Source organism: Anopheles marshallii, chromosome 2 (assembly GCF_943734725.1).
Source record: "Anopheles marshallii chromosome 2, idAnoMarsDA_429_01, whole genome shotgun sequence".
Taxonomy (NCBI): domain Eukaryota; kingdom Metazoa; phylum Arthropoda; class Insecta; order Diptera; family Culicidae; genus Anopheles; species Anopheles marshallii.
Genome location: NC_071326.1, coordinates 22,018,497 through 22,119,982, shown reverse-complemented (window position 1 = coordinate 22,119,982; position 101,486 = coordinate 22,018,497). Strand labels below are relative to the sequence as shown.

The window sequence follows — 101,486 nt, the reverse complement described above, 5'->3', positions numbered from 1 at the left end:
GCGTGAATATAGCTCTTTCGCTCTCGCATGTTATCATTGAGCATGATAGTAGATCTTCCAACACATTGGCTATCACGATCGCATACTATCAAACTCTCGTGAGAACGATCGCTAGTGCAAGTGAGATAGATGAAATGGAACGTATCCTTCATCTCCCTCAAACTCCCCGTCGGCAAATGCGAAATTTCCATACAAACAAGCCGTTTCCCGATTTCTGATACCAGGAGCGCATCCACATCAAGAGGTATCAATCATTCCCCTCCAGCGTGAATATAGCTCTTTCGCTCTCGCATGTTATCATTGAGCATGATAGTAGATCTTCTAACACATTGGCTATCACGATCGCATACTATCAAACTCTCGTGAGAACGATCGCTAGTGTAAGTGAGATAGATGAAAATGGAACGTATCCTTCGTCTCTCTCAAACTCCCCGTCGGCAGATGCGAAATTTCCATACAAACAAGCCGTTTCCCGATTTCTGATACCAGGAGCGCATCCACATCAAGAGGTATCAATCATTCCCCTCCAGCGTGAATATAGCTCTTTCGCTCTCGCATGTTATCATTGAGCGTGATAGTAGATCTTCTAACACATTGGCTATCACGATCGCTTACTATCAAACTCTCGTGAGAACGATCGCTAGTGTAAGTGAGATAGATGAAAATGGAACGTATCCTTCGTCTCTCTCAAACTCCCCGTCGGCAGATGCGAAATTTCCATACAAACAAGCCGTTTCCCGATTTCTGATACCAAGACCGCATCCACATCAAGAGGTATCAATCATTCCCCTCCAGCGTGAATATAGCTCTTTCGCTCTCGCATGTTATCATTGAGCATGATAGTAGATCTTCCAACACATTGGCTATCACGATCGCATACTATCAAACTCTCGTGAGAACGATCGCTAGTGTAAGTGAGATAGATGAAATGGAACGTATCCTTCATCTCCCTCAAACTCCCCGTCGGCAGGTACGAAATTCCATACAAACAAGCCGTTTCCCGATTTCTGATTCCAGGAGAGCATCCACATCAAGAGGTATCAATCATTCCCCTCCAGCGTGAATATAGCTCTTTCGCTCTCGCATTTTATCATTGAGCGTGATAGTAGATCTTCTAACACATTGACTATCACGATCGCATACTATCAAACTCTCGTGAGAACGATCGCTAGTGTAAGTGAGATAGATGAAAATGGAACGTATCCTTCGTCTCTCTCAAACTCCCCGTCGGCAGATGCGAAATTTCCATACAAACAAGCCGTTTCCCGATTTCTGATACCAAGACCGCATCCACATCAAGAGGTATCAATCATTCCCCTCCAGCGTGAATATAGCTCTTTCGCTCTCGCATGTTATCATTGAGCGTGATAGTAGATCTTCTAACACATTGACTATCACGATCGCATACTATCAAACTCTGGTGAAAACGATCGCTAGTGCAAGTGAGATAGATGAAATGGATCGTATCCTTCATCTCCCTCATACTCCCCGTCGGTGGATGCGAAATTCCATACAAACAAGCCGTTTCCCGATTTCTGATACCAGGAGCGCATCCACATCAAGAGGGATCAATCATTCCCCTCCAGCGTGAATATAGCTCTTTCGCTCTCGCATTTTATCATTGAGCGTGATAGTAGATCTTCTAACACATTGGCTATCACGATCGCTTACTATCAAACTCTCGTGAGAACGATCGCTAGTGTAAGTGAGATAGATGAAAATGGAACGTATCCTTCGTCTCTCTCAAACTCCCCGTCGGCAGATGCGAAATTTCCATACAAACAAGCCGTTTCCCGATTTCTGATACCAAGACCGCATCCACATCAAGAGGTATCAATCATTCCCCTCCAGCGTGAATATAGCTCTTTCGCTCTCGCATGTTATCATTGAGCATGATAGTAGATCTTCCAACACATTGGCTATCACGATCGCATACTATCAAACTCTCGTGAGAACGATCGCTAGTGTAAGTGAGATAGATGAAATGGAACGTATCCTTCATCTCCCTCAAACTCCCCGTCGGCAGGTACGAAATTCCATACAAACAAGCCGTTTCCCGATTTCTGATACCAGGAGCGCATCCACATCAAGAGGGATCAATCATTCCCCTCCAGCGTGAATATAGCTCTTTCGCTCTCGCATTTTATCATTGAGCGTGATAGTAGATCTTCTAACACATTGACTATCACGATCGCATACTATCAAACTCTCGTGAGAACGATCGCTAGTGTAAGTGAGATAGATGAAAATGGAACGTATCCTTCGTCTCTCTCAAACTCCCCGTCGGCAGATGCGAAATTTCCATACAAACAAGCCGTTTCCCGATTTCTGATACCAAGACCGCATCCACATCAAGAGGTATCAATCATTCCCCTCCAGCGTGAATATAGCTCTTTCGCTCTCGCATGTTATCATTGAGCATGATAGTAGATCTTCTAACACATTGGCTATCACGATCGCATACTATCAAACTCTCGTGAGAACGATCGCTAGTGTAAGTGAGATAGATGAAATGGAACGTATCCTTCGTCTCTCTCAAACTCCCCGTCGGCAGATGCGAAATTTCCATACAAACAAGCCGTTTCCCGATTTCTGATTCCAGGAGAGCATCCACATCAAGAGGTATCAATCATTCCCCTCCAGCGTGAATATAGCTCTTTCGCTCTCGCATTTTATCATTGAGCGTGATAGTAGATCTTCTAACACATTGACTATCACGATCGCATACTATCAAACTCTCGTGAGAACGATCGCTAGTGTAAGTGAGATAGATGAAAATGGAACGTATCCTTCGTCTCTCTCAAACTCCCCGTCGGCAGATGCGAAATTTCCATACAAACAAGCCGTTTCCCGATTTCTGATACCAGGAGCGCATCCACATCAAGAGGTATCAATCATTCCCCTCCAGCGTGAATATAGCTCTTTCGCTCTCGCATGTTATCATTGAGCGTGATAGTAGATCTTCTAACACATTGGCTATCACGATCGCATACTATCAAACTCTGGTGAAAACGATCGCTAGTGCAAGTGAGATAGATGAAATGGATCGTATCCTTCATCTCCCTCATACTCCCCGTCGGTGGATGCGAAATTCCATACAAACAAGCCGTTTCCCGATTTCTGATTCCAGGAGAGCATCCACATCAAGAGGTATCAATCATTCCCCTCCAGCGTGAATATAGCTCTTTCGCTCTCGCATGTTATCATTGAGCGTGATAGTAGATCTTCTAACACATTGGCTATCACGATCGCATACTATCAAACTCTCGTGAGAACGATCGCTAGTGTAAGTGAGATAGATGAAAATGGAACGTATCCTTCGTCTCTCTCAAACTCCCCGTCGGCAGATGCGAAATTTCCATACAAACAAGCCGTTTCCCGATTTCTGATACCAGGAGAGCATCCACATCAAGAGGTATCAATCATTCCCCTCCAGCGTGAATATAGCTCTTTCGCTCTCGCATGTTATCATTGAGCGTGATAGCAGATCTTCCAACACATTGGCTATCACAATCGCATACTATCAAACACTCGTGAGAACGATCGCTAGTGCAAGTGAGATAGATGAAATGGAACGTATCCTTCATCTCCCTCATACTCCCCGTCGGCAGGTGCGAAATTTCCATACAAACAAGCCGTTTCCCGATTTCTGATACCAGGAGCGCATCCACATCAAGAGGTATCAATCATTCCCCTCCAGCGTGAATATAGCTCTTTCGCTCTCGCATTTTATCATTGAGCGTGATAGCAGATCTTCTAACACATTGGCTATCACGATCGCATACTATCAAACTCTCGTGAGAACGATCGCTAGTGCAAGTGAGATAGATGAAATGGAACATATCCTTCGTCTCCCTCAAACTCCCCGTCGGCAGATGCGAAATTTCCATACAAACAAGCCGTTTCCCGATTTCTGATACCAGGAGCGCATCCACATCAAGAGGTATCAATCATTCCCCTCCAGCGTGAATATAGCTCTTTCGCTCTCGCATGTTATCATTGAACGTGATAGTAGATCTTCCAACACATTGACTATCACAATCGCATACTATCAAACTCTCGTGAGAACGATCGCTAGTGTAAGTGAGATAGATGAAATGGAACGTATCCTTCATCTCCCTCATACTCCCCGTCGGTGGATGCGAAATTCCATACAAACAAGCCGTTTCCCGATTTCTGATACCAGGAGCGCATCCACATCAAGAGGTATCAATCATTCCCATCCAGCGTGAATATAGCTCTTTCGCTCTCGCATGTTATCATTGAGCGTGATAGCAGATCTTCCAACACATTGGCTATCACGATCGCATACTATCAAACTCTCGTGAGAACGATCGCTAGTGTAAGTGAGATAGATGAAAATGGAACGTATCCTTCGTCTCTCTCAAACTCCCCGTCGGCAGGTGCGAAATTTCCATACAAACAAGCCGTTTCCCGATTTCTGATACCAGGAGCGCATCCACATCAAGAGGTATCAATCATTCCCCTCCAGCGTGAATATAGCTCTTTCGCTCTCGCATTTTATCATTGAGCGTGATAGCAGATCTTCTAACACATTGGCTATCACGATCGCATACTATCAAACTCTGGTGAAAACGATCGCTAGTGCAAGTGAGATAGATGAAATGGAACGTATCCTTCATCTCCCTCAAACTCACTGTCGGCAGGTGCGAAATTTCCATACAAACAAGCCGTTTCCCGATTTCTGATACCAGGAGAGCATCCACATCAAGAGGTATCAATCATTCCCCTCCAGCGTGAATATAGCTCTTTCGCTCTCGAATGTTATCATTGAGCGTGATAGTAGATCTTCTAACACATTGGCTATCACGATCGCATACTATCAAACTCTCGTGAGAACGATCGCTAGTGTAAGTGAGATAGATGAAAATGGAACGTATCCTTCGTCTCTCTCAAACTCCCCGTCGGCAGATGCGAAATTTCCATACAAACAAGCCGTTTCCCGATTTCTGATACCAGGAGAGCATCCACATCAAGAGGTATCAATCATTCCCCTCCAGCGTGAATATAGCTCTTTCGCTCTCGCATGTTATCATTGAGCATGATAGTAGATCTTCCAACACATTGACTATCACAATCGCATACTATCAAACTCTCGTGAGAACGATCGCTAGTGTAAGTGAGATAGATGAAAAAGGATCGTATCCTTCATCTCCCTCAAACTCCCCGTCGGCAGGTGCGAAATTTCCATACAAACAAGCCGTTTCCCGATTTCTGATACCAGGAGCGCATCCACATCAAGAGGTATCAATCATTCCCCTCCAGCGTGAATATAGCTCTTTCGCTCTCGCATGTTATCATTGAGCATGATAGTAGATCTTCCAACACATTGGCTATCACGACCGCATACTATCAAACTCTCGTGAGAACGATCGCTAGTGTAAGTGAGATAGATGAAAATGGAACGTATCCTTCGTCTCTCTCAAACTCCCCGTCGGCAGGTGCGAAATTTCCATACAAACAAGCCGTTTCCCGATTTCTGATACCAGGAGCGCATCCACATCAAGAGGTATCAATCATTCCCCTCCAGCGTGAATATAGCTCTTTCGCTCTCGCATTTTATCATTGAGCGTGATAGCAGATCTTCTAACACATTGGCTATCACGATCGCATACTATCAAACTCTGGTGAAAACGATCGCTAGTGCAAGTGAGATAGATGAAATGGAACGTATCCTTCATCTCCCTCAAACTCACTGTCGGCAGGTGCGAAATTTCCATACAAACAAGCCGTTTCCCGATTTCTGATACCAGGAGCGCATCCACATCAAGAGGTATCAATCATTCCCATCCAGCGTGAATATAGCTCTTTCGCTCTCGCATGTTATCATTGAGCATGATAGTAGATCTTCCAACACATTGACTATCACAATCGCATACTATCAAACTCTCGTGAGAACGATCGCTAGTGTAAGTGAGATAGATGAAAAAGGATCGTATCCTTCATCTCCCTCAAACTCCCCGTCGGCAGGTGCGAAATTTCCATACAAACAAGCCGTTTCCCGATTTCTGATACCAGGAGAGCATCCACATCAAGAGGTATCAATCATTCCCCTCCAGCGTGAATATAGCTCTTTCGCTCTCGCATGTTATCATTGAGCATGATAGTAGATCTTCCAACACATTGACTATCACAATCGCATACTATCAAACTCTCGTGAGAACGATCGCTAGTGTAAGTGAGATAGATGAAAAAGGATCGTATCCTTCATCTCCCTCAAACTCCCCGTCGGCAGGTGCGAAATTTCCATACAAACAAGCCGTTTCCCGATTTCTGATACCAGGAGCGCATCCACATCAAGAGGGATCAATCATTCCCCTCCAGCGTGAATATAGCTCTTTCGCTCTCGCATTTTATCATTGAGCGTGATAGTAGATCTTCTAACACATTGACTATCACGATCGCATACTATCAAACTCTCGTGAGAACGATCGCTAGTGTAAGTGAGATAGATGAAAATGGAACGTATCCTTCGTCTCTCTCAAACTCCCCGTCGGCAGATGCGAAATTTCCATACAAACAAGCCGTTTCCCGATTTCTGATACCAGGAGAGCATCCACATCAAGAGGTATCAATCATTCCCCTCCAGCGTGAATATAGCTCTTTCGCTCTCGCATGTTATCATTGAGCGTGATAGCAGATCTTCCAACACATTGGCTATCACGACCGCATACTATCAAACTCTCGTGAGAACGATCGCTAGTGTAAGTGAGATAGATGAAAATGGAACGTATCCTTCGTCTCTCTCAAACTCCCCGTCGGCAGATGCGAAATTTCCATACAAACGAGTCGTTTCCCGATTTCTGATACCAGGAGCGCATCCACATCAAGAGGTATCAATCATTCCCCTCCAGCGTGAATATAGCTCTTTCGCTCTCGCATGTTATCATTGAACGTGATAGTAGATCTTCTAACACATTGGCTATCACAATCGCATACTATCAAACTCTCGTGAGAACGATCGCTAGTGTAAGTGAGATAGATGAAATGGAACGTATCCTTCATCTCCCTCATACTCCCCGTCGGCAGATGCGAAATTTCCATACAAACAAGCCGTTTCCCGATTTCTGATACCAAGACCGCATCCACATCAAGAGGTATCAATCATTCCCCTCCAGCGTGAATATAGCTCTTTCGCTCTCGCATGTTATCATTGAGCATGATAGTAGATCTTCCAACACATTGGCTATCACGACCGCATACTATCAAACTCTCGTGAGAACGATCGCTAGTGTAAGTGAGATAGATGAAAATGGAACGTATCCTTCATCTCCCTCAAACTACCCGTCGGTGGATGCGAAATTTCCATACAAACGAGTCGTTTCCCGATTTCTGATACCAGGAGCGCATCCACATCAAGAGGTATCAATCATTCCCCTCCAGCGTGAATATAGCTCTTTCGTTCTCGCATATTATCATTGAGCATGATAGTAGATCTTCCAACACATTGGCTATCACGATCGCATACTATCAAACTCTCGTGAGAACGATCATTCATTTGTTTGATTTCGAATTGATCATCATATATTTTGCAGAAATCATCATTTCTCTTCGCAAGTTTTACGGAAAGCACTGTACGAAAGAGGCCAAGGATATTTCTCGATTTGTCCATCTCACTTACACTTTCGTTCAATATGCTGTGTGCAATGGTATGTGGTATCGAAAGGTATATTCTGTACCAGTGCAACGAAAGGGAATCCATTCTACCTCCGTCGAAGATGCCTCTTGGTATTAGGAATTCGAAAGCTGGTCATTTTTAAAGGATTTTTTGTTCGACAACGAAGAATTTGCCAGATGGATCGATATGGAGGAATCTCTCCGATTCTTTTAAAATACCTCAACCTTTCTAAAATAAGCGGCCTCAACTGCCATTCCACCTTGGGGCTGCAAGGTAATCAATTCGCCACTGCCTCAGGGGTTCTTCAGAAGAAAAAATAACACAATTTAGGACTGCTTCTTTTTATCCTGTATGTCAACGATCTATATGTGCTGCCTTGCCTTGCCTAACGACTGCTGTCTTCTGCATGCTGCCGACGTTAAATGAATGCCTGTGTAAAGCTGCGGACGACAGCCATAGACTACAACATGGTTGCTGTATCAACTTTATTATGAACTCGGTGCACAAATTAGCTATGAAAAATGGTTGAAATTGTCGGATGAACAAATCCGCATGTGAATCGTTTAAACTGTGTCGCGAAGTTCAAAAACCGTTTTGAAAAAAAAAAACACGTAAAGCAGCGGATTTGCAGAATTGGCTCTCAATTGCGCTGCCACCTGACCCTTCGGACACCTTCCGTTCCGATTAGCTAATCCGCGGGGTTTTCGGTGCGAAATGGAAAAGCGAGTTATTGAGCAGAACCGGATGTTTCGATTATAATAGTGCAGCTTTTTGATACCACATGCTTTGGGGCATGCTGTTTGGCACATGGCCATGGGGCCGTTTAATGTTTTGTTTTCAAAGTTGCTTAACAAGCGCAACCCATCACAGCGTCTCACTCATCTGCTTATATTGTTCAGAACAGATTAATCGAACACGTACTAATGAATTTGTCACGCATTGGATGCAATTCGAATTTTGGATGCAGTTCGTACAGAGGCATACACGAAACCCACCACTGAAACCAGCACCCATCGTTCACGGCTGATTGTCGAAGTTTAGGAACAAGCGTGATTTAATCAACGCCAAGCGACACTTCAAAGACGCCACAGCTCGAGCCGACACTACTGGTGACCTGAAATTGTTTTACAATGAAAACAAACACTTATCGGAGCGGGTGAGACGATTTCCGTTTTTGAGGGGAGAAGATTTAATTAAAACAGCCGCATAAGTCCGATGATGCGCTACCACTATCGCGTACAGACACAAAACGCATGCCGACGACGGCCTGTATTGCGTCCGTATCAGGGTGCGGAAGTCATGTAACAATTATTAAATTACAACCGATTAGCGCCGAACACTTTTTTTGCACCTTGTCGTTGACAGTCCCTTCCGCAGTTGTCATCTTACCCGAGGCGCACTAGTTCAAATAGATTGTAACGGCTGGCTAGTGGCACAAAATCAAAGGAAACGTTGGTTGGTAAAGTGATTTTGTTTTCCTTAAAACTAAAAAATCGATTTGACCCATTCATAGAAGCGATAGTTGGAAATCATCTGAGAGGATTCCGGAACGGAAAATCAACCCTCAGATCTGCACCCTACGACAGATTTTCTCCAAAAAAGAGAGAAGAGAACATCATATCTTCGATCTCATCAATGACTTGAAGGTCACTTGAGATAGCATAGCCAGGATGAAGCTGTATGGCATGCAGATAGGTGTTCGCACCATTGAAGTCATTCAAAATTTCACCTATTCAATTATTTCATCTATTCCTATTATTTCAGCAGCTTTGCTATTGATATACGCACTAGGGCCGTCGCAGAAAATACACACATAGTAATAAGCAAGTTGCGTAAGTATTAAGTAGTATACCATTCCCGTATAGCAGTAAGTATGCAGTTCCCGCGTGCTTGCTAAATGAATACACACACAACAAACTCGTACGTGTACATGTACTACATGCAGTTTAGTATTTCCCCAGTATACAAGGAGGATACTAAAATAGTACCTACCCAGTATAAGGGGTAATACTGAATTAGTTTACGGAGAAAAACTAATATAATACACAGATACTAAAGTAGCAACGATTACAAAAATAGTATACCGAGATGTACTAAAACCGTACACGGGGATGAACTAAAAATTACAGGGATACTAAAGTATTATAAACCTAATATGCTGGGAAATACTAAATTAGAATGCAGACACTAAATCAGCATTCAGGTGCTAATTTTATATACGGATAATTATATAGTACACGGATACTAAAATAGTAAACGGATAACATAAAAGTAAAACCTAAATTAGTATACAGATTCTGATATAGTACAAGTACAAGCCTAGTATTAGTACCTAGTAGCCTAGTAGTAGTACATACCTAGTATACGGGGGAATGCTAAATTCGTATATGGATACTAAAATAGTGGACGGATACCAAAAAAAAAATTCGGATAGTAATGTAAGATACGTGGACTAATATAGTAAACGGGGTAATGCTAAACTAGTAACGGATAATAAAATAGTACAAACATAGTCTAATATTACCTACGTAACTTACTTATAACTAAGAAAAAATAAAGTAAGTAACAGAAGTTTTCATAGCAAAAGCAGTCCCCGTGATACGCTAATAATAGCGGACCGCTATAACTCGGGAAAAATTCGCGTATCACGAATTTCCGCGTAATTCGAATCGGGGAGTAAATTCGTTAGTTAAACTAATCGTTGAGTTAGTTATAGTTGGGTTCCCTTCTCTGCGCTTAGCATATTCAGAAAATCATTCAACTTTTTGAAAGGAAGAGAAAGTCGCGTATCTCGGATTTCCCTTATTATATCGTTAATAGTTAGTATTCAGTGATCAATTTCTTCTTTTCACATTACGAATCACGTTAATAATTAATAGTTTTACGTTTATTTCAAAAATATAGAGTAAATTTTTATAGTAAAAATAAAAATAAAATTTAAGTAAAATTTAAAATTTGACAAATAAAAAAAATTATGAAAAATGTTCAAAATTACACGAACAGTTCAAATTTCAAAAATTGCGTACAGGCAGTCGCCGAGATACGCTATTATAGCGAACCGCTACAACCTGGGCAAAATCCGCGTATCTCGAGTTTCCGCGTAAGTCGAATCGGGGAGTAAAATCGTTTATACTTCAAAGTTAGATAGTGAACTTCCTTCTCTGCACTTAATTTACTCAGCAAACCAGGCTACTTTTTGATAGAATAAATTAAAATAAACTAAAAATTAATGTTTTACATGGCGATGGAAGCTATTTTAGACCAATTTTACACCTTTTTGCTTAAATTTTGCGTTATAAACTTACACAGCTGTCAAATTTCCAAAAACCGCGTATCTCCAAATCCGCGTATAAGAAGGAGTTAGTGTTAGTTTTAAAAGTTCGTTACTGTTAGCTTTTTTCTTTGCGTTGTACATTACCGGAAAACAAAATGGCCCTTGTAACAATCATCCTAGATTTTATTTTAAAAAGAATAGCCGGGACGTATAGCTGTGTTATCACTGCTTGACTGTCTCAGCAAGATGAGTATTTCTTCGTTCTGTTTCAGCACCACTTCGAACAGTTTGTGTAGCTCCAGCAACATCTTACCTCCGGGCACAACATCCGACGGTGAAGTCATCTGTTAGCAGAACACAAAACACATACCCATTTCTTAATGCCCTTTTCTATCGCATGCAAAGAAGGATCAAAATTGTAATCGAAACTACCTTTGTCTGATGATGAAAGGCATCTTCAGATGATCCCGTAATGGGCCACTGATTCGTAGCGGTGCTGGTGCATCCCTGATAGCCCACGTTTGTCGATGGTTGTGCTCCATAGTTCTGGTCCGGCTGGTTATAGCCAGACAATGCAGAAAATCCTCCAACCGTTGGATTCGAATACTCTAGCACACTGTGTTCCCTACTCATGGATCCGAAGCACGAAGCGGAATTCTCTCCCAAACCGGTGTTGTGACTTGTCGTTCCTGGTTGATTCCAGCCCATGTCAAAACTCTGTTCGGTCGACATTTCGGACGACCCAGGAGACACAGCACTGTCAACCGCGGGTTGGTACTGTCCGCTTGTTGCTCCACAATTTGCTTGCTGCTTCTCGCGCCACAACTTCATGTTCAGATCCTTCATGTACTCCTCCGGCTTCACACTAAACGTGTCCCAGATGAGACGCTCCACCAGGTTCAGCTTGTACGGACAATCTTCGCCGTGCTCGCGGACATAGTTCTGGATCTTTGACATCTTGCTCTTGGTCGCCGAACGCATATCGTTCCAACGCTGCAGTAGTACGAGAAATGCATGTTAGCCCGCTGCGCACGATAATGTTCCGGTAAAGGGAATGGCTTCAACACTCACTCTCTGCCATGCTTCGGACGGCTGTACCGGTGGACCTAAACTATTTAACCGGCCGGTAATTGCCTTCCATACCTCCGCACGGCTCTTATCACTGCGCGCCACAGCATGTTTGCCTCGGATGAATAGGAAGTTCGACTTCATCAAACGCACCAGTTCTACCTTCTGCGCATTCTTAATACGCTTCTTCCGGTAGTCAATACTTGCATCCGACCCAGTGCTATTCACCGTCGGATCCATCGGAAAACACATAAGCGAGTTTAATACACGTTCGTCACGATCACACCAAAAGGTTCTTCGCTTGTGTTCCCGCACAAGTCAACCGATAACAGACCCGACTGCTCTTCCAGCGATGGTCGAAAATGGAATGAATGGCTCGCAGGACCGGACAGCACCGCTGGTTATAGTTGGCAAATTATATTTCCAATCCTGCAGTTCATTGGCTAGCGCATTGGACTTGCGATGGTCCAGCTACGGTAAAACTGATAAGCGCAATCGTGTCTTACTTCTTGGCGAACGGCGTGACAATTTCCAGCGGACACCAACTGGCACATTATCACCAACCGAACCCATTGCTGATTGGTTTCCTTGTTTGTTAAGTGAAATCTCTTTGCTAATTGCTAGTGCTCAAGAGGCGTGTCGAGAAGGCATCTTCATCCACGTAAAAGCTCCATACAGTGAGTCAATTTTGGCAATTTTGGTTTTGCTCCCTTATCGGCAATTCGGATGCTTATGAACTGAAACTTCCCGATCGGCGTATGAATTATGCAAGAGATGTTGATTGTATGCATGCTTGCCTACATTTAGGCGCATTCTAAAAATTAACATACGAAACAGACTTAGCTTGATCTCTACGCTGGTAACCGATCATTTCCACGATGCGCTACAGCAGCTTCCGCTTTTCTGCACACTGGACATCACAGTGCATAAGTAGTATGGTCAGAATAAGTTTATTAAATTTGAAATGCAGTAGAACGTCGATTATGGACAGGATTCGATCACAAGCAAGAGCTGCACAAAGCACCCAAAAGTGCATGGTATGATCGACTGTAATGGTATATGATTTCAAATCCATGAGGCGTTACAATTTCTACGCTACGAAAGGAGAAAATAAAACATCGTGGGTGGTTGTGTCGGGTGTGTTTCATTATAACGACAGATTTATTGCTACGTAATACGGAGATGTCATAAAAATGAATAAGCTCGCATATGTTCAATAACGATCATCAGACGGCACTGAACGTCGCTTAATGTCGTGATACTCGCCTAGCCAGGCATAGCATTGCCAGCACATGGTAAATAAAGTATTGGCCAACGAGTGCCACAATGTCCGTGCGTAGATGCTGGCTGCTAAACGAATATTGATCCAGCACTTGTTCTCCGTTATGCAGGCAAATGCTCGGAATTATGTTGGAACATTCTGGAAAATAATGCATTACGCGCGTTTACTCTCATACGGTCGGTGGGTACGCTCGTCCTAAAATCTCTACATTCTCATCCTCTTACCGATATTTTTCACCCCATCCCATTGAGCAATCGAAATTGCTTCGCTGGCGAACATCATCCAGGAAATTAACGGCATCCAGCGTAAGTAGGTAGGCATGGACCTGCGATACGGAAAGCATAGAAAGAGAACCGGTAGAGTCCGGAATTTTGCCATTAGAAAACCTGTATCAACATTTACATGACTTGTTTAATCGTTCCGTTGACCCACACTAACCAGATTTTGATAAAAATTCCGGATGTAATCATCAGAATGTAGTCGAATGGCACCAAATACGACATCGCGGATGCGACCGATGGGAACAGTGTCGAGAAGAAGCAGCCGCAGGCGATCGACACGTTCATCACCAGCACGGAAATAGCCACTGTGACAGCTAATCCGAGGAGTGTAGGCCGGAGGTTGGCAAGGAAGTACACGATGAGGATGAATGCACAAGTCTCCAGCAATACGAACGGAGTCTGTGGGGCCAAACAAAACAGAAGAAAAGTGTCTTTAAATGTTCTGTACCGAGCTTGTCTGCTTCTTCCCAAACCGATACGTTACTATCGACAGAATGCTGGAAATGTAGAACTGAACCGTGCCGTAAAGATTAGCCTTCTTCTCACGCTGAAACAGCGGGAAACTTTCGGGAAACATTGATAAGGCGGCGTACATCGGCAGGAACGTGTTCTCTGAGACTATCAGAAAAATAACACCTTGCATCGCCTGCACGCCTCGTTGCGATAATTCGATAGCATCCGAAAAACAAAGTCCTACCAGTATTGCGATACCCTACGAAACGAACAAAGCAAACAAACAAATGCATCAGCAATAAATAATCACATTGCAATTGTAGCAGCTGCAGGCAAATAGGTAAATGGGGGAGAAAAAAAACACACATATTTCGCTACTGATAATGCTGATCATGCTGTACCAATAACTAAAAACCATGACAATAAACCACCGAACCTTCGATCGGCATACAGTAGGTGGGCTCTGGCCTCTGACACGACCTTATCACGGTGGCTGAATGCAAAGTAAGTTAAGGTAACAGCGCGCCCGGTACTTACTATTCGTTGAACAATTTTAAAATACTGCAAGTTTGGGTTGCGGTGTGATTGCAGCACATGGCGATACATTAACCAGTACAGTGTATAAAACCAGCAACGGCCACGATCCTTGGTTAGCTGTTTGCGGAACGCTTTATCCCTTCCTTCCACCGCCGTACGATACAGTTCCGCACTGATGAGCGACTCCTGTCGCCGAGCAGCCTCGCTCGCGGCGTAATTGTTGCAAATCGTTTCCGGACAGATCGCAGCCGTCGTGAAACGGTTGCCCTTGGCGTTACCATCCGTCGGGCTCGAAAGGACTTTGACGAGAAAGTCCGCCTTATTGTAACCGTCCGCACACTCCAGCCCCTGCAATCGCAGGAACTGTACCGCTTCGTTCGGTGATCCGATGAAACCCGTCCGTCCGCCGGTCAGCAGTATGAGGCTGTCGAACTCGTACAGCAGCTTTTCCGCGGGTTGATGGATGCTGCACAGTACGGTTGTACCGCAGCGTGTTAGCAATTTCATCATTTCCACCAACTGGCGTGCACTGTACGAATCCAGCCCGGTGGTTGGCTCATCGCAAAACAGGTACTTTGGCTTGGACAGCATTTCCACCGCAAAGGCGAGCCGCTTCTTCTCGCCTCCTGACAATGTTTTGCCGATGCCGGTGGCGTTTGCAATCTTCGTGTTGGCGCACCGTTCGAGACCAGTCTTGGAGAGGATGTCCGCGATCATGGCCCGTTTCCGCTCGGCCGATACGCGCTTCCCGAGCTTCAGGTTTGCCATCAGCTGCAGATGTTCCTGCACGGTGATCGATTCCGGCAGTAGCTCGTCCTGATAGATGTATCCACTGATGTTGTACATGTACGGCCCTATCGGACATCCGTTAACACGAATGTCTCCGACGGTAGTCATATTATCTAAAAACGGAGTAAAATGGCAATTGAAACATTGTGTCGTTCATCAAAATATCACGCTCTGCTCACCACTCATCCGAAAGGCTAGAGCGGACATTAGGGTCGTCTTGCCTGCTCCACTAGGTCCCATTAGGGCAACCAGTGTCCCCGGTAGTAATGTGCCGCTTATGTCGTTCAGTATTGGAAGCTGCACACCGGCCGACAGCCTTCGAACAGGCGTTATGGTTAAGTTTTGCCAGATTAGCGTAACGTCAGCGTCATTTCGGCCTGCAACTGGCATGCTGTCGAGGTTATCAACTGCACAACATTCGGTGCTATCCCATGTAGACATTATGCCAATCTGAGATGATTATTTCACGCGAGGCCTGAACTGATCTGCAAAAAAAGCTAAATAATCAAGCGGTTTGTCTAAAGAACACAACGTCGAAATATTATAATCAACGAACGGTTCGTAAAACAAATACGTGAAGCGAAACACATTTTATGTTGAGCAGGACAAGTCATTTTTTCTGCTACTGATTATGCAAGCGTTCGCTAACGAATCAAGTACAGTCAATGTCTTTAACGCTCTAAAGCCGAGCCCAAGAAAACACCATTAAACTAAGTCATATTCTGTGACGGGGTAGGGCAGGGTAGGACCCTTCTTCTAAAGGTCGACCCTTCTTGGGGCGATCCGTTTGGTAGTGGCGCCTGGCCAATCAGATCGGTACAAAATCTCATCCTAACTAAACTCCCGTACTATCTATCCAACTACGGGTAAATAAAGAGAGTCAGAAAAGACCACTTTAGGTTGTCGTACCACTAAAGAAGAAGGGCTCTTCTAAATTAAAACAAAAAAGGTCTAGCCTTTACCTGTGTCGAGATCCAAAATGTGGTGAATAATATTATTCATATTATTCCAGTTCAGAGGCCATACGCCGCTATGTGACTCTGAATTAAATTCGATCCATATTACGGCAACACAGACACACACGATAAGAGGCTCGAAAACCAATCACTGTATGGTTTAGCATGTAATTAGTGGTGGGAAAATGAATTAACAATTATCAAACAAGTGTAACGGTGTTTCATCTCCGAGCTCTCTCCTATTTACATGAACAAACTGCCAGTAATCCTTAAAATCTTTGTTTGTTTTTAACTAAATAAATAATGTTAGTACCCACTTAGGACGAAACACTAGCAGTGCACACGCATACAAACACAAGGTGATCATTCTCACAATATACCTGTTATTAAATATGCTCTCTCCACGTCGCGGCGCTTGTAACACTTTAATTAAATCAACACGCTAAATCCATGTACAAATAAAACAATATTTAACGCCACTAATTCCACATCCAAACGAACCAATACTTAACGCACTCAATTCGTTTTTCCTGCTACTACAGACCGTACTATTGGCACTTGAGCTCGATCTGGTTTAGGTACGTCATATCATTTCATTAAGTGCATTGAACTCAAAACACTGGAACGGCTTTTTACACTGCTTCAAATAAAAGGGGACTAAAATCTGTAATTGGTTACATAATTGGCCACTGTTTGGTTTAGCGTATCATTATCCGCCAACAACGTTTCTGGGGATGGTTTTACTTTGAGCAATGGCACGTTTTTTCGTCAATTGGTGCTATAATAAAAAAAAAATAGTTCCCAAACTCTACACCTGCTTGCTGACTGCCGTTGCAAGTCGGGCGCATCACTTGCCTGATTCGATGCTGGACACAGACTAATAGCGAACGGTGAAAGGACCACTCAGCCTTCTGCTAAACGGCACAGGCAACTGGTTATCAGTCAATGCTACCGAATTATTCAGTTCTGCGCTGTAGATTGAACTTTTTCCGTCATTGTCACTAGTAGTATAATGTTCGCCTAGTTCATGAGATTGGAACTAGGAGAATAATAATTTATTTTCCACTAGATTAATGATTAGAAAATGTAGCTGTGTAGGTAGCTGGATAGAATGCCAACATTCAAACATATTGTGTGGCATACGGATTGGGCATCAGTGCTTTATCAATAGCTTCATTTCGACTAATAGTCGTTAAAACCATTTTCCATAAAGGTTTAAAACGAATGCTGTTCAGCAAATAAAACTGTACCTTTCACTTTTTAAAAATATGTTTATGTTATATGCCATGCAAATGAGAAACCGTTGTAGCTTTTGACCGAAATTGTTCGCCCATCACCTTTTTAATACTGCATAACGATTCATCACTAATCATTTTACGTAAATTATACCAGTATAGGTTTAGATTTTAAAAAGCTTCATATGCCCTGATGAAATAGGTTGTTAGAATTAATTAATTCGAAAATAACCCAAACAACTGATATAAATAATTGCGAATTAGGAATCTGGCCGGTTGCCGGTTGAAAATCGAACAAAAAAAAAGCTGTATAAGAGGCCAATACAAAAGCTAGTGCTCAACGCAGCAAAAAATTAATCATGTTGTTGTTTTTCCAACAATATTTGTAGCCCCCCCATAGTTTAATTGGCGTTCTAGAAATACCACAAAAACCACAACCTACTCCTAAAATTTTCGAGTAACCTAAGACAGAGGCAAATCCATCCATGCGGGTCCTTATCGCTCACCCTGGACGCGTGACAAGATGCGTCTATCTTTCCAGGCATGATAAGGTCCAGGGTTAAGGAATAAAGCATTAATTAGTCAAACGGCGGCCAGTCGCGTGCCAGAATCTTGCTTGCCCGATGTACCGACAGCCGTTTAACATAAATTTAAAAAATTGGTTATGACAGTACACAGCTTACCACATGTTCATGTCCATTAAGCTATTTGGAAGCCCTGTGGACGACCCTAAAGGAATTTACGATGTGGGTCGTCCGGTGTCATTCTTATGAAATGACCAACTGACCTTTGACCAGGGATAGGGGATATTTTGGACGAGTTCAAAGGTGTGCGTATCACCTATCTGTAGATTAACGCATCTCCTTGTCGTAGATCCTAGGTGGTAGCCCTGCAAGTTTTCCATCCACCATCATCTGGCATGTGACGCTGGACATTGCCATGCGTATTGACGATTACTCAGTATTTTTCCATATTTGATCATGGATTATGGGATACAGCATGTTTCACGTTACGAATACGTGTGGACACAAAGATCATGTTTGGGAGATGAACACTTCGGTAGCTGAAAGGGTGATATCCTATATCATTGGTGTTTTGGAATCATGAAATGTTTACCTAAAACGAACTAAGATAGTTTGATAAAATTGATTTCTCCAGCAAAGCGGCTCTACGGTAAAAGGTTTCTGTCATGCTTGAAACAATCATGAGCCGTTAGCGTACTTCCTATAACATAACTAAGTAGCTAAATAATAGAATTAGAAGAAAAAATATACAGTTAGCTACCATCGCTACTTACATGCATCGGACAACCATACAATAAACCTGCATTGGTGCATCGATGATCAAACATTTTACCGTTCCGTAACGCATTGTCATCATACAATTTGTATTGCCAATCGCCTTGCATTGGGTTTCCTTTATCACACTACACAAGTATGTGTATATTTTCACTAGATAAGGATTATAAAATTATTTACTGCTTCGTGTTCCTTGACATACCAGGCACTCTATATAGGAACTCTCCATCGTCGTCGTAGAAACAATCGTCCATTTGATAAGTAGCTCCCTTTTTATACAATTTTTTAGGAATCGTTATAAACTCTTTTATACTTCCTTGCTTTTCATCGCGTGCATCGTACATAGAGTCGGCGAGCGCTACGCTTTCATACTTATTGTGAATAGTTTCCAGCTTGTTTACAATGCCTGTCCCTAGGTCTAGCTCCAAATTACCATCGGCAGGTGTGCGATGATGATCCGTTAACGAGGGATCCCCTCGACTTTTGATTTCAGCCAATGTTACATGCTGCGTATTGTGCACATTTCCCAGGAGAAAAGAGTCCTGCTGTTCGGGAACATGCCGCATCATATGCGGTTGACGCGTATCCGATCTCTGTGACTGATCGTTGTCCTCCGTTAGGAGAGGTTGTTCAGATTCATTGTCCTTCTTCATCGATTGATATTTTTTACAGCTCGTCACTATGGCAGCAAAATCTCCCTGTGGCAGTGGTCTGATTTCGTACAGTGGTTTCGATTCATAATTGGGACGCAGTTCGTTCACCTTATCAACATTTCGCTGCATAAATTTGTTCAAATGCTGCGCAAAGCCGGGATCAATATTCCTAATACGGCCGCTTCGGAACATTTGCCAGTTTTCTGCCACTACCGCATCGTGCCGTTCCATGCGTTTACCATCCTTCGGTTGCCATTTGGTCTTTACTATTTTGGCAATCGTGTATCTGTCCGCGGGAAAACTTTCCGTCAGTTTATCAATATTCCATTCTTCCGGATCGAAACTATGCAGATATCGTATCTGTTCCTTCTCGGACCAGGTGAGAAAGTTTAACTGTTTCGACTTGAAATACTTATTTCCAACGATCCACGTCTGTAATCGATCCCGGTATTGCGCCTGTTCTGCCTCGAATTGCTTGTGGCTTTTGTGCACTTGATGGAAGTCAGCCTCACTGTCGTCTAAATTCTCGTACTCTTCGGCTTTTGCGTTTTCCGGCAGTAGGGCGGCTCGCCGATCAATTCCAGGATTACGTGTCTTTCTGGCGTAGTAACGGCTCAGTGTTTTTTGTTTGTTGTACGCCAACCGGAACATATTACGCAGCATCATGCCAGTGTAGAAATTTTGTATGATTTCACAGATAAAAAGACAAACTTATTTTAATGCTTTTCGTAATTGAGGTAACAACCAAATAATAAACAAAACATCAAATGTCTACACTTCAACGCAAGAAGTGTCAACGTTTGCAACAGTATTTGCGGATAAATTTGATGACAATAGCAAAGCTTCCGTACATGCAATTAATCAAATTCTGTCGAAAATATTCTGCAATATTTTTACATACAATAAGCAGGAAATTTAAAAATTTATAATGCTTTGGAAAAAGAATGAAACTCTCAATGCACTGTGGGAAGGCTGCGTTTATTTTCTGGCATTATCTTGAATTTAAGCCGCGGGTGAAAAATTTGCTAGAATTCCGCCTTTTCCTTGACAGATACGTCAAACAGCCAAGCGTCCATTTTTCACAGTGACGAATCGTGCAGTGGTTTCGTCTTTCTAACGAAAAGTGTCTATTAAAAGTGCTGCTAAACAAAAATTGTAGTGCTGGAAAGACGTGAGAGTGGTGCTTAATATTGTATTCCGCGTTGTGTGTTGAACCGCATCTACATTATTTTCCTTCACGCGCCGAACGGTAGGTATGGCACCGTACGATAAGGATGATACGATTATGGCGTCGTATGCTGGTGCTGTTTCTTGTCAGAGGAAACAAAAAAAACGGTGACTTCATTCAGAATGCGGCGTTTTTTTTTTACTCACCAAGCTTAATGGTCCTGTCGGCGCGCCGACGTAGTTTCTTCTCTTTCGTTGGAATGGATTTCTCACATCCATGTCCTACGTAGTTGGCTGTGCTGAGCGTTATCCTTTCACACATACATCATGCCGAACCGACGGTTTTACGTAGTCTAATGGCCGTTTTTTTCTGTTACCGTTTTAGCGAGTGTGTTTTCCTCCCTGCCGGGTGCGTTTGATCCTCATTCGTTCGGCGTTGAGTCAAGTTCCACTGTCGTCCGCGTCGTTGAGTTTCGTCCCGTCGCTTCTCCGTTGAACACGGGTAATGGATAACGATAGTGATCAAAACAATCGCGACCGTTCGCGACGTGGTGATCGGCGTAGTGGCGGCGGATCACGCTTCAGCAACGATCGCGATCGGAGCCGTGACCGGGAGCGTAGCGATTGCCGGCGCATCTACGTATCGAACGTACCGTACGAGTACCGGTGGCAGGATCTGAAGGATCTATTTCGCAAAGAAGTCGGTGATGTGTCGTTCGTTGAGCTGTTCCACGATGAAAACAATAAGCCACGGGGTTGTGGTATCGTAGAGTTCGAAAAACCGGAACACGTCCAGATGGCACTGGAAAAGATGAACCGCTACGATATCAACGGCCGAAATTTGGTTATCAAGGAGGATTACGGCAACGAAAGGGACAAGTACGGCAGGGTAGTGCCGAAATCATTCCGAGGCAACGAAAACGACAACCGCCGTCGGGACCGTGATGACGATCGAATGTTAGTGTTTGCTTATGGTTCTGTTCTCTTTTACTTTTGTGTTTGTTCACTTTCCTCTTTTCCCATTTCCCGCTGCAATCCGTTGGAAGCGTGTACTGTGTACCATTTGGCCGCGGTCAAGAAGTTTTCCACCTCACTGTGTACTGTACACCGCTTTCGCAACATATCGATACATGTACAAATCCGCACACTTTCACTTCGATACATATCAGCTCCATCACAGATAGAATTCGCTTTCCGGAAGAGGGGATTGTTTTGAAGATATGTCCATTGCCTTTAATGTGTGGTTTGTTTTACCAATTGGATGCCATCATAACAACATCAGTATCACCACGCTATATGCCCTTCTGTATCTTTCTTCTATTATTTACTGCAACGGTAAACAATATTAAACAGCCCTGAAGCATATTCTACACGGGTAGTAGTAATGCTTCTCCCGTTGCTCCATCGAGTCTGGCAACTGCCAGGATCAAAATTTCCTTCCATATCGATAGCATCCATCTTTTACTAATAGATGTTTGCGACACGCAAACATACCCATCCATGTAATCCTTGCTGCATATTTCCTCTTCATTTCCCTTTAATGAAGTGTAGTAGAATGGCATGACGGTCGAGATAAAAACCCTTGGAGCGACCGGAATGATGTCGAACATTCCCGCAAACAAAAATCTTTTACACGTCTCGTTTTCTTTTATCTCTGTGCTCTCTATTTTTCGTGTTGGTGTTTTTTCTCTCTCTTTGTATCTCTTGTTTCTGTTTCTACAGGTCCGGACCATCGCACGGTGGGAGCGGTGGTGGTGGTGGTGGCGGCGGTATAGTAGGCGGCGGAGGCAATGTAGGTGGCGGTGTCCTCGGCGGTGGCAATCTCGGCGGCGTCAGTGTCGGTGTTGGTGGTAGTGATTTTTCGCAGGATTACAATACATACGGTCTGAGCGTAAAGTTCTTGGAGGGTTTAGGCATTCAAGGGCCGTTGCATACGAAGATTTTCGTCGCGAATGTGAGTATCTAAGTAGTGTTCTCTGCTACACAATCAAATCAACCTTCCCTGTTCTTTCTGTTTTCTTTCGTTTGGATTGTTTACCTTCTCGTGTATCTCTGCACACTGTAACTTTGAATGCATCGTACGAAGGATCCGCTCACATGGGCGAAATAGATCCAAAACCTGGCAATGTTCGGTCGCTCGTGGGGCGCGTGAAAACAATTCGGTCTATGGTTTCATTACTCAGTGTCATATTTTTTAACAATTCACACAATGGTTCAATTGATTGTCCGTCCATTTAACACGTGGCAGCAGTTTACTTCGCTGGGGCATCCATCCGCGGTTTGCTGCGTCTATAGTACATATTTTCTATATAATTTAAATTTCGCCTGGGACGATACGTTCTCTTTCTAAACGTAGTTGTTGTGTGTCGTGTGTGGTAAAGATTGGTTTTTGATACGATTGCAGAATTATTTTTCCGTCCATTGCGGTGCAGTGTGCCACTGTCAAGCATTCAAAAACCTTATCCGAGTATCATCCGTAGTGTTGCGCTTTTCCGTTCTATTCCTCTTTTCCGTAGAGATACATCGATCGGCTCTAAAGAAACGATCTCTAACGCTTATGTACCGTACCTGCAGGGGCTAGTGCTGTTACACTTCTTACAACGGGGGACACCTCCAATCGTTTTTCTTTTTTTTCTTTTCTCTTTTTGGCAATCCGTTCGTCGTCGTCGTCGTCGTCGTTATCGTCGTTACTAATGATGTGAAATACGCCCGTATGTTTCGAACGCTGCTGTGGTGGTCCGACTGTGTTTTGCTGGGTGTCTATACATATTGTGTTTGTGGATACCGTACGGTTTAAATGATATGAATGGTGACGATTGTTCATTTGTCCGAATCCACCGATCGTTCCTTGTGCTGTTGATCTGTCGTTTCACAGCTTGACTACAAAGTCGATGCGAAAAAGCTGAAGCAGGTGTTTAAATTGGCAGGCAAAATCCAAAGTCTCGATCTGTCTGTCGACAAGGATGGCAACAGCCGTGGGTTCGCAGTCATCGAGTACGATCATCCGGTCGAGGCCGTCCAAGCCATCTCGATGTTTGACCGACAAATGCTTTTCGACCGTCGTATGACTGTCCGGCTGGACCGTCTGACGGAAAAGAGCGAAATGAGCCGGCTGCCCGAGGGGCTGAAGGGTATCGGTATCGGATTGGGTCCGAACGGTGAACCGCTCAAGGATGTAGCACGCAATCTGCCATCATTACAGCAACAGAACACGGCACTGCAAGGTGCAACCTTGTCCAATGCTGCCCCGACACCCGTACAACCTCCGCTAACCGCAAGCAATTTGCTCAACTCTGCCGCGACCAGCAACCTATCTGGATTAAATTCGAATCTAGCGGCACAGCTCAGCAATGTGGTCGGTCTGTCAAATTTGACCGGCGGTTTGCAGAGCTCGCTGCTGTCGAACGCGGCCGCCGGTCTATCGAATCTTGGTGGTCTCGGAGGTTTGGGTGCTGCAGCGGCAGCGGCGGCAGGTGGTGTTGGCGGTGGTTTGGGTGGTGCCGGCGGTGGGCTCGGTGGAGGTCTCGGTAACAGCTTGTCCAGTGCGCTCAGTGGTCTTGGTGGTTCCGGTAATGACGGTGGGCTAGGTTCAAGCTTCAATCAAAGCTACTCTTCCGGCTTCGGTAATGGTGGTTCTAATCGGGGTAACGACTACGATATGGGATCATCAAACGTACGCAACTACAGCACAGCACCGAACGACGACTATGGCCGGAACTACGGAGGCATCAATAACGGCAATCGTAAGATTTCCGACACGATCATTATCCGCAATGTAAGTATCACCTACATTGCCCCCGGTGTGCGCAAAACATTCAATACAACTCCTGCAACATTATTCTATTTAAAAATCTTAGATGCCTCCTTCCTGGACCTGGCAAACACTGCGCGACAAGTTCCGGGATGTGGGAGAGGTAAAGTTTGCTGAAATTAGAGGACAGGACACCGGGGTCGTTCGTTTCGCCAAGGAACGTGATGCCGATGTTGCCATTAGTAAGTAGCAATTGATTTCCTGGCCAATAGCTGGCCAAATGCAACCTGAATTCGCTAACCGAATTGCCTAACGTTCTTCTTTTCCTGCACAGAACTCATCGATGGGACGCGCTTCGAAGGACGAACTGTGGACGTTAATTTCTTTTAAATTAAAAGGACGTTTACATTTTACTTTGTTTTCAACCTCCGCGACATGTCTTGTGTAAAGCAACAACTACTACTGCAACATTCTACCGGATTGTTTTCTCTGTACAATACTTTTTCTCTTGATATGTTTTTGTTTTAATGGGTTTTTTTGTAATTAACGAGTTTCACACGCGGTAGCATTATACTGGGGTAATATTGTCGTTTTCTATCGGTCACAAGTTTAGGCCTGTTTCTCTTGTGAAGACTAGACCCCGGATGTATTGTAGGTTGATGGTTCAATAGTGCGATTGGATGAGATCTGCATTACGTATGACAGATCCGCATCAGAAGATATAAAAAAACACACATTACAGCTCTCCATTATGCACCTATCGAAAAGGCATGTTATTTAAAATCGTTTGGTCAGCACAAGCATTTCAACAGGTTAATTACATCGATCTCTTCTTTCACTAACCTGCGTCGATTTAAAAATACATTGCATCGGTTCGAATTTAACTTGCTTTGGTCGTCAGGTGTGTCACAACCCAACAAAACGCAGCATTTGCTCAAGCCGCATATTCGATTTTGGTTCCTCTGAGTCTGATTTTGTTCGAAAACAATGTTGGTTTCGCTGTATCATTGTACTTCTTCTTGCGTTACGTTGTGTGTCAATTGATTATTCACCACCACCCTCTCTTATGGACTTAAGGATATAAACATATACATGCGTCTCGTTCGTTCAGTGAAGTCTTATAACCGTAAACTAAGTGACATTGCATCCAGTATGAACCAGATATCGACTTATGCAGCAGAGCAATAATCCACTGATATCCGTAATTAAGGAGCTTCTAGTTCTTTGCGGATGTTAGGACATCGATTTCGACAAATTGGCAGTCGTGTGAACTATTTGGCATTTTGAGCATAAGAAAGCAATCCGAGTTTATAGCTCGTGATTTTTAGCATACCTTTCATTTTAGCGTACCCACTGAGTAAAATAAAGCAATCAATTCTTGAGAAGATTGTGCACGCAAAGGCACAACATGGGTTAGCAGGTATAGCTAAAGAAATATGTATCTACATACCCCACACACGTACACAGCAAACAGCCTCATGCGTGCTACATTCTACAGTAAGACAGCAGCATCCATACACTAGTGTCATATGTTTCATTGTAGGAAACATTTTTATCCCATACGGTCAATAGATTAGTAACAGCACAGCAAATAAACGACGTTCAGTTTTTATGAAGTACAAAATACCGTAATACCAAAAACTGCGTTCTGTAATCATTTGTGAATGTTAATACCATCAACCACATGCAATTTTAATTAACCTCCGAAAGAAGATATCTTTTGAGCACTCGCTATCAACAATATCACATTCCTTAGAAAAACGCGGTTGGTTCGCGGTCTTGGCCTGCTGCAGGAGTCCTCTAACCAGTTTACGGTCGAGCAGCGTATCTTCTGGTAATCCATTCTCTTGAGCTTTATTGCGGACGCATCAACGCCATCACTTTATCTCAATATGGGCCAATCATGCCTTCTCAGACTACGATCTGAAAGGATTTTACAGACTGGGTCCTCCGTTGTCATTCTTATGATTTGACCAGCTCGCCGGAACCTGTCTGATTCGTTGTTCATTGTACAGCTCGTATACAATTCGTCATTCTAATGGATTCTCCATTATCCTTAAAAAAAATACGAAACCTGAGAATCCTTCCAAGCATATTTCTCTCAAACGCGCTCAACAGGGTTTCGTCAGCTTTGGGCAGGGTCCATGTATTAGAGGCGTATATGAGTACCGCTGCTATATAAGTTCTTCCCAGCTTCGTTCGTCGCGATGGGTGTTTTGAGTGTAGAAATTTCCTCAGACTGTAGAAAGGCACGTTGTCAGCTAGCACAAAAGCGCGTATCTTACCAACAGTGACCCAAGGATTTTGTTGTTTGCCTCGTTAATCTCCTACCCGTGCGTGTCCTACCCCAGTGGTGTCTTATTTTCGGAAACCTCTCTAATAATCGCTAACAATCTTTTGTTATGAACAGGACAAGTCTAAATATTATTTTACAAGAGAAATTATTTTTGCCTAATTTTTCTAATCACATTTCTATTTTTGAGTGAATCGTGCAACCGTACTCCTGTTAGCGGTTCGTTTGACGATCGTAAAGCTACTTGAAATTGTCTGGATCTGTGTACTTTGCAGTGAATATGTAGAACAGTGCCGGTACAGGCACTAGCAGCAGAGAAAAGAATGAAATTTCGTAGGGTATGGAAATTATCCCGTACGCCAACAGGATCCAATGGCCAACTGAAACAGCAAATTCAACTCGTAAATGTGAATCCCTAACGATTTGATAACGTCAAAGACTTACGAATGATGGTGGCATTCCTCATTTGAGAAATAGACGTCTCGAGCAGTGATTTCATCGTTTGATCCAGTTTGATCGAAAAGTGTAGCGCATTGGACACGACCGAAATAAGGATACTCAGATACGGGAAGGAATAATCTAAAAGAAACGAAACGAACAGTCGTTCTATGGGTCAAACACAGTTTACCCACGATGGAATGTACTTACAGATTAGCCCACCGGCGACGGCATGAAGCAGAGCCAACATCGGGAAAATGTACAGCGCATAGTAAACGGCCAACTTGCCCCGATATGGCAAAAATTTTACATTTAATCCCGGGCGAATGATCATCATGAAAGTTACGCAGAACAGATAGAACACGAATATCATCGTCTGCAGCGGATAGACAGCTTCCTGTGTGCAGTACAGCGTCGTCTCATAGTTGGGCGTTGGATTGTGGAAGAGTGTATACCAGTCCGAAAGTTTCTGTACGCCGCACGAATTTATCCGCAGCTGCCAAATAGGATCGGTAAACCAAATGGTAAGAAATGCGGATAGAAACACCTCCACACATGCACTGGCGTGCAGAATTAGCTCTCCTTTGGTAAATCTAAAACGAAAGGGGACATTCTCACTTTCGCATCCAATAACTGTCACCAACGATGAGGGAAACTATCGCAACCGCGATACTTACTTCCGCAAGTGAGCGTTCAAATCGATGCAAAACCAGTGAATAATCAACGGAAGGATGGTCATAAAACCCAAATATAACCAATCGTGGGAGGTAAGATCCTTTTCACACGGCGAGCAAACGTACTGCGCGTTTACTCGAAACCCTCGCAAACACGCTCCACACTCACTGAGTGAGCTGTTTGCGAGGACGGTACGTCCACAGTACAATCCTGGACACTTGTCTGCCGATTTCAACATCGCGTTCGATTGCACTGTTAGCGCACTGGTTTCATCTTCTAGAGCTCGTTCTGTTGGGATGAAAATTTGGCGTTCCTCCGGCAATGCCGTACACAAACAACAAATCGCTGTCAAACAAAAGGGGCACACTAGTAAAAGCAGGAGCGCACTATCGGTCATCATGTGTGTGGCACAATGGGCGAAAGAAGTTTAGTTCACCCATCGAAGCAGCTTCCATTCGATTCCAATTCCATTTCTCGATCGTATCGTCCAGCTATAACCAGCGCAAGTTGATAATATTTTCTTTCAAAGGAATAGCGAAGGAAAAAATTTCATTCAGTTATCGAATATTTTGTGCTTTCCATGCGTATCTGGTCTTTGGTGTTTAATTAAGGAATGGTTTGTTACAACTATATTATCAGACTAGTTTTTTTTTCAATACTTGCTGGATGATAAAAGGGCCTACGCAAAAATTACCGTATGCACTATTCTGCAACGCTGCTTCAACACTTGGGAGTTTTGAAAGCAACTCCAAGAAGTTGAACGATGTTGCAAAGGTGAAAATGAAGACGTTGAAATTATTCACAGGATATCGCTAGATAATTGGCTGTTCTGAATATAGAACAAAAAAATACACTGGTTTCAAAGCAGTGAGCTCCAGCTGTGGAGTGACCTCATGGTGCCTATACGGGTAAATTGAATTAAAATTAAACCATCTCCCTAAAGCTTTCTCGCTGGTGTTCAAATCGTCCTCAATCGTCGCCTACTTCGACGATGTCGTAATCATCATCACTATCAGTGACGATGTCGCAACGAAATTGACGATAAATGTCAAACAGTACATTCTCGGCATGGTTAGCCAGCGGTAGACGGTTTTCGATCTCAAGTTTGCGTTCAAACTTCTCCGTAAGCTCACTACCAATGGCACGTTTGAAATCGATGAAATTAATACTAATGTCGATATCGTCCGGTGGTCCATCCTCGTTATCATCCGTCTCTGAATTGGAGCCTATTTGCGGTGCTTTCCCATCGGTGGTAGCATTCCCATTAGGCTTCTCAACTGGCTTCGAACAGCCAGCATCGGTAAGCTTGGGCTTATCTTCGGTAACCGGAGCCGGCTTTGCAAGCTCTGTTGAAGCAGAATCGCCTGTGCTAGGTTTCGGTGCGTTCTTATTAACGCTCCCGTCTTTACCTTCGTCAGCTTTGTTCTTGATTGCATCCTTTTCCTCGTCATCGCCGTCCAGGTCGTTGAATTCATCCATGTGCACATCGTCTTCCAAATCCAAGTCTTCTTCATTATCGTCCCCATCTGACCAGCCGTCAACATTCTCTAGGAAATGTTCAATTTCAATATCGTCGTCGTCCTCTTCTTCCGGCTCCATATCGTCATTCATTGCGACCGCAATATCAGCGATCGGCTCACGGATGGGCCGATTCCAGGGGCACAAATTACTGTCAGCGAAATCTTTCACCAGCACCGTGCTTTTGATGTATCTTTGGTTGATTTGCTGCATGAGTCCAGCGCACGCAGCCAATGTAAACTCGCACCCATTGTCCGTTTCCCACTTGGGAAGCTCCTGTTCCCATCCGTTGCAGATATCGTTAAATGCATTCGCAGTAGGCTTCACGACCTGGGCGGCCGATAAACCGATCAGTATGATGCCCAGCCGCTTGCAGGTGTTGTGCAGGTGCAGTGTCAGGTCTACCTGCGATTCGTCCACAAACATCAGCACCGGTTTGGGAATGTTATGCGTTGTCACAAACTTATCCACCACCTTGTCCAGGTAGGCGGCGAACGTCTTTGGCGTCACTTGTCCATACTCGTGGGCTACTATGGCACAGTTTTTCGGAGCCGCCTGCACTATGTGCGGTGGAACGTCGCGTCGGTACGGGTATACGAGCAGCGGCGAGAGATGTTGCCCGTCCGCCGAGAAGGTGTAGAGCATGGTCATCTTTTTCAGCAACGTCCGCACGCTCTCATTCATTTCGACCCGCTCGCGGAAGCGCAATTCATCGCACAGAAATACACGCGCCGGATGGTTTAAAATGTCGAACAAATTCGTTTCGTTCAGGTAGCTTTCGATGTGCAGATACCAATCCATTATGGCACCGAGATGTTTGCGATCTTTGACGCGATCAATGGAAAGCCATCTTTTCACGAATTTCTGATAGCATCGCCGTCCAAACTCTGTATCCTGGAATGGATGGGAGCGGGCAGGCATATTCTTCTGGACAAGTGCTTCCGCTGCCGTTTCCACGTTACGTTTCTTGATCGAAAAGCCCCTTTTGCAGCAGTCGGTCATCCACTGGTACAGGGCTTGCTCTTCCTGTGGCAACAGTTTGCTTATTTTGCCGTGCTTTAGCGACTTCAAATAGGTCGACAGTGTGGTGCGCGGCACATTGCAAACGAAAGCCGCCCGGCGAATCGAGGTGCCGCGATCAACGATCAAATTAATGGCGTTCTTCAAGTCTTGCCTGGTGTACGGGTTGGATGATTTGCGACAACGGATACTATCGCGGTTATCTGCAAACAAACCAAACAAAACTTGTATCTTCAAACCAAATGGTACAGTAATCTTTATACAATCCAACTACATACCCGCCATACTGCCTATTTTTGCTGAAAATAACACGAATGGGGCACTAAAGCTATTGTTGCTCTCTGCACAAAGCGTAAACAAACATTTTTCAGGGCGGCTGTCAGCTTCGTTGCGTGACAGGTACGTGTATGTGTGTGTGCGTGTGTGCGCGCAGGGTTGCTGTCAAAACAATTCCTGCGGTGTACTTCGGTGTACAACCCTGTGCACTGTTTACGTTTTATTCCTGCGGTCACAAATTCAGCGTAGAGCATTGGGGGACCGGAAATGGAGTCTTCGTGCATTAGCAAATTACTCGGTTTCCGGCAGATAGCGCAGGAAAAGCTTCAACATATCTTCTATTCCATACCATCGGAGAAGGATCTCATCATCGAACCGGCTCTAATCAAACCGCTGGAGCATGTATGCGGAGCATCCTGGCTGAGGTATAGTGGTGGTGGTAGAAGGGAAAACTCTGACCCACACCCGATTTCGGTAGTGCAAAATAGCAAATTTTTAATATTTTCCAACCCTCCCGTCCACAGGAAGAAAGGCATCGATAAGATATTTAAATTCGACCCGAAAAATCCACCCCCAAAGAGGAAACAATTCGTTTACTTTATCACCTCGAATTTGCTTACATTCAAAAGCGTATTGGACCAAATCAGTGGCTACCAGAGCCAAACGAGTAGCCTGATGGAACCGGACATGCGTAACAAACAGTTCCACGTGCTGGTGCTACCATCGGTGCTGGCCAGCTTCGAACATTTGCTGGAGGAAGAAGGACTGCATGGCGTGGTTGAGCTGTACAACTTCCAGTGGGACTTTCTGCAGCTGGACGAATCGATCCTTAGCCTCGAACTACCAAACGTGTTCGCCGATGTATTCGTACGCAAGGACACAACGCCGCTCGGTTCGATCGCGCAAAGCATACGCATCTTCAATCTCGTTATGGGCAAACCACATTTGGTGTTTAGCTTGGGAGAGAATGCGGAGAAAATACTGCAAATGGTGCAGCGCATGGAATGCAACAGCAAACAGGGGAAAGAGAACATCAAAGCAGGCCCAATGGAAGCAAAGGATCCCGAGTATGCGGCCATGCTAATACTGGACCGTGACCGGGACTATCCCGCCTGCTTGCTGACACCGGTCGTGTACTGTGGGTTACTGCTCGAAATACAGAATCTCAACTCCGGTTCGCTCTCAGTGGACGGCGATAGCAACAAAATCAAGCTCGGTAAGCTGGCTTTCTTGCAACAGCAGCCAGACCGAACGCAGCCCGAGAGCACTACGAAACAGGAAGCAACTAGCTTACGCATGAGCGGAACGCAGGATATGATCTATCTCGAGCACAGATATCGCCACTTCTCCGAGGTCATCAGTTTGCTTAGCGCGCAGGCAAAATCGCTCGGTTTGGAGGGGAAGGCGTACACGCGGGAAATGAAGCTTCAAGAAATGAAGGACTACGTCACGAACAAGCTGCCGAAGGTGGCCGCCGCCAAGAAGGAGCTGTTCAAACATCTACGCCTGTGCGAAACGATCGTGGAGGAAATTGGAGCAAATTTTGAGAAGCATCAAATGATAGAGGAAAGCATCCTAACCAACACGAACCGAAAGCAAATAATGAACTACATCCTCGAGCTGTTGAGTAGCGATGCGCACAAGTACAACACGCTGCGGCTGATCTGTCTGTACCACGTTACGATAGGTCTGACCGGGGAAGATATGACGAAGCTCATGACCGCCTTCCTGAACGCGTTCGGCTATCGCTATCTAGCCGTGTTTTACAATCTGTTCCAGGCGCGCCTCTTTCCCGACACAACGAATCTCAGCAAAACGAAGATCCTCTCGCAAATCTCTATTCCCACCATGAAGACACCGTTTCAGATCGAAGCGAACAAACTGAAACAGTTGCCCACGGACGCGAACGAATCCGTTCCAACTGCCGGGAGCGACCGTGACGGTGGCCTAGCGGGTGTCTCATCCGGTGGCATCAATGTGGGAGGAAAGGCCTGTTCCAGTTACGTATTTAACGGTAATTACATTCCACTCGTAACACAGCTAACGCACATGATATTTGCCGCGTCCAGCTTCGACAATCTCAACACCCGATTGGGCCACCTGGAACGGTTGAAGGTATCGGGGCGCGTGCTGCAAGGAAGCAACCAACCGTCGGTTGACACGTTCGCTTCACCCAAAACGATCAAGGAACTGTCGGCCAGCAGCCATAAGGCAGCGCTAAATCAGCTGTTTCCGTTGCAGGTGAAAACGATGTTCATCTTCATCGTTGGCGGGATTACGTACGCGGAAATAGCTGCATGCCACCTGCTCGAGCGCACGCTAGGAGCCAAAATTGTGCTCTCTTCCGATCGCATCATTGCAGGGCACGATCTGATAGAAAGTGCTGTAAATTGTTAACTCATTCCAATACAATTGTTGAAATGGACACTGATACCTCGTTTTTTTATTGTCAACTGCCACAAGTATCACTCTCTTCCGAGTGTTCGTAAGCGCTCTCTTGTAGGGATAAGGTCCGTATAGCCTGCTGGAAGTTTACAATACTGCTGATACTTAAAGGAATAGCCTTTAACATAGTAAAGTCTAATGGTGGGTGTATGTGGTAGTGGCACACGACCGGTCCATAATCCCTTTCGGACCAATCCCCTGTACACAGAGATAGTTAGTTAGCCAGTATTATATCACACCTTACGTTATTGCATAATTTCTATTATACTATGTAACATGCAATTAAACATACATAACATATTTAAACCCACCCTGTGTGTGTGTGTGTGTTTTAGTCTTTCATTTTGTTATGCTTCAATGCCCAGTACGACGACTACAACCTTTTCGGACGTCGGATGACAAACAATTAGCAAACACACTAGTTGGTTATGTACAACAAGATATTATTTAACTATTCTATATCGGTTTGCGTTCCGTGTGCTAAGGATGATGCTGTACATACGCTCTCCTTTTAGATTAACAGTATGAAGCCAATCCTTACCGCTCTGGTATAACCGCTAACTTGGTGTATATCGTATAGTTATCGTAACATTAGTTTCTTTTTTCTCTAACTATCTACTGCCAAGCAAGCAAGTGATGAAACGATACATTTTCCCTAGAATATTGCATTTCGGCTGATATTGAACCGGAAATTGCATCGGAAGTGCACCGCTGTAATGTTACTAGCTGAATATCCGTTGTGTAGCTATGGATTTGTTTCTGCGAATACAACTGTAAGTTGTAATTCGTGTGACTTTCACCCTCCGCTCTGGGCCAACAGCGCAGCGTTTGCTTGGTGGCTCCGACAACACGAGTTGCCAACTTGCCTATTGCATTGGTTATCATCACTACTATTATCATGCTGAACAATGCCTTAACAAACGAAGAAGGAAATTCGGGAAAGTAGAACAGTTTAAATATTCTTTCACTACTGTTTCATACGCTTATAGATTACCCGGCAATGTTGCATCATGTACTGTTCTGTGGAATAATGCGCGTGTCAAACAAGCCCAACCCAGTACCCACTTCCATCACATAAGTTAAACAAACGGTAGCATTTATATTCGAACACTGAAACGAATATACTTTTCACACATAAAACTAACAGTTTGGATTTGGACAAATGCGGCGGTTCTGATGTAGACCCTCTCGCGTCTGTTCTGCCAATTTTCGTGTTAAGCCAAAACAATACAAAGTTATCTAGATTGCACATTCCATTGTTCTAACGCTAATAGCTTTTTTCGTTGTAGCAGCTTAAACTTAATGAAAAGCAAGATTGAATAAATGGCGGAGAAGAGGAAAGGAAGCATCAACGAGAAGTTAAAAAACAAAACAAAACAAAGCAATGTGCCTTTTGCCATAAAAAGAAACCTTTTTCTACACACAGTTAACTTATTCGCTTAGCACAAACATGAAAAAAAAAAACACCTATTTGTCTAGTTGATAGTGCGGAACATTATTTGCTGCTTATGTCAAATTTGTGTTGATACTAGTAAAATACTTGACGGCGCATTTTGTCAACCCTACTACAGCCTATACTCCTTAAAAGCGACAGTACGTACACACTAAATCAAAACGATACTAGGCAAAGGCGTCTAGGCGACATGTTGCGCCGTGCCTCTTCCACTCGCTCTGCAGTTAAATAGACAAAATGCATTACCTGTAGCAAAGTTTTACCATGTACGGATAAATGAAAATGGTAAAACGAACATGGGACATCGTTCGTTTCTAAAGCTATGCTCCCCTAAACACGTATTTACAATTTTTTTTCATGACGACACGCTAACACGTCGTTATGATAAACAGCCAACATATAACGTACGGCGGCCACAAATGGTGCCGTGGTCTGCGTTTTTTTGTTTTGTTTTGTTGCTTAGAGCAGCAACTTACGCTTGTTGTTTTGCTGCTGAATCTGCTGCGAAGCGTTCACCTTTCGTGCTTCGTTCGGCTCACCCGCTGTCGAGTCGGCATTAACAACGACGGTTGGTTCGGAACGGACTCCACCACCAAGCAGATCGATACCGTTCACATCATTCACGCCCTTCGTCTGCAGACCCGCGAACGTATTGTGGTTCATCTCGTACAACAATCCGTTATCGTGCTTGCCGACCAAATCGAACAACTCGCGATCCACAATCACCTGGCTGTTGATGTTGTCCCGTGCGAAATCCGCCACAACATTCTCTTCGTCACGAATACTCTTCTGCAAAGTGGACTGGAATAAACGCACTTGCTGCTCAAACAGCTGGTTGTTGCTGCCGAGGGTACTGGTACTGCTGTCTGGTGACATTGATCCCGCCGCTTCCTGCTTGATGCGGATCTTGTTTCCACCGTTCCAAACGTCATCGTCCACATCGTAGTCTATAAGTGTGGTGGTCATCAGCTTCGAGCGCTTCGCTGAGGGTGGTTCGTTGCCGGAACGACCATCAGCCTCGCTGAAATAGTCGTGCTCATTCGCGATCAACGAGTTCGCGTTGAACGAGGACATGATCTCCTCAAAGTTCAACTCCTCATCGCTGCCATGGGCTTGCTCCTTGGTGTCGAATAGTAACGAGCGACGACTCTGCTGCACCTGCAGCTTATCGTTTGCCACTTCCTGCATCAGCTCAGACATCTCTATCGAGTCTTGAATGTTTTGCTGTGTGGCCGTGTTTCCAAGCTTAAGGTTTGGAACGGCCACGAGAGCCATGCTGATCAACAGCACCATAAGACAGGTGGCAGGCTGTGTGGTCTTACTTGTGCCCTTCGTCAGCAGCGACTGGATGCGTTTCATCTGGCTAACGAGGTCGTGATTTTGGCTCTGCAGAATCTTGATTCGTTTCACCAAATTCTGGTTCTCTTCAGTACACTGTTTCACTCTGCAAGTAAAATCGAAATTGAAGCGAATTAGTATTAAACAAGTTGATCATGCGTCAGCTTCCTATTTATTCCATACCTTTCCTCCAGTCCGTCGACGTACTCCTTCTTGCGCTTGCGTGAATCCTGGGCCGAGATTTTGTTGCGAATTTTTCGCCGAATGCGCTTCAGCTCACGCTCCTCGTGTTTGGTTAGCGGATAGCTGGTCGGTAGGGAGATGCCTTCCTTCGCCAACAGGCGTTTCTCCTCCGCCGTCAACATCAGCTTCTGGTACGTTCCGTTCTGATTGCGTCCTTTACCAATGTCATCCATATCGACGTCGTCATCATCACCATCGTCCCCGTCCGGTTCGACGTCGGAATCGCTGATGATATGCTTCTGCTGGCGTTCTACCTCGGCAATCACCGAGTTACTCTGCTCCATGATGTCCTCAAACACGTAGCTTTCCGAATCGGACGAACTCGGCGCAGCGTCCGACAGACCGTCATCAATCAGCAGCTGATCCTTGCTTAGCACCATGTTCTTCTGTATTAGACCCTGCTTTGACTGTTGCAGCATGTTAGCCGCAGCCAGCTTGATGTTGGCCGACTTATTCTTCATATTGTTCGAGTTGACGATCTTAATCGTTCGGAGATCTTGAATCGTTACCGGGACAAGTATCTGGCGTCCATTCTGTTGCGTTTGCTGCTGCATGCGGATAACTTTGCGCACACCGGGAACGGTGGTGGTGCCGGGGCTGCACGAATTAGCCGACGACGAAGTCAGAACCACATTCTTGGGAATAACCGTGCCGCTGACACCGGCCGTTTTCATGTTCGTCGCTGAGTTCTTCAACTGCAAGGTAACCTTTTTGTTACTGGTCGTCGTACTGGCCGCCGTAAGTCCACTGGCAACTGCAACCGTTTGACCGTTTTTCATCGTTGCCATACGGATTATCTTGAGCTCTTTGCCGTTGCTTACGATCTGCTGCGGCGTGGCACCAGATACCGTGGTATTTCTATTGGCCGATGCAAAAATCCTCTTGGGACCGTTGCTAATCAATGATTTTACTCCCGCCGACTGTTGGTACACGGTCGCCGTAGACATTTTGCTCGGGGAAGTTTTCATCGGTTGCGGATTCATGCCGGTTGTTGCATTAGTAACAATCGCTTTAGTAACCAACTTTTCAGCACGAGCCGGTACCGTTGTTTGTGTCGTTGGTTGGCCCGTAACTATCATTTGCGTTAGGACCGGTTGCGATGCAGCAAGCTGGACATGTGGAATAGTTTGAGGTGTTTCCGTGCCCTGATTCTGGACTGTTTTCATATAACGAGGCGGTGAATTCTGGCCACCGCGTTCACTAATGGACGGACCGGGTGAAGACATACCGGGACTGAGTGCCTCATATTCCGCGTTCGGGTCCCTGCAACAAGAGAATGACAAACATCAGTTTACATTATGGAATTCAGCTTGCTTGCACCTCCCTCCAATCGTCCGCCTTGTCAAGAGAGCATTTTCTATAAGCGTTATCATGCCCATACATTTTCTTATCAATTTTCATTCGGTCTACCCTGTTTTCAACACATAATTACCTTGAAGCCCGACACAGTACACAAGTTTGCGTTTGATGAAATAATGTATGAGTAGCAATTCGAACTCTCTATAGCTTGACCTGAATATAGCCAGCGGTGTATTATGTAACGGAGATATTCTCGCACAATACAGGTATAATTATTAAACGCTACGATAACTCTACCATCGAGTAATACGGACAATAATTAATGTGAAAGACAGCTATGCCAGATGTAGAACTCATCCAAATGGGAGACAAATGTCTACCACATTACCCGGTAGCAGCCTGAGATAAAATCAAAATAATTTTCTCTCTACGCAGCCAACCACACCAGCGGAATGTGCTGCTTTATGTTGCACTATTTTTGATACACTCGCACCATATGCTACACTCATCCACTCACAAATGCAGCAGCATATTGCCAGTGAAGTAAGTCGACAACTCAAGTACCGAAGCCAAATGACAAATAGGTCACGAAATGGGTGATCGTGGCACTATGTGCGTACGTGGTATATTGTTGTTTTTTTTGCTAGTGCTGTTAGACATGGGGTTTTTCTTTTGACAAATCAATGGTGGAATGTGTTTAGCAGAAAGTATATTGGATTTGTGCAATGTATACAATTAATGTCGTACCGAGAATAGAGGTATCATGATCACTTATGATGCGTTGATTTCTAGATCTTCCTAAAGATTTGCACAGCATTACAAACTCGTCATCTTCTGTACGACCGAGTGTAACTGAACGGCCTTTCATTTCTAATCAAATTAAAACTTAAACATAGCGGTACAGATGTAAGTGAAACTATTACTAATACACGATCACTTTGGATTGGATACTTACAGATCAAGATGATCGCTTGACAGTCCACTGTCAGAGGCAGCCGAAGAGATGACCCCTTGTTCGGTTGGGCTGCCCGGTTCCAGTACGTTTAGCATGTTGAAGTCTACGCTCGCTAGTTCCGACTTCATGGGCGGAGAGTCCTGCATGCGTACCGCGTAACCCTCGTCGAAATACCCATCCAGTGACGCACTACTGCTGCCGCCATCGGTTGTGCTTGGGAATCCGTGGAAATCTTGATCCGAGGACGAATGGGACGACAGCGGTGATGTGACCTGTTGCTCGCCCAGATACGTCTCGGTGGAGTAACTATAGTTGAGCTGTCGCATAATATCGTCCAGCTCGTCCGTACCGCCGCCATTGTTGGTGGACGGTTCGCTGAACAGCATTGTATCATCCATCTTCAGCAAGCTCATGAAATCTTCCTCCGGCCAATCGTCCTGCTGGAAGGGAGGGGAAAGCAAAAGAACAGAACATAAGTCGTCGGAAGGTAAAGTCATATTCGAACGCCTATTGCACGGTTACGTAAACCGACTGAAGCCCTTCAGTTCCCTTAGCAGTTTTATATTAAATTAAACATTACCTCACACGTACGGCGCTTGGCTTAGAGAGCGTTAATACTCCCAATGACGTCAAGCGCTGTATTACTTCACGCAATGCACAAATAAGTTTTACGAAAAGCAGTTTATTTATTTTAGTCACAATGATCTTGCTTTGATAGATTTTCTAACACTAAACGCCGGAATCGTCGAGAAATTTTAATGTTGTAAAAATACATAATCTCATTCGCTTTCCATTAACGTTTTTCGAGTAAAACTGAATGTAACAACTTTAACGCTTTCGTAAAAGGGAAACCCCAAACTGAAAGAGAAAGGTTCCACAATCAGAAACCTGAACCATGCGTTGGTGATCCTCCGTACAGTGAACGAAACAGCGGCGAATTCCAAAGGTTTAAAATGGAGCAGATCAGGAGCGAGAATGGCCAAAAAGCCCACACGCTTCACCGGCGGAGAAGAGATTGGATTGTCAGTGTCGAGTCGAAAGGACACGGTTTTATGACTGTTTGAACTTTTTGCTCCGGGTAACATTGTGCAGCATTCGTGAGATACGAGGGCAAGTAGTTTTTTTTTCTTAAGCAGCGAAAGGAACCGGTTTAGGTGGAAAAACAAAACAACAAACAAATAAGAAGCGATAACTTGCCCGGTGGTAAGTTTCATGCAGACACAGACAGTAGAGTGACGATATTTAGATGTTAAGCGGAATATTTTTGTAAGTTCGGTAACAACATTCATTATACACATATTTTCATCAAACTCTACTGTAAGTTGCTAGAGCTGAACGATCTTTAATAAAAACATTAACACAAATCAACCATAAACCAAACTTGGCCTATGGATGGAAGAACAGGAAAACGCCAACGATGACGATTGAAAGACGAAACACGCCAAAGAATTCGACAAACCGTTACAATACGCGTACGAGAGAATGGAAGACAGAGGTTTGCTGTGCGCGATTGGTACCGTTTGATCAGAGGCCTTCCTGTCTCTGCCTTTCTCATCACACCCCAACCACCAATAAATCAGCATTCATGTTTGGGACGTTTCTAAACGATTGCAACGGTTTACAATTGCAAAGGTTCTGTGTGGAGAAAGTAGTCGCGATGTCGTGGATGTATCGTGAATAAGTATCGCCACCGGTGCGGACAATACGCGCACACACGCGTAAACAATCGCACGCACACCTTTTCCCATACCCAAATTTAGGTCAACAGTGACACCAGCGTGGTGGAAACAAGAATGTACGATGCAGACCATAATGTCATACACGTCAGGGACAATTCACCGCACGAAATGTTGGCTCTTTCCATAGGAGATCAACAGCAAGCCAACCAACCGCAGTATGGAGAGTTCCAGACGAAATGTATCGAGATGTACCCGGTGTTTCGATTGGATTGCGTCATCTAGAAAAGATTGGTTAAAGCATGGCAGCATCGATCCAGACACCCCCCCTCCCTTTCTGATCATTAATTCCTTGTTTCCAAGCTAATTCCATATGTAAATGTCCTTTCGGCTATCATCCAACCTTTAAAAAAAACGCGACTCCCTTGGAATGGAAGAAAAACGTCAGCAACACTGCCTCCCGCGGTAAAACCGGTTTGATTCCACCATTTGCTTACGTTGACGGTTTCAAACCGGCATTGACGAAGCCGCGCAACGAGCCGCGAGCACGTGTTTTTTCGATTTCGGTTCGGCTCTCAGATTGTGCCGGGGTCTCGTCGCCACGACGAAGAGAAAATACAATACTTGTGCAGTTCTTTGCGCAAGATTGTAACAAGTTCACATCTCACACATGGAGGCCCTCCAGTTGGGGTGGTTCCCCACCCTGTTGGGGTTGTTTTTTTTTTTTTAAAAGATGCCAAAACACAATCTTTGTACAGCCGGTGTATACTTCTAACCGGAGTTGGGGAAATGCCGGGGTTTTCAAAATGAGGAACTGTGGAGAACGAAAATAAAATTACCTACACGGAAGTGTTTTTACTTGTAACTTACTTCAGGAACTGTTTGGCATACTATTACAATGAAGAAATAAATCATTTTAAGTGAGCTTTCTGGGTCTTGGCCTGAAGTTAAGTACAGCGCACCCCAAATGCATAACCCAGCAACGACGTTTGCTTATCGCCGGTGTGTGCCATTCATAGCTGATAAGACCCCGACTACGAGGAGAGGTGCTTTACTAACATCTATACTCGACGATAGACGAGGTTCTTTACAACCTTAACCTTCGAAACCGAAAAAGTATTTCAACGAACTGGCACAAAATGGATCATTATCGTGACAAACAATAAGCGTTAATGTGTCATAGAGGTAATAAGTACAATCGAACTTGATCATCCCTCAATCTCGTCATTTTGGGGACTCGGACTCGGTGGTCGCGAATTGCTGCCACGACTGTGTGTGATCCAATTTATTCGATATTATCTATCCTTCATGCATTCATAATGTGTTTCCTTTCTCTCGCTTGTTAAACTGCTAAAACGAAACGAAGTAAATGGCAAAATAATAAGAATAATAACCCCATCCCCTCTATAAAAGTGGTATACGTACGTCGAAGAGAAAATTGTTTATGTCACCACCCTCCATCATGGTCGCTTGAGCGCGTTGAGCTTTCCTTCGGTTCGATTTTCACGGGTTTCACACACGTGTTGCGGGGATAGTTCCGCAACAGCACGTTTGATTAACAATAAAAGATGAGTCGATCGATGGATGGATGGATGCGATCGACGGATGTGCCAGAGTCACTTAGCAGCAGCACACAGCTCTGCTACTCACTTGCGCTCGTGTAACGGCGTTACGTGCGCGCGTTACAGTGTGATCGCGTGGCACCTTCTTCTCGTTTGATTCCTCAACACCACAGTTACTATGGTGTGTGGTTGCACTATCGCTTCGTGGGCCCTCCGGGAGGGGTGAGGGGGGGAAGGGGCTTTCAGATGTGAGCCTCCCAACACAATCACTACCACCGAGGCCAATGGCCGTCCCGGATGCTTCGTGGTGCTTGTAACTTGCTAACCGGCTTCCCGGTGGGTACCAGATACGAACCAACGTTCACAAACCACTCTCACTCACTCAGTCGCCAGTTTACGGTCGAACAATTTTTAGGGTTTTTTTTATGTTAACACATCAAACAGAAAACGGGACAAGAAGAGCATACGAGAGAGAGGGAGAGAGTACTTTATATTCACAATTGCCAAAAAGCCTTGAAGGCAGCGTTTAGATGCTCAGTATGTAGTAACTCTGTCCTAGAGCATTAATGAGCATGCGAAGTAAGGGAATGGGACTCTACTATCGAATTATGCTCTCTAATTCAGCACTAAAATGCGAGCAGCTGCGCGTGCTATACACTAAAAGAGAGTGTATAACCTCACCCACGTCACTGTTTTTAGACGCCCAGGGGTCGAGTTCAACGAAATTATTGCATTCGGAGTTTCATATTTCGGAATGCCACAGTGCCACTATTCTTCTGCTGATCGATCGCGATCGATCATTGATGATGGTATAACCATTAGCTGATGATGGAGCTCTTTGCAACAGTTTCCCACAACAGTGACACGTTTGCTAATGGTACGCCCGGCGTAGTACAGCAATGCGGCGGCCACGATTGTTCAAATCGTATCAACTTCCTTTTCAAACGAGCTCTATTCATTGCTAGACACACAAAACACGTTACACTAGTCGGCTGTGCAGCAGCAAGGAGGTTATCACATTGACAATAAAACGCTTTCTAGGTCCCTCGTTCTAGCGACACAAATCCGGAGATATATTCACGAAGGGCAAGTGTTCGGGCTGCTTCCCAAGCCTTGTTCTTTTTTATCAACTGTGGAAGGCCGACTTCACCAACCGGGCAGACACACCGCGAGAGAGAGAGAGAAGCGAAACTATTTTACGTGGCACTTTACTTCACTTCGCATGCAATCGCACTAGCGCCTAGCTGTATGTAGGTGACTTTTTGCACGGAGATCCACACGGAAGGACAGGGTCTAATGAGTGATCAAGCTGCAAAGATCACGCACCGGGAGCTGTAGTTGGTGGTAGGATTCGATCGTATCGCCGGAAGAGCCACTTTATGCCCATCAGCACCTCGCAAAGTCTCAAACGGTACTAAGAGGTTTCCGCAGATTGGGCGAACCAAAAGTCAAGCGTGCCCCCGCGTTCGCTCATTATGCGAGAGAGAGAAAGGAGAGCGAGTGGCGCTACTGCACCGTTTTATGAACCATTGGACCGCACCTGACCAAACACTGCAGCGGCGTTTTTTCTCCTTCCTTCTACATCAACTACCCCTAGAAGTCGAGTCATCGGTTGTCTATCTACCCGCCAGGTCTAATGATGTGTGTTTTACTCCCTACAAAACCTCCGGGCACTGCTCCGGAGCACCGGCTTTCACGCGGTTGCTCTCCTGGCAAAAATGTGTCTTGGAAAGTATGATTTTACGTTTACGCTCATCTTTCACGCTCTCTTTTGTCGCTAGTGATCGCGGCATACAATGTGCAAACAAAAAAAAAACCAACATTTACGCGATCATCTTACCTCCGAATGGGGTGGTTCGTTCCAGAGCATTGGCACTACCTGTCGTGATGGTGTGAATTCGCCACCGCGTCTCACTCACGTCCCTTCGACGCACGTATTATCCGGACCGGACGGGCGCATGGCATTAAAAATCGATCGTAATGCAATTAACCCAAACCCAGTCAAGTACTGGCCAAGGTGCCACACAACCAAATCGGGGACTAGACAACGAATGAATGTCCTAGTAGCCGTTTTCCGCCAGTGACGGGTAGTTCCAATGGTCGTCAAACGTTCCTCAAGGATCTCGAGGAGGGCTATTCTTTACTTCAGAATACCCCTTATTCGGGTGTTGGCATGTATTGAGCGTAAAGCAGCGCTTAGCGATAGAGCTCCAAGATGGGGCAACAGCGAGATAATAATTATCAGTAGAAATAGAAACTCGAAAGGCAGTTTTCTAGCTGACCCAAGCGATCGTACGCTAATACCGCGTTACATCATTCCCGATTTAAATGTCGTAGATCCCAACTATTCAACTTTATTTTCATATTTCGGGGTAAAACAATTCAACCATAGTTGACCTAGAGGACTTTTATAGATCTTTTCTGTAGCATGAACTCAAAAGCGTATCATAACATTATCGAGATCTTCGACATTGTTTGCGAAGTGATAATCAATGGAAAAATTGGCTTAAAACGCTTGATAGTTGCAGTGTTAAACAAACAAAATAATTAACCGTGGCGCATAACGCGACTGTAGATTTACTTTTCGAGCCTCTTTCGGTTTCGTTTTGTGTTATCAAACTCCTTGAATGTGTTGCCATAAAACAACACTTACGGACCGAGAAAACACCCGGGATATGTTCGGAAAAGGTTACGTCTCCCAGTCAATGTGAATTGGACAGAATGTAATCTTTAGTTATGAGGCATATGGCCAGCCCGCCCTTCGTGTAATAAAACAACACGGTTGAAGCGACGCATGGCTTACGAGTAAACATCGGATAAGAGATTTAATCGCAACACATGGGACTGATGCAGCACCGATACGCACCCAAACCCTTTAGATTATACCTCTCGAGCTGGTTTTGAGACAATATAGTTTAGTGTCAATTTTAAATAAAAAATGGAGAATATTACAATGAATTTACACGCCTGAAGGCTTATGAGTTCAGTCTGCTTTGTCATATGGTGATGTACGATTAAAATGCGTAGTTCATCACGAATGCACCAACCTGTGCAAGATTGGGACATTATATTCCTTTGCTACTTCGAGAAACATTATACAACACAGTGCAATTCACGAAAGGCTACAGTTTATTGCTCACTAGTCCTTATCATAAAACAGGAACGAACCGGTAATGGCAATACTTCGATAAGATACGTCGCAATAGAGCGTACTTCACGTTACCCCACGGTGGACAGAGTCGTGTTGAGCAGGTATTGTACAGCGAAGTGTTAAGAGGATACGATCAAGAGAATGATCGCGTGGATCTGGAGCTAGCCTGTGACGCAACCGCATCGGGTGAAACTGGATTTTTTTTTGGGGATTTTTTGTTTCTGTTGGTGTATGTGAAGCATCAGGCAGGTTCTTCAACTCGGCCGCGAAACGGTGCTTTATTTACGAACATCCTCACAGCCAAACTTTCTGGATCTGTTTACCAGAAAGCGCTTGGAAACGAAAGGCGACCGCGACGAACCGCGGGAGTATAACGGCTACAGCATCGTGGGGAAGAGAACATGCCAAATACAGAACAGAATAGAAACCAAGCAGTGAGACTTTGAGATTTCATCCACAACCCGTGAAAAGCACAAACGCACACCCGTATGCTGAGCGGGAGCTACAAGGAAAAGAAAATCATACACATAGAGAAATGATCGTTATTTCCTCGTTTCCACCACACAACGCAACCACCGCAACCCTTGCACCATGAAAAAGGCAAAGGAAATGAGAATGTTTTGGTCACTCACCTGAAGCCGTGAACGTAACAAGTGAAAGGAAAGATATGGAAAGAAGAATGAACGAATAAAAGAAAAACCTACACAGCACCTCATAAAAGGCAGCAAGAAATGAAACAACATGAACAACAACGCTGAAGTTAAGCGAGGTAAAGATGGTGAAAAGAAGTAGAGAATATCGCGCTGGAGAGTAAGCATAATAAAAGAGAAAGAACGCAAGAAGCTTTTTTCGAGCAAAGGTAGAATAGAGCTGAACATTTTACGCAACTGAACTGGTTATCGCGTTATGAGCGTTCAGCTAAATCATTCACGCGCGCTCTCTATGCAACGTTGTTCTTGATTCCGTGTTGGGATGTTACTTTTTTCCTGCTTCGAATACCTTGCTGCTGAAGTTTGTATGGCGTCTATTTGCTTGATTTTATGGTACTTTTTTTTGTCACATCCGATCTCTCCTTGCCTGGTGTTTCATTGTTTAGCCAACCGCTTCCTACGGTAGCGTCTTATTCTACCAGCTATTTTCACCCCTGTATGCGGCGCAGATTCCCGCAAAATGTTGGCAATTCGAGTTTATTTCTTTCACCCGTGAACACATAGTGAAAGCTTTTGTTTTCCTTCACTTTATCCATCCCCTATGGAAAATTGGAGCGACCGAACTGAGCAAAAATGGAGGTGCAGCAGCACTGGAGTATGAAATTGATCGCATTTATATTATTGTTGGAGACAGTGGATTGCAGCAGGTTGGTGAATGGAATTTTGGCTTCATCTACTCGTCTATAAGCAGGAAGTGAGATAAGGTAGAGTGCAGCAATTATACCGGAATTACGGTGATACCGCCTACCGAATATTCCCTATAATGCTACACGATCGACTTGTCCCGTTAGTACAAGCGATAGTCAACCTCTAATCAGATCAGATCACCCAGCGGCTGTTCTAAAATTTCTTCATTGACCTCCGTTGGCTGTTTACGATAGCATAGACTAGCGATAGGTGATCGTACCATTGTAATAAGTCCACAAATTCACCTATCCTTGGATGAGCGACATTGATATGTGCTAGGTTTCTGGCAATCATCTGCTCTCTTCTAAAGTCTGACCGAATTGCTCCAAACAAAACACCAAGACCCTTGTCTTTGTTCACAATTGACCAAACCCCTTTTAGCCGAGAGTTCGAGAGGAAGATACTCAGAAGGATTATCTGCTTCCGTAAGGACGATGGTGGAGCCGTTATAATGACGAGTTGTCTACGAGTTCTACGATGAACTCACTGTCGTACAGCGAATTACGACCCGCCAGACTCTGGGGTGGGTTGACCATGTCATTAGAATGAAACCGGACGACCCGGAGGAGGCGTGGTAGGCCCCTAATTAAGATGTAGTGACGGCGTTGATGCTAGGCAGGCCGGAATATTAGATTGGCAGACGGGTTGTATAGCGCCAGATAAGTAAGTAAATATTGTAAACTTGAATTACATTTTCGTTCTTCTTTGTTTGTTTGTTTGGTGCATTATCGTTTTTGTGATGTCAAATGGGAAATCCTACCCGGAGAAATAAACCGCACGCACCGACTGACTAGCTTGCTACGGGTAAATAAAGTCAAGGAAAGGTTGAAATGTCCTCCGGAGGTTGTTGTAACAGAAAGAAGCCGGTCAAGAAGAAGTACTCCTAGGCATTTGTTTACCCATTAGCCGGATGGTCAGTTTTACGTACGTCTGAACGGTCCTATGAAATAAAAAAATGATAACTGCTACCATCGTTTGATGCTGCATGGTTCTTGCAGGCCCTATCAACCACTCTGCTATTCAACTAAACTAGAATGTGAAGAATGGATGCATATCTCTCTCTCTCTGTTCCACTCCATGCTGTAGCACCTTATCACCTCAACTTTCTAAAAAGAAACAATATTGCAGGCAAAAAGTGAAAGAGCGGACACAGAGACGAGGCAGTCTGAAAATCCTTGAACTTGGATTGTGTTTTGAAAAAGGTGCATTGCTTCGGATCTACTACTAAGTTCAGAAAAAAAACCACTCAAAACACCACCAACCAGCAGCGTTCCGTTGCATGCTGCTTCTGATAACAGATAAGCCACGCGCTCAAAAGGCTGCACATGGTGATAATGCTAAAATTATCCGGCAAAGATGTTACAAACATCGTTCACGTTCGTCCTCTACGGCGGACACATTGGACAGGCGGGTACAATATTTAGGACATCGTTTGTTAAGTGCGCAATACACCGTCGGTAAATTCTTTCAATTATGCTGCGCAAATACCTTCCACCTTTGGGGAATTAAGTTGGCGCTATTTTCAATTCGAGTTATCACCATTCCTAAGGAAAAAGGGAAGAATCCATCGTGCTATCTGTGACGAATTTGAAGTTGGCTGTTATCAATAGCTAAGAACGCTACGTACTTTATCAGCTATGAAAACTTTCGGCTGATGAAATGAGGATGCAACAAAGGCGGTCCATTATTGGTCCAGTAAACATGTTCACAATGTGTGTTTTGTACAACAGTGAATCATTGAAGGTCGTTAATGTTCCGTAAAGAAATAATAAAACAACATATAATTTAATATACTGGTATGTGTAATAAACACTAGCATAACTATTAAAGTTCCATGGTGGCCGTCTGTTTACCAACGAATCATAGATTAATGACACCCTCAGCCATACTTGCTGATGCAATCACAAAGCCAAGCCTTTACTACGGCATCGGTGCGTTAGCCACGTCAGTAAAAGTAAATGCAATTTGCTTGCACGTACTGATATCGTTCCATATGCTGGCAATGTCTATCGACAACGATGCTACCATATTGCGCGAGCTGTTTCATTCTGTAAAAGATATGCTTTTTTTTCTTCATTTCCACGTTAAAGCACTTACCATATAATCGTTATCTTCTGTTAGGCTCATTTTGCTCGCTACAATTGCATTGGCTTCCGTAGTTTTTCGCCGTTCTCCGCTTGAGCTGTGGATCTTTGGAATGTTGAGATGCTCCTTTTGCTTCGTGATGATGCACTGCCTTTGATTTTGCACAATTTACTACACACAACTTGCACAATGCACAACTGCACTATTTGAGCAGTCCACCACTGAGACTGTGGGCTGGTGTGGTTTTACGCGTACAAAGATTCTTAACAAGTGAAACAGCTTGCAGCTTGGTGGCCAGCGTATGCACCTTTGATCAGATGTTTTTCTCCACTATGATGCAATCCCTGTTTTATACTACTGGGCAGTTTGAAACGCTTTCTGGATAAAATCAGATGAGTAAGCGTGTCCCGCACACCTTTGCGTCACTCCATCCGGGGTTTTGGCTAGTGGATCACGATTGACCGACTTTCTTTCACGACCGCGATCTTCTATACACGGCTAGGTAGCAAACTTTATCCCGCAACAAACAGCCAGCTCCTTTATTTTCTTTTGTTAGTTATTGAATTAGCCCTTGCCGTACGTTTGTAAACACGGTGCACTTGCTAGAACGCACTAACAAAAGAATTTCTTGTTGTTTTTCACACCCAAAATTCCGAAAACAGAATCGAGACCGGATTTCTATTATGCTCGCGTTCCAGACGGATTTGACAGCACTCTCATCAGCACTTCCAACGTGTTTGATTTCTGTCAAGCGATACGCGACCTGCAACTGACAGTACGCATTTGAAATGGCCGTTAGATTTGACTTTTGGATGAACAGTGCATTGCACGCAGCAACATTTTTTACCCAAGAACATAGCAATCAATTGTGCTTCTTTACATTCCGCGACATTGCTTCCGCCAGTTTTATTTGTTTTTTTTATTCACCATAAAAGAGGTACTTCGGACCATTCTCTTTCCACTGTGAAAACGTAACAAATATAACTTTACACCCAACAAAAAGAATAATCCACCACAGCCCACAATGTTTAATAATCTTCCTCCTGATAAATTTGTGTTAGCTTTTCGTTGCTATTCGGATGGCAAACCCGGCCCAGAATTAAACACTGCACCACCCAAACGGTTGATACTACAAGTAGACCGGTGCGGGCAGCTTTGATCTTGATTTCTTCGGGAAATTCTTGATCCGTTAGCAAATATCCCGTCAGATTTTCCGTAATGTCCGACTCAGTCTTAATTAGCCGCACCGTACCACCGGCAAGCTTGCAGACCCGGCTCCAAAAGTCATTGAAATCCTTACACAGACTAGCTACGTTAATGCACACTGATGAAAACGGTGTGCCGGAGGTTCGCTTATCCTTTCCACGACCGCCGCTCCAATCGATGAACCGATTTTCGAGAAAGGACCATCCAGCTGGTAGGACATGGGGTTTGTAATCCAGCATCATTAGCACTTGACAGCATTGTATGATCCATTCGTGAGACACAGCCTGTAACGAACACGACAAAACCTCAAACTTCAGTATCTCTTGCTATACGTTTAACCGTTTGCGTTTTGTTAGGACTTCCTACCACAATGTCACTGGCCAAGCACTGCACATAAATTGCAGTGGTAGAAGGACGCGGCGCTATCAGCTTGCATTGTTTATACTTGTTCTTCGGCACATCCTCGAAGAACTGATACACTTTACCGCCTCCAGCTTCAATCTGCCGCCGAATATGTTGTTTTATAAAAGGAACGTTGGAGAATTCTGTCGCAGCAGCAGCAACTCCCTGCAAAATGTTGAACCGATGAAAAGTGTAAATTAGTCTGGCAAAGCAGCATGTTTAAATTCCGCCCGTGATACCTTCGATGGGACAGTACAACTTAACAGAAAGTGCTTATTTCGGAACAAAGTTTTCGCATCGACGGGTATCGGTCCGAGCAGTTGGTCCAGTCTATCCCCTTCGTCGGGGCCAAAATATTCGGACACAAGACTCATTCCTAGCGTAAATAGACAATGGACATGTAAATTTAATCGCCATGCTTCGGGAATTCATTTCCGTAAGGCAACTTACTGATTAGCTCGGATTCATGTTCCGTGCGCTGCAATTCCGGCTGCACACCATCCACTGCATCCAGGCCCGCTTCTGGGCTTGTTGGTGCAGGGATTTCCTCCTCATAAGTATCGGACACATCGCTACACTCAGATATGCGTGATTCAGGTGGCAGGTGCTGCTTTCTGGAATGTAAGTAATTTGACAAACTTATTTTGTTTAAAGTTTACTATTTCCAACACATGACACTACTCCCAAACGGCACGATAATTAGAACACATTAGCGGATTCGAGCAAAAGGATAGGGTCAGCCATTCGGACCGATGCAAAACGAAATGCATTTAGCTCTTCGTGTACATGCTAGCGATAATGCCAAACATTTTGTCAAACACCTTCCGCGACGCTTTAGGTGCAATGCCACAGCATTGAGTACGAAGTAGGAATTCTGAATTTCATATGCAAAACACAACACACGCACACGTTAAACGCAACGCGGTTGTGGAATTGCTACAAATGATTAAACATATTATTCAAACTTTTCATTTTATCACAACGTGGCGCTAACAGAGTCAAAATGTTTGGCATTCCTCGCACAGCAGACGTAACACGTAGAGTAGTGGGTGTAGTGGGCGTTTGGATGATTATTTCCTAAAACTAGTATGCTGCTAATCGTTCGTTCTTTTCCGCTGTTCACTTACTTGAATTTTCAACAACAAAATAATCAAACCCCGAGATGGTTTTCTTAAGGTTTTGCAGGTTGTTTATTTGACCGATATTTTGAAGACCCTTTCATTTGCAGCCATTTCTCGCTTCAATGGGATGCCTTCATACATGTTCACCACGGATGTTGCGGATTGTCGGTGTCGGTGAAACGATCGAGGCCTTTCTATGCGGATGTCTATCGGGCGCGCAGGTTTGGCAGGCTGGTTGGCAATGGTAGACACGCATTCGAATTGATGCGATAAAGAAGTTTGCCCGTCGCACGCCATGAGTAAAGTGATCAACGTTGACGGTTTTACACTGGAGAGGAACGACCTCTTTGCCTTGTTTTCGTTCTGCACTTGCCGGGAAATTTAGCTTCTATCACGCCGCGCACTGCAAATTCGTCTCGTTTGTATTTTGCTAATTTCGCAAACTGTGCCCTTCTGTCTTCTGCTTGATGATAAGTTAATGCGTATTTAGTAGCGACCTTTAAACGATTGTTTGCGCTTTTTGAAACACAGTTTATATGTTTGCTTTATTGGTATTATTTTTTACTTCTCTCGCTAACATGTTCTATATATGGGTTGCGCGCTCGTCTACGGTTCTGCGTCTGATATTTCATTAGATGCGCACAGAGGAAAGCGGCGCGCCCGTCTAAAGGGGGTAGTAGATGAGTTTTTTTTTACAAAATACTTGATATAGTAGAGGAGGATTCCAATCCGTACACTGTTTGCACCTCATTTACGAATTTTTGCAAACCTTGCTGCCGATACACGGAGCCTAATAAACGATTTCATGACATGAATTGTGGTGGTCGTGTATGTATGGTACGGTGTATCAATTTTACTGGGGTTTTCCTGAAACCCGATGAGATGATGAGTTCATTGTCTTTGTGTTGGCTGGCTATTTCCCTTCTACGAGTGTGTTTTATTGTGATCTATTTTACATCAAACCCATATGTTGTAACTACGTATGTGTAAAATTCCTCGCCTTCTAATGCTTGGTGGTGGTTGTTATTATCTACTTGATAGTTTCGTGTAATGTCCGCATCTCATGTACCGTACTAGGCATAGTAATGTCCAGATTAAAAGTCATTACATTGATGGAAGAAACACATAATACATTTTCGTTATTATTGCTAGCGAAAAACTGTACGCCTTTATATATCACCAAACATCACTAATAACGACTTTGGATACGCCAGTGTTTTGCCAAGAACGATGAAACTTAAAGCTGCTAAAAATGTCCCTTCCTAAAATTCTATAATCCATTTAAAATCTTTAAACGTCTTGGTATTTTCTTCTGCTTCTTGGCCTATCGACCTACTAGGGTCATAATGTCTGCCATTGCTGGCATTCTAGACTTATCTTAACCACTTAGCCGGATAGTAACTCCTTGCTACGGGGGAACGGCGGTCCGGATGGAATTTTGTCACGGTCCGGTCGTGTGAAACCGGCACCGCAACCAAATACACCACCGGCCCGGCCCCCTTGGGTTTGTTTTTATTATGACTGAAACTATTCAGTGCTTTCAGAATCGTTCGATCGAGTCATGGTTAAAGGTTAACGCGAAGTATTCCACCTAACCTAACCAATAAAACGAGGACGACGGCGAAAATGTTTCTTCTTTTCCTCGTTTTCCATTGATCCGCCTGCCAAACAAAAAGCGAAACAGAACCGCGTTACAAATCACTCACGCACAGCTAGAACAATGCGCATTCGTATCTATGCTGTGAGAGGTGTGCTGAAAGATAGCTTTTCCAATATCCAGTGTACCACGACGAGGGATTCGCTTAAAATACACACAGCGGTATGTAAGTGTTGTTGAAATTTGTGCGATTATTACAACATATCCTTAAGCGGGATTGGTGAGCATACGAATTAACTCCGAGCGCGTACTGTCCTGTTTTCGCCATTTTATGTGGCACACTAAACAAAACACTAGTGGCTAGTTGCATTTGCTACTCTAATGACTTACACATCTAGGTCTTAAGCATAAACTTTTTTTTTTAGTTTCCACGCGCGCATTCCTGCTGTATAATATATCCGGGTTTATGACGCTTGTTAAAACCTAATACTAATACATAGTGCACAGCTGTATGTGCTTTTCTTTCAATGTGACTTAATATTTGCTCCGGAATAACAGAAGCCTTTCTAATGCTTTAGAGTTCAGGAATGCCAAACAATTTGATATCTGTGTGCCTGTAGGTATGCATATTGTTTAAGTTTCTAGGTGGTCAACTCCAAAAGCGGGCTCAGCTTGTTACAATGGACCAAGCAGCGTACAGAGGGTGGTGGAGGGGGCCAGAGGTTGGGAAAATCCATTGGTTCAAAAATCATGACCAGAAAGTTACAGTGTGCCCTACACGCAAACTGCAACACGCAAAATTGCATTCCTTTCTATATTGCGTTCGTCCATCCGACGTGTGTTATGTAATCTATCGCTCAGTTTCAAAAGTAAGGATGCGCATTAGATTCTGTTACAAGTTCGTCATTGCTTTGAAATCAAAAGATTCTGCTGTCACTCATTGGCGAAATTTGGCTTTGAGTATTTAGTGGTAGTAGTGGAGCAGGTGATGACGATAATATAGTATAGTAGCAGTAGTATCAAAGGACAGAAGTGGGTGAAAGGTGTAGAACATTATTTGAAGAAGGGAGCATTCTTGCCAGAACGTTTATGAAAGCCTATAAATATATAAACATAGCGAAAAAAAAGAATACGTATTAACCGAATTATGCTGTCCGTCCGACACTCGCAGCGTGTACGCGTGTGTCCAAATGGTATTGTCCGTTTACGTATCTCAAAGTACGGTGGTTTGTCATGCGATATTCTCTAGTTCATGCGCTTACCTTCGTCCACGGCGTCCTTTTTTACCAACTCCACCCGAGTAACCAGCTTCCGGCGTGGTAGATCCCATGGATTTGTCATTTGCTCCCGCACCGCGTTTACTGCGTGTCGAACGTGAGCTTTTATCGCCAGCATCTTTCACCAAATCTGACGCTGCCGTGGTTAAGCTTCCTTCCGATGCGTTTCCTTGATTGCCACTTGCGGCATCGCCGCTCCCCATCGAGGTAACATCCGATCCCGGTTGCAGAAGCTTTTGGATTGGGTCTGGTTTGTCCTTGCAGGCGTTGTGGATCCATTTTGCTTGCTCGTCTGTGAGATAGATATCGGTGGCTGTTACCTCCAATGGGTTAGTGGCCGTCCGCACACAGTATACCACTTCGTTGGCATCATTTCGCTTAATTTCTTCCACAATAGCGGGCTCGTACGTGTCACCTCCGGTTAGGGCGTGTATTGAGTGATGTTGTATCGGTAACACTCCATCCTCACCAAATACGATGATGTCTCGTGACAGGGTCTTGGAGCAGCCGTCTTCAAACACCACCACGTACTTATTGTCCCCCCGGTAGTTAGTCACCCGGCCTGCGTAGTACTTGCGGTCAGTCCACCGAGCCAGACAGCAAATGTCAAATTGCTTTGGTTCTTGGGCAATTTTCGATTTCGCGGTGGTGCTAGAACTGGCGACCGGGGATTCATTGGCAGCGGCAGTTAACACGACTTTTGCACGCTTAGATGGTTGCTTCGAGGTGGACGATCCCCCAGACCGAGGAGTACGAGCATCATTTTCACCATCGTCATCGTCATCCCCGTCACTGTCAGCCGCTTTAGAACGCTTCTGAGTACGCGAACCACTCTTCTTCGCACTGTCTTTGCGACCACGCCCGGTGTAAGGCGTTCGGGGACTTTTCAGCAGCAGTGCGTTGGCATCATCTACGATGGAATCGTCAGGTGCAAAAGTTCGTCTCAGCTTTTGGAATTCCGCAATGAGCAAATCGCAAAGTGCTTTCGGCCCCATTACAGTTTGCTTCATTTGCGGCACCGTCACTGAATGCGTTGACTTAACACCGGTGGTAATGGTGGCCGACGACGAGGAGCTATCGGTCGATTGACCCACAGTTGATGTCTTGGCCCCTGGAAGCGCGAATGGCCCTATACTACTTACACTACCATTCGTGGTGGCCGTGGATGAGAGCTTTGAAGAGGAATCGGTATTTGAAACATCTTGAGTAGCCGTGTTAGCAACAGTAGCAGCAGAGGGATCGACTTTCGTCCCACCGTGAATCCGTTCCACCGACATGAACTGTAATTCTTTCCCCTCATACCATACGCTCACTTCATACTGCTGTTCGGCAGACGTCGTGGGTGATATGGCACGGGAGAGATCCAATTGTATCGAATTGATATCCGTTTTACTATCATCTTCCAGCTTCACGGATACAAGAGATTTGGTCACATCGTCTTTAGTGCCCAAATCAGAGCCTTCCGAGGTGGAGGAAATGCCATTTAACTTCCGTGCGTTGCTCACGTACAAATTTATCTCCTCCGCAGTATTCATTCCAGAGACTCCTGAAATAAAGCATAACATTAATATGAGCAATGTTCGTTTCTTCTGCAACTAGTTCGGTTTGCTTCAAACACCTTACCTGTACACGAATCTACCTCTGATACATCGCCAGATGTTTTGAGACTACCCTTTGAACTACTGGAATCTTCGTGCCTTGGTTCTTTCTTGGGTGACGTGCTTTTGACAGAAGAATCGGAAGTTCCCAAAGTGCCTGTCGTAGCCGAAGATGCCGTATCTGTTGTTGAAGGCAAACTTTTTGTTGCCGACGTGGCGTGGCTAGTATACTTTTCCCCTGTCTCCGGTTTTATTAACGACTCTGACTGTTCACTGATGGCGGTAGTCGTTGTTGTGTCGTCCGCCTCAATTCTGCTGGTTTCTATCGAGGATGGTGGATTCGTGATTTTACTAACGTTTCCTGAGCTTACTTTTCCAAAGTTCTGATGGATCGGAGTGGAGCTGTAGACGTTGGAAGAGCTGACAGCGGATGTCGTCACTTTATTTAACGTTTTCGGTGTTGATGGATTCGAGGAGGAGGGCGTCAATTCTGCCGTGGTTTGGTTCGGTGTGCTGGACGCCTTAGCCAACAGAGCACTCCTGTGTACCGAGTCACGCGGCTGCTCGCTCGATCGTTTATCTACCAAAGCCGATTGTTTCTTCGTATCGCTGCTGGATGAGGGTTGCGAGCTTCCGACGATGCTTTCTTCCAGTACCACCCGTTCAGCAAGTACTTTCCCAGATTCAGCGGATTTTTCTACTGATTCCACCACTAGCTTTGGAACAGTTGAAACAATGTTGCTGCTGTCCACGACATCCTCGGGTTCGTCGCCACTGGACGTTGTTTTTGACGCAGAGTCCACATCCTTCGGCACGGTTACCTCCGATGTTTCAGCGACAGCGACCGCTGGCGTCGAGGATGTAGTAGCGGATGTAGCAGAAATCTTTGCAGTCGAAACGACGGTGGCTTTTTCGTCTGCCTCCTTTGGATCGTCATCACCGCAAAGGTAAGCGACCTTCTTCACGCACGGAGGTTCCACCACGGGAATAGCCACTGAAGCAGAAGGTCCGGTAGATGTGCTACTCTCTGCCATATCGGTTTCATCTTCATCCACATCCATAGCTTCGTCTCCCGAAGGAGCTGGAAGCACTGACGCTGATACTTCACTATCAGGTGGTTTCGTGTTTTCGCTTGTCATACCTTCCTGTTTATCATCGGAACTAGACACATTTGAGTTTTCCGTTTTCTTGTTTCCCGCGGAATCGCCTGCTTGGCGCACCGGTTCCTCCACGACCGATGAGCTTATTTCTTCCGATTTTTGATCCATTGCATCAGGTTCAGTGTTTGGTTCCGTATCAGGCAGCATTTCTACATTTTTGGGAGATGATTCTGCCGGTTCCGGCGAACCATCAACCTCCATCTGCTCAACCGACGGAGGTTTATCTTCCTTTTCCTTCTGATGGCGGTCTGATTCTAATAATCCTGGCGGTTCAGCCGATGCTTTGCTCGGCTGCCTAGCGGGTGAAGGTGTTGTTTCTGAGCTTGTTGCTGTGGGTTGCGGGCCATCGGTCGCATCGGCAATATGCACTTTTTTCACTTGCGGTTCGACTTCACCCACAGTGAAAGGATGCTTTCGTTTGAAAGTCGGACTAACTGCTTCGGCCGATTTTGATGTTGCATCCGACTCGGATAAGTTGCTAACAGATGCTTCCGATGAGGTCGTGGCTTTTCCAGCATCAACGCACATATCAGTCGCCTTCCCAGAATCCCCTTTTTCTAGCGTTTTCTGTAGCAAGCCATTTTGATGATTGGCTTCTTCCGGCACAGCGTCTAGATCTTCGCCCTTTTCGATCGCCTCCATACGTTTCAACAGCTCGTCATCCTCGTCAATCTGCTCTTGCTCACCCAGTTTATCATTGCATGGTGTGTCGTTCCGAACGGGTTCGCAGTCTGGCTGTGAAATTTCGCCCGATGTGCTAGTTGTCACGGCAGGTTGTTTTAGGGGACCTTTCCTGAGTTCCGCTATGCTGTTTGGTTCGTCGACCTTAGCCAAAACATCTGATGCTGGCTTGGGGGACGAGAGTGTTTCCTGGGAAGCATCTTTCTGCTTCCCAAGTGAGTCAGCTACGCATGCCGAATCCTTCACGGAATCAGCGCTGGAATCCGGAAGCGATCCTAAAAAGAAAAACAACGTTCACATATACTAGAATGCTCAATAGCCCTCCAACACACGACAGAGAGGAGAAATAACACGCTATGTTGTTTTGTTTGTCCAGCAGCAATATAGTTGTTTACAGTTGTTTTCTTCTAAAGAACCACGCGCCTACGGCTTCTTTCGAGAGCGTCATTTGCCTTGACGATTGCAAATCATCGTTGTGGTAGCAAAGCGGCGCTTGACAACTCGTAATCTCAGGGTAGGAAAGAAGCGAATACCTACCGTTTTTGCCAGATGCTGACGGGTTTTCACTGGCTTCTGGAGCGGCGCTAGATTTTTCGACTGTAACTGTGGACTCCGGAGAAGCCACCTTCGTCGTACCGCCAATATCCATGTTTGTATCCGGGCTGCTGCTTGGATGTTTCGTTCAATGGTTTTTCCTCCGTTGGTAAAGGTCTCCTCGTGAAAACGACCAACACTCACTAACACACACGACCCCTCGGACGCACGCACCGAGTGTGTACACGCACACAGCCACGCTTGCAGAATCCGCTTCTACTTCTTCCTTTCTTTACCACCCGCGGCGGCTTCGCTTTTGCACTCCCGGCGTCGTTAAGTTTTTCTAATCGCGTTTTTCCCTGCACACTGTCTCGAAATGTTCTATTTGTTGAACACGTTCACGCCTGGTACCGGCTTTGCAACGAATATTGAAGTGCTCGTTTATTTCTTCTCAGCACAACACATAAATTGGCACCAATTTAGTACAGATATGCCGCGATTTACGATAAATAATGGCGGCGACTCTCCCCGAAATGTATGAAGCATGACAGCAGCTTGACAGTCGCATCCATAAGGCCGCGGCCACAGCATTCACGCATGCTCAATGTGGGCAGTGGTGTGGTGTGTTCATTTGCTCCCTGAGGTCACCATTTCGGATTTCAGTTTGACAATCAGTTTACTTTTCCGATCGGGTTGTGGTTAAAGTTATGGTAAAAAGGAAGAATTGAGGGCTAATTCGTTCAAATTTCCAGTATTGGTTTCGGGATGATAGTTTTATCTCGTAGTTTTTTTTCTGATTTTCAAATTTCGTTTTTGTCGTTGAATCTAATCGTAAAAATATCCCAAAATGTATCGTGTAGTTTAGCCTTAAGCGATGTGAGCGTTCATTAGCTGTCAACGGATGAATGAGAACTAAATTCATCCCTCCTACCCATGGTTCTGTTCCCGGATGTGTATAGGCCGCTTAAGCGCTGTTGATTTTTCTCCATTTCTCAATCTTGAAGCTGTTCTGCAGGAGTAAAGCGCGAAATAATCAAATTTGCTAACAACCAGCTTCACAAATAATTATAGAAAAGGATCTGGGACATGCCTTTCCCAAAATATAAGACTACTAGTACATCTTGTATTAGTAGATTCAAATGCAGAATGCAGCAAATTATCAACGATACCGTTTGTGTCACAAGTTTTGACGATTACTTTTTATTATTTTCCATCATTTGTAGTTATAAAAACTATGTACTTTTATCGCTTCGATACATAAACCTACGAGTCAACCCATTCCCTGCGATCTTAATGTTTCTATCGCCTATTTTTGTATGTACAGTGCTTAAAATCAAGCATATGGAAGAGAATGATCTCTCAATCACAATTGGAGTCGCTAGGCAATCTTGTTCGTGAGATGGTCCCGCTAAAAATACAATTTAAAATTGTGAACGAGCTTTCTAAGAGCACCCGATGGTCCGTTCACTGTCGCTATCTCGTCCACTCAAATGCGAATATTCTAAAGATCCGCACCGTTTGGTATACATTTTTTATTGCCTATGAAGGAAATCATCTCCGCACCTTCGCGACATGTTTTCTTTGACGGACTGGGATTATTGTTGATCGTATTGAGACTGTTCAGGGACCCACTGTATGGTGCCGGTCCAATGAGGCTTAGTATGACTGGTAGCAGGATTGTACCATGGAACAGCCCGTATGCAATAACGAGCAGGAATATTTTGAAAAATGTCCTATACGTATATGCCTGCGAGCCGGAAAGTATCGACAGCGACAGTATCGTTGAACCTCCACCATAGAATACGGCCGCTCCGATGTGCAATACTGTTTCGAGACTTCGGCGATTCCTATCGCTTTTGTTGATGGTTAGGAAGGTGTGACCAATATGAGCCGCATAATCGACGCACAATCCCACCGCAAGTTGCAGCGCTATGCACGACACTAGATCCAGCGTCAGTCCCCATACCTGCATCAGGCCCCCCACGTTGACCAGCGTGAGCAGCACACAAATGAATATCCAGAAACAGATTTGAAGGTTCACTATCAGCACTACCGAACAGAACATCACACCGATCAATGCCAGCGATATGTTGCGATAGATTTCCGTATCGATGATTTCGTCCGTTACCCAGTTGCCGAATATCTTTGCCCACAGCGTTCGGTAGTGGTCACCGGTGCTTATGTTGCTATTCTCCAGAACCTCCTCCACGGCATATTTGGCCGGTAAGTATTCCTCGCGCTCCTTGAACGGTTTAAACTTGAACTCCATCGTGGTGACGGTAATGTTTGGTGCGGGCTGGCCACATTTGAGCTTGGTAGCAAACTTTATGTTCATCTGGTACCGGCCTCCTTCGTAGCTGAAGAGAAACTTTGTCAAGTACTTGCGAAAATCACTATCGGTCAGCGGATCTACTGCTACATCCTTATCGTAGTGCATATGCACAAAGTCCTGAAACGAGGTTACCCACGAACTGAAGCTATGTAATATGTCAGTCCGATTTTCTAGCTGATGCGTAATTCTTATCAGATTGGGCAACTCTGCGGTATAGTTGAGATTACCGAACAATAGCAACGCTTCGTAGCCCGCGTTGGGATAGTGTTCGTGTGTCTTAACCACGAACTGGTTGTAGTACGTTTCCTGCGGAATGAACCAATTGGGGTCAAACTTCTGACGCAGCTTCAACAGATTGTGCACATTGACGCTGGTCATCAGCACTACCGCGAGTATGACTAACGTTTTTCCAATCTTCGTCAGTAGGAACTTCGAGTACAGCGTGTTAATGAAGCGATGCATCAGATTGTACTCGCACCAGAGCGAGGTTGACTTCTCGTCGTGCACTACCCACAACAGGAACGAGTTTCGCCGGTTAGCAATGCGTATTTCATCCAGCGTGAATATGGCCACGAAGAAGGTGATGACGAAAACGAACATCATAAATACGCCGGCAGCCGCATAGATGCAAAACGATTGCAGCGAAGGAATCACTGTAATTGAACCGACTATGAACGCCACGATGTCCGTCAGTGAGGTGACCGTGATGGATGCGCCAGCATGCTGCAGCATTAGCCCCATTCGTTCGGCAAGCTGCAGGTCGGGATTAGCTTTGCGCACTTTGCGATAACAGGCCATCATAACGAACATGTCGTCTACCCCGAGACCCATCAGCAGAAATGGGAGCGACGTATGTACGGGGCCATAGGACACTCCAAGCGCTGCTACGATACCGCAACCAGAGATGAAGCCCATCCCAACACTCAGCAGCCCAACGGATCCAAGAATAACCTTCAAGAAATTATGCAAAGAAAAGAATGGGAAGATTCGATAAATGTACTAATCCATTTGCCTGTTGCTAGTGCATATTCATACGAACCCTAAACTCGGTCCAACTGAATTTTGATAAGACCAGCTGCATGTAGACGAACATGACAATGCCACCATAGATGAGCTTGTCCATGTCTTTAAACATCGATTCCTCGCTAATGTCTCCATAGCTATGACAAAGAAAAAGTGAGTTAGTGAAACTCAAACGACTAAACGGAAATCTCTGAACAAACTGCAGCTTACCTCCTTCCGGCCGCATAGTACAGGCTTGTCTCATTGCTCGTCAGTTCCCGCTTCGCTTTGGCAGCAATCTGTAGGAACTTTTCCTCCCACAAACCAGCGTTCTCCGTGACCCAGTCCTCCGTGCCGGCAGCATTCCCACTGACGTCCGAATCTACCTCCGAGAAGTTGACATGCACAAACCAATGGGTCGCCAGTGACCCGGCTGATACGATTCGCCCACTCCAGTCACGCTTCACATCGCCAAGCAGCTCCGCAAACTGCACCGTGTGTCCAGTCATCGGGCTAACCGTGGTGCGGTTTAACTTATCAACGATGTCTTCCTTCGAGAGGCCCGCCATAATGGTACGATTGTACTGCCACAACTCCAGCAAGCTGCTCCCGTAGCAGCCCATTTCTAGCCGTTCCAACATCGGGCAGAACAGAAACGAAGGAATGTCGATCACGGGCGTAAAGAACGGTTTGCTCTTTTTCGGCCGACGCGTCGTTACCGATGGCTCTTCCAGATCTTGGGCATGGCGCTTTTTGCGCGTCTGTTCCGCTGTGTATTCCGCTATAAACGGAACTCTAAAAGGAAGAGAAGTGATGCGTTTAATGCTACGCGATATTCTTTTGCCCCTGTTCCCTTATTTGTGCAACAGTACTTGTGGCAAATATCTTTCCATCCTAATTGTTGGCCTTCGCTGTTCCGAAACGTGAAGCCTTCCACTTCTTCCGTAATGGTAGCAAGCTGAAGGTAGAACAATATTGCAGAATAAGTGGACTAGAATATCATTGCAGCAGCTTCACTAGCGCTCGACCTTACCGTCTGTAATACTTCCGGCACGAGTACGTCCGGTGCGGTGATCAACACCGTTTCGATCCGATTGCCTTCCTGAAAGTGCTCTATCAGCCAGTTGGTGTCGTACTGGAACTTTGACCCCAGCGGTATCCAGAGCTTCATCGGGCTTTTCTCTTTGTGAAACCGGATGAAGCCCACGCTGCACAGTGCCACCAGCAAAAAACACAACCCGATCGTTTTCCAAGCATTGTTCGCTATCCAATAACCGAGCCTGGGGAGTGGAAAGGAAAGATATCATATTAATTGCAGATTTTACAAATTACGACCTTCCGGCGGATGGGCAATGGGTACGCACTCATAAATAAATATGGTTAGTCGTAAATCGTAAGAAAAAGTAAACATTTGTTTTTCCGAGAGAACCGAGAGAAGTCCAACTCCATGATGCATTCAGTTGGTTCAATTAAGTGGAACAACCTCAATACATCTTTCCCGTTTGTGTTGATCGAGACGATTAGCCACGAACCTAAACGCCAACGGGGGAAACAATTGGTTATTATTTCTATTTAACGCTGCGAATGTATTGTGAAAATTGTGCTTAACAATCAGTTCTGAGTGGTCCATTTTGGAAGAAATCGATAACATTATAAGCTTCATTATAGATAGTTGAATGCTATATAGTTCGCTTGCATCCTATCTTTAATAAGCATTCAGGAAAAATAATGAAAGATGCCTACACGCCAGAAATTCAACCAACGTCACTCGAAACAAAAATGTAATATTTTGGTTTAGCTTTTTCATCGCCCTAGCTATAAACTGCCACTCCACGTTGACCAACAAGTTATTGAATATGATTCTAAAAGAGGACATTAGCTGCCGGTCCTATTGTAAGCAGAGCAGAGCACCAAACGCTCAAACCTGCGGAGTAACTAGGGATTTCTCAGTCGTACCAGAGGATTATCTCGCAGAAAAGAAGAAGAAGATTCTGAAAGAAAGAAAAAAGTTCTGTCCTCATCTATTCTTGACAGTCTCAAACGTAATTTATCTCCTGGTCAGATGCGACTGGTCGTGGATAAACTCCATCTTGTCCGAGGGCTTCCTCGCTGTATCGCCAACTGCTTCAACCTTGCAGTAGAAACGCAAAGATCACTTTGTCCTCGATCTTTATCTTTAGATTCTGCTGCACTTTACGGTGATGTCAGAACTAGACTACCACATAGCACGGTAACCGCTCCTCAGATAGGAGAAGATACAAGAGACAACCATACGCATTTATAACCATTTCCAAATTGAGAAAAATAAAAACCTATCCATTGAACGATATCTCAGCCGTGCATAACATGTTCTAGAAAGAGTTTTGGCCGCGTGTTGCGCGAACGATCACACCCGCGAAACGGTGCCGAATGAAAAGATTTAAAATAGGATTTTTGGCCTGGCTAATGTTATCTGCGCATGGAGCATATGCGTGAAATGTAAAGAACCCTAATATTTACTTTTGGCACGCGCCAACGGCTGTGATGGATGGATCGTGTCCGAACTTTGGGATTATCAGCTTTTAGTTGAACCGTGGAACGAACGATTTGCACGCGCAAATAAATAAATCGTGCGATTTTTACACCTATTAATGTTAAAACATGTTGATAAGAGATTGGGGAAAAAAAGTGTAGTTAACAAACATGCGAACTGGACAAATGGCGCACCATTGCTTTGTTGTGTGCGCAGAGCTGCTGGTGTAATGATCATCATTCTCGTTCGTAATTATATCATCGGTAGTGTATTATCAACTATTATCAGCAAGCGCTATCGGTTGTGTGTGTGTGTTTTTTTTTATTCCGGATGCAGTAATGACTCTAAAAAGGTTCAAGCACATTACACGTTTCACCCTGTTTAAAATGATTGCCGAGCGTGTTGCTGTATAGGCGAATGATAATAACTATTTGTTCGTATTTTCAATTATGGTGCATGATTCAAGCAATAACTAAACGGGTTAGTGGTTGTGCACTAAATGCCAGTACAAAAACAAGCTTACCAGACACACACCCGCTCAATTTGATACGAAGTTGAAGTGGACACTTTTCACGAAAGGCACCACACAGGAAAAACAGACACTGCTCGCCAGATATCATAGTCCAAGCAGGCTAGGTTCGGCATCAATGAATTTGCGATATAAATACTTCAAACTCTTTGGCATTGCTTAGTGAAAATCGCTTGGAATAACAAGCGAAAAGTTGTTGTGCGGTCAGATTTTTGGAATCCCTTGCACCAATTTCTGCCATATTCAATCGCTATACCACGTGGTATAGGTTACATTATCACAGACGTGCGATACTACGCGCGGAAGTAACCTTAGTATTCTTTTAGACCGACCGAAGAATTAATTGACTGGAACGAAACGCAGTCATGTTTGACACATTTGGTGTTGACGTGCTTTTTTAGCCGTGGTACCGAGGTCGTGACTTTTATTTGTAGTGGTGACCTTTGTTGATACCTTCCAACATTTTGTCGCTTATCTTCGGAGGGCTGGACTTTGCGGACTCCTGGTTTAGATCATCTTGCTTGTTATTGATTGTTTCATTCATCCATTTACATAAATACAGTGGAGCGCCGATTATCAGGGTGCCTTGCAACCGGGATGCCTGATCATTGGTGCAGCTGATATATTAATACGCCAATTTTTATCATTAAAAGTAGACGTGCCTATTATCCATGTTATCTGATTATCCGGCAACCGTCGAGTTTCATTTATTTACTTACTTACTTTTCCGAAAAGTGGCGAATTAGAATAGCGCAAATAATACGTGCCAAAGAAATTCGCGTAATTCGAATTCCTTTTCTAATATCGTTTAAATTTAGTATTCAGTGAGCGCTTTCTTCTGTTCACGTTACGAAGCACATTAATAATTACTATTATTACGTTACGTAAATCGTCAACTAGGGTAAATGTTTACCAAAATTATTGTTTATAATATCAAAATGTCGAAACTTTGTTGAAAATTTGAAATTTTACAAATAAAAAAATCTATTCCACATACAAAATTACACCAATTGCCAAAAATTTATCTCGAATCCGCTCAACTCGGGAAAATGACTGAAGTTGAAGTACAAAAAAAAAAAAAAATAAATGAATGTATTTCTAAACCCAACCGAGTATGCCCGAGATAAGGTTATTTGCAAGTAGGAAATGCCTTGTAAAATTTGTGTAAAATTCAACACGATGTTGATAATTCGCTAAAAGCCGCCATATTGGATGAAATAAATAAAGCATTTCTAAACACTGCTTATAACACTGCAAATCTTCTCGAAATAAATAAAAGATCGGGCTGCTTATTGCTGCGGTGCAACAATATCTTCTCGGTCAAGGTGAGCTATCAGGAGTTTCCATAATTCACAGCTATAATCTGTTATGTAAACAGGGCCGACACTTTTACTTTTCAGCGTGTCGCACGTGTTTGCTCTTCACACTCTCCACTGGGGGCTAAGAATGATCTACCTGGTCCAACGGAGCTTGTCAATCACGGTTTTAGTTAACGCTAGAACGATCAAGCGTTTGTCGTTAAGCATACTTTAGAAACAACTTCGAAGTACTGGGAAAACATTATAATATCTTTTTGAGCACATACTTTACATTTGAAGCACATAAGTCATGCATCAACTACGGTACAATTATTTAGCCCCAAAAATTGCTACGAATAAAATAAAGCATACTAGACAAAATGGCTAGCCCAGACAATCTAGTACATTGCGATATGGATTGGTTTTCAAAATATTCGTATTATTGTACAGGAAGTACCCGTAATACGCTATTATAGCGGACCGTTAAAACCTGGGAAAAATCCGCGTATCTCGAATTTCCGCGTAAGTCGAATCCGGGAGTAAAATTGTTTATACATCAACATTGGATAGTTAACTTCCTTTTCTGCACCTAATTTATTCAGCAAGTTAGACGACTTTTCGAAAGAATACATTGAAATAAATTTAAAAAAAATGATTTATGTAACAAAGGAAAGAATTTTCGAAGAATTTCAAATCTTTTTGCTGAAAATTACTTAAACTTACGTGTCATAAACATACTCAGCTGTTAAATTTACAAAAACCGCGTATCAGCGACTGCCTGTATATTGGGTAGCTCAACTGTTGTACGAAGCAACTGAAGATAAATTATAGGCAATAAATTATTATCGCTTGTTTTATGGATATACACACACGTTAGTTGTCACAGCACGGTTGTAATCAAATAATCGTAATCCATATTCGCATAGCATTAAGTGGCTTTTAGTCGACATATATGCTACCATCTGTTGGCATGTCGTCGTTTCTAGTCGCTTGGTAGAACATTCAACAGATGTCGGTAAATTTATACATCAACCATCAGCTCCGAATGTTTAAAACACCTTTCAACGCTAAAAAACACCTAAAAAGGAACAAGCATTCCAAAGCTAATCATAATCTACGGGGATATGATTATGAAACATCCCATCGATTTCCTTATTTTCGATTCCCATGATTGTAAATCTTCGGCTAGTTCTCCTAAAAGCGAACCGTTTCAGTGCAGTCATTCGTCATTCGCGTTATCAGACCGGATCAACTGAGGCTAGCAATGACAAACCATATCAATCTGGCAGGCTTTATCAATCGTGTGATGGAATGTCAGCAATGCTACGCGACACATAACCAATCAACGGGTTTCGGTTTGTTACTGCGCAAGCACAAGGGAACTCAAACCGATCGCCATTAATTAACCCGACCATGTTCCGTTGTAACAATTGCAACAATAGCTGGCCCTCTGGAACAAAAAAGGGCCTTGTTGGCTGTTATTCTCCAAACGATTCGCAACATTGCCGTGTGCCTGATAAAACATCCAACGACAGCCGAGATATAACGGTGCGTACAGGTTCTTGTACGTCACCGGCTTCTCACCTTCAAAGGTCTTTGCTTCCTTCACGCCAAACTGCGCTCAGCTCATTCCCCAAACACGATCGAATGGCATTGGAGGATAAATTTTTGGATGCACGCAACCTCATCTTGAAACTTTCAATGGCAAAAGGCTATCGGTTAGCTGGCAGGGTGGCTTAATAAGGAAGCCGTACTAGATCCCACCAGAACCGGTTCCCGTAACTGAACCACCCAGCCAGGAAGAGTGTGCGAGAGATTTTTGTTTATTCCATATAAATGTTTTCCCATAAAATAACGCGATCCAAAAACTGCCGTTTGATCTTTCCAGGTGTATAATTTTTTTGTTTCGTTCGTGAAACAGGTTGTACCGGCCGAACTTTCCCGTTCGCCTTCGTTCTCTTTGTTTCGGTTGGAATCGGATATTTCCATACTTGACCGTTTAGCATTAACACTTTTCCGCTGTTCGCTGACCTTACCCGGCTGCAGCAACAGGCCCCTGTATATCTTTGGGGGTTGTCGAAGTCACTTTAGTGACCTTGGAAAAATTAGCAGTTTGTTTAAAAATTCACTGCCAAGTTCACCCCTTTGATGGTTGTGGTTTTTTCGTTAATTTTCGCCCATGTTCGCCAAGGTGTTGTATCAGATGGGTAAATCTTTACTTACCGGTAGAAAAACTTCCCTATCGTCATCGACATGTGGTACGATAAGCGGCCCATGCAGTTCAAGTGGTCGACGTTAGGTTCGTTACTATCCGCTCCAGCGCCCGGGTGTGCGTTGGTCCCATTCTCATTTGCTGGTTTGTGTAGATTTTCCTCACTATTCGCCCGCTGCCCATCGTAATGGCCCGTGCCATTCATTTTGCAATCTGCCATCTATTGGTGCTTTCGTGTGGTAAGTTTTCGGTGACTTTTCCGCAAGCTATTTTCACGGGTAAGGAATTTAGAATCCAAATCCGGCCTGTTCAGCCGGAATCACAGTATGATGCTTTAATGTACACTTGATCACAGTTGTCTGCCTGACGTGGAACACGCGCCCAACACGATGCCACGGCAGTTGGACACAATTGATTGAATTTGAGACACACTTTATGTGGCGATTGAGGCCGTTGGACGGATACCGGGTGCACTTACGCTCACATATATCACTAACGGAAACAGACTAAAAAACCATTCGAATCACTTAACGATCATTCTTGGCATACGGCAGCGACAAAAAGAAAACCATCGGACACTTTTGTTCATTCATTCCGATCGTTCGAAGCACTGCGTGAGAAAAGAAATTAAAGTAAAGAATATTACACAATCCGCATGGAGCACACTTTTCCCTGGTTTGCTTTAAATGGCTTTACCAAAGTTACGCGCCCATTCCCATTCCCGCCCGCCCACAGCACAATTTTAATTGCACTCCACCCGTTGGGTCGTTTTTGAATGATGCAACATCGCTAATGTCCGGTATGTTTCTCACCATTATCCAGGGCGTTAATTGTTTCAAAGCCACCACCGGCAAATTGCGTTTCGTTCCACAAGCGGCGAAATAAATTATAAAATACATTTCACCATTACATCTGCCATCTTCCCCAGCCACCATGAACCTGCAGACAGATAGTAGCTTTCATTAGCAAGTAAACCCGGCTGTAACTGAAAAGCTCTTTCCCACGCACATTTTATACGTCTGCAAAAAAAAACAACATAAAACACACACATAAAACAATGCACTGTCCCACCCAATTCTGGTAGCGTCCATCTCGCATCACGATGGACAATAAGCGACGCAGGCAGGTGGCGGACGCTTTAGCGATGTGCACAGTGATTCAGAGTGGATGAATGATTTAAATCTTGCTAGAGAGTGAGTTAATTCAAATTTCCAAGAAGTGTACAGTCAGTACCCGAGTTACGCGGTTTTCGACTAAAGCGAGTTCGGAGATACGCGGAAAAATTGACATTTCACGACAGGTTTTGCATGCAGAATTTAATGTTTGAATAGCCAATTTCAAATATACGTTACATTTCATCATTATAAAAATTAATTTTCATAACATTTTATAGTAATTGTGCTTCGTGCTTCATAATGAGGGTATAAGTATTCGATTCCTTAATACGATATTTTGAGAAAACTCGAGATAAAACTCGAGATTTCTTTGGAACGCATTGCCTGCGTATCTCGGGTATCGACTGTATTTATAACGTCTTGCCATTTAACTCATTCGCATAGAATTAAATTATTGCTCCGGGTAAATAAAGTCACAGAAAGCCTGTTATGGCACCCCTAGACCTCTTGAGGTTGTTGTGCAGATGAAGAAGAATTAAGATTTAACTCTTTACGGCGACCTTCAAACTCACGAATTAAATCGTGAGTTAACTCTTGTGGGAGCTAACTCGCGATTTAATTCTTCGTTGCCTTTAGCTAACGACTTAAATCGCGAGTTATCTCCCACAAGAATTCTTTACAGAGATCTTTAAATCATGATATAAATAGAATTAAAACGTGAGTCAAAGGTCACCGTGAAGAATTAAATCGCGAACTAATTCGCGATCATGAGATGAAGATCGCAGCACCACCACCCACTCCCCCACCCGTCACTAATTTGAAATTATTGAAATCTTGTAGAGTAAGTTTAAGAGTTCAATTTTCATTCTATCCCTTTTAATTCGGATTTAAACCTTTGAAAAGAATTAAACTCCCCATCCCTAGGACGGTTGGCGCAAAGTGAGTGAGAATTAAAGTGAGAGTGCAGTGCCGACGGCTATAACTCGGTCGCTAGTGTAAACAAGCGGAACGGAGCGGGAAATGGGCAAAGACCCGCTTCTGGCCAGATCGGTTTTGTTCGTACCTTATCGAACGAGGCAGACGCTCATGTAACATTCAATTAGACACAGTCAATTCGGTGATCTTTGGTACAGGTCATTTGCGATCGTTCCCAACACACAGATAGGTCGTTTGCCTTGTTCTCATTTCCGTCCGTGTGAATCACAACGTGACGGATGGCGCAGAATTATGCCAGCGGGGCAAATGTATTGAACGACAACAGCATTCGATTCTGGCGGCCAATGACAGGCAACAGCGCTGAGATGAGTGAGCTAGTTGGCATTAGATTCGAATTTCTGTTTTCTTTTGCTGTTCTTTTGCGTTTGCAATTAATTCACTTTACTCTCCCGGATCCTGTTCTGTGTTGGTCCACTCTGTCCACGAATATTTAAGTCAGCTAAAAACAAAACAAATTGATCATCATCGTCAAGCTGGCAGCGTATTCCGTGAAATACACGAACATAAGCAATTTGAAACTCATCCTTACTGTGACCGAAGAACATAGAATTTGCTGGATGTTTTTGCTTCCCTTGTTTTGTTACCATTCGGGTGACGGCTAAAACCAGTTTTGCTGGAGTATGCGGTAGATTCCGTCCTGATCGGCTATTCTAGCGGTGCGCATGCACGTCACGCAACGGGCTAACGCAAAACAGAAAAAGAAAAGTTTGAACTTTTACACATTTACAATCAAACGGCCGTGTGGCCTTGAAAGCAACCGATGAAGTTAATGAGAAATAAAACGATACTCATTCAGTGGCACACCGCCTAATGCTGATCTGGAGACCGGCAGGTTGTGTAGAGAAGACAAACCAATCAAACAGGGACAGGGACACAGAGCGAGAGAGAAAGATCGAGGGCAAGGTCATGCGTATCGAATGTCAATGAGTTGTGACCCGCCCCATGGTCACATTAGCCCTCCGAATCGATCATTAAAAACGGCAAATCATGCGGCCATTGGCGATGGTGACAACCGAAACCATGGTGCACGCACGAAACGCTAAGTGGAACCGCAAACACTTTCGATCAGTTGCTCTTCTTGCCGCTTCGACGGCCGCCGGCAAGGTGCAGCATTCTGGCGCAGAAAACCTGGTGGCCGCAACAATGCAGGAAGTCGCCGCCGCAGTCCTTGTGACGCTATCGGAAAACATTTGAAGAAGCTTTTGAGGCGTAACGTGTCGCTTCCTCCTCTTATGGTGATGATTCACGCTACTCAGTCGCCGACAAAAGTAAATGGGAATTTGCATATGTCATACGGTTGGTAGCAATGGCGCTAAGTACAGGGTGAAGTTCCGCGCCTCGAATGCACTTTCAATCATTTTACGATAGCAACGATCAGATATGTGTGTCAATGTCAATGTCTAATCGGAAGCAGCCTTTCACTTGCTCAAAGCCAGCCAAACATTTGCCTATTTCTGCACAGCTTTTTCAACCCTAGGGCAGGGGTCTTATGTTAGGCACACAATGCGTGTAAATGTTTGGCAGCAAAACAGCCAATCAATAATTAGACGTTGGACAAAGAGTTGGTTTGGGGGTTTTATCGATCCACGTGATGCACAGTTTTTTTTTTTTGAAATTATAGTATTCACGTTTGCCACATCACTGACACGTCATATTGCCGACCAGTAGAATACCGTTCGTGTATATACCACTTTAGAGCCTTTTTAAGCCGTTTTCGATCGACCTTCCCGCAGGCATTCGAACGATGCACCTGCACAAATAGATAAACGAATCCACATTCCATAGATTTAACTGTTTCCTCTCAATCTCGCTGGGCGTTCATCACATTTATCTCAATTTAAATGTGGCCCTTTTTTTAATCGATGGCCTTTTTATGCACACTTTTTAGTTGGAGCCTTGAACGGAGATGGAACCGGTTTTGTCCCTTCGGAACTGTAGTATCTCGGGTCAGCTCTGTTGAAGCTGCAGAGGGTTTTGTACGTAACAGATTAACATTCGTGCCCATGCTGATCGATGCGCAATCACAAACAAACACTAGAAAGCCGGTTTTTACACCGCTTATTCAAGCTTAAGGAACTTTTGGTCGAGTTCCAACGAGTATTAGGTAAACGAGTGCCTTCTAATACTATGATTTCAATTCCCAGCGTTAATCGATCCGCTCAGAGAGATTCACATAACAATTTCACTGGGAACACAGCAACATCTGGACGCAATTTTTCGCGCTGCATCACTGCATTTTACTTGCACCGTCAGCCGTCAGATCCAGGGCCTTGCGTATATCTCTGCTCTCCTGCGGTTTTACTACGCTATGGCGGCAATGCGTCCTTTTCACGCACTGTAGAATTCGAAAGAATTCTCCGAAAAGGAAAGCCCTGGTCTTACATCTGTTCACTCAGGGGAGAAATGAAATCTAAATACGCAACCTAAACTACAGTAACGCACTGGCACACAAGAACAAGGGGTTTGTTTTTGTTGTAGCACAAAGTTGTTTTTCAATCCAGTCCGGCACAAATGATAATTGCGATACGGAAATGAATGGTTTCAGAAGCAAACTAAGCAATTTTCACACACTTGGGTGTAAACCACTGTACCGTATGATTTGAGCAGCGAACGTGTAGATAATCGTGCACTAGAACATCACGGATTTTTCAACAGGCTTGCTTCCCAGGTCGCCAGAGAGCACGCATTGACCGCGAGATATGCGCCGCGCACCGACACTCGCGGATCGACCGTCTGTTGCGAATGTAGTCCGATGTGTGAGTAAACGATTCTCAGTTCCGTTTACCAGCGGTGGCCAGACGTTCATTCGTGATTCATTTCGGCATTACAGGGGTTTTCAGCTTCCGTATCGCAGGGCTAGGTCAGAATTATAGTAAATGAAGCAATTATTTTTCTTTTTGTTTTTGGTCACGATAATAAAAGTTATTCAGTCAATCCGCAAGTTTTCGACAACAGAGAGATAATTGTGGAACTATAGGATTTCTATTCGACTTATATACGACCCCTGTGGGACTGCTTTGGTCCTATTGTAGTCCAATTGGATTTCTATTCGATGACCACTGGACTCCTGGTTGTTAAACAGTTTTATCAAATTTGGTAAATCAAAACAAACAAAACAGTATTTTTGTTACCTAAATTTTCATCCAATATCCAATTTTCGATATTTCCCAGATAGAATATCTTTCTCTATCGATCTTGTGCATATGTGCGAACAATGGAAAAGTTTCAAGAACATAAAGTAAATGATTCATCATGTTCATGCGTGTATTTTGTTACGTCCCCTGGTGATATCTTTATTACAGTGCAGCAAAGTGTAGTTTTATAATTGTAAATAGAAATTCCTTTTTAATCGAAATTCTTGAAATTATGACGTGATATTTTACAGGGGTGCTGTCCAAAAAATAATGTGCAATAATTTGTAGAAACAACCTGTCGTTTTTAGCAAAAGAAATCATAATCTTGTATGGTTTTTGCAGTTACTTTACACATCCCGGTTATCAAACGTGGAAGATATAAGATAATAGATAGGATTTATCCAAATCTATGCTTTGGACCTAAATTTTACAGAACTAGCAAGCAGTTGAGAAAAATCAACAATTCCTACACAAGCAGACGACCCCTGTAAATTGGAGTTTGGGTTGACGTGTGGCAAATGCGCTCCCAAACCGTTTTCCCTCTAGCTGTCATTGGCGAGAAGGAATCGTAAATATTGGTGAATTATAATCATTAAAAGCTTGTTAGTGATTCAACGAAGCAGCATAAAAAGTTTACCACCGCAAGGCAATAGTGGATGCTGTACAATTTACGGTGCGGGGGTGTGAGAGTGTGCATTGAGCGAGAGCGATGCTGCGCTGCAGGATGACGGACGCTCCAAGAAGGTGATCGAAACAATAAGAGCGCGTAGAGGATATTCTCACGTCCCGCCCCGTCTTCTCGTGTCGATGCTAAAACGTCGCTCTATACGTGTGTTGAGATCTGCGAAGGATTTGTGAACGTGCATAAAAACTGCTGCTGAATCTTGGGACATCATCTCCACCGACCGAGCAAAAATTGTGCATGAAAAGTGACTGAGGTGAGCTGAAACACGCAAAAGGCAGTCCGATTAAGAGGCAGCCGTTGGTAGCTTTGTTTTCTTGCGCGGAGTTTGTATTGCGTATGAACGCACTGAAAGGAAGGAAGGACAGGATGAGAGATGATCGATCGAGTAATGCTTCAGTGTGGTTCCTGACGTTGATTGGAAACATCCGACACTTGCATCTTTGGTGAAAAAAATGTCTCATTGAGCTTTTGTGGGCATTTGGCATCTAGTTGGCATGTGTCATCACCCATATTAGTGTTGTTTATTCGTACAAATATCAAAGGATTCGCTTTCCTTCTTGACGATTTGTTCTGTTGACGTTTGCTCCGTAAGAACAGCATCCCACACCACAACTTCCTGCCTTGCTTTGTCACTAAAGTTCAATCTTCCAGCCGTGACCTGAGTGTATCAGTGTCCGATCGCTTCATAAATCATAGACTGCTTGTGTATTCGCAGATGCCACAAACGAACGAAGAACAGGAAGAGGATGGCAGCAAAAATATGGTATCCAACTTGCCGCTCCTATTTGCGGACGGCTACCCAACGTCCCTGGACAAGATCACCGAAGCACAGCTGCAAAAGTTCATACCGTTCATGGTACAGTGTTCGCTGGGAAACGTCACTATCCAAACGATGACCGAATTTAATAGGCCTCCCTGGTGGCCAAAAGATTTGGAATTTACCAAACCATTCAAACGGCCAAAATCGTTCACCGGGGTAAGTCGGGAAAGGTTTTTTTTTTTTGTCCGAACAGGATCTTATTGGTGTTCTTTCGTTTGTATTCCAGGATTGGTTGCTCAAGATGCGAGAACTCGTGGTAGCATGTTACGACGCCCACGACAACATTTATCTCCTACGGTACTGTGCTGATCTGGCAAAGTTTCAACCGACAGCGTTGCGATTCATTAACAACTACAACTCTACGACATCTCTGTTCGAGCGGTCGTCGAACAAGTTGTTGGTTACATTTCGCAATGAAAATATGGTACGCGGAAGTGCGCATGAGATACGATCTACTGCGATATTCGATTATGGTTTACCTCGTTTCTGTTCTTCTAGCTGTACGATCAGGAACAAAAGATAAACAGTCGCAAGTGCCTTCTACCGAAGCAATCTAACTCCCAGTCTTGCTTAGCCACTCAGGAGGAAATGGTCATATCAGAATGCTTCGATATCTATCTTTGCGACAACTGTGATGCCGAGCTATACTCCGCAGGAGCAATGGTGGTAAGTTATCGATAGATTTTGCATATGCACCGTTAGCATGTTATATAACCGTCCGTTAACAGAAACACCAAAAAAAAAGGATTAGTGTTTGGGTACTAGTTTGCAGATGATGTTGCCATTTTGCTGTGATAGATGAATAGCTAGATCTCCTGTTCGGGAACAAACTTTTTTTTACTAGCGGCATCTTGAAGTCCTCCGCAGGAATCGAAATACAATCGAAAACCCCAATATAATGGGAGTAGGCGTTTAAGTGTACAAGTATACTTTTGCAGTAGAAGTATCCGGGAATAGGTGTTGAAACCATGCTGAATTATTCGACTTACTGATATCTGTCGGATTTGTATCTGAAGTTCGTTTAAAGGAGATGTGACTCGATCCAATGCCCGTAACCAACACACATACATATACATACGTACATATATTAGTTCCCCGTTGTGCGCTTCTAACGAGCTTATGGGGCTGAAATTTGCTACAGGCGTAACTAAGAATTATAATTTCTTTTTCGTTCTGCATCGGTTATTACAAAATATATTTCCAAATACATTGTGACATTTAAATTCGTAGCAGTTGTGCTTATTCGTAAACATTCTATTCGTTTCAGGAGCACGAGCGTGTCTGCCTGGGGGAGCAGAGCAATGCCGAGTTGGCAGACACTAGTGACGACGATGACGTTATCTTTTGTGGAACAGTGCTGGAAGATCAGCTTCCACTCGATTCGGCAGCTCGTGCGCATGCAGAACAGCAGAAGATGGTATCGTTTCTGTCGCAGAATTTCATGTTGCGTTGTACGAACTCGAAAGAATCGACGATCTCCAACTCGCACCAGTCCAGCGGTAGCAGTAGTACCGAGCTCGAAGGTGGAACTGTCGAGTGTAATATCGGAGCAAAGCATCACCGTATGCCTAGACGCTCACGCCAGGTTGTTACACTAGCGAAATGCACACAAATTCCGCTCTCCTCACCGTTGGGTTTGTTTATGTTGAAAACTTCCAAAATCATTACGACAACCGATTATCTGTACGAGCGATTCGAACGTATGGACAAATATTGTACTGCTCCACCCCTTCCAGCTGGTGCATTCTATTCATTGCAGCCAAATCTTGCAATGGAGGGTTTGCAGGAATCTTCTACCGCTCCAGACCGACGGATACCCAGATGGTTCTTTGGAAAAGTGAAATCAGGCAACGGACCAAACGGTCAATGGCCGTTCACGTTCAAACGACCTACAGACGATTCTTTCGAACCGTCGCAACGCCAATACAAATTCCCTCGGCGCCAGTTCTCTAACAAGCATCGGGAAGCAAACTTTCTGTTCTACAACAAACTACTGCTGCAACGTTGCCGACCGTGTGTGGTGAGCATGAAAAGACTGACCCTTGCCGAAGTGCAGGAACTTGCTCTCCTGCCCGGTATCGAACGGGCACAGAGGGAGGCCGAGCATGCAGCCATGCTGGAACGGCAACGACGGAAAGAGCTTGCTGTAATAGCAGAAAGTGCAATGGTTATCGATAGCATTGATCTCTGCTCTTCCGATGAAGATATGGAGGTGGGAATGTCAGATGGTAAGGAAGCACAGTACGTGCAAGAGCAGGAATACTCAAGTTCCTTTGATACCGATTTCATCGCACATGACCATGTAGAAACGATCGTAATAGAAATGGACGACAGTATGAGCAGCGATACAAATGAACTCACAAATACTAGTTTCTATGCCAATGGTTCCCTACAGCAAAAGCACAATGCCAGCAATGTACTGCCGGAAATGGGGCCGAAATTCGCAAAGAAGTCCTTCATAGGTACAATGCTCAGTGAAAGCACGTTCCGTTTAAATAAATCACTTCCGGCAGGGCATAGCAACGGTAAAATCATCATGGATGGTACGCGACAACCACTTACCGCACCGCTGTACCTGTACGCGAATTGTAGCCAAACGGCTGTCAATGTGTCGGATGATGCGCAATTTTCCAACGCGAGTCGTTTGATCGTCCGCAAAAGTAGCAGTTTGCCTTTGAAGGAAAATTTGAAAAACGGCTTTGAAAGTCCCGGTACCGTTGGTAACAGCGCTAATGGAGATGGTTTGCTCGTAGGCGATGCTGGTGGTGGGCAATATGCTGCCACTTCCCTTCCTGTGCATCAAGCAGCAGCAGCAGTACAACCACGGGCCGTATTGCTTGCTGGACCCACCACGTACGGGCATCCAATAATCGGTACCATTCCAGCTTCGTTCAACGACAGTGGCAGTCCACACGCGCGATCAAGGGCTTCCGTTATACAGACGTTCCCCACGGCAACTTATGTTACTCAGCCGGTACACACACCTAACAATGGTACCAGTACGCTGGCTGTCTCGAGCCCAACCGTAGCTAATCTTCAGTAAGATTAGTTACACTAACTGATGGTAAAACGGAAGGAACTGTTCGTAAATACCTATCTAGCAATATGTTTACTACAATAAGGACAAACTAAAACAGGTTCCCTTTTGCCATTCAGAATATTTAATCCGTTCCAAGACAAAAATCCTCTTCTTTTACGCTGTTTAGTTGTATTCAATGGGGCAGCCCGGAGGCATGATGGAAGCGGCGCCGGTCTTCACACAAACGAACCGGACCAAAATCCCATCCGAACCAATGCCCTGTAGCAAGGAGTGACTATCCCCGGCTACGTGGTAAATAAGTCTAGTAATCTAGAAATGGCAGACATATGATGACCTAGTAGGTCCGTTACCCCAAGAAGAGAGAGAGAGAGAGAGAGATAGACAAAGAGAGAGAGAGAGAGAGAGAAAGAGAGAGAGAGAGAGAGAGAGAGAAAGAGAGAGAGAGAGAGAATTGTATCCATTGGGCTAAATCTTCACTGATAAAAAAATGTACAATCAATATGTCGTACTAGTACATATTACGGTTCCGTATGTGAATGTAGGTAAACATGTATATAATTATGCGGATTATGATATGATTTTTTGAAATGTTTAGTAACCTGACTATTTCAATACGATTCAAGGATAACAGGTTAACTGCATTAAAGCAAGGGAAGACCCTTTTTATGTTAATTTATGTTACGTACACTCAAATATTGTATCTATTGGAACTACTTGACGAAACTATGTCTAATTTATCGTTCTTACAAAGAATATTAGTTGATCTGTACTTTAAACCTAAACAAAAAAATCTTTCCATTCGCTGAGTACAATTCTTTTCATTTGTTGCTAGTAACTGGCCGTACTGTGATGGCATTGAATTGTTGTTTCTAGCGATTTTTTTTTTCGTTTAAGTTAAATTTTACATTCATGTGTTCTGTTTTCTGTTCGCAAAATGCTGTTAGCTTCACTCCATCAATGACCGTTTTGTGCTCGCCTACAGCGCTCTACACATTTACGCGTTCTGAATGAAAAATCATCTTGTCTCTCTACTAAAAATAGATTGGCGCTGTACATATCTATGAATAAAGAATAATGATGCATTCAAATGAATTCAAGCTGATATTATACGAATGAGATTACTCTACCATTTAGAAATGATGATGACATTTGTTTTATTTCAGATGCGAAATTGAGATTCGAATTCGTCGAAATCGTTCGCTTTGGTTCGCGATTGATTGGTTGTCTTTCCATGACGCTTGTTTCGGCCAAGCAGGATCTTCAAACTTTGATGTCCGATGAAGATTGGTACACGATGGAGCGTCCTCTAGTGGCTGCTAGCTGTCAACAGAACATTGAAGCAAGCGCTGCTTCGTCTAGGGATGTCCAACCCGCCTACTGATTATTAATACAGCGCGTAAAATCGCCACAAAAAAGCATTATGTTTAGCAACAGATATATATATATATATTTATGGTTTTAATGAAAATACAATAGGTTATAAGGAAAATATACTAAAAATTTACCTGCAACAACAAATCCTAAAAAAATCCTGATAATTCTGATAATTTCGATAACATGTCTATCTCTCTATATCATGTTTCTGAAACATTTGCAAATAATATTTGCTAGTGAATGTTGCGTTTCACTTTGATAAGTATTTTTATCCAAATTTCATCTTTGCTCAAGCTGCGCTAAACAACAAACAGAAAAAAGAAAAAAAAACACTATAATTAAAATCTTTTGTACAGTTTTCGATAAATGTTCAGACATGATACAGAGTTAACAAAATTCAAGTAAATGACTAAGAACAAATAAGTTATTTATGATAGAATAAAAATAAAAAATGACGGTCACCTTTTTAATTTCTCATAAAAAATGAACAGTTGGAGTACCTAATAACGCCCAAAGAAAGAAATCGCACACACTAACACCGAGTTCGCATTTTTCGCAATTATTATTTGGATATTTTATTATAAAACGTTAACATGTATATATACAAACACACACACACATGCAGACACAAACTTCCATTTTTTAGTACACAGGTATGTGTAACAGTGTTCGAGTTCCGCCAGTTTCATCAGAATCATCGGTTTTATACATCAAAACTATAAGATCCTTTGCTTGTGTTCTCCTTTTGCGATACGACCACAAACAGAATTTTACGCACTCCGTCGGAGTGTATCGGATCGATCCGACCGGTGCATGATCTTCGGCCGGCTGTACCTTCCTACTGATGTCGATCGCTCTCAGACGCTATTCATACGATTCCGTTCGGTTAGATTAATGCGCGCGTTCTTGCCCCCGGCCATTTGCTTGCTCGACAGGCGCGCCCCTGGAACATACACTTATCAATTCCGGTATGTACGATCGAGTATTGTATTAGTCGTGTCCTTTGTTGTGTTTTTTCATCTCTTTTCCCCTGCGAAACGAAACTTATTATTTGTTTGCTATTTTGGCTTGCTTTTGCTTTTATTTCCCTTCTTTAACAACTCCAGTGAATCAAACAATCAACTATGACGCAGAACAACTAAGTTCTTCTTCTCCCGAGTACAGCCCAGCCCGTTTCACATTCGAACGGGTGTGCGGCTTTTCTCTACTTTCGCTTGCTTAAGGAATGTTGTTGTGTGGTGTGTGTTTTGTTTGCATTGTTCTCTCATCCGTGTTTTTAGCGGGGGTGTGTTGTTGTTGTTCCATTTATGTTTCACTTTTCGTTTCGTTTTTGTTTTGCTTTGCCAAACGCTATGTTTTTAACTGGTGTGGTTTTGTTTAATTTACGTTTTGAACCGTAACTATTTATACTTCATTCGTTACGCATAGTTTACTTAAAATTATCTCAGTTTTTGTTTAAATACCTCGTCAATATGACGAAACATCGTCTGTTAAATTTGACACGCCGATAACAGACTCGCTCTTCTTTTTTGTTTTTAGTGTGTTATTTCGTAAAAACTTGCGGTTTGTTAAAAATATTCTTATTTACACTTTTTTTTAGTAATTATTTTGAACTATTAAGGCCCTCAACTTTCAGGCTTATATTTAGTAAAAATTACTCTTTCTTTTTTTTCTTTTCTTTTGTTATTTTTTTCTCTCTTGTTTGCTTAGTTGATGTCATGCAATTTTCATTGAAAACATTTGGCATACTCATTTAGATGATCTTGTTTCTGTGTGTGTATTTTTTTTATCTCCCTCTTCTATATCTCTTTGCTTTTAGTTCCATAATTTTGGAAAATACTCGAAGTTATTCGCTCACGGGATACAGTTTGCCTGCAGTGTTCTTTGCTTCACTGGTCGAAATTGGGGGAGAAAAAAAATAGAATTGGTGGTATGGTCAAGGAAGAAAGCAATCGGGGCCTTTGATTTGAAACAAACTGAAGCAACGATGGTGTGGCGGGGGTAGTTGGCGACAGTGGGCAAGGAATGAGGAAGCGTTTTGGTGGGTTGTGGTACGAGTGGGCAAGGGATGTGATGAGTTTTTTTTTTGAGGATCAACTAACAAGCGAGTTCACATCAGGTGTTCCACAAGGTTCAGTAAAGTAACCCCCCGTAACAAAATATATGCACGAAGATCCTTTTTAACACTCCAGGTATTCTGTGGATTGGCAAGAATTTATGAAATTCATTTACTTTTTTTTTTAGCGTGGCTGTCGATCACCAAAGTCGCCCTTTCACATCCGCTGCAACTACTCTTTCTGATGCGTTTGCTGTTGGATCATTGGATCAATTTGTGCTCCAGGAGTCTGCGAGTACTCACTCCCGTTTCAATTAAGCCGGCACCGGCAACTCCATTGTACAACTCTGACCTGCGAAGCACCTCTGATGCTTGCTACTAAGTGAACGAACGAAAGCATCGTTCTGAGAAGTATGTGTATAATTTACTTTCGTTTTTTAAAAAAATTAGATTGTTCTGACGATCACACCGTTGGGATGGGTTGGTACCTCTTGCTGCTACCCTCTCTATCTCTCTCTCTCTCTCATCTGGTGGTCGGTTACGACAGTACCGATTGTTCCACGGGAACTTATGCCACAAAGTTTTGGTTAAAATGTGCCACCTTTCCGATGTGGGTAGCAGCACCGATTGTTCTGTACTTGCGTAAAAAAGCACCAACAAAACTGGATTATATTCCGGCAGGATACACGGATCCGGATCCTTCATGCCGGCGAAACACCACTGTAGTAGTGTGTGTTCAATTCCTGTCGGTGGTAATTCTCGTTTAGTACGTGAAACAGTATGCTTCAATAGTGTGTTTTTTCCCGGTTTTTTTGGCAAGCAAATTGAGCACCCGGGAGCTCCCGTTTGATGGCTGTGTGTGGAATAGGGGTTTACCTTCTCTGGCAGATCTTCCAGAATACAGCACCTGCAACTGCTTGTTGCAACTAGTCGTCTAAGTTAGTGTTACCGTTTTGCTGCTGGTAGTATTATCCTAAAACGGATACGGACCGTAAAGTACACTCGTGCAGAGATCGTAACTCGGTACGCTACGCGCACAAAAGGATGTCTGTGTGATGTAGCACGTATCGATCGATGCCCATCCGGTGCCGGACAGTGTAACTACGTAGAACGCAACCGCGTTCGATTGGTTAGCATTTGCTTACATTAGTAAGATCTTCCCCGCTAGCTAATAGATATTAGTTTTATACCTTAGTACGGACTTTAGTACTTGAGTACAGTACCTTTGCACCCACGGTACCTCGTTTGCACAGTGCACAGTGGTGCCTATTTCTTGGAAAGTACGCTAGCATCACGATCGGATGTGCTTGTGGTTTTGGCCAATGTGCTGCTATTTTCCACATTCGAAAATGAATGTTTGCCGTGTGTGCGCCAGAGTTTGCGCAATGGAGCCGGTGTGCCATCAGCATCCTGTCCTCGACAGGGGATGATGTGGAAACACCATTTCTACGAGTAGTTGCAGACGGTTGTGTAGTAGCTGAAGTTTGCTGATCTACCACCACGATAGCACGGAATATCCATCAACGAAATTTCTCCATCCCTCTCGTCTCTCCTTTTCTCTGTGTCCTGTTTTTTTTTTGTTGCTAAACTCTCTTCCTAACGGAAAGAACGACGCGTGTCGGAAAAAGACGTGTAAACGGTACATAAATATTTCCTATTTTTCTCTATGTAAATTCGCATTTCCCCACCGAAATGTGATTTTTTTCTTTCTTTCGTTTTTTTTATGTCTGTTTTCTGTGTGTGGCATTGATTTCCTCGTTTGTTTGGTTTACTTCCTTTTTTGACTCTAACGGTTACCGCACGGTACCGCGATGAGGGGGGAAAAATGGTGCGCGACAATTAGGTAGACATTCGTATAAATACATCTTTGCAAAATACAAACAGTAACAGTAGTTTTACATTCTACGTAAATTGTCCCAGTTTTGGTCCCCTCTAACAGGGGGGGCTAATTAAAAAAAAACAACGTAAAAAATTAACTCTCAATGGGTAAAATTTCGTGCCGGTGGACATTCGATGCCACATCATTTAGTTTCTTTAAATGTGTGTTTTTTTTGGTTGTTTGTTTGTTTTTTGGTTTCAAATGGGGGCATAGTATTGTTCTTTCACGATTGTTTCAATTGTGTATGCACGCGGTACATTCCTTTTCTCGATCGCAATGCTCGTTCCGAGATCCTTTCATGATCTTTTTCCAGCTTGCACACAAATCGCACGCTCACTATGTACTAGTACCGTCCAACTTGCTCGCTCGCTTTCTTTGCGCGTCCTGTTGGCATTATTATGTATTATAATGTGCGGCTGTTGGCATTATTTCGCAATAAATATGTACGACATCACTTTAATCTTTAACGGGAACAAAAACAAAAAGTGTCTTTCCTCGGTTGCTTCCTCAGAGGCGAGCTCTCTCCGCACAGTTTCAGATCTACATTTCTGCGTGCGTTCCTAGTAGTTTATATTATCGAAAATAGCAGCCCATAACAATTGGTCACTAGAGCAGTATGTAAACGCAACAACGAAAACACAAAATCTGTGGGCAGAAGCTGTTTGGCCACGATCGTGTGCCGCTTGATCGATTTGTTGTTCGAGAGTGCATTGTTGTGTGCAGGTTTATAACGTTGGTGTGCGTGGTGCGCTTCTGCAATCCCTCTGCAAGCCTGCACTAAGAGCCTCACACACAGTAAACTCACTATGTGAGTGTTTTTTTTATGTTGTTGCAAAAAGTGGTACCGTGCTTGTTGTTGTTCGAGTAAATAATTGCCTCCACTGGCCTGCGATGGAGGTTTCTGATAGCTTCAACACGATTTACTTGCTGTGTACGTTGCGCGGCAAACAGTGCAAACCTCTCGGCAATTCACTAAGCATTGTGACAAAAATGTGAAGGAAGAACATGAAGTAACAGACAACGTAAATCAAAACCCATCAACTACAGCTGCTGTAGATATTAGCGCTAGACCTTGAACACTTTCAACACTAAAGAGGGGTGTGCATAACGTCACCTTTTTTCTGTTGCACCGTTTCAATCCATCTGAAGCATCTCTAACAGGATGTGTTTTTTATCAATTTGATATAAACTAAACCACTCCATTGCACCATATTACATAATCACGAGTAACGTAAATTAAATACATAATGAATATATATATATAATATATATGCACCTATATGTAACTTGGTTATATACATATATATATATACCTCTATATATGTATAAATGTTTTTTTTTCGTCTCTTTTGGCATGTATAAGTATAGAACTGTACTATAATTTCTCATCGAAATGTTTCAGCCCCTTCAGCGGGACCTAACGTGTTGTGCTCATTACAAATGCAATCCAGTAATATATATAATATTCTGTGTTCTGTGCCTGTGTAGTTTTGCTTGCTCGTTTCTTATCTTCGGCCCCCTTTTGTATCTCTTTTGATTTGCATTACTTTGTTGGCGAACCGACTAACCGCTGCCTAGGTAAGGTGGAACACAAAACCCTAAACCTCCAACGTCCCTTGAACTGTTGCTGATCTGTCTGACCGACATATGCACACACAGTGCGCGATAGGCGATCACTAACGTCCGTAGATCCTCACTAAAACGAGCAATGAAAGGATCAGTGTACTCGACCGAATTAGTATTAGCTAACGTGTGCGCGCGACTGAGTAAATGGCTACAGTACAAAATTATGACAAAACCCACCAACAAACTTCGATTGATTGGTGGCTTCTGGTCCGTGCGTAAGTATAAATCGGATAGCAAGTGTATCGGACAGTGCACACCTCCGCCGGGTCACACCTGCAATACACTGCCGGCATATATGGCCCCCGTAAAATAGTGAAAAATGACTGTTACGAAATAGTGTTTTGTTGTTTTGCAAGGAACATATCAGAGTAAACCTGTACCCGTGTCTACGTGTAAAGATAACCAAGACCTGTCCCGCCAGTTGTCTGCTGCCACCGTGAATCGGTGGCACGAATACTCCACCGTTGCTGCTAAGATAGTTTTTTTTTTTTGATTGCGACGCTCACTTACGTTGTTGTAAACTAGTGCGTAGTATACGTGGTTCGATCTACCGATCACCTTATCGCTGTCGGAACATTTGGCGACCGTGTACGCTTGAAGTTCAGGTCTGCTTGAAGGACTTTAAGGTGGAAGAACAGAGCGTCAGTAGCATTGTTTTGCAGTAGTAGTAGCAGTAGCAATAGTGATAGTAGTAGCAGTAACAGCAGTAGCAGAAGTAGTAGCTTGGTACTAAGAATAGTAGTTTCTGTAGTATTAATAGTTTCTTGTGTTTTGTGTTGTCATCCAGTAGCAGCTAGTGGTAGCTCGTATTCGTATAGTAGTACTATTAGAAGTTTTAGTAGTAGTAACTCCAGAAGCAGCATAAACTATTGCCAAACAGACTGATAATAGTGTGTCAGTAGATTCTAGATTCTAGATCAACAAAACAGTCCCAAAACTCATTGCACGATTAACAAAAGTATTGTTCTAGTACTGTACTAAAGATTCTCTATCATTTAACACACATCGAGGCTACGCACTCTTACCGCCTTTTTTTCCCGCCCTCCTGGTGGTTACATTAACAATCTTGATGCTATAGTAACGATATAGCGCCAAACACAAAGGTGGGTAAAAATTCTTTCCCAGACAAACGTCCCCCAGTGTCGACAATTTGAATAACGTGTATAGCATCTGTGTGGCCTAGAATACTGTGCATTCAGCTGCATTTGCATTGCTTTCTGTGCTTTTTTTGGTTTTGTTTCACTTCTTCATCTTAACGTTTTACTTCCATTTTGTAAGAAGTTTCACAGAAGTTACGTGCGCCCATATGTTCGACGATTCGCCGCGTATTGCGTATAGTGGACAGCGCGCAAACATTCTCCAAACACACTGTCGTTACACGTTAGCTGAAACCTATCACTAAGCTGCATGGATTTCTGGCTTCGGGATAATCTTACTTTTTTGGCTACTGAATAACGGTCACGCGTAACTTGCTCTAGTGAAAGTGAATGTGTTTTGTCAGAGATGAGAGTGATACTTCGCACCCATTTTCTAACATATGCTCACTTACTCTCCTTCTCTTTCTCTTCCTCTTTCTCTCTCTCTGTATTAATGTATATTTTTCTCCCTATCCTGTATGCTCATATATTTTATCATAATTATTTGTTGCACCTATTCGATTTGCTTCTTCTAATAAGAGAGTCGTGATTTTCTTAGAGTTTCGTTTGCACCGTGGCCGAGCAAGTTATAAGTTATTCGAGCTATGACAATTTTCTTTTTCTGTGTGTTTTGTGCTTCCTTCCTTTACGCTCACTCTCTGCCCTCCGCCCACGAACGGCGCTATTTCCTCACGCATATATTAAACATATACGTGATTTGTATCTTTTTAGCTACTTAAAGTAATGCTTCCGTCTATTCTCACATGTTCACACACATGATGCTCAGCCTGCCTTATCATTGTAAGTATTGATTTGTTTAAAACACAATTAAAATAATTTACCATTACACCATCTACATATAGATGAGTAGTTTTCAATATAAAAGTACTTTCAATCAAGTCGTTCGATTTTCTGCAGTACACTTAGTATACTATTTCCAAAAATACAACACTACAGTATCAAACGTCACTCTCGTATCAAATCAAGATGCTTGATTAAATATACTTATTCCAGATTTCTGCTCTCTTTGATTCTTTCCTTCCGTAGTACCTTTTCTTCAATTATTTTCTTCAAGTGTCTTCTTGGTTGTCCCTGTTGTTCCGTTACATTACGCGCATTGTGCTTCTTTGGTGGTATTGTTTAACACGAAGTTCGTGTGTGCCATCGATTGCAGTCGTTTTGCAGGTTCGCAGTTCTCTGTCGGCGACCACTATTAGCCCTCGAATATATGTGGTTTCATAAATGGAACCTACGTGATTTTCTTCTTCTTCTTCTTCTTCTTTTGCTTCTTTTACTGTTGTATTGCTGCAATTGTATGCTTCCCTGCCTTGTTGGAGAGTTGGAGTTGGGCAGCAATGGGTAGCACTTTTGCTACATAGTATTGTGGCATTAAACAAACGCGTCTTGCTGTTGGCTGACATTTTACCTCTATTCGTCACATTTCACTCATCCAACTAGCAATCTATCATATTGCATCGAGTTTGATTGACTGTTGGTGTACACGCATAACGGAAACTTACAAAACGAATAACTAAAATGGGCAGCAACACGCCTCGGAATGGAACAGTGGTTCAATTCCGTTTCCCTACGCGCATGTCGCTTCCGTCGTGTGGATGGATGTGTTTGAAAGATGAAAGGAATGCAAAAAAATGCATTCACCGGCACCAAGCCCTAGTCACTCCGGTTCCTTTTCGTACGATGATGTTGTGGCGCTTGTTCCGTATTACCGTCGATCGTGCACACCCTCCAGCTAAGGTGTGCGATTCTCGATCGGGAAAACGGCGTTTTACTGCGTCTTATTCCGCTCTGGGGCCGATGATGCTTCAGGTTTGGCTTGGCATCTGCTTAATTGTTGAGTGTGAATTTTTGTGGTACGAGAATTTCGGCAGTTCGGCGTCATTTTGGTAATTGGATTCGTCTTTTTAAAATTTCGCTTTCACTAACGTTTGCTTTAGCTAGAAATCACTGCAGTGTAACTATTTTCATACGACGCTACTTATATATGTATAAAATATATTTTTATATATATTTTATACGTGTGTATATATATATACTGGTTGTTGGTATGTTTTGCCTGTTCGTTTATACGAAACATAACACACTCGAAACACCGAAACAGTAGCGGTGTTCAAGCTTCCATTTCCCGCTTTTATTGCACTATTATATGAGGAGCCGATAGAAGCACAGTGACCGTCGCTATTATTGTGAATAATGTAAATACGAAAAGGCAAAATCTGCAATGCACAGCAAGCGAATTTAAGGAGCACAATATTAGAACCATCTGCAAACGTGCGGCGTTAAAAGGATATCCGAATCTCACCTGTCAACAACCATCGCCGCGAACTTCCAGTCACTGATCAATTCTGCTTCCTCGTCCGCTTTCTTCATGCGGTTTGTGATGAACTGCAATTCCTTCAGTATGTGGTGCAAATCCTTGTGCGTACAGCCGGAACTGGCATTCTGTTCCTCGACCGTTGTAAGACGCGTAAACCTAATCGCCAGAAGGGAAACGTAAATGCGGCTCGTTAAGCTGTGGTCATACGACGATCTTCCAAAGTCTTATGCGAAAAAAGCATTACTTACACCGAGCCCCCTATTGCGGTAGTAGAGCCGGAGATGCCAGAACAAGGATGTCGAAAATCGTCATCAATATCTAGCACGTTTGCGAGAAGCGATTTCGATGATCTTTCCTTCAGCTCGAGCTCTTTCATACGATTGCTCAGGATAATGGTTTTGCGTGTGATCTTTCTACCCGGGCGACCCATCCGTAGTATCCACGGTAACCATTGCAAGAAAACGGATTTAATCTGAAAAGCAAACAAGAAAGTTGTGAATGATTGCGAATATTGCATTCCATACAGTTCACGACGCCTGCAACCTACCCATGGAGGCATCTCGTGGATATCCGCCGTTCGGTGATGGTAATTTAGTACGACAACCGTCAGCACGACCGACGACGCTACCATAAACATAATGCAGTTGAAGTACGTTCCTGTAAAATCACATTTGGCAGTGGGGGAAATGGCACCAAATTAGTAAACGTACAGGCAAGTGAAGGTGCATTGAGAAGAATGGAAAGACATATGGTAGAAACAGTCTAGATTTAACTAAAACAATCATTCCAAAATGAAAAGCCAAACCCAACCTGCACGACACAACAATGCAGAATTCAAAACGAAATGAGAAACAAAAGAATAAATCGACACACATGCTGGAAACATGCAAAAACTAGTATGACTAGTATATAAAATTCAGTAGTGTCGTTGATAGATTCGAGAATATGCATGCAACTTCGAATGGAATGGCGGCCGTGAATGGTACAAAACGTGTTCTGCTGTAATATTCAACTATTCAACGGCAAACTGCATGGCTGATGTAGCTCCAGAGAATATGGTTTATGTTTTTTTTTCAAATGGTCGGAAAACAAAAGTTGTAAAGAAACGGTTGGCTGCTGCAATCGTACTAGCATTAACGGGCATTATGGAATTTACTGCAGCGCAACGTGGAGTTCCGCTTTGCCAAATCACTCATACAGATACCACAACGCACACACTGGGGGTCGCCTATTACTTAATGTACTTTAAGAACATTTTCATCACAACTATATGCGGTACATTGTCATGTTATTAATCACAGGTTTTGTGTTTTCATCATTAGCGGGACACGTACGGGATGACTCCTTTACGATGGATATCGTTTTGTATCGACATTTTCCGAGCAGCAGATTATCCTTCTTTTTAAGGTAAACCGGAAAGGATCCATATCCTTCGCTACATGCAATGTCAGTGTCAGGGCCTACACGACGAAAGCCAATAAAATAAAAAGCGCCATAAACCATAACTAAGTGAAAGCACGGGTAGCATATCGCGATTGCGCAAAGCATAGCATTCAAAAACTAAACCAAAAATGGGGTTTCGAATTTACAACCTAAAATGTCACAGTAATGGCGAGATCCTGATAGCAAGAGTATATGGTAGTGGATTTGCTAACAAGATGCATTCATCACAGACGAACAGTTTCAACACACAACACCGGTGCAACCGAAAAGAACGAAACCAAAGTTGCCAAGCTTAACAGTGGTGTGAGTATAAGGGATTACAACATTCAAAATATCGAACAAGACGGAAGGTGTTGCACGTGTAACCGTTAACGGTGGGGAGGAAGGGACATAAAACCGGGACATCTTGCGTCTTGCGGGGAAAACTTTCAACTCGCACCATATGGGCAAATATGGCAGACACGATTCCGAAATGAACCATTGTTTGGCCAAACCGCATTGCGTAAAACAAAAGGCACGTGAACTGGTGCAAAAACAGGCGCTGGCAATGAGTAGTCACACCCGGTACCGGGTGAAACAGGTGGATAACGTTCAACACATTCGTAAAACCCTATATAACTATGCTTCAGTAATGCAATCAATGTGATGCGAACAACCGGGAACGGAAACAGGGTGTGATTTATGCTCGCGCTCATACAATTGATTAAGCTATTCGGAGTACATTGGAGCCACGTTTTTATGGAACAACTGTGCGATTTGCTTTTGCGTTTAACGTCGGAGAAAATTAGGAAAAACAACAAAAAAAACAAAACATAACGGCTAGAATTACGTTCAAACTGCAACGGAACGGAACGGTGAGCAGAAAAGCAAATAAACAAACCATGCAAAGTAATTGGTACATCTTATTCCACCCGCCAAAACAAACGGAGGACACTCTTATAGAGGGTTGTGGATGAAAAGTGGGTTAAAAAAAGGGTTTTTTTTGGGAAGGGAATATGTGAGTGGAACAGTATAGAAGAGGATACAGGGTATTGGTTTGAGATTTTTTTGTGGTTGTTAGTAGTTCATAGTTTAATAGGGTTTGCGTTTGGTAGATTGCTGCATTGCAATGCTGTACGCCGTGAGTTTTTGAATAATAGTTATGTAGGTACCTCGAACTACAGTTTACGGATTAGCATTATTCGTTTAGTTTGTTGATAATATATGTGTACATAATACGACCGTTACTTAGTTTAAGTCGAACTTCATTTACTTGCACTTAGCCGGTTAGCGGAATGAATGCGGGTTTCATTCACTTTCTCGGTTTTAAAATGCGATCTGTTAACATGGATTGTGTTATTCGATCCGGTTTACATTGAATACTTTTGTTGTTGTTTTTTTTTTGGCAAATAGTTTTGGTACTACAAATCGTTCAGGCTATACCTAGCAAAGGGACTGCTTCGCTCGTTTTCGTAATAACATGTCCCACTAACAATGAAAACACAGTTTGAGATACCAGTATAGTAAGTCCTGTAAAAAATAACAAGAAAAACATCATCAAAATCATTGACAGGGGCGTCCGAATACGCGCAAGAACTCATTCATTCACCGCTAACCACCGATATTGTCGAAACGCACCGCAACAACCAGCACAGTTGGTTGTTTCGGCGAGCTGCATCGAATTGATTGGGATGGGGGAACGAGCGCACTGAGAGACAGAGCCACCTGGACAGACAATGAACGCGACGAGAACAAACTGAAGAATTGCATCTTTCACACATCGGACAATTCACCTCAGTACGCGCGAGGCTCGATGTGCGAGGTACCCAGGTTTTTGGGGTGGAAAATTTGGAGGAAAAACCGGGCGATCTGTTAACAGCAGTGCGCCATCGAACGAACGTTTTTATATTACTGCACGGCGCTCAAACCCCATTAACCGTTGTACATTGCCTTATAGTTTGCATGAATTCTTTCATATTTTCTTTTTTTTTGCAAAATGTCATTTGAATAAGAAAGAATAGTTTATAAAGCAATCTAGCAGTAGTGCATCTACACAAAGTCAACGGAAAGAAGCAAATGTTTCTGTCCTACGTGTGGTTTGTTAAATAGTTTCCAATTCATTCAGGCAACACTTGTTGTCTATTTGACGAATGTTATGCATTCCGCTGGTAGGATAGAGTTAGAGCACATTCTATAGAGCTAGCGCCATTGAAACAACAGTCAGTCGAGTGTGTTAACAGATAGATGGTATGTTGCGTCCGAATGTAGGTTTTTTAATTGATGTAAACAAACAGTCTAATGTTTTCTGCAAGTAAAACACAAAACAAAAACAGTAGTATAGAATTGAAAGACACCAACCAAAAAACTCTTTACGACAAACTGAACAAAAACAGCCACAAAAGATGATCAAGATGCACATAGGGGAAAAAAGACCATCTAATGCCAACCGAAGAGTACGAAGAAATACATTATGAACGTCATGTATCTAATGCATGCGATCCATTTGTTTACAGGAGATCCAGAGTTCGGGAAATTATATTGAGGTATAAAAATTTTCAAGAAGAAACTAATTTGTAATGCGCAATGCGATGAAAATTTGCTAGAGCATTTAATAGAGCAAAGGAAAACATAGAATATCAGAACCATGTGAGGAGTGCCTGCCAGGAAGAAGTATGAAAATGCGGTAGAGAGAGAGAGAGAGAGAGCATGCTTTAGAATGCTAAGCTTCAAATGACATTAAGGAAATGTTTCAGCTAAGTTGTCCATCGTTTTGAATTGTACCAGAAAAGAAAAGCAATACGTGTGAGATGTTTTCTTCACCGGAGGACCATGCGTCATCAAAATAATATTTCGTAAATAAATGCATTTTATCGCATCTTCCATAGTCACAGACCAGTGATACAAGAGGAGTTTGTGAATAAAGCTTTTCTGTTTCCTTTTCGACGGTTTCGTTTCGTTACCTCCCGTTAGTATCTTAAAATCGGTGAAAAAAAATTAATTGCTTCGTGAATCTCTGCATCACCCGCGCGACAAACAAACACAATGAACGAAACTGCGATCGACAAACCGATATCGAAACAAAATTGACAAAGCCAAGCATTCACACACAATTACACAGTTATCGGGACAACAGCTAAGATCATTCATCGAAAAATTTTGAAGTTGAAAAGTAAAGGAAAACAAAAACCATCACAAAATTCCTAACATTTGGTTCATCTAACCTAGTAACGGAATTGCATCGGATACTTGAGGTAACGTCTCCGCAACTAAATTAAGGAATACAGTGAGCGATAGCAGTATAGTTACACCTGAAATGAAAGTTAAGCGGTTTAGTTTTTGCATGATACCCGCGCTTTATGTCATCCAACACAAAAACCGACGGTGGATGTGGTACAAATAATACAGCTAGAACGTTGTCACACCACGAAGAACCTTTTTTTTGTTTTCCACAATGAGAATGAAGGTTTTGGGGTTTTGATGTGATGTGTCACAAATGTACACAAAACTTCATTTTGATGCCGTAATATAGTTCAACCGTACAGGGGGATGAATCGATTGATCGTTCTACGGAGTCGTAAATGATGCGCAAAGCTAATATGCGTATATGTATCCAGCCTATTGGCCTTGTGTCGATGAAAAACGACGGTAACACGATTGGAACAAATATGCAATGGTGGTCTATTGGCTGCGCCAGTAGCAAATCTTTCTCTGTTCATTAGTACGGAAATAGTAATATCCTTGCGTTGTTGCGTACTTACCTAGCGTCAACTTTTCACCCGAATCTGGAGGAAGCGTAAATCCGAGCAGGGCCATCGAAGAAATTAACACGCATGGAACTATCAAATTGAAGAAGTAGTAAAGTGTCCGCCGCCGTATCTGTATGGTGAACGTAATGTCCACGTACGGCTCCGGGCAACACTGATATGTTATTGTATTTTTCTTTCCGGGCATTCCTGTGAAGTAGAATAGTATGTTGGGGATTTCAGATTACTAACGATTTGGAATCGCACATAAATGAGAACGGATCGAATAATGGGAGCTCCAGAATGAAATTGCAATCAAAACCCTAAATTCAACTCCTCAATTTAAGAGCTCCAGATGGAACAATAAAGCTCGTAGAAATTAATACGGACTCTAGTGATGGCAGTTCTGGAATTGATTCAGAGATCCGCTCCGACTCCGCCACTAAAAAAGCCTAATTCGCCGACCTCGAGGAAATTTCGGAGTTCCACGGGAAACACCGATGCTACTGATTATTCTAGACTAATCCGATTCTTCATCAATAACTAAGATATATCAGATATCTTAGATACATTATGGATAATTGTCAGTGGATTTGCCATCTTTCATAATATTTGAAGTCTTTGAAGATAGAAAAAGTTGATACGGAGTCGATTTCGTAGCATTCCGAAGTTGGAAGTCGGATCGACTTAGACAAAATGAGCAATTCACCCATTATTAGACGAAATTTAAAATTAAGGCTTTGGGAGGGAAATGTTTGCATACCTATGAGATACCATTCGCCGTTCGTAATGAAATCCGAAAGATCGCCTCCATCGTCCGAGTTGAGTACGAGATCCAACTATAAAGAAACAAACATATCGTTAGCTTCAGCCGTACCACAGCGTTTTGACAAAGTCCGCCCAATTACCTGATTGCCATCGTATGTCCAACTACCGAACTTCATCTCGCAGTGCTGATCATCAAACGGAAACCACGTGATATCGATTTTGCACGTGCTCTTAAAAATACCGGGAGGAACATATAAACAGCTTCCATTGTTTTTCACAACTATGTTCGTATGATATGTTCCGTCGAATCCTTCATCAGCACTGTAAGTTGCAGACAGTTGGATGGTTTAGCTATGGCGTATCCTCAAAAAAACATTTTGGCCACATCTTCGTAGGCCCATGACTTGTTTCCCTACCTGTTGTACATCAACACGTCCGGTTTCCAGAGCTTGTTCGGGGTAATTCTCAAATCCCTCACACCGCCGTATTCGGAATCGTTCCAGCGCAAGTTGTAATCGTTCCATTCCTATAAATGAAGTCCCCCCAAAAATTGATTCAGTTCTATTTTGGCTTCCGGGCACAACTGCTGGCACGTGCCATCGACCGGGAGACATCTCCAATGAGATTGTTTGTGTAACTATTGTTTTTCTACGTATGATATGAAGCCATTGCGATAACCATATTTATGAACATTTACGAGTAAGCGGCATAGGTAGCATTTTAGTATTATCCGTAGGAGTTTTGCATGCATGCAATCACTAAATGGATCGTTTGTACCAACTGTGATCAAACACATTTAGCGAGGGTTTATGTTCGGCGCAACGGGTTGCAATAAGAAAGCCATTCTCATTCGACAGTGCAGCAGCAAGACTAATGACGCAGATACGACTTTACCAAAAGCCATGACAGGCGCTCTACTTTGCGTTAAAGTGTTGAGAAGATAAGAATAGAAACCCAGGCAAAATTAACCTAACTACAGAGAGAAATGAAAAGCATTCACATGTTTGGATACGACTCACTCTAAGGCAGCTCATGCAAAAATTCAATTGTAAAATTTGTTTAGTTCAATTACACAGGTAATATTATTATTACGATTGTAAAACACTTTAGCTTTGCGTTGTTTCACTGTTTAGTACACTTCTCAACTACACGGTTTTTAAAGGAATATTTAGGATATTTAAGTTAAATTTTATTGTTTTACTATCATTGTTTACTGTTATAAGTAAGGATTTAATTGCTACGATGTCGACTCACAAAATTCTTCGGTTCCTTAAGTACAAAGCTTACAGTTCGAGCGTTCAGCGCTGTACACGGTGAATCAGTTTCGCTTCTTCGCCAAGGTGAACCTATCGTTTGGACAATTTGTTAGCCAAATGAACTGCAATAACATATTTCATAGCTTAAAGCATTGATATACACAGATAAGTTTCCAAAATTCCTTAGCAAATTAAACAACTTGCCACGGTTGAGTTTGATATTGGGCACAGAGATAGTTGACTATGTTTAAGACAAATTGTACGTTTGCATGGCCAAACAAGGAAATTAACTCAATATTCTCATCTTAACAAGATGGAACTACATGGAACTCTCATGATAAACGACAGAGATGTTCGTTTTGCAACAATCGAAATATTAAACTACAAAAGTATATACTTTGTTTTGCTATAAATAGCTGTACCGAACTGTTGGTAAGATTAACGAAGGGCAAAACAAATTGTGTGAGAATTGTCTGTACATGTTTCCGACCAGTTACACTTAAACCGCTAGGCTAGATAGAAGTAATCAATCGTATATATATAGGCTCTAAGGGAGACAGAAGGTTGCAGCTATGCAGTACCTAAGAAGCTGTTGTGTTTGAAAGTTCATACAAACTGGAGCCAAAATACGCGTTCAATATATCGGTAAATAACGTTTGTATCGAAAAAAACTCAATGCATCCAACAGACCTAAGCATCAAGAGTTCTAATATGTACGTGGGCAGTTAAAGTAGAGTTGTTTGTGAGTGGTTTTGTTAGTCAGATGTCTGTTTAAAAGCATGCAAACTTTACCGTGAAGACGTGTAACTTACCAACGACAGCCATATGTTCGTTATTAAAAGTTGATTCTTCTCGTCCTACAATCATCAATTTGCAGAAATGAAAGGATTAAATCAAAAGAAACAATTCTATTGCATAAGAAACTGATAACCGCCGGTGCAATCAGAGTTCGAAGTTTTCATAAAAATAACACGTGATAGAGAAAAGGTATGAATGACTGGTAGAGAAAACTAGCATAACTGAACGCTGCAGTAACGTTTGCCAAAACGTTCGGGTTTGTGTAATTTGGCGACGTGTGGTAGATTGGAAACCCAAAAGAAGAACATAGAAAAAAAACGATATACCAAAATATGAAGTGGGAGTACACACGCAGAAATAGAAATAATTCCTAATCAATTATCTAGGGACGCTAAACACCAGTAAAAACACGTGTGAAATAAACGTCTGGCTCACAATTTCGTTTCGACACAGACAATGTTTGATTCAATTTTAGAAAACATGCAATCAATACTCTATTTAGTTTGGTAATATGAATGAAATAATGGATAAAAGTAGCGCAAATAATCGTTTTTCGGTTTAAAGGAAACTGAATTATAAGTTTATATTACAAACGATAATCTATAATTATGACATGTACCCATTTAAAAGCGACATAAACAGATGCCGTATTCTAGGCAAATCTTGGAATTACAAACTTTCAGATGATGTTTTAAAGTTAGCTTTAGTATTCGGTTATATTATTAGGGCGAGCTTTAAATTTGGATGTTTATTTAAATGCAGCCAGCCTGCATCTGCTACGCATACGCATTTTTCGCTTTAGTTTTAGTAAGTTTAATGAAACGTTTTGTTAACGGTTACGACCTTTTTTTTACCCAGCGCACGCGGAGTATCGAGCACTTGGGCTGCCCGGTTCTCCAATCTGGTGGATTTTTTTAAGGCGCATCTACATTTTGCTTGATTTAGCTTTAGTTGATTTAATCCACATATTACATAAGTATACACAGCGAGTGAAATAGGTCCAGAAAAGACACGACAATTATTTCATAGCAAAATGCATTGGGCAAATTTAGTTTCGCATTTGTAGTAAACCACCCTTGATTGTTGGTTCGATCGAGCTGAAAAGATGATTTCTTCCGTGTTGGTTTAGTGTGGTTGATATTTAGAGACGGTATAGCAGTATAGCTGTTGTGAGTGGTATCAGTGTGTGATAAGAGATAGATCGATAGAAAGCACCAGTCCTCTTTAAGAGTTAGACATTAAGCGTCCTATTCTTGAGATATTGAGATCTCGCTCTAGGACGAGCTAATAATTAAAAAAAAAGAAAGTCATATTAAACTGATAACACCAGAGACAGTCCGAAAATGGAAAAAAGTTTATATAAAAGTTTGGAAAAGCACGGTAAGAAATCATCCTTTCGTGGCTCGCGGCGTCAGGTGAGTAGCGTAATTGTTCATAAATATAGGCTTCATCATCCCGGTACAAAATGTTCTTATAATCCGAAAACCTGGCACAGAAGATATGCTGCGAAGTGCGTGTCGCTGCGTCGGGTACATGCCACTTACCAGATTCAACCAAGCGTTGGTAGTAAGTATCTGATTTTTTTCGTCCTAGAATAGTTTCAATAGGGGTGACTTGATTATAATGCACAACAATACGGTAACGGGAGCACACAGCCCGGAATGAAGTATTTCTAAACAAAACAAAACACCACAACCCGGGTGGCACCTCGGTTTTTCGTACGTGTGGACGTGTGGAACCGAGTGTGCGGGGGACGGAAGATTCAAACACAAACAAGAAAATTATAACAGAACCGAAACCCAAAAAACAAAACCCAAAATCGGAAATAAAATGGAAACCGGCAATCGGAAACCAGGCGACCACCACTACAATAGACCAGCGACCAACGTCAGGAACCAGAAATACTCACAACATCGATTATTTGCTGCAGCGTCAGCCCGAACTTTACTTCCAGCGGATCGGACTCGTTGGCGACCGGGCGTTCAAGCGTGTTGTACGTTGCCAATAGATTGTTCAACAGTCGTTTCTCGTGCGGTCCTTGAAGACTATCTGCAGGGGGCAGCGGGAACAAGGTGTCCCAGAGCACGGTGAACAACCAGAGTTTATTAGTACGGGCTGGGTTAGTTCCAAAAGCCTCTGCTTACCCTTAATGTAGATGACTAGCAGACACAAAACGATGAGATACAAATCCATAACAAAATACATCGTTGAACGCAACGCCACTCGAAACTGTTCGCCACACTAAGCGATTACACATTTCACGCGTTTTTAATGTACTTCATCGGAAGTGAACAACAGCAAGGTAGACGAGGCCCGGGTGGTGTGGTGCTCGAAGATTAAGTTCCGTATCGTCCTGCTTAACACGTCTCAGTACGGGTCGTCTGTCAGTTCCGTTCCGCACCGCGATGCAATGTGCATCTAATGCAACTAAGTATTTCCGGTGATTCGGTCGCTACTCGTTACCGTAATGTGTTGCCATCAAAGTAGATTTCAAAGGTTCAATTCATGTCGCACCAGTTATGTAGCAGGACCGGTAATGCGTTTGGGACAACACCATTAACTTTTGGTGCAGGGCTCGCAAAGATAATGGGATTGCATTCAATTCCACCGTTAGATACGATAAATCCAGTGTCCAATTCCAATCCGTTGTGCATGGCAGTACTAGGCGTGGGCGTTGCTGTATGTTGTCGTAGTTAACCCAAATGGCGACATTTAACGTTTTGGCGGTGACTTATGTATTGCGTTGTTGGACTGCTAATGTGAGTTATCCCGCATGTGTATTTTCGTGGGACCCGGGCGTGCAGTGAATCCAAATTGCTTTCATAAGTGGCTTAGCTTAATTTCCGACTGCTTAGGTTGCTAGGTACGTTACGGTTACCGTACATCGCCAGTCCACCTTGACAGAGGTTTCTATTGCTTGTGCTGCAAAGAAAATAAAAAAAAAAGTTTAAAGGAAATATTATTATTTTTTGCAATTTTCGGTTGGATTTTTTTTTCTCCATTAATATATGCTCGTTAACAGGTTCCATATACACTTGGCACGCAAGGGAAACCAGCCGTAAATTACCGTCCCAAAAAGCCCAACGTCCCTACCAACCCGAAGATACACAGCTTATGTGTGATGTGTTGGCGCCGTGTATCAGTTTTGAAACTAATCTTAACTCGCAAGTTTATGAAATATGAATGTAAAGATGATATCCCTTTTTCAAACTTCGATTTAATGGGCACTAAATTGTTGGGCGCTCTTTTACGATGGTGATGCATATTTTATCAAAGCAGAAAATGTATGCCATTTGCGATCACTTGCACCTTCGGTCTAACAAAACGTGCTACCTCTGCCAGTATTTCTTAATGCATGTCGTCACAGCGTTACACACTCTGGTGCCTTCGCTCTCACGCTGGAAGCAAGTGGAACGCGCGCGCACCGTACCGCGGTCGTGTGCCAACCTTCCACTGCCTGGCTGGTTTCGAACGGTGTCCTAGTTTTGAAAATTTCATTCATTCATTCATTCACCTGCTGTGCCTAACCTTACCAACCAAACCAACGAATGCCACCAGAGCACCGACCACGCGTCTCGAGATAGGTCTTCCGGACAGTTAGGAGCACATTCTTCGCCTCGAGAGCATGTGATTTACAAGGCTCTACCACCACATTCACTATTCCCCCTGCTTCTGGGGAGCAGAGAAAATTGTGGAAATTATATCCTGCTGTAGCACACACACACACACACACACACAATCTAATAGGACAGAATTCGCACACACACACACACACACGCGGATGGTGCCGAAGGGCCGCAAAGAAAAACTTTGTCTTCCGAAGCCCGTTCTTGATGGTTACCACGTACAGCAGAAGTTCCACGGTACCATTCCCCGCCTACCAAGTTGATAATCGATGAAGATGTAACTGCTTGCTCTGTTCGATTTTGCTGCTCTGTTGCTATTGCTACGAGCACAACCTGCTTCGATCCGTACCGCGCGCCATGCTTCCCTTACGGGGTTTTTCCTTCTTCCGCGTTCCGCCCTACCCGTGTGCTCGCGTGCCCAACTTTCACTGATTCTGCGAGAGAACAAAGAGTTGGAGCTGAGAGCTGAGCGATGCTGTATTGTTACCGTTCGGCAGGAGAAGACCACTGTTGGGAGAGTTTTGAATTTTTGCCATTTTGGCACAAGGATTGCACGTTTTGCCGTGGACGGTGTTGTGGTGTGTGGTGTGGTAGTACAGCATCAGCAGCAGCATATCTAACCGACCTGTCCTTGCACTCACTTGCGCCACAAGCGCACAAAACGCACAACCTCACACACGCGCACACAACCAACAGTTTGGACACCTGGCGCACAAAATCATTGTCCTTGAGCTTTGTAACTGGGTTAACCTGGAACGATGGTACACATTGTTCCTTCTTTTTAAACAAAAAAAAAACTCACACGCTGGACACACTACTTTGATCTTACATCTTTAAGCTCCCCCGGACTTGATAGAAAAACTTGCCCAATTGTACTCCACCACCATATCTAACGCTACTACAAACACGTAAAATGAACTTGAAAATCAATCAGGAAAGGTCAGAAACCACAAAAAGCATTCATTCAAGCATTGGGGCAACGAATTCTTCGACCACACCAAATCGATATGTCCAATTTTCGTGGCCTACCTATTCGGAGCGCACTTTCATCGCTCCATTTGGCACGCGGCCAAAGACAACCAGCCAAAAGGGCTCCAGTCGCGCGAGTGCCGTCAGACAGCAGTAGTTCCAGGGTAGTGCGAATACCCTCCCCCCACCTTAAAGTCAGAGGGAGCAACGTACGGATTGTTCGATTTTATTGGAAGCTGTACTAACCGTCACCTGTGCCCATCGAATAGGGTCATATACCACACTAATACTATACTGCTGCTCACTACCTATTAGCTATTAAATGGCACTATTTGCTCGACGTTGGGCACGCACTGGGGGGAGACACAATATACTTTGAAACACTGTTTCGAAGACCAAAAAGCTTTCCCAAGATGATTTCGGTACGTTCGTCAGCGCGCGCGCACGACATACATCTAGATGTGTATCAACAGTGTAGCTAGCTTTTTTTGCAAACAACAGAAAAAAGGGAAGAGAAAAGATAATAGGAACAAAGTATAGATTTTTATCAACCGTTTCACTTTTCCACGGTTGCGGAAACTGCTGCTGAAGCTTTGTAGCTAGGCCTACTGTTTTTTTAAATCAATATTTAATTTTCCCATTTAGCAAGCTTAGTATAAAGAAGGCTGGTAAGAACAAAATCGAAAGCTAAGTTACTACACACGTACATGTTTGCTGGATACGCTTCCTTGTCGCTGGGCTTCTAGATGTCCTAGTGCAGAAAGTGATAGGCAGATATTTGGTGTACCCGAAGGTCCAGCAGGAAAGCATATATGAGCAATCGAACGGGAGCTTTTCTTCCACGTTGTCGTCGGAGTTTGGGGGAAAACGCGTGTGCCTTTATTGCACACTTTGTGTGCAAAATTTTCACCTTTTTGGCACCCTTGATGTTAATGTTGATGGCACCCGTCGTGTTAAGTGCACCGTTTTATGTAGCTTCCTCCTTTTCCAATCACCACTCTCACTCACAACCTTCACTCGGTTCCACACCACTTGAACCT

The 101,486-nt window shown here is 43.5% G+C and overlaps 12 protein-coding genes across 14 annotated transcripts; 3 read left to right on the top strand and 9 right to left on the bottom strand.

Moving 5' to 3' along the window:
- Positions 1 to 11,101: 11,101 nt before the first annotated feature.
- On the bottom strand, positions 11,102 to 11,894 carry LOC128716861 (uncharacterized). The gene is made up of 2 exons (XM_053811390.1): positions 11,346 to 11,894; positions 11,102 to 11,257 (listed from the first exon to the last, which is right to left on the bottom strand). Exons 1-2 carry the CDS (start codon positions 11,892 to 11,894, stop codon positions 11,102 to 11,104), a joined length of 705 nt encoding a protein of 234 aa, XP_053667365.1.
- Positions 11,895 to 13,228: 1,334 nt separating this feature from the next.
- Positions 13,229 to 15,764, bottom strand: LOC128719611 (protein scarlet-like). Its single transcript, XM_053813238.1, has 6 exons — positions 15,503 to 15,764; positions 14,535 to 15,436; positions 14,029 to 14,256; positions 13,702 to 13,943; positions 13,488 to 13,588; positions 13,229 to 13,401 (listed from the first exon to the last, which is right to left on the bottom strand). The coding sequence occupies exons 1-6, from the start codon at positions 15,762 to 15,764 to the stop codon at positions 13,229 to 13,231; spliced, it is 1,908 nt and encodes a 635-aa protein (XP_053669213.1).
- A 3,224-nt stretch (positions 15,765 to 18,988) lies between these two features.
- Positions 18,989 to 20,128, bottom strand: LOC128716845 (uncharacterized). Its single transcript, XM_053811389.1, has one exon. It carries the CDS (start codon positions 20,126 to 20,128, stop codon positions 18,989 to 18,991), a length of 1,140 nt encoding a protein of 379 aa, XP_053667364.1.
- A 1,009-nt stretch (positions 20,129 to 21,137) lies between these two features.
- Positions 21,138 to 24,773, top strand: LOC128706850 (myelin expression factor 2). Its single transcript, XM_053801792.1, has 5 exons — positions 21,138 to 21,589; positions 22,355 to 22,586; positions 23,508 to 24,407; positions 24,490 to 24,625; positions 24,718 to 24,773. The coding sequence occupies exons 1-5, from the start codon at positions 21,138 to 21,140 to the stop codon at positions 24,771 to 24,773; spliced, it is 1,776 nt and encodes a 591-aa protein (XP_053657767.1).
- A 2,143-nt stretch (positions 24,774 to 26,916) lies between these two features.
- LOC128707467 (JNK1/MAPK8-associated membrane protein) lies at positions 26,917 to 28,027 on the bottom strand. The gene is made up of 4 exons (XM_053802419.1): positions 27,792 to 28,027; positions 27,325 to 27,707; positions 27,121 to 27,255; positions 26,917 to 27,056 (listed from the first exon to the last, which is right to left on the bottom strand). The coding sequence occupies exons 1-4, from the start codon at positions 28,025 to 28,027 to the stop codon at positions 26,917 to 26,919; spliced, it is 894 nt and encodes a 297-aa protein (XP_053658394.1).
- A 731-nt stretch (positions 28,028 to 28,758) lies between these two features.
- Positions 28,759 to 30,612, bottom strand: LOC128716829 (uncharacterized). Its single transcript, XM_053811388.1, has 2 exons — positions 30,606 to 30,612; positions 28,759 to 30,530 (listed from the first exon to the last, which is right to left on the bottom strand). The coding sequence occupies exons 1-2, from the start codon at positions 30,610 to 30,612 to the stop codon at positions 28,759 to 28,761; spliced, it is 1,779 nt and encodes a 592-aa protein (XP_053667363.1).
- Positions 30,613 to 30,870: 258 nt separating this feature from the next.
- LOC128708210 (vacuolar protein sorting-associated protein 33B) lies at positions 30,871 to 33,000 on the top strand. The gene is made up of 2 exons (XM_053803170.1): positions 30,871 to 31,028; positions 31,128 to 33,000. Exons 1-2 carry the CDS (start codon positions 30,871 to 30,873, stop codon positions 32,998 to 33,000), a joined length of 2,031 nt encoding a protein of 676 aa, XP_053659145.1.
- A 1,960-nt stretch (positions 33,001 to 34,960) lies between these two features.
- Positions 34,961 to 41,476, bottom strand: LOC128708657 (uncharacterized). The gene is made up of 4 exons (XM_053803636.1): positions 41,438 to 41,476; positions 38,337 to 38,776; positions 36,023 to 37,345; positions 34,961 to 35,945 (listed from the first exon to the last, which is right to left on the bottom strand). Exons 1-4 carry the CDS (start codon positions 41,474 to 41,476, stop codon positions 34,961 to 34,963), a joined length of 2,787 nt encoding a protein of 928 aa, XP_053659611.1.
- A 7,759-nt stretch (positions 41,477 to 49,235) lies between these two features.
- Positions 49,236 to 57,898, bottom strand: LOC128708397 (TP53-binding protein 1-like). The gene is made up of 7 exons (XM_053803373.1): positions 57,787 to 57,898; positions 55,434 to 57,524; positions 53,796 to 55,353; positions 50,266 to 50,429; positions 50,055 to 50,191; positions 49,780 to 49,980; positions 49,236 to 49,697 (listed from the first exon to the last, which is right to left on the bottom strand). Exons 1-7 carry the CDS (start codon positions 57,896 to 57,898, stop codon positions 49,236 to 49,238), a joined length of 4,725 nt encoding a protein of 1,574 aa, XP_053659348.1.
- Positions 57,899 to 59,284: 1,386 nt separating this feature from the next.
- Positions 59,285 to 67,873, bottom strand: LOC128708718 (patched domain-containing protein 3-like). Its single transcript, XM_053803697.1, has 6 exons — positions 67,680 to 67,873; positions 62,151 to 62,397; positions 61,990 to 62,075; positions 61,349 to 61,912; positions 61,155 to 61,275; positions 59,285 to 61,066 (listed from the first exon to the last, which is right to left on the bottom strand). Exons 1-6 carry the CDS (start codon positions 67,871 to 67,873, stop codon positions 59,285 to 59,287), a joined length of 2,994 nt encoding a protein of 997 aa, XP_053659672.1.
- A 6,440-nt stretch (positions 67,874 to 74,313) lies between these two features.
- On the top strand, positions 74,314 to 77,461 carry LOC128716818 (uncharacterized). Its single transcript, XM_053811387.1, has 4 exons — positions 74,314 to 74,574; positions 74,645 to 74,842; positions 74,917 to 75,084; positions 75,686 to 77,461. The coding sequence occupies exons 1-4, from the start codon at positions 74,314 to 74,316 to the stop codon at positions 77,459 to 77,461; spliced, it is 2,403 nt and encodes an 800-aa protein (XP_053667362.1).
- Positions 77,462 to 87,678: 10,217 nt separating this feature from the next.
- On the bottom strand, positions 87,679 to 98,044 carry LOC128708411 (neuronal acetylcholine receptor subunit alpha-7). Of its 3 annotated transcripts, XM_053803388.1 has the most exons (14): positions 97,996 to 98,044; positions 97,761 to 97,900; positions 97,396 to 97,440; positions 95,866 to 95,910; positions 94,214 to 94,323; positions 93,938 to 94,118; positions 93,793 to 93,868; positions 93,045 to 93,239; positions 92,508 to 92,594; positions 88,412 to 88,521; positions 88,113 to 88,336; positions 88,075 to 88,077; positions 87,850 to 88,020; positions 87,679 to 87,763 (listed from the first exon to the last, which is right to left on the bottom strand). In XM_053803388.1, the coding sequence occupies exons 1-14, from the start codon at positions 98,042 to 98,044 to the stop codon at positions 87,679 to 87,681; spliced, it is 1,521 nt and encodes a 506-aa protein (XP_053659363.1). The 3 variants fall into 3 exon arrangements, with proteins under 3 accessions (XP_053659363.1, XP_053659365.1, XP_053659364.1); XM_053803390.1 differs by lacking the exon at positions 95,866 to 95,910; XM_053803389.1 differs by lacking the exon at positions 97,396 to 97,440.
- Between the last annotated feature and the right edge of the window lie 3,442 nt (positions 98,045 to 101,486).

What these genes read in the sequence shown, in the direction of transcription:
- LOC128708397 (XM_053803373.1), bottom strand. Translation starts at nt 57,898, where the DNA reads ATGGATATTGGCGGTACGACGAAGGTGGCTTCTCCGGAGTCCACAGTT. An exon ending in AGAGGTAGATTCGTGTACAG is followed by an intron (nt 55,354 to 55,433) that starts GTAAGGTGTTTG and finishes TTATTTCAGGAG; the next exon opens with TCTCTGGAATGAATACTGCG. An exon ending in GTTGTACTGTCCCATCGAAG is followed by an intron (nt 49,981 to 50,054) that starts GTATCACGGGCG and finishes AACATTTTGCAG; the next exon opens with GGAGTTGCTGCTGCTGCGAC.
- LOC128716861 (XM_053811390.1), bottom strand. Translation starts at nt 11,894, where the DNA reads ATGCGTTCGGCGACCAAGAGCAAGATGTCAAAGATCCAGAACTATGTC. An exon ending in CCTTTCATCATCAGACAAAG is followed by an intron (nt 11,258 to 11,345) that starts GTAGTTTCGATT and finishes TTCTGCTAACAG; the next exon opens with ATGACTTCACCGTCGGATGT.
- LOC128708411 (XM_053803388.1), bottom strand. Translation starts at nt 98,044, where the DNA reads ATGGATTTGTATCTCATCGTTTTGTGTCTGCTAGTCATCTACATTAAG. An exon ending in GCTAGTCATCTACATTAAGG is followed by an intron (nt 97,901 to 97,995) that starts GTAAGCAGAGGC and finishes TGCCCCCTGCAG; the next exon opens with ATAGTCTTCAAGGACCGCAC. An exon ending in GACGTGTTGATGTACAACAG is followed by an intron (nt 94,119 to 94,213) that starts GTAGGGAAACAA and finishes TGCAACTTACAG; the next exon opens with TGCTGATGAAGGATTCGACG.
- LOC128708210 (XM_053803170.1), top strand. Translation starts at nt 30,871, where the DNA reads ATGGAGTCTTCGTGCATTAGCAAATTACTCGGTTTCCGGCAGATAGCG. An exon ending in TGCGGAGCATCCTGGCTGAG is followed by an intron (nt 31,029 to 31,127) that starts GTATAGTGGTGG and finishes TCCCGTCCACAG; the next exon opens with GAAGAAAGGCATCGATAAGA.
- LOC128708718 (XM_053803697.1), bottom strand. Translation starts at nt 67,873, where the DNA reads ATGAATGGCACGGGCCATTACGATGGGCAGCGGGCGAATAGTGAGGAA. An exon ending in TGCCGGAAGTATTACAGACG is followed by an intron (nt 62,076 to 62,150) that starts GTAAGGTCGAGC and finishes TTCTACCTTCAG; the next exon opens with CTTGCTACCATTACGGAAGA. An exon ending in TACTATGCGGCCGGAAGGAG is followed by an intron (nt 61,276 to 61,348) that starts GTAAGCTGCAGT and finishes TCTTTGTCATAG; the next exon opens with CTATGGAGACATTAGCGAGG.
- LOC128708657 (XM_053803636.1), bottom strand. Translation starts at nt 41,476, where the DNA reads ATGATGGAGGGTGGTGACATAAACAATTTTCTCTTCGAC. An exon ending in TAAACAATTTTCTCTTCGAC is followed by an intron (nt 38,777 to 41,437) that starts GTACGTATACCA and finishes CCTCCCTTCCAG; the next exon opens with CAGGACGATTGGCCGGAGGA. An exon ending in GTCGACGGACTGGAGGAAAG is followed by an intron (nt 35,946 to 36,022) that starts GTATGGAATAAA and finishes TTTTACTTGCAG; the next exon opens with AGTGAAACAGTGTACTGAAG.
- LOC128716818 (XM_053811387.1), top strand. Translation starts at nt 74,314, where the DNA reads ATGCCACAAACGAACGAAGAACAGGAAGAGGATGGCAGCAAAAATATG. An exon ending in GGCCAAAATCGTTCACCGGG is followed by an intron (nt 74,575 to 74,644) that starts GTAAGTCGGGAA and finishes TTTGTATTCCAG; the next exon opens with GATTGGTTGCTCAAGATGCG. An exon ending in CATTTCGCAATGAAAATATG is followed by an intron (nt 74,843 to 74,916) that starts GTACGCGGAAGT and finishes CTGTTCTTCTAG; the next exon opens with CTGTACGATCAGGAACAAAA.
- LOC128716845 (XM_053811389.1), bottom strand. Translation starts at nt 20,128, where the DNA reads ATGCTGCGTAATATGTTCCGGTTGGCGTACAACAAACAAAAAACACTG.
- LOC128707467 (XM_053802419.1), bottom strand. Translation starts at nt 28,027, where the DNA reads ATGTTGAAATCGGCAGACAAGTGTCCAGGATTGTACTGTGGACGTACC. An exon ending in TTGAACGCTCACTTGCGGAA is followed by an intron (nt 27,708 to 27,791) that starts GTAAGTATCGCG and finishes CTTTCGTTTTAG; the next exon opens with ATTTACCAAAGGAGAGCTAA. An exon ending in GAGGAATGCCACCATCATTC is followed by an intron (nt 27,057 to 27,120) that starts GTAAGTCTTTGA and finishes TTGCTGTTTCAG; the next exon opens with TTGGCCATTGGATCCTGTTG.
- LOC128719611 (XM_053813238.1), bottom strand. Translation starts at nt 15,764, where the DNA reads ATGTCTACATGGGATAGCACCGAATGTTGTGCAGTTGATAACCTCGAC. An exon ending in TCTAGCCTTTCGGATGAGTG is followed by an intron (nt 15,437 to 15,502) that starts GTGAGCAGAGCG and finishes CTCCGTTTTTAG; the next exon opens with ATAATATGACTACCGTCGGA. An exon ending in TTTCCAGCATTCTGTCGATA is followed by an intron (nt 13,944 to 14,028) that starts GTAACGTATCGG and finishes TTGGCCCCACAG; the next exon opens with ACTCCGTTCGTATTGCTGGA.
- LOC128706850 (XM_053801792.1), top strand. Translation starts at nt 21,138, where the DNA reads ATGGATAACGATAGTGATCAAAACAATCGCGACCGTTCGCGACGTGGT. An exon ending in GACCGTGATGACGATCGAAT is followed by an intron (nt 21,590 to 22,354) that starts GTTAGTGTTTGC and finishes CTGTTTCTACAG; the next exon opens with GTCCGGACCATCGCACGGTG. An exon ending in ACACGATCATTATCCGCAAT is followed by an intron (nt 24,408 to 24,489) that starts GTAAGTATCACC and finishes TAAAAATCTTAG; the next exon opens with ATGCCTCCTTCCTGGACCTG.